At 43.7% G+C, this 144,179-nt stretch overlaps 5 protein-coding genes, 1 long non-coding RNA gene and 1 pseudogene across 7 annotated transcripts; 5 read left to right on the top strand and 2 right to left on the bottom strand.

Annotated features, from left to right (window-relative positions):
- Nucleotides 1-14,161, top strand: part of LOC123380619 — a 94,453-nt pseudogene extending 80,292 nt beyond the window's left edge.
- A 10,363-nt stretch (nt 14,162-24,524) lies between these two features.
- On the top strand, nt 24,525-26,145 carry LOC101096165 (olfactory receptor 1440-like). The gene has a single exon (XM_003993468.4). It carries the CDS (start codon nt 24,831-24,833, stop codon nt 25,773-25,775), a length of 945 nt encoding a protein of 314 aa, XP_003993517.4. The 5' UTR covers nt 24,525-24,830; the 3' UTR covers nt 25,776-26,145.
- Nucleotides 26,146-52,811: 26,666 nt separating this feature from the next.
- LOC101095916 (olfactory receptor 1440-like) lies at nt 52,812-54,353 on the top strand. Its single transcript, XM_003993467.3, has one exon. The coding sequence runs from the start codon at nt 52,925-52,927 to the stop codon at nt 53,870-53,872; it is 948 nt and encodes a 315-aa protein (XP_003993516.2). The 5' UTR covers nt 52,812-52,924; the 3' UTR covers nt 53,873-54,353.
- A 2,832-nt stretch (nt 54,354-57,185) lies between these two features.
- LOC123380618 lies at nt 57,186-94,460 on the bottom strand. Its single transcript, XR_006586634.1, has 2 exons — nt 93,650-94,460; nt 57,186-64,892 (listed from the first exon to the last, which is right to left on the bottom strand). It is a non-coding gene; the product is annotated as an uncharacterized LOC123380618 (long non-coding RNA).
- Nucleotides 78,001-79,856, top strand: LOC101095681 (olfactory receptor 5A1-like). Its single transcript, XM_003993466.5, has one exon. It carries the CDS (start codon nt 78,789-78,791, stop codon nt 79,749-79,751), a length of 963 nt encoding a protein of 320 aa, XP_003993515.2. The 5' UTR covers nt 78,001-78,788; the 3' UTR covers nt 79,752-79,856.
- A 2,385-nt stretch (nt 94,461-96,845) lies between the features above and the next one.
- Nucleotides 96,846-101,298, top strand: MPEG1 (macrophage expressed 1). Its single transcript, XM_003993407.5, has one exon. The coding sequence runs from the start codon at nt 97,030-97,032 to the stop codon at nt 99,181-99,183; it is 2,154 nt and encodes a 717-aa protein (XP_003993456.2). The 5' UTR covers nt 96,846-97,029; the 3' UTR covers nt 99,184-101,298.
- Nucleotides 101,299-102,201: 903 nt separating this feature from the next.
- Nucleotides 102,202-138,936, bottom strand: DTX4 (deltex E3 ubiquitin ligase 4). 2 transcript variants are annotated; one of them, XM_011286915.3, is made up of 9 exons: nt 137,835-138,936; nt 129,051-129,777; nt 122,345-122,406; nt 121,862-122,023; nt 120,018-120,079; nt 118,402-118,554; nt 115,215-115,376; nt 109,843-109,932; nt 102,202-105,704 (listed from the first exon to the last, which is right to left on the bottom strand). In XM_011286915.3, the coding sequence occupies exons 1-9, from the start codon at nt 138,043-138,045 to the stop codon at nt 105,471-105,473; spliced, it is 1,863 nt and encodes a 620-aa protein (XP_011285217.3). In that variant the 5' UTR covers nt 138,046-138,936; the 3' UTR covers nt 102,202-105,470. The 2 variants fall into 2 exon arrangements, with proteins under 2 accessions (XP_011285217.3, XP_044895274.1); XM_045039339.1 differs by lacking the exon at nt 137,835-138,936 and adding an exon at nt 129,951-131,705.
- Nucleotides 138,937-144,179: the final 5,243 nt, after the last annotated feature.

Below are 144,179 nucleotides of genomic sequence, written 5' to 3'. Positions count from 1 at the left end.
GCAGTCTTTTCTTGTTCCTGGTCTTAGTGAAAAAGCTCCCAGTCTTTCACCATTGAGTATGATGTCAGTTGTAGGTTTGTCATATATGGCCATTATTATGTTGAGGTATGTTCCTTCTATACCCAATTTGTTGAGAGTTTTTATCATAAAAGGATGTTGTGTTTTGTCAAACGCACTTTCTTCATCTATTGAAAGGAGCATATGATTTTGTCTTTTGTTTTATTAATGATGTGTCACATTTATTTGTGTTTGTTGAACCATCCTTGCACCCCAGGGATAAATTCCAGTTGATCACAGCACATGATTTTTAAAAATATATTGTTGAATTTGGTTTGCTACTATTTTATTGAGAATTTTTGCATCTACATTCATGAGGGTTATTGACCTACATTTTTTTCTTTTCTTGTAGTGTCTTTATCTGGCATTGGTATCAGGGTAATGCTGGTTTAACAAAAATAGTTTGTAAGTGTTCCCTTCTCTTCGATTTTAGGGAAGATTTTGAGAAAAATTTTTATTCACTTTCTTGAAATATTTGGTAAAATTTACCAGAGAATCCAATTTTCTGTATTGGGAGGTTTTTGATTACTTTCCTTACCCAAGCATAGAGGTCCTGCCTCACTATTCTGGTACTGCAGGAGAGAAATAGGTTAACACAACTAAGCTAGACAGTCACTCACTCACCATTCTTCCTTTGACCCTTTGGAGAAATTATTGCTGGTTAGTTCAATCCCGTGTTATGTTGCCTTTTTGGAGGGATTAACACTGGCCTAGTTCCTCTTACTGTCTCCAGTGGATTCAAATTCAGCTTTTTCCCTCCAATGAGTGCTGAAATATTTCTTTGTGAATGTTGGACTTCCATAAATCCTCTCATCTGTGGGTGTCTGCCCAAGCCAACCACTCATGGTTTTCCCCAACCATGGCCCAGAGGGGTTGGGGCTGACTTTTTTTTTTGGTTCTGCAGCCCACACTAAGGTTTGTCTGCCTATTACCTGATGAACAGGTGGGAAAGATTCCTCCCAGGATCCTTGGCAGATGGTGCTGGATCCCACAACTCCCCAAAAAAGTACTTTTGTTCATAGATAGATGCTGATTTTAATTGTTAAAAAAGAGAGAAAAAAGAAACTGTCTTATGTCACAATGAAACTGACATTACTCCCTTAAGTGATTTTGTAATTTTTTAAAATGGAAAATGTATTGTATTTTAAAAAATGCAACTATTGGAGGGTTCTAGATAAGAGGGTAGGTTTTACACTGATATCTTGGTCATTCCCAATACATTCCCAACAAAATGACTTGCAAAAGTTGCAAATAATGAATCGTCTTTATTACTACTGGAAATTAGAGATAATAGGAGTCCACATGCCAGGAGATTTGAGAAATTTCTAATGTCACTGTACTGATTAGTCTAAAGGTGTTGTTTGGAAGTAAGTGAGGGAGAAGCTTTGATAATTCACTGACCTCTTCTACTTGGAATAGTACTAAATGAATTTGAGCTGAGTAATCAGGATAACTTCAACAACAAAAACAAGCAAAAAGCAAAACAATTGACTAATGACACCCAAACAGAAAAAGACATTTACAAATATGGGGTGTGTGTGTGTGTGTGTGTGTGTTTGTGTGTGTGTGTGAGTTAAACTCACTTCTTAAAGAGGAAAAGATCCCAAAACACTAGCTATTAGACAAATAAAAGTTCAGTTGTCTCACTGGGTTAAAAGAATACCCAGCCACCATGATATTCTGTTTATTTAAAGATGCTCCTAAAGGCAAATGACTCAGAATAATTAAATACAAGATGGTGGGGGAACATATAGATAGCATACAGAAACAACAACTAAATGAGTAGCAATATTAGTTTAAGCAAAGTAGAATTTAAGAGAAAGAGTGAACTAATTCAAGTATTGACCAGAAAACCCAATTCATAATGACGTAATAAAACAACTGCATTGACTAACAGACACAAAACATGCAAAGTTAAATGTGAAAAATGCAAAAATAAAGTTATGGTACCACAATTAAAATTCCATGAATTTTATGTCCAATCAATTTTAAGATCTAGAGTTGACAAAAATTGAATTTAAACATATGGTATTTAAAAGCATTAGTGATAGATTTCAAATGACTATTGTAAATACATGTCTTCTTTTCCAGGTTTGTAAAACTTTAAAAAAGGAATCTAGAACTAGGTAACAGAATAAAATCTCAATAAATTTTCTGACAGTAGAAATCAGGTAGGTAACCTTATCTGATCACAAGGGTATTAAGAAAAAGTAAAGCAAAATCCATTCACTTTGTGTGATAGATTGAATTGTTAACCCCAAATTTCAAGGCTCCCTGCATCTACATTCTTGCTACAGTCTTGTCATGGGTAGAGTGCATTTTCTTGTCTTCACCTTGGGCTTGCCATGTGGTTTGCTTTAGCTGACAGAAGTGACAGAGTGCTTGTTCTCATCATTGGCCTTAGGGCCTTGTGTGTTTTCACTTGCTTCTTTGTGCTTCTGTCATTGCTATGAGAAAAACATGTTCTGGGTGTCTGTTGGTCCTAGGGAAAGGAACACATGGGTCAGAGCTATCTCAGCCAACCTCATCCTAGACCAGCCAACTTCAGAGGAGTCACCCATTTAATAAGCCTACCCTAGATTGGCTGAATCTCAGCCAACCTGCAGCTGACCTGAAGTGGCAATAAATGAATGTTGCCATAAACACTGAGTTTTAGGGTGATTTGTTATGCAGCAAGAGTGAAACAGTATATTTTGTAATTAGAAATTAAATTTCTCCTGAGCCAAACACTTGGATTCAAACCCAGGCTCTGTCACTCACCAGCCGTGTAATGTGGGGCAAGTAACATAATCTTTCTGTGCCTCAGTTTTCTCATCTGTAAAACAGGGATATTCTATATATCTTGTTAGATTGTTTGGAAGGAGTAAGTGAGTTGATATTTGTCAAGAACTCAGAAGAGTACCCTGGCACATGATAAACACTATATATGTGTCAGGTATTATTATTTATGAGTGCTATGTTCAAGAAATTTAAGTTTAAATTAGCTAAATTCTGTTAGACCAACTTTACAGATGAGGAAACTGAGGCCAGAGGAATTAAGAACCAAAGCTAGTAAGTGAAGGGGTAAGAACTCAAACTCAGGATTGCAGATATCAAAGCCTTTTCTCTATACAAGGTGTCAAATAATACACAAGGAAAATATAAGTAAAATATAATAGTACTTAATTGATGCAGCCAATGAAAAAATCAGAGGTAATCTTTTGAAAAGAAATAAAAGTAACAAAGGTGTAATTGAAAGAATTGGAAAAAGAATATCAATACAAATAGCAAGGAAAACAGGAGGAAAAATAAAAACAGAAATATGTTGGGAAAAGAAAACAATAAATTTATAACTAAGTTTGGCAGATAGGTCTTCAAGTAGATAGATAAAATATACAGGTTTATAGGAGAGGAGAATGGTGGTAGAGTAGGGGGGCCCTAGACTCACCAAACACAACTAGATAACTATCCAATCATCCTAAATACCTCAGAAATAGATCTGAAGACTGACAGATCAAGCTCCACAACTAAAGGGAGAGAACAGGCTACATTGAAAAAGGTTTAATTAAGTTAAACCATATTCTGTCAGCTCTTCCAGTTTTCAGAAGAATCTTATATTTCTGTTCATCATAACAAAAAATCATTCTTAAATCCAAAAACAAACAAAACAAAACAAATGAACAAAGGGAAAAAGAGAGAGAGAGAGGCAAACCAAGAAACAGACTCTTAATTATAGAGAACAAACTGATGGTTACCAGAGGGGAGGTCGGTGGTGGGATGGGTGAAATAGGTGGGGGGCGGGGGGGGGGTTTAAGGAGCGCACTTGTTGTGATGAGCACCAGGTGATGTATGGAAGCGTTGAATCATTATATTGTACTGAAACTAATATTACGTTGTATGTTAACTAACTGGACTTTAGTAAAAAATTTTAAAAAATATATACAGGCTTACAGCATATTTTGCAAGAAAACAGGCATCCAAATTTAGAGAAAGAACTAAGTAAGAAAGAAAATTTAAAAACAACTTAAACTAATCACCTCTGTTTTGTGAACATTGGACTTGGTTGGGTGGCCTGCCTGATTCTCTGTAGCAGAGAAACCCACTGGAGGTGAGACACCGGTTCCTTCAAGCTCTCAGTTAGTCATGATCATCACAGTAGCTGAAGTGTATACGTTTATCTGGTTTTGACCTTCTCACCATACAAAGAATACAAACCATTGATTCCACTTAATACAGGATGAAAATGAAGCTCAACTGACAAATTTAGCAAAAAACACACCCTGGACAGGTAATGGTTTAATCTCTCTCTCAATGAATTTCTTCATTTTTATTAAAGACAATCAAGTCTTCCTCTTAGTGTGAAATAAAGAAATCACAGTAAATTGTGACTATTCTCCTGCAAAGCAAAGGAATTTGGTAGTTTAAAAATCTCTGTGTGATAAACATAAGAGACTCATAAATATGGAGAACAAACAGAGGGTTGCTGGAGGGGTTGTGGGAGGGGGGATGGGCTAAAGGGGTAAGGGGCATTAAGGAATCTACTCCTGAAATCACTGCTGCACTATATACTAACTAACTTGGATGTAAATTTAAAAACATTTTTAAATAAATAAATAATGAAATAAAAGAAAAATAAATAAGTAAAATCTCCGTGTGGTATAATGGAAATGTACACATTTTCATTAGCTTTTGAAATATTGATAATGGCTTTCTATTGCCATTTTTGTAGGCACTGGAAATTGATAAACTTGTATGACTTTATGACTCTTCTAGCTAATTCACTTTATCTGAACCAGTTAAAACATGAGTTATATGGATTGTATCTTTTTAAAGAAAAATATCTTAAATTTCCTAATAGTCAACACAAAATATTCCCACTAAAAATTTATAAATATGTCAGATAAGGCATTATGAAGAAAATGATATCACCTATGCTACTGCCATCCAGAGATAACCACAGCTATTATCTTCATGTAAATACTTTGGAAATTTTTCTTACATGTGCCTGTATATGGAGTTGTGTAAGTTTTATTTTTCAATATGCATTGTTCTGTAACCTGATTTTTCCACTTATTTTATCTTGGATATTTTTTTTTAATTTTTTTTTCAACGTTTATTTATTTTTGGGACAGAGAGAGACAGAGCATGAACGGGCGAGGGGCAGAGAGAGAGGGAGACACAGAATCGGAAACAGGCTCCAGGCTCTGAGCCATCAGCCCAGAGCCCGACGCCGGGCTCGAACTCACGGACCGCGAGATCGTGACCTGGCTGAAGTCGGACGCTTAACCGACTGCGCCACCCAGGCGCCCCATATCTTGGATATTTTTATCAATAAATACATGTTTACATTGTCATTTCAAATGACTGAAATATGATGCATTTGTGTATCCTGTAACCATAATTGCCATGGTTGTTTTAACTGAATGAAATGCTATCACTAGTATGTTATTTTTTTTTAAAAAATCTTTGCTGTTTCATATTCATATTCTGGTAGATTTTTTTCTTCATTAAGGGCTAATGGATACTGTGTTCTCTGAGATTTTTTATGGTGGAAAATATTTTCGTGTGGCCTTAATATTGGAATGACAGTTTGGTTATAAAAGGAGATGAGTTTTGTAAATACTGCTCCACAGCCTTTTGATGTTCAGTGTTATTGTGGAGAAGTCCAGGGCCAATCTGATGTTTTCCCCTACAGGTAACTTGGTATTTTTCTTTTCCCTCGATGTCCAAAGGATTCCTTTTTTATCACTGAATTCCTGTAACTTCACCAGAAGATGACTTGGTGTTGATCATTATGTATTAACTTTTCCCCAGATAAGATACGTACATTCAATCTCTAAGTCTAACCTCGTTAAATTTTAGGCTAATATTACCGAATTATTTTTGAGTGCTTTTCCTATTTCATTATTTTTCTACTGTTAATGACATATAAGTGACACATAACATTGTGTAAGTTTAAGGTGTACAGTGTGAAGATTTGATACATGCATATATTGTGAAATGACCACTGTGTTAAACACGTCTATCCACTCATGTAATGACCTTTGTTTTTATGGTGAAAACATTTAAGATCTACCCTCTTAGCAACTTTCAAGTATATAATACAGTATTATTAACTATAATCACCATACTGTATAGTCTTCTATACCCAATTTGTTGAGGATTTTTATCCATAACAGTAATGAATTTTGTCAAATGCTTTTCCTGCATCTATTGAGATGATCATGTGATTGTTCTCTCTTTAATTAGTGTGATGTGTCACATTTATTGATTGATATATATGTTGAATCATCCTTGCACCAGGATGAATCCCACTTGGTCATGGTGTCTGATCCTTTTAATATGCTTTTGGGTTTGGTTTGCCGATATTTTGTTGAGAGTTTTTGCATCTGTATTCATCAGAGATATTGCTATGGTTTTCTTTTCTTGTCATGTCCCCATCTGGCTTTGGTTTTGGGGTTATGCTGGTCTCATATAATGAGTTTGGGAGTGTTTCTTCCTCTTGTGCTTTGTGAGTTTGAGAAGAATTGGTATTAATTCCTCTTGAAATGTTTGGTAAAATTCACCCATAAAGTAATTTGGTCCTGGTCTTTTATTTGTGGAGGTGCTTTTGATCACTGCTTTAATCTCCTTAGTCATTATTCATCTTTAAGGTTCTCTGTTTCTTCATGATTCACTCTTGGTAGTGAGTGTGTTTATGGCAATTTATCCATTTATTCTAGGTTTCCTGATTTTCTGGCATATAATTGTTTATAGTAGTCTCTTATGGTCCTTTGTATTTCTGTATTATCAATTGTAATGCCTCCTTTTTCATTTGATTTTATTTGAGTCTTCTTTCTTTTTTCTTAGTTAATCCAACTAAAGATTTGTCAATTTTGTTTATCTTTTTATAAAACCAGCTCTTAATTTTGTTGATCTTTTTTGTTGTTTTTCTAGTGTCCATTTTATTTATTTTTGCTCTGATCTTTGTTATTTCCTTCCTTTGGCTAACTTTAGGCTTAGTATGCACCTTTTTTTTTCCTGGTTCCTTGAGGTGTAAATTTAGATTGTTTATTTCAGAAACTTTTTCTTAATGTGGGCATTTATTTCTATAAACTTCCTCTTAGAACTACTTTTGCTTGGGGCACCCGGGTGGCTCAGTTGGTTAAGTGGCCGACTTCGGCTCAGGTCATGATCTCGCGGTCCGTGAGTTCTAGTCCTGCATCGGGCTCTGTGCTGACAGCTCAGAGCCTGGAGCCTGCTTTGGATTCTGTGTCTCCCTCTCTCTGACCCTCCCCAGTTCATGCTCTGTCTCTCCCTGTCTCAAAAATAAATAAATGTTAAAAAAAATTAAAAAAAAAAAAGAACTACTTTTGCTTTATCCCATAGTTTGGTATGCTGTGTTTCCATTTCCATTTAATGTATTTTTCATTTCTCTTGATTTCTTCTTTGACCACTGATTGTTTAGGAGTGTGCTGTTTAATTTCCACATATTTTTTATTTTTCCAGCTTTCTTCCTATTTTTGATTTTTAGTTTCATATCATTGTGTTGGAAAATATATTTAATATGATTTCAGTCATCTTATATTTGTTATGACTTGTTTTGTGGCCTAAGGACATCCTATAAGGACATCCTAGAGAATGTTTCATGTGTGCTTGAGAAGAATGTGTGTTCTTTTGCTGTTGGATATTCTGTATATGGCAGTTCGGTCCATTTGGTCTAAAGTGTATTTCAAGTCCATTGTTTCCTTATTGAGTTTTAGTATGGAATGACCTGTAAGTGGGGTACTGTTTTTTGTCTGTTATTCCTTTCAGTTCTGGTAGTATTGGCTTAATACATACTTAGGTGATCTGATGATCTGATGATGGGTGCATATGTATTTATTATTGTTATATCCTCTTGATAAATTAAACCATTATCATTATATAATGACCTTCATTGTTTCTTGTAACAGTTTTTGCCCTAAAGTCTATTTTGTTTGATATAAGTATAGCTACCCCTGGTCTATTTTCATTTTCATTGAACAAAATAACCTTCCAATGGAATGAAAGATATTCTATTGCATGAAATATCTTTTTCCAGCCCTTTTCTTTGAGGCTTTGTGTGTCCTTAAACCTGAAGTGAGTCTCATTAGGCAGTATATGGTTGGGTCTTTTTATTTATTTATTTTTTAATCCATTCAGCCACTCTCTGCCTTTTGATTGGAGCATTTAGTCCATTTACATTTAAAGTAATTATTGGTAGGTAAGAACTTACTAATGACATTTTATTGATTGTTTTATGGCTGTTTCAAAGTTCCCTTGCTCCTTTCTTCTTCTTCTCTTTCTGTCTTTCTTTGTGAACTGATAATTTTCCATAGTGGCATGCTTTTGCTTCTCTTTATCTTTTATGCATATACTGTAGGATTTTGCTTTATGGCTATAATGTGGCTTTACATAAAACATCTTATGGTTATAATAGTCTATTTTATGCAGATAAAAACTTAGATTATACAAAATCTACCCTTATACTCCTCCCCTTTCACCTGTTATGGTTTTGATGTCCCAAGTTACCTCTTTTTATACTATGTATCCATTACCAAATTACTGCAGCAATAGTTATTTTTTTTAATACTTTTGTCCTTTGACCTTTATACTGGCATTAAGTTAAGGTGAAGATCTACACTTACATGTATTTTTTTCAATGGTTTATAATGGTTTAACACACCATTATATTGCAGTATTAGAGTGCTGTGAATTTGGCTATATACTTACCATCATCAGTGTGTTGTCTATTTTCATGTAACTTGTTAGTACCCTTTCCTTTCAGCTTGAAGAATTTTCCATATTTCTTGTAAGGCAGGTCTAGTGGTGATGTACCGCTTCAGCTTTTGTTTGCTTTGGAAAGTTTTTATTTCTTCTTCATTTATGAAGGACAACTCTGCTGGGTAAAGTATTCTTGGTTGACATATTTTTTTCTTTTATCACCTTGAATATAGTATACCAGTCTTCCCTGGCCTGCAAAGTTCTGTTCAGAAATCTGCTGATAGTTCACTTGTATGTGAGGATATTTTCTCAATTATTGCTTTTAAATTTCTTTTTGTGTGTGTGTGATTTGAGACAATTTAAATATAATGTATCAGAGAAGATAACTTTAGGTTAAAATTTGGGGGGACTCCATGAGCTTCTTGAAGTTGATTGTCCAAATCTCTTCCTAGATTTGGGAAATTCTTAGCCATTATTTATGTAAGTGAGCTCTCATCCCCTTTCTCCCTCTCTTCTCTTAGAGTCCAATAATTCACAGAACGTTTCTCTTAATGGTATCCCATAATCCATATAGGTATTTTTTCACTTCTTTTCATACTTTTCTCTGCATTTTCCTCTGACTGGATGATTTCAAAGGACTGTATTCTACTTAACAGATTCTTTCTTCTGCTTGAGCCAATCTTATAATGATACTCTCCATGACATTTTTCTTTTCTTTTTTTTTTTTTAATTTTTTTTTTCAACGTTTATTTATTTTTGGGACAGAGAGAGACAGAGCATGAACAGGGGAGGGGCAGAGAGAGAGGGAGACACAGAATCGGAAACAGGCTCCAGGCTCTGAGCCATCAGCCCAGAGCCTGACGCGGGGCTCGAACTCCCGGACCGCGAGATCGTGACCTGGCTGAAGTCGGACGCTTAACCGACTGTGCCACCCAGGCGCCCCTCCATGGCATTTTTCATTTCATTCATTGTATTCTTCAACTCCAGAATTTCTGTTAGGTTCTTTTTTTTAATGATTTTTCTCTTTCCATTAAATTTCTCATTTTGTTTGTGTATTGTTTGCCTGATCTCTTTTTGTGTTTTCTCATATAGCTCACTGAGCTTCCTTAAAGCAACTATTTTGAATTCTTATTATGCATATTATAGATCTATATTTCTTCAGGGGCAGTTACTAGAAAATTATTGTGTTTCTTTGGTGGTGTTATGTTTCCTTGCTTTTTCATGTTCCTTGAAGATTTGCATTGATGTCATTGCATTTTAAGGAGTTGTCTCCTTCAGGCTTTACCAACTGGCTTTAGGAGACAAATATCTTTTGTCAGCCCTGGTAGGGATTCTGAAGTTTTCTCAGACTTTTTCTATGCATATTCTTGCTCCACATTTCTTGTTTCCTCTTGAGACAGAACTCTTAAGATTGTATGTTCTCTCTTTATCCTTCAAAGCGAGGATGGATGCCCACAGCTGCCCTTTTGCTTCCCTCAGAGCACTCCTAAACACTCAGATTTGTGAGCCTTCTCCCAGACCCACAGCCAGGTGGCTTTCTAGGTGTTCTCACTAGCCATATATGAGTCTGCTTGCTCTTTACTCATATTTACAGATGTTCATATTTCTTAAAATTTGTGCAACTTATTTCTATTCTGATAAGTCCAATTGATCTAAAGCCGTTTTTGGTATGCTTCTGCTAATATTTTGTTAACTCTCATATACTTACATACTTAGTGATTTTTTACTTTGAGCTATTAATTTTCTTGGAATTACATCTATGAAAATACTTTGAACTCTGAAATGAAGGTGGGTTTCTCCAGAGAGCACTTTCATCTGCTTCTGTCAGGTATCTAGGACAGAGCTATTCAAATTGAGGTACATGGACTGGTGCCAGTTTGCAAATGACAGCAAGATAAGATTTCCCCAGAATGTAAATCAACTACAGCATTATGCATATTGTTTCCTTCATCTATCATTTATTTCATAGCAATACTTTCAGTGAAACTGTGAATTGATTTATAATGTGCCACAAGCTCCTTATCTCATACCTGACTTGTGACAAGTGATTTATGGACTAACTATATTGAATTGCATTAGCCTATTGAATTGACTATATTGAGTATCTCTTTAAACTCAGTTCCCATTTGAGATTTTTCAGGTATTTCAAGTAGTGTGAAATTGGACTGCACTAGGCATTCCAGTGTTAACTATCTTATAGTTATGAATTTCTTTGAGGAGATTAAAATAACTCTATCCTTTCTATTCAATGCCAAGTTTTAGACGTACAACTTTCTTTGCATTATTGTGGGATAATGGTTGTTTGAATTTTTACTTTTGTATTAATGGTATATTCCTTTGGGTGCACCCACCTTATATGGGAATCTCTTGATCAGGTCCTCATTCCCGATCCCTGAGTCCCATGAAGCTAAAAAATATCTATGCTCATTTGTCTCAGTTTGACAAATGACTGCAGTACCGAACCAGGTTAACTGTTGTGCTACTTTGCTGTGTTCTTTTTCATTTAGTGTTTGTTTTGAATAGTATTTGCTTTTAAAGAAAACCAACTAGTTGATGCACTTGAGCAAATTTATAAAATATTTTATCCAGCATTTTTAGTTGCTAGTTTGGGCAGTTAGTCCTCCATGTATGCTCTCAAGATAATGTTTAGTTTCTTTTTTGAATTCTTTCATAAGTTTCATTTGCTACACTTCCCCCTAATTCATCCATCGTCAATGGGGTATGTGTCTCTAGATACATTGTTTTTTAAATGTAGGTGAAGATTTACACTTATATGGATTTTTTTCCAATATAGGTTAATAAAAATATTCCTAAAAAATAAAGAAAGAAAAATATGTATGGGGAGTTTATTTTCCTTTTTTTCTTGTTATATTGTTTACAGGGCAATTACTTAAAGTGCAGGGCTGAATAGCTAAGTTAAACCATGTATTTACTTTTAATAGCCTGAAGATACTGGAATAATAAGAAATTTCTTTTGTTATTTCCCTTCAGTTCTCAGAAACACCATGGCAGTGGGTGAAGGAAGAAACAGCACTACAATTACCAGGTTTATCCTATTGGGATACTCTGAATTTCCAACACTTGAAGTCATCCTTTTTCCTAGGCATCTCCCTCGTGACAGTGTTCTGCAATGTCAACCTCATCACTCTGATCAAGATGGACTCCTACCTGCACACACCCATGTATTTCTTTATCAATAAACTTGCCTTCTTAGATATTTGTTATGTTTCCTCCACAGCTTCCAAGACGCTCTCAGATTTCTTCAAGAAGCAGAAATACATCTCCTTTGTAGGGGGCACCATGCAGTACTTCTTCTTTACCGAGTCTGACTGAGCGCTTTTTCTTAGTAGCTATGGCTTGTGACCGATATGCTGCCATTTGTAAGCCTCTGTTCTACACCACCATCATATCTCCCACCCTCTGTGTGCAGATGGTTGTGAGATCTCGTGTAACTGGATTCTTTGGCTCATTTATCCAACTGTGTGCCTTATTTCAGCTTCATTTCTGTGGGCCAAATGTCATCAGCCATTTCTTTTGTGATTTTCCCCAGCTGCTGATCATATTCTGCTCTGACACCTTTTCCTTTCAAATCGGGACCTCTGTGCTCACAGTGATCTTTGGACTCACATCTGTCTTGGTTATCATGATATTCTATGGTTATATTGCTGCCACCATTCTGAGATCACTTCATCTGAAGGCAGGTCCAAGGCCTTCAACTTCTGTGCTTCTCACCTGATAGCTGTGACTCTCTTTTATGGCTCACGCACCTTGGTCTATTTGTGCCCTACTTCTGATGATTTTCTGAGCCAAAACACTCTGTTGTATACACTGTGGTGATTTAAATCTATTGATCTGAAACCTAAGGAACACGGAAATCAAAGATGCCTTAAATAGATGGGAAAAGAGAATATTTTCATGGAATTATTGGTGCCTTTTAGGGCTTAGGACACAAAATACGCAGAATAGTGTATGAAAAACAGCTGTAATAGTACTTACAAGCCTTGTAATATATTGTGTAACTTTTCACAAATATCTGCTTTCCCTTTATTCCCTGAGAGAGGATTGTATTTCATCCCTTTGAAGTCAGGTTTGGGCATGTGACTTGTTATGGCAAATGAAAATGTGAACAGATGTGACATATCCCACTTCTAGGTAGAGATCGTATATGTGTGATTTTTTACCTTTTTTATTCCCAGTGGTCTAATCAGTGGCTGACTTGTAAGGAATAAGATGGTGGTGCAAGAGAAGAGCCCCCAGCTGACATAAGAGAAACATGTGTTGTTAGCAAAAAATAAGTCTGTTTTGGATTATTTGCTACTGTAACATACTCAGTCCATCATAACTGTTACAGAAATCTGTACAGGTGGTAGTACGCTATTAAAAAAATCAGTGTTAACATTCATAAGTTCCTTTAGGGCCAGGAAATAGGTGTTAAGCAATATATTATTGACAACTGGGAGGATAGTAATTTATGTTTGGCACAATAAAACATTTGGTACGATGGCACTTGTGATAACTTTGAAGGGAGATTATGTGGGAAAATGGAATGCTTGTAGCATGAATTTGTTGCTATTAGATGAATTTAACAAGGTTCTACCAGAACGAGAAAAGCTCACAAGACAACTGGCCAGTTTGCAAGGAAGAAATGAAAGAGAATATAGAGAGTCAAGAAATTTGGAGACTTGAGAGGAGCTAAGATGGCAGCATAAGTAGGAGGACCCTAGGCTTGTGTTATCCCTCAAACACAGCTAGATAACTATCAAATTATTCTGAATACCCAAGAAATCAACCTGAGGACTGACAGAACAAACTGCAGAAGAGGCTACATAGAGGGAGGTAGGAAGTGCAGAGACATGGTTTGGGGGAGAAACAGATCATGGGTGCTGCAGAGAGGAGGGAGCCCAGGTCACAGAGAAGGGTGAGAGAGAGAGAGAGGAGCACATAGGGGGATGCACAAAGAGAATGCTTCCCCAAAGCCATTGGCTGGGAAAATGAGAGGGGCTGATTTTCATGAGTTTTTGCAAAAACTCAAACACTGGAGTTTTAGAGGTGGAGTTCATGGCTGGGTTAGAGCCCTGAAGGTACTGCCTTACTCCTGGAGAGAAGGCATTCAAGCAGCCTGGGATAGACTGTGCAATCTGAGGATGACCTGTGGTGCATGGGGAGAGACAGTTTGCTCTTCCTGGAGTGCATCTGTGAGAGGTGGCATTCACAGAGATGCCACTCCAAGGACAAAAGAGCTAGGGAGCACCATAGGGAAGCATAGCCACAGAGACACCTGCTGGTGGTGGCTAACCCAGACGCTGGTTCTTTAGAGTGCTTTGCTCCAAATCCCATGCCTCTGTGCTCTGGCACACCTGCCCTTCTGGGTCAAATCTGCATCAGTCCCAGCATGGCAAGACACTCCCCCAGAAGACCTGCCACACCAGGTCCCTAAAATTTGGAGTTTTAAAAGTCAGGAGGCTTGTCTGGGATAGAGCCCAAAGTGCACTGCACTGCTCCAGGCAGGCAAGCAACATGAATACAGCATGAAAACAGCCATTTAAGAACTGCCCGGGATGCACAAGGGGAAATTATTAGCTTTTCTGGCAGTGCCTCCCGGAGAGCAGCAAGCATAGAGATCCCTCTTCAGGGACAAAGGAGCTGGCTGGCACCATTTCCTTCCCCCATCATCACAAACCAGCTTGCATAAACAGCACAGTGCCAACACTGGCTGCCTAACCTGCTTACACCAACTCCCACCCCCCTGAGCTCTTTTGGTGCTGCTTTTCTTGGGCAAGTGTGCCTAAGTCCAAGTGCAGTGGAACCTTTCCTCAGAAAACCAGCACAAATCCCCACCTGCACCATGTCTACCAACCAGAGAGTTCTGCAAGGCTTCAGTTCTAGTGGAAGTAGCATCAGGTCTCATTTAACAAGCAGACTAGAGCACACCTGGTTAAAACTCACCACACTGTGGCCAAGGTCTAAACACTGCCCACTGCAGGCAAGGAGAGTCTCTTCAGACAACTGGACTGAAGGATAGGGCAGCCAAAACTCAGCAGCAGAGTGCACGCAGCACATACTAGAGACATTTCTTGAAGTGCCAGCCCCTGAACACTATACGACTTCTTCATAAAGCCATTACTATTAGGAACAGGAAGCGTAACAGGCTTTTCTAAGACTTAGAAAAAATGCCAACATAGAGGAATTCATCCCAAAAGAAAGACCAAAAAAAGGTTGTGGTCAGAGATCTAATTGAAACAGGTATAAATAATTAATATGCCTGATGGAGAATTTAAAGCAATAATCATAAGGATACTCACTGGGCTTGAGAAAAGCATGGAATACATCAGAGAAATCCTTACAGCAGAGATAAAAGAGTGAAAAAAATCAAATGAAAATGTAGTAACAGATTTGAAACAGACCAGATGTAATGACCACAAGAATGGAAGACAGAGAAACAATTAAATGTTATAGAAGATAGAGTAATTGGAAATAATGAAGCTGAGTAAAAGAAAGAATTATGGATCACAGGCATAGACCTAGGGACTCCATGAAATGTAATAACATTTGTATCATAGGAGTCCTAGAAGGAGAAGAGAGAGAAAAGGAGGCAGAAGGTTTATTTGAGGAAATAATAGCTGAAATCTTCCCTAATCTTGGGAAGGAAACAGACTTCCAAATCCAGGATGCATAGAGAACTTACATCAAAATCAACAAAAGCAGGCCAACAGTAAGACATATTGTAATTACACTTGCAAAATAAAGCCATAAAGAAAAAATTCTTAAAAGCAACAATACAAAAGAAGTCCCTAACTTACAAGGGGAGACACAACTATATGGATAACTCCTCTTTGACAAAGCAGGAAAGAATATCCAATGGAAAAAGAGTCTCCTCAACAAATGGTGTTGGAAAGCTGGACAACAACATGCAGAATAATGAAACTGGACCACTTTCTTACACCATGCACAAAAATAAATTCAAAACGGATGAAAGACCTAAATGTGAGACAGGAAACCATCAAAATCCTCGAGGAGAATACAGGCAGCAACCTCTTGGACATCAGTTGTAGCAACTTCTTACTAGATATGTCTCCTGAGGAAAGGGAAACAAAGGCAAAAACAAACTATTGTGACTTTATCAGAATAAAAAGCTTCTGCACAGTGAAGGAATCAACAAAACTAAATCAACAAAACTAAAAGGCAACCTTTGGAATAGGAGAAGATATTTTCAAATGACACATATGATAAAGGGTTAGTATCCCATTATCAGATGTTAGTATCCAAAATTTATAAAGAACTTATCAAACTCAACACCCAAAAAAAACCCAAATAATCCAGTTAAAAAATGGACAGAAGACATGAACAGATATTTTTCCAAAGAAGACATCCAAATGACTAACAGACACATGAAAAGATGCTCAACCTTACTCATCATCAGGGAAATACAAATCAAAACTACACTGGGATATCACCTCACATCAGTCAGAATGCCTAAAATTAATAACACAGGAAACAACAGGTGTTGGTAAGGACGTGGAGAAAGAGGAACCCCGTTGCACTGTTGGCAATGCAAACTGGTGCAGCCACTCTGGAGAACAGTATGGAATTTCCTCAAAAAATTAAAAATAGAACTACCCTACAACCCAGCAATTACAATATTAGGTATTTACCCAAAGGATACAAAAATACTAATTTGAATGGATACATGCATCCTGGTGCATTATCAACAATAGCCAAATTATGGAAAGAGCCCAAAGGTCTATGGAATAATGAATGGATAAAGAAGATATGGTTTGTATATGCAATGGGATATTACCCAGATCAAAAAGAATGAAATCTTGCCATTTGCAATGACATGGATGGAGCTAGAGTGTATCATGCTAAGTGAAATAAGTCAGTCAGAGAAAGACAAATGCCATATGATTTCACTAAGATATGGAATTTTGGAAGCACAACAGATGAACATACGGAAAGGGGGGAAAAAAGATAGGCAAACCAAGAAACAGACTCTTAACTATAGAGAACGAACTGAGGGTTGATGGAGGGAGGTGGATGGGGAATGGGTTGAAAAGGTGATGGGTGTTATGGAGGTCACTTGTGATGAGCACTGGGTGTTGTATGTAAAGGATAAATTGCTAAATTCTGCACATCTGAAACTAATATTACTAGTATGTTAACTAACTGGAATTTAAATTAAAACTTGGAGAAAAGAAAAAAATAAGTTTTGGAGACTTACACAACTAGAGGAGAAAACTGATTTCTATCTCTAACCAGTAAAGATAAAAATTAGAAGGACCCAGAAAAAAAGAGGGGGCAATAAAGCCCAGCCTTGCATTAAGGACCATATCAAGGATGTGGTTATCACCCCCCATTGTCTTAAAGTCTAAGTGGTTGAAGGTTATGCTCAGTAAATCTTTTTAATTTGACAAAATGGTCCACGTAAAAGAAATTTAGGGACTTAGAGTGTGATTCTCACAGAGAAGCCTGATATGACTAAGATATTTTATATTTATGATATATATGAAATATAGAGAGAGATAAAGACAGAGATATCTAGAAAAGAATTGTGAATATGGCTATTGATCTAGGGAGCTGACCTAAGTAAGAAAATAAGTCAAATATTAGTCTGGACTAGAATAAAGTTGGCTCTTTGAGACTTAAAAGAATTTTTGGGCCATCAATTTTCAGTGTCCAGGAAGCAATCTGAGATAGCTGATCAGACACTCCCAAGGAAGAGACATTCTTCAATTTACTGTTCAAATGTGGCCAAAGAGGAGAAATATCAAAGTAAGGACTTTACAGAAAGTGAAATTAAGTGTCATGGAAAATAATGGACTAGGAAAAATGGATGTAGTGGTCCCTAGTCATGGAATAGTGCACTCCCACTCTGAGAGTTCCTCATAAGATCAGCTTAGAATAGGGATTGCTATAGTCTGGTGAGTGCTATATGTCTCTTCCTCCTTAACTTTCAAAAGAAGTGTGTGTATTGCCATTTCTTGATCCACATTTCACCATTGCATATCTGGTATTCAGATTAACAGATTAAGTTTACAGATTAACTTGTTTAGTTCACATGTTTCTAAACCAAGAACCATACAGACATTATTAAGAGACTTCTAGGAATCCCTCAAAGATCCATTCCTGACCAGAGAAGATACTAAGACAAATACAACTGATTAGCATCTAGAGTATATAACAGACTCCTATAAATAAAAAAGACAAATGTCTGAGTTAATATGGGCTAAGTAAGTCAATAGAAATTTCATAAGGAAGTACAAATGGTCTTGAAACATGTTAAAGCATTTAAATCTCAATTATAGAGCAATATAATTTCACACCTACCATTTAACTAAAAACTAACAAGTAGGACAAAGTCAAGTGTTGACAAGAATGTGTAGTAATAGAGTGGAAAGCAGACTGTTACTTCCCAAGAAAGTGTCCCTAAAGGACAGTGGTGAAGGGAAATCCTCCTAGTGGTCAGAGTCCCAAGAAGCACACCTGGTTGTCCAATTTACATTGAGGGAAAAAGCTCCTGGGTTAAAGATACACGTGGGCTCTTAAGCAGTGTCAGATAGCTTGACTGGTTGGTCAGGAGCCTGGAAAGAGCAATATTGGAAGACCAGGGACAAGAACGTCCAGGGAAGAAGTATATGGATGAACCTATGGGTATGAAACACAGATCTTTTTGTCACGTTAATACTCACCAGAAAGCATCCATTCCAGTAGGACTTCTCATACTTAAATGGATTGACAAAGACCGGATATCACCCAGCCTCTCTCTTTGTATATTACAGTTCATGGCCATCATGAACAGCGAGTGACCATGGTGGAATGGTTGAAGGCACTGCTCAAGTTCTTTCTCATCAAGGCCAAATTACTGACACAACTGAATGTCCAATGTGCTAGAAAATAAGTGAAGCCAGAATCATCAATAGTACTCAAGAACACCAGCCAACCACTTGGTGGTAGGTATATAATAGTGAACTCTACCACCTTGGAAGGAAGAGTGATTTATGCCTACTTAAATTGACACATTCTATAGCTAACTGCCTCCCATGCATGCACTATCTCTGCCAGTACCACCATCTAAGGCTTGCAGAACACCCAGTCTATCCCATATGACGTTACCTCAGTTAAAATGATACAGTTTATGGCAAAGAAGGTGAACTAATGGGAGTATGATCATGAGATTTATTGATATTTTATTGTATGTCTTTATGCAGAAATATATGGTTTAATAGCTGAATTAAGGTGTCAGCTAGAAAATTCCTGATAGGTAAGGCACTATCTTCTAGGAAGCTGTATGTGAACTAAGTAAACAAGTGATATATAGTGCTTTTCCCAAGTACCTTAAGTATATGGCTCCAGGAACCAAAGAATGGAATAAGATTTTCACCCCTTCGCTGTGATTCCAAGTGGCCCACTTTTACAATTTGTGCTTTTGTTTCCCCATAAACTTAAGTTCTACTAAGTTAGAGGCTCTAGATCCCAGGTAGAATCACTCTGTCAGGGGACACAGAAGGACTCCAATGAATTTGAAACTTTCACCTGATGCTAATAGACCATCAGGCAAAGAAAGGACTTACTGTATGGTGAGGATAATTGACCTGATTATCATGGGGAGTTAGGGTTGCTGCTACACAGTCAGGTAGAAGAAGTGTGTCTGGAGCCCAGAGAATTCACTGGGGCATCTTTTGATGCCCAGGAGAACAGTTAATGGGCAATTGCAGCAACCAAGAACTATTAAGAGCAAAGAAACTAAGCACTCAGATTCTTCAGGGATGTAGTTATGGGTTAATTCTCTGAACAGGAAGCCTAGACCATCTGAAATAATGGCTGAGAGTGAGGGAAGTCTGAAATTAGTAGTGGAGAGATAAGATTAATCTGCTGGGACCTCAGAACTAGCTACTTGTCAAGGAAGAAACTTGCTTCATTAGCCCTATTGACTGTACCTCTCCTCTTGGGAGGAACTGATGGCATTTTGTTCTCACAAAATTGGAGCCTCTATATTGTAGTATTAGAGGTACAATGGGAGGGCATGAACAAATCTGAGTGGTGCAAAGGGTTATCTATATCAGATACATCTTATCCAACCGTTAGGATCCTCTTAACCTCACCTGTTTCTGAGCTTTTTGTTGTTGTTATAGCCTGTTATTGACATTACTAGCAATCTGGAAGACCTCACACCCATTTCACTTGGGTGTAAACCGACAGTCTCTTGCCTCATGTTCACTCCCTATTCCACACAAAATATTAACTGTATCTTTGATTTAGGTGAGAAAAAAAAAACCCTAATTTTTTCTTTTTCTGTTTTCTTCTGAAATATTTGAACAGGTATGTACACATTCTTTAACAAGAGCTATCTCATCACATTGCAGTGGACAATGTTAGAGTAAGAAGAGAGAACAATCATTTACATGAAAGATGCACAAGTTTAAAACTAGAAGTTAATTTAAATAATCATCAGATTATTTAACAAAGTTCTGTGAAATTTACTTGCTGGAGAGGGAAATAGAGGGAGGGAAAGTCTTTTAAAAATCCACTAAGGTGACATGTAACAACGAGGATGAATCTGTGGGCCGTGTAACCATCTCTAATGGCTTCTCATAGGTGCTCAGAGTGGGGAGCCAGGCAAAGCCCTGCACTTATGACATGACACAGGATGAAGATATGTACTTTCTAAATGTGGATATTGAAAACAAGTGTCCAGTATTACCTACGAGATAGTCTTGCTAAAACCATCATAACTGAACCATAACTGTCAGCACAGAGCCTGATGCAGGTTTCAAACTCATGAAACCGTGAGATCATGACCTGAGCCGAGATTAAGAGTTGGCTGCTTAACTGACTGAGCCACCCAGGCGCCCCTCTCATTTTTAAAAATGGATGTAAGTTTGCTTGCACTCTTGAATGACAGGTTGGTTTGGCACCAGATTTGGGGCATCCCACTTTCTCTGCCCCCAAACTTTAATTGTTTTAAACATTTAAAAACATGACTTTTAATGTTTTAACATTTAAAACATTAAACATTTAAATATTTAAATGTTTAAACATTTAAAACCATGACTTTCTCTCTTCTGCTGTTGAATATTATATGAAGAAATGTAAAGATGGGTTGGTATTTTCCCCTGAGGTAACTTGTTATTTTTCTGATTGCTCAGAAGATATTTTTTTTTAACTTTTGAAGCTTTTATTTTATTATTTTTTAAAGTGAGCTCTACTTAATGTGGGGCTCAAACTCACAACCCCAAGATCGAGAGTCACATGCTCCACCCACTGAGTCAGCCAGGTGCCTCTGATTTTTTTTTAAATCAGTGTGTGACCTTTGTTTTGACAAGTTGCATTCATTAGATTTGTGGCATTAACTCTTCATTACAGAATATATTACCGAATTTTTTTTTTCAGTACCATTCCTTTCCTTTATTTTGGTTTGCTTTCTTTAGGGACAAGAGCACACTCTGTCTTCTACCGGTGTTACAGTCTCATTAATCCTTTCAACTCTTTCAATCTTTTACTTCCCTTTTAAAAAGCCTATTCTTTCTGTCTTTGACTTTGTTTTCAGCAGTACATTGTCTCCTTTTTTTTTTTTTTTTTTTTTTGCTGCCTCCAACTTGAACTTAATCTCTGTGATAGTGATTTTTTTCATTAAGTTGATTTTCAACATTATTTTTATATGTTGATTTTGCTAAACTCTCATTACTTCCAATGAGTTACCTGTGCAGTCTTTTTTATTTTCTACATAGACATTCAGATCATGTGGGAATAATGCTTAATTCTCATATTGCTATTTAGTTTCTTTTGGATTTTCTACAAAAGTAACCAGATTCCATGGAGGTAAGAAAAATATAATTTCTTTCTTATCCTCAAAAGCTGAAATTCTCATAGCTGTTGCTAGCAATGTAAAATGGTACAATCAAGTGAACTATATGGTATGTGAATTATATCTCAATAAAACTTTTAAAAATTATGCACTGGGAAAGCAATTTGACAATTTCTTTTGAAGTTAAATGCAGTTACCATATAATCCACCAACTCAACTGCAAAGTACTTACCCCCCCACCCCACCAAATGAAAGCATATGTCTACACCATGATTTGCTCACAAAAATTCATAAAAGATTTCTTTATAATAGCTACAAATTAGAAACAATTCAAATATCCATCAACAGGTGAATGAATACATTGTGGTATATATGTATAATGAAATATTACTCAGCCATTAAAAAAACAAACTATTGATGAGGAGCACAATTACATGGGTGAATTTCAGAAAGATTTTGTTGAACAAATGAAACCCAACATAAAAGAGTACATACAATTTGATTTCATTTTGAAAATCTAGTGAAGGTCCCCTAATATAGAGTGACAGAAAGCAGATTGGTGGTTGCCTAAGACAAGGGGTTAGGAGAGAGGAATTATATTTTAAAAAGGCAGAAAAGAATATTTTGGAAGGAAGAAAATGTCCTATGTCTTGATTGTGGCGGTGGCAAATGGGTGAGCAAATTTGTCGACCTTATAAAATTGATATATTTTATTGTTTGTAAATTATAGTTCTCTAAAGTTGACCTTTTATTTTTATTTATTTTTGAGAGAGAGAGAGAGAGAGAGAGCGAGCAAGGGAGGAGCAGAGAGACAGGGAGGGAGAGAATCCTAAGCAGGCTGTATGCTGTCAGCACAGAGCCTGATGCAGGGCTCGATCTCATGAATTGTGAGATCATGACCTGAGCCAAAATCAAGAGTCAGATACTTAACCAGCTGAGCCACCCAGGGGCCCAAAGTTGACTTTTGAAATTGATTGTTTTTGTGCCCTTGTTACACTAGCTAGAATCTTTAAGGCAAAGATTAATAAAATATGTGATGGTGAGCTTTATTTCCTTGCTTTGGCCCTTATGATAATTCTTTCATTATTTTACCATTAAAAATTTAATTTACTGAGTTTGGTTGTAAGATATCCTTGACAAGTTTAAATTATTTTCCTTATTTGCTGATTTTTTTAAATCATGAATGAATTTTTTTAGTTATTTCCATTTAGATGATTATATTGCTTTCTTCTTTAATCTCTTACTGTGGTAAATTACTCTAAATGATTTTCTAATATTAAGGCAACATGCTTTTCTGAAATAACTGTCTGAAATAACTTTTCTGAAATAACACAACTTGTTCATGCTGTATTATTTTTATGTATCATTGGATTCAGTTTGTCAAAATTCTGTTCAAGATGTTTCTAATCTATGTACATAGTTAATATGGCTATAATATTCCATTTTTATTCCATTATTGTCAGCTTTTGGTATAAAGTTATGATAGTCCCACAAAATGACTTGGAAACTGATCTAAGTATCTATACATTAGATTTTGTGTATAATTGGAATTACTATTTTCCTTTGTTTTTGGTAAAACTTGCTGATTAAACCATTTGGGCCTGGAGTTTTCTTCATGGGAAGACCCTTACTATTGACACTATTTTTTAAAACACTATTTTTTAGTGTTTATTAAATATTCATATTTCCTATTCCTTTTTGAGTCACTTTTGGCAAGTTACACTTTCCTAAAAATTTGTACATTTTAAGTTTTAAAAATTTATTGCCATGGGAGTTTTTATTTTTTTATTTTATTTTTTATTTATTTATTTTTGGGACAGAGAGAGACAGAGCATGAACGGGGGAGGGGCAGAGAGAGAGGGAGACACAGAATCGGAAACAGGCTCCAGGCTCTGAGCCATCAGCCCAGAGCCTGATGCAGGGCTCGAACTCACGGACCGCGAGATCGTGACCTGGCTGAAGTCGGACGCTTAACCGACTGCGCCACCCAGACACCCCAGACATAGGAGTTTTTAGAGTGTCCTTTGTGACAACTCCAGGAGCTAGAGTTATATCCCCCTTTCCATTCCTTAAAAATAAAAAAAAAAATTTGTTTTGCTTGGTATCACCAGATATGTCACAAATCAACTCTTGATTTTCTTGTAGTACTTTAAAATTCTTTATTTAATATTTTTAAAATTTTGTTCCTTCCTACCTAAGAATTGTGGTCAGGTCATTTGTTTTCAGTCTTTTCTATCTAAGCCCATCTTTAAATACACAAGATTTAACTTACTGCAAAAAGGAAATGATATTATGTGACATGATAGAAGTGTCAGTTAAAGCTATGACGATAATCATATTGTAATATATAAATGTATCAAATCAACACACTGTACACCTTAAACTCACACAATATTATATGCCAATTATATTTCAATTAAAACATCCACAAGATTTGGTAAATAGTATTTTTCATTATATTTAAGTTACAGATGCTTTCTAATTTCTATTATAATTTATTATTTTACTTTTAAATAATTTAAAAATATGTGATTAGTTTCAAATTATGATGTTTCTTTAATTACCAGTTTGTTACTGATTTCTAACTTAATTCCACTGTAGGCAGAGAATGTTGTATGTATTGCTAACCTTTTAAACTTTAAAAGTTTTTCACAAACCAAAGGATTGCTTCAAAACTACATTACAAAGATAATAGCTAATGACACAACTTCATTCAATACTTACTATATGCATGATAGGCACTGTACATAACTGAACTAATTTAATTTCAACTGAACCTTATGAGATAGGTTCTATTATCTCTCTCTTACAGATTAAGTAACTCAGGTAGAAAGATAACAGACAACCTATTCAGAGTCATAATACCCACAGACAGCAGAGCCACATTCCAAAGACACCTATGTGACATCTAAGGCCATGCTTTTAGTCACTAAACTATACCTAGGGGTTATAGCCCCTTCAATAATATCCTACAATTTCTAAAGCATCTTTTAAGAATGTTATTACACTTTCCTTTGTCCTTGTAAAAGCCTGGTGGTTAACAGTGAAAAGTGTAATTGTCCTCTTTTACATGTGGGAAAATTGATACACAGGACCATTGTAGCTATTTAGGGGCAAAGTTAACCAGGGTTATTTTTTCTAAAATGGCTCCATATTTCTCTTGGCTTTGTGTTTAGTGTGAGCAGAAGGTGTTAATAGAAATTGGGATAACAACTGAATTAAAGACTTATTCTCTTCTTTGTCTACTTATCCTAGGAATACTAATGTAATGGCTGGGGGAAGGAACAGTACAATAGTTACAAAGTTCATTCTCTTGGGATTCTCTGAATTTCCAAAGCTCGCCAGTGTTCTTTTTTCAATATTCCTAGCGATCTACCTCATGACTGTGTCCTGGAACCTAGGCCTCATCACTCTCATCAGGGTGGACTCACATCTGCACACACCTATGTACTTTTTCCTCAGTAACCTGTCCCTGCTGGACATCTGCTATGTTTCCACTATAGCACCCAAGATGCTCTCAGATTTCTTCAAGAAGCAGAAATACATCTCCTTTGTGGGGTGCACTATACAGTACTTCTTCTTCTCTAGCCTGGGTCTGACTGAGTGCTGTCTCCTGGCTGCCATGGCTTATGACCGATATGCTGCCATTTGTAATCCTCTGCTCTACACCGCCATCATGTTGCCCACCCTCTGTGTGCAGATGGTGGGGGGATCTTGTGTAATTGGATTCTGTGGCTCATTTATCCAACTGTATGCCTTACTTCAGCTTCATTTCTGTGGGCCAAATGTCATCAACCATTTCTTTTGTGATCTTCCCCAGTTGCTGATCCTATCCTGCTCTGACACCTTTTTCTTTCAAATCATGACCTCTGTGCTCACAGTGATCTTTGGGCTCACATCTGTCTTGGTTATCATGATATCCTACGGTTATATTGTTGCCACCATTCTGAAGATCACCTCAGCTGAAGGCAGGTCCAAGGCCTTCAACACCTGTGCTTCTCACCTGACAGCTGTGGCTCTCTTCTTTGGCTCAGGTATCTTTGTTTATATGTATCCTAACTCTGGTGATTCCCTGAGCCAAAACAAGTTGGCATCAGTTTTATACACTGTTTTAATCCCCATGCTAAATCCATTGATCTATAGCTTGAGGAACAAGGAAATCAAAGATGCCCTAAACAGAAGGAAGAAGAGAATCTTTTTCTGTTGTTACTAATTATGGAATTTATTTCAAATGTACAGTATAGGAAAAACTGGTGACTAAAACATTGAACCACAACTGTCCTAACTGTGGGATGAATTACAGTTGCTTCACTCTCCCAGTATAAATCCATGACTGGCACAAGGACTAGAAAATGCATGAAAAGTAACTGGAAGCTCAACATCTCCATCCTTCATCAGTTATGAACCAATACATCGAAAGGCCAAACAATTCACACTGTTTTTGTAGCTAGTTGTGGCGGTATGACCCTTCACCTTCAATATTCCATCTCTACCTAGTGTTCTACCTCAAGAACCAGAGATGCCAGTACTGATCAAGGCTGCCAGGAGACCAGCATGTGTCTTTATGGCAACTCATTTTAGGTAAGGCAGAGATTACTATTAGTATTGAGAGATATCTTTAAAATGAATTTCCTAAGTAATTAGGTTGGTTCTCAGATTTAACCTATTTTTTCATTTATGGAAATAATGGATGAATTTCTTCATTTATGGATTTGTCCAACGCAAGAGTAACTATACCAGATCAGATTTGTTAACTTCAAACAAAAAGAAATTTATTGTAATAAGAATGATGAACATGTCTGCCCTAGTTAAGGTTTGGTTGACTAGTTGGCTCATTAGCAATCCCTAGGAAATTCCTTGTCTGTTATTGCTATAGACTCATCCATCTTCACTGTGAAACCAGAAAACGGAATGAGAAACTGGCACTCTGCTGAGAAAGTGATCTAGTGCCTGGTTTTGGCATCAACAACAATGTCTTCGTGTTACTTTTTTTTTTTTTTTTTTTTGTATTTTAAGTAGAACAAGTCTCCATTAGGAAGTTGTTTTTCCAATAATTAGCAGATGGGAAGTGGTTGGTGAAATTAGATATAAGAACCTGAACTTCTGGTACATAAGAAAGTCTAGATTTAGCTGTTTCCCTTGTGCCCTTGGTTGGATTGCTACAAGGCGTAGTGAAGTCCTGGAGAGTTGAGGCTGGGAGAGAAAGCGCACTCCTGTTTTTTATCCTCAGATTCTGCTTTCCACAATCTTAGGCCATAGCCAGGAGAAATGCCTCAATATATAAAATTAAAAATCTCAATTATGAAGAACATAATCCTCAGAAAAGAGTGATACGGGTCTTAATGCAAAAGAGCCTATTTCCAAGAAGACCAGCCTCCTTTTTATTCTGATCCTTAAATCACCTGTAACATATAGATGTATATGACACATACCCTTGTGCAGGTGTGTCTCATGAGCAAAAGAGGACCAGAGATTAATTAATCATACAGAGGCTCTGTGATTAGACAGACTTCTGGATTGTACTGTGTGTTTCTCTTTCTGTAACTACATGTGATTAACATTTTTGTCTTGATATTTTAAAGAAACAAGTGTACTTTATGTGATGTTGTGTGAGGGAAGACATCTGCATCCATTAATTCTATCATGCTATATCTCCTGGGTTTCTGGGTTACCACGGGAATTTAGCCCCATGACTAAGAATGGACATACTCCCAGATAGGCAGTAGTAAATCCTACGTTCTAAGAAGTGACATTTTCCTTGCTATGTTAGCAGAAGAGGAGGGGGTTTGATAGCTGCTAGGACTCTGGGCATAGGCTAAAAGCTAATTCAGCACAGATTGCTGACTGGTTGTTTTGTTGATCACGGTGTATCTCAATTATTTCATAATTTAAAATTGCAAATAATATTTATTTTATACTAACATGCCTGTGTCTCATTTTTCCTAAGTGCTCTACTACTTTATTTTTGGTGAATGAAAGTAGTTTTCTGAAAGGGAAGATAAAAGTGGGATTTGAAAATGGTTGCTAAGCTTTCCAAGTTGAGACATATCCAGGGATGTGGCTCAGTGAGTAGCTACACTATTGCAAGTGCATCTTCAGGAAGGCTGACATTCATCTGACTTCAGAAGTCAGCAACCCTGTTTTCATTTGAGGGGGAGACCACAATGAGCTCTGTAAGTCCAAGAATTTAAAAAATGGTTGAGGCAGTGAACAGCAAAGTGGATGTTTCAAAAAACTAAGCATCGAATTGAAGAACTTCCCTGAGATCTTTCCTAAGAATTCAGATAAAAAGGAGGCGCCTGGGTGGTTCAGTTGGTTAAGTCTCTGACTTTGGCTCAGGTCTTGATCTCATGGTTCATGAGTTTGACCCTACATCAGGCCCTGTGTGCTGACAGTTCACAGCCTCGAGACTGCTTCAGATTCTGTGTCTCCCTCTCTTTCTGCTCCTCCACCCCCTCTCAAAAATAAATAAAAAAATTTTTAAATGTTTTTAAAAATGAAAAAAAAACCGTTTGCAAGAATTCAGAGACAAAGTACAAAGAGATAAATATGAGAATAAAATGATGAGGCACGAAGGAGTGCTTTAGGAGACCAGTGTAATATAACGGGAGATTCAAAAGATAATCATTAAACAGGTGGAGACAAGATTGTTGAATTTTTAAGAAAAGAGAAATCCCTTGATCTGAAGAAAAAATATTGAAAACTTGCCTGTTTTAACCAAGGAATGTGTTTGTTAAAATTAATTCTGATCCAAATCCCAACAGGATTTGGTGGTGGGTGGGAAGTAGTGGAAAGAACTTTGTAAAATGGTACTAATGTTCAATTTGGAGAATAAAGGTTGACAATAATAAGAATATTTTGGAAAAAATACTTATAACTACTGGCTTGTCTCTAGGTTTTCAATTCATACAATAATTTAAACCATGTGAAAATGGTGCAAAGACTGAAAAACAGAAAAATGGGACAAAAATTTATTTTAGAGAAAGATCTAGTAACATGAAAATTAACATTTTTAATAAAAGCATCTATAAATTATTGATAAAAGTATTAAATTTATAATCTTATATTTAGTTAAATATTTTGGAATATAAAAATAAGTTTTTGTTTGTTTCATGATACATAAAATATAGCTGCCATGTGGACGGAAGAATATGAATAAAACACATTTAAGCCACAAGTAAATAATTTAAAAAAATGTGAACAAAATTGAGAAATATAGCTAAGAAAATATAAATAAAAGTGATTTGTAAATAATAAAGAGTTTAACAAGCTTAAAATTAGTAGAAGAAACCACAAAGGAAAATAAGTTGGTACTCTAAAGACTTTATATTTCTTTTCAATCAATGACACAAATTCAAAGACAAGTAGCCATTTAAGGGAAAATAAAGCAACAAATGATGATCTACAAATGATTCACATTTTGATGAAAGCTACATCCATTCTACTGAAAAGTAGTGAGATTATTACAAATCCTGTGTGAGGATGAATTACAAAAGAGAAAGTGAGTCTAAACAAATGTATGAAAAATAGCTCAAACTCCAAGTAATTGGATAAATGCAGAATATAACAATGCAGTGTATGACTTTTCACCTGTCAAATTCACAAGGGTGATTTAAAACATTTTCAAATAGTCAATGGGGTTTAATTATTCTAAAAGACCCACAGTCAAATATTCCATTTCTTAGGATGGGAGATCCCTACAAGTCAATATAAAGTGAATTATTCTTCTTTTCTTTGGGGACAAAGATGGGACACTGACAATGGTGATTATTAAATGAATTTTGCTGACACAATTGCACTCATTTTTTCAGATGATCTAGGTCGTATCTTGTAACAAAATGACTGTGCGATGTTTAAAAAATCTCTGTCAAAAAAAAAATCCAGGATGGTAGAAGTAGAGACACCTCCTTCCAACCTTTGAGAATATTTGCTTACCATCCAGGATAATAATGATAGTGTCTCTGTCTGGAGGAAAGAATGGGTTGGCTGCCAGCAGCCCTTTATAAGATTGGGGCATCTTAGCATCAGTGTCCCCCAGCTGTTACACAGACCCATACCTTGTGCACATGATCTTCCTACATCTGCCTCCATGTTGCCCCCATGGGACTTGAGACAGTAGAGGAGTGTAATCATAATACTCATGCTGCCCCCTCTCTGAATCCTTTCACTGCTCACTCTCTTCTCACCAGCTAAAGCTGATGAAGTGTGAAGAGCCAACCTAGCAGCTGTCACTACACTGCTGATTAAAAACTGTTTGACAGTTTGACACAGGATAAACACCAACCTATCAGAATGAAAAAATCACTAAACTACCAGTATGGCTATGCCAGTGTATACTAATGAAATACTAGCCCCTATATAGTCTTTTAATCCTTACAATCCCATGACAGATGCATTATTTTTATATATTCATTTTCAACATGAAAAAAAAAACTGGAGCAAAATGTTTAAGTAACTGTCCTAATGTTTAATATTTCATGAGTGGTACAGATAAGGTTAAAACTTGGAGAGTCTGACAAGAATTAACCATTTACTACAGTGGGAGTTTCATGTTTGAACTTTATTTTTAAGTAGGCTTCATGCCCAGCACAGAGCCCAGTGTGGGGCTTGAATTCACGACCCTGAGATTAAGACTTGAGCTGAGATCAAGAGTCAGACACTTAACCAACTGAGCCACCCACGTGCTCTGTGTTTGTGCTTTTCTACATGGTGGCAGGATGATATTTCTTTGCTTAAATCTTGAAAGTCTTTCCCCAAGCTGGAAAATCAGACATTAGTCACTCATGTTAGGGAGAAAGTTGCCATAGAATGAGGAATAAATGTTGAAAATTCTTATTTTTTTTTAATTCAAAGCTTTGGTTCAAGTGTTAGACCAAAAAGGTTTAGAAGGTGACAAACTTAATAATACCAAGTAAAGATCTTCCTCACTAATAAACAGAGGAAGCCAAGAGTTGGGTGTGAATCCAGAAAGTTTGGATGTGTTAGTTTGCAGTCTTGTGCCCTGCTCCCTGACCATTTTGGGTTAAGCTGAGGGTCCAGAAAGATAAAGAAGCTTTTTGAAGAATCCAAAGTAGACGACATTCATGGGTGCTCCTTGACTGGAACATGAGCAAGCAACACAGGTCCTAGAGTTTGCCTATTTACCACGTAAATACAAGGTGGTAGCCTAGAGTATGGAGAGCAGAAAAGAAGAAGAAGAAGAAGAAGAAGAAGAAGAAGAAGAAGAAGCAGCAGCCGCCCAGGATGAGAAAGATCTTGAGAAAGTCATCCTGAGTTTTCCACAGCTGCAGGGAAACATGGAGGAGGGTCATGAAGTTTCCCATACACCTAGAGAGGGGATGGGAGGGGTTGCTGGACCAAAAGAATCAGATGTTTAGAGGCAGGAAACTGCAGAATATGTGGATTAATGACCAGAAATCATTAAGACCACAAACATCTCCATCGGTGGCTGTGAATGGGGCCGTAACTGGCTAAATGCCAAGGGTGAAAGATATTGCCCAAGAACAATGTGGAGAAACTGCCTGTTGTGGGAATGCCAGACAATGCAGATCTGAAAGCTGAAAGTCCTCTCTACCATAGCTTACAAAACTTCACAAGCTTTGGAGCTTAGAAATAATCCCAGGGAGCAAAGGAAAGCGAACATCTTAACTGATAGATTTATAGATATTCAGTAACTGGGGAGAAAATCCGGAGGTGAGTGACTTTACTTGAAAGTGTTTGCAAATAAAAGTGAAGGCATTAAGTTTCTGTCTTCAGATGGAATAGAGGCTCAAAATAGAAATTATATTAAAAGGCAATAAAGAAGATGCATTTTGCACACTTCAGTTTGTGGCATGAAAATATCTTATTCTACTTTAAGTTGACAGAGATGGGTCACAATCTAGTGGTCTGCTATTTCTCCTAAGACCAAATTCTGAGTTCAGAGCATATCCGTAGACCATGATCACAAGAGACAAAAAGGGAAAAAAGAAAAAATCGACTACTCTTCTCACAACTATGTCCTAAATTACTTAGACTGTGTGGCTCCCCTTGGAGTGGTTGCCATGCAGAAGGAAGAGAAATGAGAGAGGGAAGGAGACAGGGTAGGGGTAAGAGAAAGAGAATATGGCAGAGGTGGGGGAGGGAGAGAGAGAGAGAGAGAGAGAAACATGGTGGGGGAGGGGTGGGAGAAGAGTGAGAGACCGAAACTATTTTCCAGTAGAGAAAAGGCCCCAGACATACTAACTTGGAAGCAAGGAGCAAGGAACAGAAGAGCCAAACTTATGTACTAAACTTTTGGTGAGGGCTCTATCCACCATATCCTAGGATTTCACTGAGAGGCCCTCCAAAACTAGGTGTCCACATCTTTTTTATTGTTACAGACACAACTCAACTGCTGCAGCCACCAGTATGTTCCAGTGACTCATCTTCTTTAAGCTGACAAGAGATTCAACGAAAGCATGACATGGCCCCCAACATCCCAGAAATGAGTCAAAGATGCCCTCCAACTTGTGGCCAGTCCTTGATTGCCTCATTAGACTTTTCGGGGGCCATAGTGGTGGGAGGTTAACCAAGCCATGCTGACTCAATTTCTCAGTCCAGATTAGAAATCTGGATTTAGTACTTTTTTTGAGCTTGTCTGTGTGTCTAATTCATTGCTATTTACTCAGCCTTTGCAAGTAGGAGACAGCCTGGCAAGAAATCCCTCTGGACATGGTTTCATGGTGTTTCCCCTTCTCTTTTAGTCAGATTTCTGTCTTATCAGTGCAGAAAATCTGGAAGTTTAAGAGAATAAGATGCACAGCCATCTCAGACTCAGGTGAAGCTGACCAAAGAAGGATTTAAAAATTATTAAATAAATAAATATATAAATAAATAGGGCGCCTAGGTGGCTCAGTTGGTAAAGTGTCTGACTCTTGATTTTGGCTCAGGTCATTATCTCACGGTTCGTGAGATGGAGCCCCCGGGGCTCTGTGCTGACAGTGAGGAGCCTGGGCATTCTCTCCCTCCCTCTCTCTCTGCCCCTCCTCTGCTCGCTTCTCTCTCTCAAAATAAATAAATGAAATAAAATTATAAAAAATAAAAATAAATAAATAAAATTGATAAGATGTAGGCCTTTGAAAATAAAGGCAAACCTCACTAAAATGGAATCAGGAGGCCAGAAGTGGGTGCAGTTATCACTCAAATGTTAATTATGGAAAGAATTATCAGTTACAGATCCTAACAGAAGTGTCAATTACAAACCCCAATAGCAGTATCTACTGGAAAGAATCATCAGTTATAGGCCCCAACAGGGCAGACTGTATCTCCTACAAGAAACTGACTGCCTCTGCAACTCAGCCAATGAGAAGCAGGGTCATCACCCTGAACTCTTGCTTCTCTTCAATGGACTTTTGTTCAAAATTACTCCTCCCAGCTTCCTCCTTCTTTTCAAAAAATAAATAATAACATTCCTGTCTGTTTTTGGACTTTGCTTATGGTTTTGCCATAGCTTGCATGTCCCAAATTGCAATTCTGTTACTAGAAGAAACCCATTTTTGCTGGTAAAATAACTGATAGTTTTATTTTTAAGGTTAACAGACCCTAATAATCTCTGTTTAGCCCAGTTCCTTGGGTATGCACCCCTGAAAGAAAGCCTTCATACCACTTCGTCCAGCCCAGAAACACTGAATTGCACTTCCCTTTGGTGAGTAAGATGCAAAGTTCCCACGGAGCCTTAGGTGATGAATACAGGAGGGATAAAGTGTTGAGCTCCCCTAGAGAATCAACAATAGTAGTAGTTGTTGTTTCTGGGTGGCAGGATTATGGGTAACTTTTTTTATTGTACCGTATTCTTCAGGCTTCCTGTTTATTTGTTTTAAATTAAATTTAAAAGAATCAAGAGCAGAGAAGAGCCCGAGGGGGGCTAGAGTGAAGATGGTAAAACACATACCTGACGTCCCATCTGCCATCCAACTGTGGGCTCTTCCAGCTTCCTTAGACAGGATGTTCAGATCCTTTTGCCCTTTCAAAAGTTACCAAAGACATTTATATTTGGAATTGATGATAACAGCCACTGACATATAGCTGGGTGAAGAAATGCCTGCAAACCATGTGATGCCGGGAATACAAACGTTCATTCCATGAGTGGACATGCCTTGTGGCTGCGGTGATGGAGGCACTCTCTTGCTTAGATCATTTTCTTTGCTCTTACCACTGTGGAAGAGGGTTATTCCCACTCAGAATGAATTGGTGGTGGAAAAAGGGAGTCAGTGACCTGGGTATATTCACAGGCAGATGAAAGCAGGACTTGACAGCTAGCCTTGGAAAATGAATGACAGAAAGTGAATCACTGGTGAAGCCAAACTCCAGTTGCCTGCAGGTGAATAGTTTTACCCTTGGCGGGGAGGACAGCAATTCTTTATTTGAAATAGCATGAGTAATGTAAGGATGAACACTGGTGCTGAGAACCTTAGGACTTGAGCCAGAATAAGCCTGAGAGGATCTGTTATCATAGAAAAATAAAGGCAAAGGCACCTATTATAAAGGAATAGGGATGCCAGGGTGGCCCAGTCAGGTAATTACTTTGGCTCACGTCATGATCTCGTGGTTTATGGGTTCGAGCCCTGCATTGGGCTCTGTGCCGACAGCTCAGAGCCTGGTGCCTGCTTCAGATTCTGTGCCTCCCCCCGTCCCCACCCGCCTCTCCCCTACTTGCTTGCAGTCTCTCTCTCTCTCTCTCTCTCTCTCTCTCTCTCTGTCAAAAATAAATAAACAAATAAACATTTTAAAAAAGGAATAATATCCTGCACTCTCTAAAACTACAGAATTAAAAACTCCACACATAATTTCCAGCAGCACCTGATTTTTCAGTTGTCCTTAATGCTATCTCTGTCACTACAGGTATTCAGGGTATTCTGCCACTATAAATCTGTACACTCCATAATCTGTGCCCACAATGGGCACAAGGGATCTTTTTTTGGGTGATGGAAATATTCTAAAAATGGATTCTAGTGATCATTGCACAACTCTATAAATCTATAAATCTACTAAAGTTTAGTAGATTTTAGTGTACCCATTGTACACTTAAAATGGGTAGAGTTTATGATATGTAAGTTAGACTTCCATAAAACTCCTGAAAACAAAAATAATATGAAAAGAAGAAAAAAGAAATGTCTTCAAACAGGACCTAGCTAAAAGAACATGAGAATGTCCTCTAATAACTTAAACCACAGAAATGAGCTTAGTATAAAGTTCTTCAATCATTAAACCTAACTGATATTTACTCATCTTTTCATTTATGTCAACATTTAGTGGGCAGCTACTAGTGCCAAGTGCTGAGAGAGATAAATACTACAGATCCTTCCCTAGGAAACTCACAGTTTAGTAGGGGGCATGATGTAAAAATAAATAATTTTAATGCAACATAATAAAATGCAAAATTGAAAGTATATAAAATGCAAAATTGAAAGTATATAAAATAGGTGACAGTTTTGAATCCTGCCTGTAATGTTCAAGGTAGAGACAGAATTGTAACCAAATGTGTTCATAATCCTTAAATATAATATATGATAAAGGATTTACCACACATCATTGAAAAATCTAATTGTTTTTTCAATTTAATGGAAAGGTTCTTAAGAAAAAAAATTAAGTCCCCAGACATGATTAGACACTTCTCCAAGGAAGACATCCAGATATCCAACTGACACATGAAAAAATGCTCCACATCACTCATCATCAGGGAAATACAAATCAAAACCACCAGGAGATACCACCTTACACCTGTCAGAATGGCTAACATTAACAACTCAGGCAACAACAGATGTTGGCGAGGATACAGAGAAAGAGGATCTCTTTTGCATTGTTGGTGGCAATAACCATTGTTGGTCGGGCAGCCACTCTGGAAAACAGTATGGAGGTTCCTCAAAAAATTAAAAATAGAACCACCCTACGACCCAGCAATTGCACTACTAGGCATTTATCCATGGGATACAGGTGTGCTGTTTCGAAGGGACACATGCACCCCAATGTTTATAGCAGCACTATCAACAATAGCCAAAGTATGGAAAGAGCCCAAATGTCCATCAATGGATGAGTGGATAAAGAAGATGTGGTATGTATACAATGGAGTATTACTCGGCAATCAAAAAGAATGAAATCTTGTCATTTGCAACTATGTGGATGGAACTGGAGGGTATTATGCTAAGTGAAATTAGTCAGAGAAAGACAAAAGTCATATGGCTTCACTGATATGAGGACTTTAAGAGACAAAACAGATGAACATAAGGGAAGGGAAACAAAAATAATATAAAAATAGGGAGGGGGACAAAACATAAGAGACTTATAAATATGGAGAACAAACTGAGGGTTGCTGGAGGGATTGTGGGAGGGGGGATGGGCTAAATGGGTAAGGGGCATTAAGGAATCTACTCCTGAAATCATTGTTTCACTATATGCTAATTTGGATGTAAATTTTAAAAAAGAAAAAAGAAAAAAAGAAAAAAATTAAGTCCTCAACCATAAGTTAAATTCTGGATCATTTAAGTAGTTAAAAAAGTGTTAAACCAAAAAAAAAAAAAAAAGTCAGTTAAAAATAGGCAAATACTTATCTGGACTCTGAATAGAGAACTTTGCTTCAAATGAATGGATGAAATTAGACCCATAAGATTCACTATGAAAAAAAATGAGATTTTTCTAAATGTTAGGAGATCATAAATAAAATGAAATAAAAATGGAAAGCTAGGAAAATGCATTTGTAGCAATGGAGTAATTCTCCTTTCTAGAAATTTACTTTACAGAAATTATCTGAAGTGTAGATGCTTTGGACATTGACTCAGGATAATTTTTCATAGCAAAAACTTAGATTTCATTTAAAATCCAACAGAGGGGAAAAAATCCACCAGAGTGTATTTTTTTAAAGTGGAATATTATATAACCACTAATACCTTATAATGATGTTTATGAGTCATTTAAATATGCATTGTAACATGTTGAGTGAAACACACCCATTATACCACCCCGTGTGTAACAGAAAAGACTGAAAAATATCCACCTGTAATGAAAGGTTTTAGATTAAGATGATGTATTAAATGTATTCCTGTTCTATTGATTCCTTAGTCTAAAGAAGTTTTCTAAACTTGAAGGATCTGTAAAGTGAAAATGGAATCAGCAGGGGAAATCTCTCATGTTTTTCTACTAGAGAACAATTACCCTGGACACATTAATTAGTTATCCTGTCTCCGCCTTGGGTCCTAGGGAGGCATTTAAATGAACCCCACTTGGAAGCACCTCTCTTATCACGGCCGCACAGGAGAGGAAGTTTCCTTTAGAAGATAATTGAAAGATGGTGTTCAGTGATTTTCCCAGGAATCTGGGGCAAGAGTCTGGGCCTGCAGGGGGCCACAGGTACTGCCACACTCCCCAGGCCATAAACACCCAACAGTGCCCCACCTTCTGCAGAAATATCTAGGTGAGGCTTTGGTTGGGCAGCATGGGGGCAGCGTGCTAGTGTTGATACTCAGGGACGCCGAGTCTGGATTTGGGAACTTCCCTCCTCCACACGGCCACGTGTTCCCACCATCTTCCTGTTTGTAGGCTGTCTTCTCTCGGTGCCTCAGATTTGCTCAGAGCTCAGGTCCTTTCTACTGGGAAATAAAATGTTTCTCCTCAATGTAAAAAAATATTTTATTTTTTTAATGTTTATTTCTGAGAGAGAGAAAGAGAGAGAGAGAGAGAGACAGAGCATGAGCAGGGGAGGGGCAGAGAGAGAGGGAGACACAGAATCTGAAGCAGGCTCCAGGCTCTGAGCTGTCAGCACAGAGCCCATTGCGGGGCTCAAATTCATGAACCCATTAACAGAGAGATCATGACCTGAGCCAAAGTCAGTTGCTTAACTGACTGAACCACCCAGGTGCCCCTCAATGGAAAATTTTGACAGAAACAAAAAGATGAGGTGAAGGAATATCTTGCATGTAGGAACTCACTGTTGCATGGAGAGTTTGGTGTGATTTCTTTGACTACTTCATATCCTCCCTACCGGTGTTATGCTTTGAAAAGGTTGTGTTGATCAAAAGCTGAATATATAAAGTCATAATTTATTTACTATAATTAAAACAATGTTTACTTTCATTCACTTAACAGCATGCTCAGGAGCAAGAGATTTGGGAGTTTAGCAGACCTGGTCCAAAATCTCAGCACTGCCACTCACCAGCTGCTTGACCTTGGACAATTTACTTAGTCTCCCTGTGCCTCAGTTTCCCCATATGTATAGTAAGGAAAACAATGCCCATAGAGTTGTGTAAGAATAAATGAAGTGTATGTGAATCATTGAGAACTGGGCCTGGCCCAAACTAAGCAATCCTTATGCAGCAATGATTTAACTTAAAATGGGTAAACTAATAGCACACTGAATTAGCAGAATTCTAACCCAAAGAAAGAATTGACATTTTACTGATCCTATATTGTTCTTATCCTGTATAAAGTCCATCCTTATTTTATATTAGGAACATTGGGGAATAGCTGTGCATTCCTATTTTCCAAGATCCCATAGCATTTCTGGAATACGTGGAAATAACTGATATGAGAAGTGGCTTCCTACCTTCTTAACCATCCTTTTAATTCTTGCCACTTCAGAACCCCTGCTTGGTATTCTGGTTGGAAAATTACATCACATTTCTAATTTGACAATGTTAGCCACTCCTCTCCATGCACTTAACACACTAAGGACACTGATCTCTTTGTGATCAATCACCGTTTCTGAAGACCCCTGCTTAGCAAGATCAACTTTCTTGTGTCTTAAGCAACCATTTGTTATCTCTAATTTCTTCTAATGGTTTGGAACAGGAAAAAGAATCAAAGAAAGTGATGGTGTTTTGATCACAATTATTTCTACTTTGAGATAAAATCTTTAAGAGAAATTTTTTTTTAATTTTTTTTTATGTTTATTTATTTTTGAGACAGAGAGAGACAGAGCATGGATGGGGGAGAGGCAGAGAGAGAGGGAGACATAGAATCGGAAGCAGGCTCCAGGCTCCGAGCCATCAGCCCGGAGCCTGACGCGGGGCTCGAACTCAGGGACCGCGAGATCGTGACCTGGCTGAAGTCGGACGCTTAACCGACTGCGCCACCCAGGCGCCCCAAGAGAAATTTTTAAAAAGTAGTTTTAATTATGATGGACAGTAATAACAAGAACCCATAACCTCAATTATAAATGATAGTAACATATAATAACTCTTCCCACGGTTCTTTAAATCACACTACAAGGCCTAATTGGAAAATGAAATGGCTTAGTCAATTAAAATTTAGTCTACAAAGATACCAAGTACTTAGTTTGCTTGATTTGTTTTTCCTGAGTAGAGCAGTTGTCTTATTAGAAAAATGGCTTTACAGTTCTAAAATGTTTTTGCCAACTCTATGTTGGCATAGGGTCCAAATGTTTTCTGCCTTTGGAAAATGCTGATAAATTTTTATTGGAAGCATTTGATTCTGGGTAGATGCCTAGAGAGACAAGGCTTCTAAACTCATTCAATGATAATAGAAGCGAGTGTACAAATGAAATATTTTAGGGGTGCCTGGGTGGCTCAGTTGGTTAAGCATCTGACTTTGGCTCAGGTCCTGATCTCGAGGTTCATGAGTTCGAGCCCCACGTTGGGCTCTGTGCTGACAGCTCAGAGCCTGGAGCCTGCTTCAGATTCTGTGTCTCCCTCTCTCTCTGCCCCTCCCCCACTCATGCTGTGTCTTGCACTCTTAAAAATAAAACAAACACTGAAGGGGCGCCTGGGTGGCAGTGTTGGTTAAACGTCCAATTTCTGCACAGGTCATGATATCATGGTTCATAAGTTGGAGCTCCACATTGGGCTCTGTGCTGACAGCTGTGAGTTTGAGCCCTGTGTCAGGCTCTGTGCTGATGGCTCAGAGCCTGGAGCTACTTCAGATTCTGTCTCCCTCTCTCTCTGCCCCTCCCACGTTCACACTCTGTCTCTCTGTCACTTTCTCAAAAATAAACGTTAAAATTTTTTTAATTTAAAAAATAAAATTAAAATAAACACGAAAAAATTTTTAAAAAGAAATGAAACATTAATTATTTTTTAATTTTAGAGAGAGTGAGAGTGCATGTGCAAGTGGGGAGAGAGACTGAGGGAGAGAGAGAGAGAGAGAGAGTGAGAGAGAGAACCCTAAACATGATCCAGGCTCAGCATGGAACCTGATTTGGGACTCAATCCCATGACCCTGGGATCATGACCTGACCCTAAATCAAGAGTCGGACGTTCAACCAACTAAGCCACCTGGGAACTCCATGAAATATTTGTTTTTATACTCAAAAAAGATAATGTCCAATTCAAAATATGCTTATTATTAAGCATATTTTGTGAGTTGAAAATGTATATTAACCATTATATAATAAATAGAAAAATTCAGCCACATCTATTTCTATGTGTTCAGTTTCGTTGTCTAGGGATCAATATTCATGGCTAGAGAACAGAGAGCTTGGCCAAGGGTATTCAAAAATGTCTCTGGCTTTCAGGAAATTAAAACCTAGCTGGGGAAATCACTGTCTATTATTTTCATGCCATAAGAACAACATAAGATAAAATTCTCTGGATTTTAATATAAATTGAGTCACAGACATGAGGTAAATAATGGAACATGTACTGAAAGCCTTTATGTCCCAGGTAATTTCATAATAATATTAATATCCATCAGAGAGCAACTTGCCACTCTGTGCCAGGAATTGTGTAAGGTGCCTTATGTGCATAATGCCATGCTACCCCTCACTGTGACCCTACAGACAGCTGTTATATCCCCAATTTATGACTGAAGAAGTTGAGGTTCAGAAAGATTAAAGCAACTTGGTCAAAGTCACACAATAAGTGCTGTTGACCCAAGACTAACATTCATGTTCTTTCTCCTCTTCCAAGTCTGAGATTCATATTCATTGAAGATCATACTTAGAACCCCTTTTTGAGAAGGTCTTTCTCAGTTTACTAAGAGTTCTTGATAATGAGTGACATCTCTCAATGAGCATGTATATTCTTGATGTTAGCTTGTGACTGAGAATAAAGCTGAAAGTGTAATTAACATCTTTTAATAACTAAGACAACCACGTGGAATATTGAAGTTATGTTTTTAAGTGAATTATTGTGAAATAACTATAGGAAACACCTTTTTAAAATTTACAATGTGGCACAGTGAAAAACAAAATGAGAAAATTACTAGCATTGTGATGTAGGAAACTGAGACTTGGAGTTAAGTGGCTATCAATTTGGTAAGAATTCACATCTTTACTGTATTGAATCTGCAGATCTGTGGACATGATGGATCTCTCCATTTATTTAGATTTTTTTTTTTATTTTTAAAAAGTCATTTGGGGGCACCTGGGTGGCTCAGTCAGTTGAACATCTGGCTTCGGCTCAGGTCATGACCTTGCATTTCGTGGGTTTGAGCCCTGCATCGGGCTCTGTGCTAACAGCTTAGAGCCTGGAGCCTGCTTAGGATTCTCTGTCTCCCCTCCCCACCTCTCTCTCTGCCCCTCCCCTTCTCATTCGCTGTCTCTCCCATTCTCAAAAATAAATAAACATTTGAATTTTTAAGAATTATTTTTATGATATTCAGCATAAATCAAAAATTTGATTTACACCTAAGTATTTAATTATTTTTGGAGCTACTATAAATAGTGTTTATTTGTAACTTAGATTTCTTCATGTCTGCTAGTATATAGAAATAGAATTTGTATTTGTATTTTGATCTTATAGCCTGTAAACCTAATGCATGCACATTTTAGGAGCTTTTTTAAAATAGACTCTTTAGGATTTTCTACATACAATCATGTCACACTAAAATAAGGACAGTTTTATTTTGATCTGTATGCCTTTTGTTTCCTTGCTTTACCTTACTACATTTGCTAGAACTTCAAGAGTCATGTTGAACACAAGTGGTGAGAGCAGTATAATTGTCTTTTTCCTGATCTCAAGGGAAAACATTCAGTTTTTCATCATTAAGTAAATGGTAGTTGTAGCTTTTTGTTAGATACTTTTTATTAACTTGGATAAACTCCTCCCATTCCTATTACTCTGAGGGGTTTTTTTAATCATGAGTGGATATTGACTTTTGTTAAATGCTTTTTATGTATCAGTTGGTATAGTCATTTGATGATATTCCTTCTTTAACCTGTTAATGTGGTGGATTGCATTGATGGAATTTTGAATATTGGACCAGTCTCACATCCGTAGAATAACCCCACTTAATTATGGTATATAATTCTTTTTTATATATTGCTGAATTATACTTGCTAATATTTTGTGAGAGATTATTGGGTCTGTCTTAATAAAGGATGATGTCAGCTTCCTCTCTCTTCCTCTCTTCTTTTGTACTGTCTGTGTGCTTTGGGTATCAGGATAATATGAGTTTTATAAAATGAATTGGGAAGTGTTCTATCCTCTCCTGTTTTCCAGAAGAGATTGTACAGAATTGGTGTTCTTTTTTAAACATTTGGTAGAATTCTCCAGCAAAACCATCTTGGGTTTAGAGAGTTTATTTTGGGGTATTTTAAAATTACAAATTCAATTTTCTTAATTATTACAGGGATGGTCAGATTATCTATTTCATGTTGGGTGTATTGTGGTAGTGTGTGTTTTTTGAGGTGGTTCATTTAGCTTGTAAATATACATGTGTTGACTTGTTCATAATGTTCTTGAACATCGTTTTGATGTCTGCTGCTCTTATTATTATTTATTTCCTTCTGCTTGCTTGAGTTTATTTTGCTTTTTTTTTTCTGTGTATCTTGACTTGGAGCTGAATTTGTTGATTTGAGATTTTTCCTCTTTTCTAATGTAAGCATTTCATGCTCTCCATATGGTTTCCACTGACACCATGGTGGTGTGACCTTTGTTACTGGCCAGTATGTATGGAAGTACTGGTTCCCTACTTTGCCTTCTCAGACATCATCTCAGCAAGGATGTTGGGTGCTATGTTATAACCGTATGTGTGTGGAAGTCTGCACCCCCATTGGCCTTTGCTGCCTTGAGTGCAGATGGGGCCACACAGTGATGCCTATAGCTAGAGTTGAGTGTTTATTATGTAAATGTTTTCTGATTGCTAGGCTTCCCCTTTCCTGGCCTTTTGGCTAGAAAACTTGCGATTTTGTCTGTGCCTGTTGGTATTTCCATGTTGCTGGCTTCTCCAACTCTAGGCCTGGAATATATGAGTAAAAAAGAAAACCAGGGAATTCATTATTGTGTCATTCCCTGAGCCTCAGGGTCCCTTGCTGGTCTGCCTTCTACTCTCCATCTGACAGAGTCATTTTATGTTCCTATGCATATCCTGACTAGGTTTCCAGTTACACACAGTGGGAGGAAAAGAGATAAGTATGTTTAGTTCATCGTCCTTTTTTATTGTTTGTTTTTTTGGGGGGGGTTATGGGTTTTTTTAATTTTAATTTTATTTTTTATTTTTTAAAATTTACATCCAAATTAGTTAAAATATAGTGCAACAATGATTTCATGAGTAGATTCCTTAATGCCCCTTACCCATTTAGCCCATCCCCCATCCCACAACCCCTCCAGAAACCCTCAGTTTGTTCTCCATATTTATGAGTCTTCTGTTTTGTCCCCCTCCCTGTTTTTATATTATTTTTGTTTCCCTTCCCTTATGTTCATCTGTTTTGTCTCTTAAAGTCCTCATATGAGTGAAGTCATATGACTTTTGTCTTTCTCTGACTGACTAATTCACTTAGCATAATATCCTCCAGTTCCATCCACATAGTTGCAAATGGCAAGATTTCATTCTTTTTGATTGCCGAGTAATACTCCTATATATATATATATATATATATATATATATATATATATATATGTATATGTATATGTATATATACCACATCTTCTTTATCCATTCATCCATCAATGGACATTTGGGTTCTTTCCATACTTTGGCTATTGTCAATAGTGCTGCTATAAACGTGGGGGTGTATGTGTCCCTTCGAAACAGCACACCTGTATCCCATGGATAAATGCCTAGTAGTGCAATTGCTGGGTCGTAGGGTAGTTCTATTTTTAGTTTTTTGAGGAACCTCCATACTGTTTTCCAGAGTGGCTGCACGACCAACAATGGTTGTTGCCACCAACAATGCAAAAGAGATCCTCTTTCTCTGCATCCTCGCCAACATCTGTTGTTGCCTGAGTTGTTAATGTTAGCCATTCTGACAGGTGTAAGGTGGTATCTCCTGGTGGTTTTGATTTGTATTTCCCTGATGATGAGTGATGTGGAGCATTTTTTCATGTGTCAGTTGGCCATCTGGATGTCTTCTTTGGAGAAGTGTCTATTCATGTCTTTTGCTCATTTCTTCACTGGATGATTTGTTTTTTGGGTATTGAGTTTGATAAATTCTTTATAGATTTTGGATACTAACCCTTTATCTGATAGGTCATTTGCAAACATCTTCTCCCATTCTGTCAGTTGCCTTTCAGTTTTGCCGATTGTTTCCTTTCTGTGCAGAAGCTTTTTATTTTGATGAGGTCCCAGTAGTTCATTTCTGCTTTTGTTTCCCTTGCCTCTGGAGACGTGTTGAGTAAGAAGTGGCTGGGGCCAAGATCAAAGAGGTTTTTGCCTGCTTTCTCCTCGAGGATTTTGATGGCTTCCTGTTTTACATTGAGGTCTTTCATCCATTTTGAGTTTATTTTTGTGTATGGTGTAAGAAAGTGGTCCAGGTTCATTCTTCTGCATGTCTCTGTCCAGTTTTCCCAGCACCACTTGCTGAAGAGACTGTCTTTATTCCATTGGATATTCTTTCCTGCTTTGTCAAAAATTAGTTAGCCATACGTTTGTGGGGCCATTTCTGGGTTCTTTATTCTGTTCCATTGATCTGAGTGTCTGTTCTTGTGCCAGTACCATACTGCCTTGATGGTTACAGCTTTGTAGTATAGCTTGAAGTCTGGGGTTGTGATGCCTCCTGCTTTGGTTTCCTTTTTCAAGATTGCTTTGGCTATTTGGGGTCTTATCTGGTTCCTTACAAATTTTAGGATTATTTCTTCTAGGTATGTGAAGAATGCTGGTGTTATTTTGATAGGGATTGCATTGAATATGTAGATTGCTTTGGGTAGTATCAACATTTTAACAATATTTGTTCTTCCTATCTAGGGGCATAGAATCTTTTTCCATTTTTTTTTTTTTGTGTCTTCAATTTCTTTCATAAGCTTTCTACAGTTTTCAGTGTATAGATTTTTCACCTTTTTGGCTAGATTTATTTCTAGGTATTTCATGGTTCTTTTTGTGCAACTATAAATGGGATTGATTCCTTGATTTCTCTTTCTGTTGCTTCACTGTTGGTGTATAGGAATGCAACCGATTTCTGTGAATTGATTTTATATCCTGTAACTTTGCTGAATTCATGAATCAATTCTAGCAGTTTTTTGGTAGAGTCTTTAGGGTTTTCCATATAAAGTGTCATGTCATCGGCTAAGTGTGAAAGTGTGACCTCCCCTGGCCGATTTGGATGCTTTTTATTTCTTTGTGTTGTCTGATTGCAGAGGCTAAGACTTCCAATACTATGTTGAATAAGTGTGGTGAGAGTGGACATCCCTGTTTTGTTCCTGACCTTAGGGGGAAAGCTCTCAGTTTTTCCCCATTGAGGATATTAGCATTGGGTCATTCATATATGGCTTTTATGATCTCAAGGTATGTTCCTTCTATCCCTACTTTCTTGAGGGTTTTTGTAAAGAAAGGATGCTGTATTTTGTCAAATGCTTTCTCTGCATCTATTGAGAGGATCATGTGGTTCTTGTCCTTTCTTTTATTGATGTGATGAATCACGTTAATTGTTTTGTGGGTATTGAACAAGCCCTGCATCCCAGGTATAAATCCCACTTGGTAATGGTGAATAATGTTTTAAATATTGTTGGATCTGGTTGGCTAATATCTTGTTGAAGATTTTTGCATCCATGTTTATCAGGGAAACTGGTCTATAGTTCTCCTTTTTCATGGGGTCTCTGTCTGATTTTGGAATCAGGGTAATGCTGGCTTCATAGAAAGAGTTTGAAAGTTTTCCTTCCATTTCTATTTTTTGGAACAGCTTCAAGAGAATAAGTGCTAACTCTTCCTTAAATGTTTGGTAGAATTCCCCTGGAAAGCCATCTGGCCCTGGACTCTGGTTTTTTGGCAGATTTTTGATTACTAATTCGATTTCCTTACTGGTTATGTGTCTGTTCAAATTTTCTATTTCTTCCTGTTTCAGTTTTGGTAGTGTATATGTTTCTAGGAATTTGTCCATTTCTTCCAGATTGCTCATTTTATTGGCATATAATTTCTCATAATATTCCTTTATTATTGTTTTTATTTCTGCTGTGTTGGTTGTGATCTCTCCTCTTTCATTCTTGATTTTATTTATTTGGGTCCACTCCTTTTTCTTTTTGATCAAACTGGCTAGTGGTTTACCAATTTTGTTAATTCTTTCAAAGAACCAGCTTCTGGTTTCATTGATCTGTTCTACGGGTTTTTTTTTTGGTTTCAATAACATTAATTTCTGCTCTAATCTTTGTTTTTTCCTGTGTTCTGCTGGTTTGGGGTTTTATTTGCTGTTATTTTTCCAGCTCCTTAAGGGGTAAGTTTAGGTTGTGTATCTGGGATCTTTCTTCCTTCTTTAGGAAGGCCTAGATTGCTATATACTTTCCTCCTATGACCACCTTTGCTGCATCCCAGAGGTTTTGGGTTATGGTGTTATCATTTGCATTGGCTTCCATATACTTTTTAATTTCCTCTTTAACATCTTGTTTAGCCCATTCATTCTTTAGTAGGATGTTCTTTAGTCTTCAAGTATTTGTTACCTTTCCAATTTTTTTCTTGTGGTTGATTTCAAGTTTCATAGCATTGTGGTCTGAAAATATGCACGGTATAATCTTGATCTTTTTGTACTTGCTGAGGGCTGATTTGTGTCCCAGTATGTGGTCTATTGTGTAGAACTTTCCATGTTTCCACTATTCCATGTGGAATATATATTCCACTGCTTTAGGATGAGATGTTCTGAATATATCTGTTAAGTCCCTCTGGTCCAGTGTGTCATTCAAAGCCATTGTTTCCTTGTTGAGTTTTTGATTAGATGATCTGTCCATTGCTGTGAGTGGGGTGTTGAAGTCTCCTACTATTAAGGTATTACTATCAATGAGTTTCTTTATGTTTGTGGTTAATGGATTTATATATTTGGGTGCTCTCACATTTGGCGCATGTCTCCCCTATTTTGCTGTGAAAATTGAGTTAATTTATACATGAAGTCCTTTAATAATACTTTAATGTAATTTCATTTTAATGACACATAGTTTGTGCTAAGTACACGTTATTAATATCTGATGTTATACTGCGGAGTATTTGAAAGATCTCAAACTAAAGTTTCTTCTCTTCTCTGTTTACTCACTGGAAAAAGAAAGTTAACCTGGGTTAGATTAGTACCTGGAATTTACCCAGGTCTATATACTGATTTCTATATTGATCATGATGACAGTGATTATTATCTAAGCAGATAGGACAAGCACTCATGGGATGAGAAAACTCAGACACCAGGAAGTTTGCAGGAAGATGAAATACAATTACTGTGTAGAATGGAGCTAATTAATAGAAAATTAATAAACTATTACTAAAATGTAATGAATTACATTACAATGCACATGTTTGTGCTTGAAATTATTTTTAAATAATATATATTTTTCAATATTTTGGCCCTAAAAAGAGCTTTCTATAGAAGGAACTGCATCAAAGGATATGAATGTTTTTATGACTTGGCTTATTGCCAAAAACAGATATTTATAAATCTGAAGAAAATGGTATGTTTTAAAATATTTTAAATATTGGATAAACATATCAGTTTTTTACTGATGAACATCCAGGATTAGGCATAATTTTGATGTTTATAGCCTATTATGAGTTTTTGGATAATTACTCTTATGACGTTTATTAGGGTAAGAGCATTAATATATCAAAATTTACTTGTTAGCTCTTTAGCTTTGTGTTGTTTGTATATTTGATTTTGAAACAAAAAAAATGTATTTAGGTAAATTGGAGATTGCAGTGTTTGCTAAATGATGGCTTAGGTTTATTACACACAAAAGTGAGTATAAAATACTTACTGCAATGTCATAAGCAGTTGCTCGTACATTATCAACTAACTCTACCACTTCTTGATCTACTCAGTCTCCTTACAGACTTCTAAGTGGTAAAATATATTGGATTCTTCCATTTCAGGATCCAAGAGCAATCAATTAATTGGGTTCTGTCTATTCTAGAGACATTGCCTCATTTCTCTTCGGATTGAAGACACATTCTAGTTTGTTGCTTGAAGAGAGAACAAGTACTTTCTCTACACTGTTCCAGAAGAGGTAGTTGAATAAATTACAATTCCACAAATATTTAATGCATACATACATTGTTTGGTTCAGCCAATGACCTCAACCTAGGTGTGGTATATTATTACATTAATGGACACCAATGAAACACAACTCCTTACATTCACGTCCTTGTATTGTCCCCTTCCACATTGATTCTTTGCTTGGCCATGTGACTTGCTTTCACCAATGAAACATCAGACATATGATGCAAGCAGAAGCCTGATGAGCACTTGTCACTGGCGCTGGCTCTCTTGGAACTTTGTGATTACACTTAGAAGAATCTAGGATGAAAGCCCACATAGAGAGAGAATCTCAGCCCCTCCCCGTTATTTAAGCCATCATAGGTGAGGCCCAAAACAAGTGACTGAGATCATCTTAGACCATCCAGCCCCATCCAAGCCACCAGAAGAATGTAGTCACACATGGGATCCAAGTGAGATCAGTAAGACAAACTAGTCAACCAAGAGAAACATGAGAAATGATAAATCATTGGAGTTTTTTTTTTTTTTTTTTTTTTTTTTTTTTAGTGTCTTTCAACGTTTATTTATTTTTGGGACAGAGAGAGACAGAGCATGAACGGGGGAGGGGCAGAGAGAGAGGGAGACACAGAATCGGAAACAGGCTCCAGGCTCTGAGCCATCAGCCCAGAGCCTGACGCGGGGCTCGAACTCACGGACAGCGAGATCGTGACCTGGCTGAAGTCGGACACTTAACCGACTGCGCCACCCAGGTGCCCCAATCATTGGAGTTTTAAGCCAATAAGTTTGGTTTGTTACAGAGCCCTATAGAACTGATATACTAGGTGTTAAGTATTAAAAATATTTATTCTTGGCCAAAAGCACAAACCAAGGTCTAAGTGGGAAAACTCATAAAAGTAAAATAAAAACATTGAAATTCTTACTCTACTAGAAAAATATAGGTGCAGTGGGAGTTTAGAAGAAGGAATTCACATTCATAATAGGGAAAGCCTTCCAGAGTAGGCAAGAAAATATGCTTTTCTTTATACATTGTGTATTTCTCTCTTCCTACTAAATCACCTATTTTCTTTGCCTGCCTTTCTGAAAATGTAAAAAGAGCTGTAATGAATTGTCCCAGGAGTCATATGAAATACTTTTTTTTTTTTCAACGTTTATTTATTTTTGGGACAGAGAGAGACAGAGCATGAACGGGGGAGGGGCAGAGAGAGGGAAACACAGAATCAGAAACAGGCTCCAGGCTCTGAGCCATCAGCCCAGAGCCTGACGCGGGGCTCGAACTCACGGACAGCGAGATCGTGACCTGGCTGAAGTCGGACGCTTAACCGACTGCGCCACCCAGGCGCCCCTGAAATACTTATTTAATCCTTCTTTTACTGCTTCCCAAATGATAGTCTTGGTGCCTTACAGATGTTAGATATTCAACGAACATCAAATTATTTTCTGAGCTGCAGAGAAACATTCTCTGTGGCTCATGAATAGTGATTTAATTTGAGCTTTATTATTAAAGAGAAATAAATGTAAAACATTTAGCCCATGGGATATAAAATTTTATTTGGGAAATATAATATTGTATTAAAGGAGAAAGATAGAAAGCAAGAACAGAAAAATGACTGTTTATTTCTTTTCTTTTATTTTTTTTAAGTAAGGCTTCACACCCAGCATGGAGCCCAACACAAGGCTTGAACTCAAACCATGACCCTGAGATCAAGACCTGCGCTGAGACAGAGAGGGAGAGTTGGACACTTAGCTGACTGAGCCACCCAGGTACCTCAAAATGATTGTGTTTCTTAACTGAGTGTTAAACAGCTCTTGGTACATTGTACTGTTCCCTCGGGTTGTAAACATATGAATAATTTATTACTGCTGTTTGTTGGTTCTCCAGAAGTTTACGAACAACCGCTCACCTGCCTTTATTTTCAAACTTCTAACTCTATTTTTACCTAAGTTTTATTTTTTCATGGGTTTCTTAAAATGTGTTTGCAGTTAATTTCCATAGTAAAATATTCTAGAAGAATTCAGTATGTTTACTGTTCTTGTTGCCATCCCTTTGAAATCAGAGATGATAAGATCACCAGGGCTTCTTGGCCACCTTAAGCATTTCATATGCTTGAAGGAAAGTAAGGGAGCAGCAGTACTGAGACTACTGTTTTGGGCTCTTTTTTTCTAATCACAGCCAATGATTTTGATTGTTGTATGTTGGTCTTGAACGAACAATGGGAAGTGAAAACCAACAATAAAAGGAAAAGAACTAAAACTAACTTTAGGAATCAATATGAAATATTCTGTTTTCCAGTTATATACCCCTTCTCTCCTACTGGGTGTTTTAACCATCATCTTTATCTTAATACTTTATTTCATTTTCTCTCATCAGTAAATTAGAAAAAGTATATTGTAATGTATATTTTACTGCTTCTATCTTGTCATTAAAAACACTTTTTATTTAAAATATGTCAGTGATATAAAAGGGTAAACTTAAATCAACTTCACCGGAAGCATTTCCTATAATTTCTAAAATAACTTTACAGTTTCAGGATTGCTAGGTCACTGTACCTTCAAAACAGACATGACAAAATATACCATAGAAATACCACAACAGGGGTGCTTGGGTGGCTCAGTCAGTTAAGCATCTGCCTTCAGCTCAGGTCATGATCTCATGGTTCATGAGTTCAAGTCCCACACTGAGCTCTCTGCTGTCTGCACAGAGCCCACTTCAGATTCTCTATCCCCACCCTGCCCTTCCCCCGCTCATGATCGCTCTTACTCTCACTCTAAATAAATACATAAATAAATAAATAAATAAATAAATAAATAAATCCTTCTTTTAAAAAAAAGAAAAAGAAATACCACAACAACTAGTGTTTCCAAAGAAACCTTTTCTAAGTTTCTTGAAATATAAATTCATTATGAACTTAGCTGATGGAATCTTTCTATTGAAGGTGTTCTAAGCATATAAACCTATGATTCAGATCATAGGTTTGTGGCAACATAGTCTGGATCTTGTGGCGTCATCAGGGACACTGATAGATAATATGTAGTCAGGACAGTTTTCCCTTCCAGGTAGTTAAATATTCTTCTTCTTTGGGTATTTAAAATCAGATTAATAATGTTCTAGAATAATGGATCGCTTTTCTTTGTGTTTTTCTGCCATTATTACTGCTTCCTCAAGCATTATAGAGTCCCTGTGATACAAAGAGAATGTCAATAATGATCTAATTGTACAGATAAGGAAACTGACAACACACAGAAGGTATAGTAATATAGGGACAGAGCTTGGAATCCAACATGTCTGTTACTAGATCCAGGTGCTTCTGTCAAGTTTGATCGTCTTAACATTATACTATTTATTTATTTTTTTATTTTTTACTTTAATTTTTTTTCAACATTTATTTATTTTTGGGACAGAGAGAGACAGAGCATGAACGGGGGAGGGGCAGAGAGAGAGGGAGACACAGACTCGGAAACAGGCTCCAGGCTCTGAGCCATCAGCCCAGAGCCTGACGCGGGGCTCGAACTCACGGACCGCGAGATTGTGACCTGGCTGAAGTCGGACGCTTAACCAACTGCGCCACCCAGGCGCCCCAACATTATACTATTTATAAGAATGTTTAGTGTTATCTCTTATATAACTTAATTCAACACCTTAGCAAATAGAAAACTTTTATTTTTCTCCAAATTAATGTAATAATGAAATGCAATAAAAATACTATTTTATTTATATGATGAATTCATTATAAAGATCTTCTGAAGGCAAAAATATGAGAACCATCAAAACAATCTCAGAGTGAAAAAAAATGAGAGAACTTTTTCTTACTCATTATCAATGTATTATATAATTATTATTTACTCTACAATTATATAACTTATTAATAAAATATGATTATAGGTAATTAGAAAGTGTACAGGACTGGACAGACGGCACACAGACTGACAGGTTAAAAACTGAGCAGTGGGCACCTGGGTGGCTGGCTCAGTTGGTTAAGTGTCTGACTCCTGATTTTGGCTCGGGTCATGATCTCACGGTTCATGAGTTGGAGCCCCAAGTTGGGCTCTGCACTGACAGCATGAAGCCTGCTAGGGATTCTCTCTCTTCCTCTCTCCCTGCCCCTCCCCCCTCTCAAAATAAATAAATAAACTTTAAAAAATTGAGCAGAATAGGGAATCTATAAAAAAATGTCATCATGGACGCAACTTTAATCTGTGGAGAAATCATTTAATTATGTTGAGACAAGTGGCAATCAGTTTGGGAAGAGAAACTAAAATAATCTCAGATTTGTACCTCACATATGCACTAAAATCATCTAGAAAATTTAAATGTAGATATAAATACAAAAGAACAAAAAGAAAATATAAGAAAAAATTTTTGGATTGTGCAAAGAAATCTTTTTCAGTATAAGACCAAAGGCAGGAACCCTGTATATCACAGAAAACTGACTACCTAGAAATAAAAGAAATATGTATAACAAAATACAACATAAATAATGTTCATAATAATAAACTTGCAAAATAATTAACAACAAAAATGAGGGCAAAAGTGTTATTATCCTTGGTATATAATGAGCTCCTACAAATCAATAATGAACAACGAAATAGACAAGCAAAAAATGTATATGAGCAAATCAGTAAAGTTTATGCAAAATTAAACACAATGAAATAATTTTTTCATCTAAGATTATTGAGGACTAAAGTTAAAAAAAAAACATTATGGGTAATGTTGACAATAGAATGGCCAGGGATATTGTTATAAAATCTTGATACTTGTGTAAATTGGTACCAATTTTAGATAACAATTTGGCAACAATTTGTGTGTGTGTGTGTGTGTGTGTGTGTGTGTGTGTGTGTGTTAAAATATTTGCAAGAATGTATTGCAAACTATCAAAAGTAGTTGGGAAATGGAATCTCCAATGGTTTTTAAAATAATTTTTTATGTTAGAAAATGTTTACTATGGATAACTTTTTGTTTAAATCATGAAAACATATTTAAAACAAGTATGTTGCATAATATTAAGATAGTCTATCATTAACCCAGGGATCCTTCTGCAGATTGAAAAAACTTCAAGACAATGGCTGGAGGAAGGAACAGTACAATAGTCATCAGATTCATCCTTTTGGGATTCTCAGATTATCCCAAGATCAAGATCGCTCTCTTTGTAGTATTCTTGGGTTCTTACCTCTTGACAGTGGCTTGGAACCTGGGCCTCATCATCCTGATTAAGATGGACTCTCACCTACATACACCCATGTACTTCTTCCTCAGTAACTTATCTTTCTTGGATTTCTGCTATGTTACCTCCACAACCCCGAAAATGCTCTCAGACTTCTTCCAGAAGCCTAAATACATCTCCTTTCTGGGATGCACCATGCAGTACTTCTTCTTCTCTAGCCTGGGTCTGACTGAGTGCTGTCTCCTGGCCGCCATGGCTTATGACCGATATGCTGCCATTTGTAATCCTCTACTCTACACCGCCATCATGTCACCCACCCTCTGTGTACAGATGATGGTTGGAGCCTGTATAACTGCTCTCTTTGGTTCATTGATCCAATTGTGTGCTTTACTTCAGCTCAATTTTTGTGGGCCCAATGTTATCAACCACTTCTTCTGTGACCTGCCTCAATTATTAGTCCTATCCTGCTCTGAAACCTCTTTCCTAAAAGTCATGAAGTTTGTGATAGCAGTGATTTTTGGTGTAATATCTGTCTCAGTCATCATGATATCTTATGGTTATATCATTGCTACCATCCTGAAGACAAGCTCTGCTGAAGGCAGGTCCAAGGCCTTCAATACCTGTACTTCTCACCTGACAGCAGTGATCTGTTTTTTTGGATCAGGACTCTTTGTCTATATGCACCCCAGCACTGATGATTCTCTGGACCATGACAAGATGGCATCAGTCTTCTATACAGTGGTGATCCCCATGTTGAATCCTTTGATTTACAGTCTGAGGAACAAGGAAATCAAAGACGCCTTTAAGAGGTGTAAGAAGAGAGCTTTTTCCCATTGTCATAGTTAAAGGTCTGGCAGGCTCGTGGTCCTGGTGACTGGAAGTTTCTAGACTATGCAGAGAAATGCATTTAACTTTATTCAATCCTACTGATGCTCTGGCAGGATTGCAAGTGAGTCAACCCATCTAAATCCAGGACTGGTTCACTGGGATGCAAATCCTGTGGCTTCTTTGCAACTTGACAGTTGGCTCTTCTCTTGTATAGCGATAATAACATCACAAGTTAACTATATTAACTGTTATATTAATATAAGCCTTCAGTTCCTTGGTGTTTGGCCCTTACATATTCTTTCAGAACTTCTGCCTGCAGGCTGGAGTGATTAGGGCTAAACACAAGACTGGTGGTCTTTCTCATACACAACATCACAATCAGCATCATGACCACTTCATCCCAGACTCCAAACCCTCTAGGTGTCTGAGAAAATTCCAGTTAAATAAGGTGGAGCTATGGAAAGAAACATTACTTTAGACTGTGACCTAATTCCCTGCAGGGAGATCTGTTATAGAGAGTTTGGTCTAGAGTTTGTTTTCTGGGTTTGTAATTCTAGAACTCAGCATCAGTAGTTTGCAAGTGAATGAACAGGAGATTTCCAAGGTACTGCCCTGATCTGGGAAAGCTAAACTACAAAGGAAAGAAATGGTCATTTGGACTCTAAAATGGAGTCCAAGTTATTATCTATTATTATGGCAGACTGGATAGCATAAATGTACCCATCACTGCAAAGCTGTAACAAGACCATTTTTTTTAAGAAACTGTTTTTAAAAATATATTTCTGAGCAGGCAAGAAAAGATGAAACCTTCAGAACCAAATATAAAGTAAAATCAGGAATCATGAGAGTAAAGACAGCTCAGAAATTGTCTTTCATGCTGGGGGAATCTGCTGAACTCTGACAGGATCTGTATTTTGACAGGCATGTGAGGCTTGGGGAAAGAGAGACCAAGCCTGGGGTTGCCTGAGAGTTAGATAGGAGACCCAGACATACACATGAAGGTCCAATCACTGTACTTCAGTATGAGAAGAAATTAAGAGAAAAAAACCGTGTCTCACAGAAAGGAAATCTTGACTCTCTCAGCTTTCATGCTCAGTATGGGGAAAAGTAAACTAAGAATTTGTAACCACCTGCTGTAATAGAGGTTTGTGGTCTGAATTCCCCCTACCTGAGCGGTTCAAGAAATCTTTAGCTGAGAATTTATTTTAAAGTAATCCCAGGTTGGTAGTACCCTCAAGTACCCTCAATCAGAAACAAATGCAAATCCTCATTTAAGATTCTTAAGAGAGAATCTTAAACCCAGGCTCAAATAATTTTCCTAAATAACTGTTTAAAGAAAATTGGGTAACACAAATCTCAAAGTCCAAAGGAACAAGACCTTGTGGGTGAAAGCCAAGAAGACATGGCCACATCACACCAATAAAAGATGTCAGGAATGGCCACTGTCTCAATACAAATATAAAATAGATGGACTGATATGTTCAGGAATAAGGAAAACTTAGAATGTCTTTTGAAGGGGCGCCTGGGTGGCGCAGTCGGTTAAGCGTCCGACTTCAGCCAGGTCACGATCTCACGGTCCGTGAGTTCGAGCCCCGCGTCAGGCTCTGGGCTGATGGCTCGGAGCCTGGAGCCTGTTTCCGATTCTGTGTCTTCCTCTCTCTCTGCCCCTCCCCCGTTCATGCTCTGTCTCTCTCTGTCCCAAAAATAAATAAAAAACGTTGAAAAAAAAATTTAAAAAAAAATAATAAAATGTCTTTTGAAGACCAGCAAAATGAAGTTTACTGAGGATTTATTCATCTGGAAATGTGGTGAATTATACCCAAATGATTCTCCTAACTGAAACTGTTACAGAAACTGGTCTGGATCACCCAGCAGAAGAACCAAGTGGCACTTGGAGATCTTGGAAGTCAGGAGATTTATTTTATACTGATGGGTTCAGAGATCATTCTCCACAGGTCTGAGTCCAGAACATCAACTGAGGGGACAACTTATAGTCTGTTACTTACGCATTCCTCATTATTAGTAATTTGGTGCCTGAGGCAAGCAGGGTGGGAAGAAGAACCCGGAAGGGAAGTCTTCAGGCAGGGACTGAAATTCCCTTATCAGTCCTGTCGGCCATCATATAACAGGTTTTTCCCTATCAAAACAACTAAAATGTTGGATTTGAAATAAAATAACATTTTAAGTGAATTTCCTCTTAGCTTAATGAAAAGGAGGAAGAACAAGCTAAGCCCCCAAATGAAATGAAACCAGGAACCCAGGGAAATAAAAAAGTGCCAAAAATGGCTTTCTTCTTGGAGAGTCTTACTGAACACTGGAGACCCTGAGCTTCTGCTACATAGACTGTGTGGGTGGTGAGTCTAGAAGACCAAACTCAGGGCATGCTCCAGGTGATTCAGACAGAAACCTGTACATAAAGCCCAGAGGAGTCTCCCCTCAGTGTTAATTAGTGAGAATTTCCACAGATTATGCTCAAAAACACCAAAAAACAGTTATAGCAAATAAAAGCACAACCCTATATACAGAGTCAAGACCCCATAACTAAGAACCAGTAGGGGGGAAATTGTCCACATAAGCAGACCTAAAAATCTTCAGACATTGGAATTATCAGTAAACAGGATAAGACAATTAAGAACAGCCATGGTGAAACAGATTAAATCTCCCCCAGAAAGAAGATACTCACTCCTCAAAGGGAGCTATACTGAGAACAGGTCTCAAACATGGCCACTCAGAGCACTGAAAATAAGAGAATCAAATGGAGGAGGACTTACCATTTGCCACAACATGGATGGACCTTGAAGGCATTATGCTAAGTGAAGTAAGTCAGAGAAAGACAAACATGATCTCACTTGTATGTGAAATCTAAAACAAACAAACAAAACCCGATCTCATAGATACAGAGAACAGATTGCTGGTTTCCAGAGGGAGTAGGGTGTAATATGGGCAAAATGGGTGAAGCTTACCAAAATGAACTTCCATTTGTCAAATAAATCATGGAGGTGTAATGGACAGCATGGTGACTCTAGTTAATGATACTGTATTGTATATTTGAAAGTTGATAACAGAGTAGATCTTAAAAATTCTCATCTCAAGAAAAAAATTAAGATGGATGTGAACTAGACTTAATTATGGTGATCATTTCACAATAATATATGAACATCAAACCATGGTATTATACATCTGAAATTAATACGATGTTACATATCAATTATAATCTCCAAAAAAAAAAGCAAAGGGAAGAGGTTTGGTAGATCCATGTGGTGGAATAATAGCCATAACATTACGGAACCAGGCTGGAATTCTGGCGGAAAAACCAAGCGGCACTCAGAGATCTTAGTGGATCGGAGATTTATTTAACATCAGTGGGCTCAAAGGAGACTGTTTCTCCAAAGATCTGAGCGCTGAATGCAAGTGGGAAGGGTAATTTATAGTTGTCAGCTTCCATATCTGTGGCGGGTTTTCGTGTGCGCGGCAAATGGAGCAAGAAGAACCCAGAAGAGGGGTCTCTAAGCTAGAGATCAGAGCTTGTTTTAGTCCCATTGGCCATCTTGGGTGTACTTTATTCATTTCTCCAACATCCCCCCCTTTGATTCCTTTAAAAAAAAACTTATAGTAGGCATCACCTTTTAGTTTTACAGGTTGGTACTCTCAGAAGGGTAAGATACATGCAGTAGTTTGACGAGCAACAGTGTTTTCAATAAAACATACCATGGCATTCAGGGGCCGATGGATACAAGTAAAATTATGGAGAGGAGGGGCCCCACCAGGGCAGGAAGCCAGGATGCCCAATCCATGAGATCCCATCCATTCCATTGACTGATACTTTCCTGTTGTCTACATTGAATTCTTTCCTTGAGTTCCTTAACCTTAGTTGTAACTATTCCTGACTGGTTTACAAAACAGCAACATTTCTCTCCCCAGAAATATGCAAGTCCCTCCTTTTTCTGAAGTGAGGAGGTTGAGGGCTTGCCTATTTTGGAGGGTCACTGCCGCCAGATAGTTTATTTGGCTTTGTAAGGTTACCAGAGAATCTGCCACTGGTTCCATGTCTTCATGTAGCTCTTGAGATAGTCTATTGTTTAGTCCTATGGATGAACCTATGCCCCCTAATCCGGTTCCTATTCCTGTCGCAATTCCTGCTCCTATCAGAACAGGCAGCAGGATTGCCTGTTTAGCCTGGGATTTGGGGCTAAAGGCTGTTAGGAACTGATCTTCAGTGTATACGGATATCTCTGGGGTTAGGAAAATGGAATAACATATCTGAGTCCAGTTGGCCTCTAAGCATCGGTAGGCCGAATTAGAACACAGATAGAACACCCCAGGGGTTGAACACAGGGTTGCATTCCTCTTTAAGGTTCTATTTCTTCCACATAGAGAGGTACCGTTCATACCTTCAGGGACTGTACAGATTAGATTGTTGGCATTTGTGAGACAGACCCCAGTGGCCAAGGGTCCAATTAAGACAGAAGTGTTGGTTTTGAGATTTTCAGGAGCTTCTCAGGTCAAAGGGAGGATGGGAGTGGCTAAGTAAGCCCTCCAACTGAAGGGCAAGCACATCCAGCAGGTTTGGGTGTGATTATCTGTTTTATGGAAGACTTGTAGAGTACTTTTGGCCCAATGCTGGAGTGGGGAATTGGTAAGCATCTGATTAAGGGCTGAAAGGTTCAAACCCTGGTAGGCTGCCAGGGGAGTGGTTGCCTTTATGGCTTATATTACCCTATCCTGGGTATCCTTTATAACTTTTTGAAGAGCGCTATCTTGCATTCTTTCCCCGTCCAAGATCCCCCATTGAGGAAGGTAAGTGTAGCAAGCTCACTTCCTTTTCTGGAGGCCTTGTTGTGACATGGGTTCCTGACATTTTGGGTTATCTCTATGGTCCAATACTTAGTCCTTGGGGCACCAGGTGACTGACAGACAGTGGGTGTTTTTCCCTTGTAGCAATCTTTGTGGAGGGAGGTGAAGGTGCTGAATGCCCTTTACCCCCTTTTTGTAATATAACAATCCTGGGAGAAAAGCAGGTAAGCAGCAGTTGTGAGGGTGAGAGAGGTTATCATAATATGCAGGCAATACTTAATAATCCTCTCATCCAGAAGAGGCATGTGAGACCCAGCATGCATCTTTTGTCCCATGTCCAGCTCGTTGGTGCAGTCTCTATCAGCCCAACAGTAAGAAGTAAGATCAGGGCTATGACATCAGTAAGGGGCAAGGGCTGGCAGAGTTGCATCCAAACCCCTGGGCTTGGTTCACACATTAATTCCTTAAGCATCTGCCATGTGCAGGCCAGCCAGCTTCTGGGGTGTGGCTGGAGCAGGGCTGGAGGTCTCAGGGGCCAGTGTCCCTTTTGAGGGTCATTTTAAGTGGGTTGGCTGGATCTGGATCACTTGCCAGGTTGTGGGTTCTTCTGGGTTGGCCTTCTTCACTCTGGAGTGATGGACCCATGGGGTGATACCGGAAACTTTAAGGGCTGTAGGAGTTGTTAGACTAACAGTATGAGGCCCAGTCCACTGTGGTTTAAGAGGTTCCCTCTTCCAATCTTTGACCCACACAGAGTCTCCTGGCAGAAAGGGGTGAATGGCATCCCTAAGGTAATTGGAGCCCTCTCTATGATGTATCTCTGTAACTTGCTTAGGACTGCCCCCAAGGTCTGGAGCTGTTCTCTTATTTCCTTGTGTCTAATCTGGTGTAGGTCTCCTGGGAGTTTTCCTAAACATGGGGTGGGGGGAGGGATCACCCATATAATAACTAGAAAGGGGAGAGTTCTAGTGCCCCAGGCATGCATCGGAAACGCAAGAGGGACAGTGGTAGTAAATCTGGCCATGGAAGATTAGTCTCGTGGTGGAACTTAGCCAGGGTTTCCTTGAGGGTGCGATTCATCCGCTCTACTTTCCCGGAGCTCGGGGGTCGGTAAGCAGTGTGCAGTTTCCAGGGAATGTTGAGGGACTTTGTCGGGGTCTGTGTAATGTCTGACACAAATGCACGTCTGTTATTACTGTGTATGGTTAAGGGTAGACCAAACCGAGGCACAATCCCCTGTAGAAGAGTTTTGGCCACCTCATTACTTCATTCCGTTCTGGTCAGGAATGCTTCCACCTATCCCAAATATGTGCAGATTACTACAAGAAGGTACCTTAACCCTTTATTTGGTTGTATGTCGGTAAAGTCCACCTCTAAGTCTTCTAAAGGGGTGGTCCCTATCCTTTGTGTGCCAACTGGGGGCTGTGGGGCAGACTGAGCATTGTTTTTGGCACACAATACACATTGTTCACCGACAACTCGGCATAATGCCGGCTGCTGGCTGATATAGTAGTTCTTTTTGCAGAGGGCCTCTAGCTCAGTTTTCCCTAGGTGAGTGAGTTGGTGATATTCCTTCACTAGGTGTTTTCCCATAGATGACGGGACAAAGATGTGCCCATTTGGCATGACCCACCATCCTTCTTTGCTTAGTGTGCCCCCTTCTGTTGAGGCCCAACTTCTTTCCTCGTTTGTGTACAGGGGTGGGGAGACTTCCTTGTGGGGCGCAAGAGTCATAGTGTAGGCAGGAGCTTCGCCTGGGTCACCACAGGTGGCTGCTCTGGCTGTTTTTTCGGCCAGATGATTTCCTTGAGTTATGGGGTCATCTTTCTGATGTCCCTTACAGTGTAGGATAGCCACCTTGTCTGGCAGCCATATGGCCTCAAGAAGCTTTAGTATTTCTTCATTGTTTTGGATAGTTTTTCCTGCAGCAGTAAGAAGGCCTCTTGCTTTATAGATGGCCCCATGTACATGCACAGTAGTGAAGACATACTGAGAATCAGTATAGATGTTAACTTGTGTACCTTTGCTAAGGATGAGGGCTCGGGTTAAGGCATACAGTTCAGCTCGTAGTGCCAACCATCTTTTCGGCAAGGCCTTGGCTTCCAGAACTTTGGTAGTTGTGGTTACCGCATATCCTGCTCTTCAGCTGCCCTCTTATAAATAGCTGCTCCCGTCGCTGAACAGATGATCTCTGCGCTTGTTAGAGCCTGGTCTTGGAGGTCCAGGTGGCTGGCATAGACTTCATCCACTACTCTGGAACAGTCATGGTTGGGTTCTCCCTTCCCCATGGGAAGGAAGGTGGCCAGGTTTAGTGTTCTTACTGTTTCAAGAGTGACCCTTGGGTTTTCATAGAGAAGGTCTTGGTACTGTGTCAGCCAAGAATTGGAGAGGAAACGATATCATTGGGTGCTCATGAGGGATGTGACCACGTGTGGGACCTTAACATTAAGTGTTTGTACCATTGTGAGTTTGTCTGCCTCCGTGATGAGCAGGACTGTGGCTGCCAGTGCTCTGAGGCATGGTGGCCATCCTGCAGCCACAGGATCAAGTTTTTGTGACAGGTAGGCTACTGGCTGTTGCCAAGGCCCCATGCTCTGAGTGAGCACTCCAAGGGCTATTTTCTTTTTTATGTATGAAGAGGTTAAAGGGCCTTTCTGTATCAGGCAAACCCAGGGCTGGGGCTCATCCCAGAGCCAACTTCATTTCTGTGAAAGTGGCCCTTGCCTCCTCAGTCCATGTGAGGGGCTCCCGGTCTGGCCCTCCCAACAGGTCATAGAGGGGCCTTGCTATGGCTGAGAATCTGGGAATCCAAATGCGACAGAACCCTGTGGCCCCTAAAAATTCATGTAAGCCTCATTTTGTTTGGAGATGTGGTAGTGTGGTGATAACCTTCTTCCTTTCCGGTCCTAGTTCTCTTTTTCCTTTTGTGAGGAGGAAGCCTAAGTATTGGACCTGCTGCTGACAAATCTGTGCCTTTTTCCAAGAGGACTGGTACCCCGAGTAGGTCAGGAGCTGCAGGAGGGCATTGATACCTTTCATACAGTCTTCTTGGGTGTCGCTGGAAAGGAGGAGTCATCTACATATTGGAGAAGGACACACCCTGTGGTTTCCCTCGGAAAGTCGGTGAGGTCTGCAGCTAGTGCTTCCCCAAAAAGAGTGGGTGAGTTCTTGAAACCTTGGGGAAGTCGTGTCCAGGTCATCTGCATCTGGCACCCTGTAACGGGCTTAGTCCATTCAAAGGCAAAAGATGGTTGACTTTGAGGAGCCAGGTGGAGGCAGAAGAAAGCATCCTTTAGGTTGAGGCATGTAAACCATCTGACTGACCCTAGAATTTGTCTGAGAAGGGTATACAGGTTTGGAACCACTGGGTGTAAGGAAATAGTCACTTTGTTAATGACCTTCAAATACTGTACTGGTCGGTATCCTCCTCCTGGCTTCTTGACTGGCAAGAGCGGGGTATTCCAAGCCAGTTGGAACTTGATTAGAATACCTGCTTCTCTGAGCTTGGTCAGGTGCTCTTGTATACCCATTCTAGCCTTGAGTGGAAGGGGGTACTGTCTTTGTCTCTGAGGTTGGGTTCCAGGGAGCAAGCCAACAATGATGGGGGCCTAACTCCAAGCTAGTCCAGGTGAGTTATCTTCAGCCCATTCAGAGGAAAACATAAGCCTGAATTCTGAGGGGCTACAGGGTAGGGCCTGGGTGCAGAAGAGTCTCCATTCTTCTTCCCTTGGCAGGGTAATTGCCAAGACCAGGGTTTCCTTCTGCCTTGGGTTTAATTGGAAGCTAGTGTGTCCAGTGGGTTCAAAAGTTATTTAGGCCCCAAGTTTGGAGAGCAGATCTTGGCCCAGGAGGGGAATCAGGCAGTCAGGTAAGTAGAGGAACTCGTGTTGGACCTTGTGACCCCAAGTTCACATTGTCGAGCTTGACAGAAGGGCTGTTGTATCGCCTATGTCCCAGTAGCCCCAAGTGTGGTTGCCGTCTTTTGGCTGAAAGGGGCTACCGGGGAAGTAACAACCGAGTGTTCAGCCCCAGTCTCAACCATGAAAGTTATTGTTCAGCCCCCACTTTCATTTCAACCGTGGACTCATGGGGGCCAAGAGAGAAATAGCCTGGTCCCCCTCTGTCCGATTCTATCCCAGCCAGACCAATGAGGTTCTCACCTTGAAGTTCCTCCTGATATCAGCTGGGTTTTGAGGGCCCCTTCCAATTTGGACATTCATTCTTCCAGTGTCCCTTCTCTTTGCAGTATGCACATTGGTCCTTTGCTAAGGGGGCTCTGGGCTTCCCCTCTTTTGGTGGCTGGGGTCTTTCCATCTTTACAGTGTCTGTTTCTTTTAGTGCTGTTGTGAGAAGGGTGGCCTTCTTTTTTACTCTTCTCTCTGCTTCTCTCCACTTCCCTTTTGGCTGCGACTTCTCTGTTCATGAAAACTTTATTGGTGACCTCTATCAGCTGAGTGACATTCATTCCAGCAAAGCCCTCCAACTTCTGCAATTTTCTTCTGATATCTGGGGCAGCCTGTGCCACAAAGGAGGTATTTACCATTTGTTGACTTTCTGGTGCCTCGGGGTCAAACGGGATGTATACATGGTATGCTTCACATAGTCTTTCATAGTAGTCTCTGGGAGACTCCCCAGGTGCTGTGTGACTGATGATATTTTAGTCATGTTCATGGGCTTTTTGAGTCCAGCTCAGGTTCCCTGAAGGAGGGCTTCCTGGTATCATCAGATGTGGGCTTGTCCCTCTTCTGTGGTGAAATCCCATGTTGGGCATTCTTCAGGTGTGGCAGTTAGAGCCCAGACAGCAGGGTTATTGATCCCCGGAGGTGCATGATCTAGATACTGTCATGTTTCTCTCATTCTTCTTCTTTCTTCTGTATTAAACAGAGTACAGAGTAACTGTTGACAATTTTCCCAAGTCGGTCGATGGGTCTGGAAGAGGGACTCCATCAAGTCGACCATTGCTTGTGGCTTTTCAGAGTATGATGGAGTGTTGTGTTTCCAATTGAGGTCAGTTGTAGAGAAAGGTTGATAATACATCATGGAATGGCTGGGCTGGACTGTTCTGTCCTTATTCTGCCTTTCAGGCTCTCTCCTCCCTTACAGGCATTTGGAGAGCATTAGGTCTGGATCTGGGTGCAGTCTGGCTTCTAGCCCTGATGGGGGAGGGTTCACCAGGTCTGGGAGTGGAAGAGAGATGGGCGGCACTTCCAGAGCCAAAGGAGAGACAGATGGGGAGGAGTTTCAAGCTCAGGGGGAGGGGGGAGGGAGCCCAGTGAGTCATAAGGTGGTGGAAAGATGGGATCTTCCTCCGGGTCTCCTGCAAACACTAGGGAAGTGGTGGGTTGCTTCTTTGGCTCCCTGGGTGAGTCTCCAGATAAGGTAGCTAAAATCTTTGCCTGACTCTGCTTGCTATGGATGAATTGCACCCAAGGCTGAGGATTTGGGGCAATTCCAAGCCAGGAATCAATGTATCAAAATTGACCAGGGTGACCTGGGTTCCCAGTGAATATCAGCCAAACCCGCTGCACTATTTGAGCATCTAATGTCCCTTCCGGGGGCCATCCTACATTGAATATGGGCCATTCTAGTTCATAAAAGGTCCTTAACTTCCTGGGTGTCATTTTCATCTGGTAATCACCTGAAAATCCATTTTTTAAATATTTGAACATGACCTCAAAAATCGTAGGCTTACTCTGTTTTGATCCCATTATTAATTCTTTTCTCGTGTTTGGTGTCATGGAAACAGACAAAGGGAGGGTATCCCCTCAGATGAGAGGACCAATCAGATACTCCATTGGTCACATTCCCAAGGGAAACTTTAGATGAAGCTTGGCCGTAGCAGACTCAGCTTTGTGACTTGCAATTGGAGTCTAATCCGATGATGCCCTGGACCATATGCCTTTCATTGTGAGACAGGAGAGCCCACTCAGACTCCGTAGACTTTGGGGGACCTTCAGGGCGCCCATCCATGGAGCCACAAACTTGAACTAGACTGGCAAGACTACCCTAGCCACACGTTCACATACACACACACACACACACGAGAGGCTATTACATTCCCTCCTGCAAAATTTTCTACCTGTGAGACCACTAAGGTCTCTGGGGAGTGATCAGGTCCCTCTTACATCCTTTTGGGTAGGCCTGACTTCTTTGGGGCCCCAGTCTTACCAGTTCTGATGTCAGGTCCAGGTCTTCACCTACCAGGTCTCTTTGAGTCCAGCATGAACGATGCAGCAGGGCTAACCTGAGGCAACGAATAGGAGACTGCTGAAATTCAGGCAGGGCATGCCTTCTCCTTTGAGATTCCTCACTCTGTCACTACCTCGCCATTCTTCCAAACCAGTGTCAACAATGGACCAGCGCAGTTGGGTTTCCCAGTCAGGTAACCAAATATGTTATGGAACCAGGCTGGAACGCTGGTGGAAAAACCAAGCAGCATTCAGAGATATTGGTGGATAGACTTATTTAACATTGGTGGGCTCAGAGGAGACAGTTTCTCCAAAGATCTGAGGGCCAAATGCAAGTGGAAAGGGTAATTTATAGTTGTCAGCTTCCATATCTGTGGTGGGTTTTCATGCGCTCGGCAAACAGGGCAAGAAGGACTCAGGAGAGGGGTCTCTAAGCTAAAGACCAGAGCTTGTTTTAGTCCCTTTGGCCATCTTTGGCACAGTACTTTATTCATTTCTCCAACAATAAAAAAGAATGGACTACTGATACATGCTACAACATGGATGAACCTTGAAAACATCGTGCTAAGTGAAGGAGCAAGTCACAAAGGACCACATATGACATGATTCCATTTTAATGAAATCTTTAGAATTTCCAATAAACCTTTTTATTTAAAAAATTTTTTTAATATTCATTTATTTTTGAGAGACAGAGAGTGAGCACGTGAATGAGTGGGGGTGGGGCAGAGAGAAAGGGAGACACAAAATCTGAAGCAGGCTCCAGGCTTTGAGCTGTAAGCACAGATCCTGATGTGGGGCTGGAATTCATGAACTGCAAGATCATGACCTGAGCCAAAGCTGGATGCTTAACCTACTAAACCACCAAAATGCCCCTCCAATAAAGCTTTTTAAAAAAACAACAGAGAACAAAGATGGAAAGTGTGTAGGACCAAAGGTGACATTCTTGGGAAGGCACCATTTCTGTGGCAGGTATTCTGTAGAGATTTGGTAATAATGAAAAAGGAAATGAACCATGGAAATTAAAGGTCCTAAGAAAATAAAAAAGTAAAATACAAACTCATGTCTGTTCCTAAGTCACCATACACAAAAGAAACTGCCCTTCTTATATCAACATTGTTACAGCAAATACTCGGTGCCCAGGAAGAGACAAGTGACACGCACTTGGGGAATCAGAAAAGACTGTTTATTTCTCACCGGTGCTGGCCCAGCAGAGTTACCTCCAAAGGCTGAACCCCGAGCCCTGATAATGGCATACTTTTATGCCTGGCCAGCTTCTGGGTACTTGGAAACTTTCTATCAGCTGCACAGGTAGGTGGGATTGCAGGGGCTCAAGGAAAAAATGGGGGGCACTTATCGGTTGTGCTATGTGGGCTGCAAGAGACAAGCAAGATTACAGAAGCCAAAAGTATGCAAGGGGAGTAATCAGCCATGGACATCTAGCTGACTCTTTTTTTTTTTTATCTGCTTTTACCAGCTTTCCTTCTCAACATAAGAGGGCACACTTAAACTAAGGCACACAGTACACTTAAAACCATGCTAGATTCCTGCATGGCCCTGCAGAGTCTCAGACCTCAGGCTCTGGTAGAACCATGATTGATTACTACTGCCAGGATCCTAGCAATCCCCCCACCTCTTGTGCTGTGGTGTGGTACAGATATATCATTCACCAACAAGACATAGTGGACAGCTCCATGCTCTTGGGACAGAACTGAGCCAATTAAAGAATGGAGGAGGAGGGGGGGGGGCAGCCCCTTGGGTCAGAAGTAGAAATAAAGAGATTCACCATAGATTTCTTGAGATAGCCATTTTTCTCTTTATGCAATTAAAATATGGCTTGTGCCAATTAGAGTTACATATAGATTGCCAGGAATATATTACATGGCTATGAAGATGACCAAACAAACCAATGATTATGAAGTGGCAAGTAAACTGGAATAAATTTTATATTATATGAAGTATATTTCTTACATATGTATGATATGTCTATTACAACGCAACACCAAACACAGTCTAACAATGTGAAATCTTCTTAGACCTTCATTAACCAGTAGAGGGAGATCCATTGCAAGAGTCTGTAGTGATTGAGAAGTTAACACAGGGCAGTAGGCAGGTCTGACTAGTGATAGTGATGATACTAACTTTAGTGTGTGTAACTCTTCACAGTTAATATCCACAAACATTTGGTCTTCATGACAGCTTGGCTAATAAATGAGGAAGCAGAGCCTCAGCTCCACTTGCTGAGGTGACCTAGTGTGTTTATTAGCATCACCCAAGGGGACAGGATGTTAGCACCTCTGCCATAGTGGGCCAGATAGGATACTCTTTTTTCCCCCCAGTAGTTACCACTCTAGCTGGGATTACCCCTTCAAATATCTTGGCATGCATGCCCAAGAGAGGCTGAATACATCCACCTCTGTGTTGTGCCCAGGAGATAAGAATATTTCTCTTCGATACTTCTCTTCATCCCAAGCACTCAGCAATCTTTCAGTCTCTTTAATGTTTCAGTAAAGATAAGAAAATTCTGACTGTAAGAAAATTCTTCCTTGAACTAAGCTATAAGTTCTTTCCAAGTGACTTCCACCTATCACTTTTCATCTGCAAAAGGGACACTAAATATCCTCCCTCCCTACTTCATAAGATGCAGAAAGAGATAGGTGGAGCTAAATAACCCAATACCTTCCCTTGCCCTGTTCAGGAGGAAGATAATAAGCAGAGAACCCAGCTGAACTATGTTCAAACTTCTGACCTAAGAAGTTAAGATAGGGTCACCTGGGTGGCTCAGTGGGTTAAGCGTCTGACTTTGGCTCAGGTCATGATTTCACCATCTGTGGGTTCGAGCCCCACATTGGGCTCTGTGATGACAGCTTGGGGCCTGGAGCCTGCTTCTGATTCTGTGTCTCCCTCACTCTCTGCTTGTGCTCTATCTCTCTCTCTTTCTCTCAAAAGTCAATAAACATTAAAAATTTTTTTTCAAAAGTTGAGATAGTATGAAGCGAAGGAAAAAGAAGATAAAAACAAAGGGAAGCAAACCATGAGAGACTTTTAAATACAGAGAACAAATTGTGTGTTGCTGGAGGGGAGGTGGATGGGGGGGTGGGTTAAATGGGTGAGAGCATTAAGAAGGGCACTTTTTGGGATGAGCAATGGGTGTCATAAGTAAGAGATGAATGCTGGGTTCTACTTCTGTAGCCAAGGCTACATTGTATGTTAACTAACTTTAATTTAAATAAAATTTAAAAAAAGAAAAAGAAAAGTTGAGATAGTATGTCTATTGTCAAAGCTGCTAAATTTGCATTAATTCATTATGAGACAATAGAAACCTAATATCCCCATGGCAAGTTTTAGTTTGCCTCTTTGTAAAGCTATCCCCCTCTAAACTTTGCAATTGATATCCCAATGAAGCTGTTATCTTTTTTAAAAAGTTCCTTTGTAGAAAGTTTGTCCTGTATCAATTCAGGAAACATCATGGAGCATCTATTTGATGACAGGCACTGGAACACAAAGATGAAGAAGTTAAAAGTCTGAAAATCCTCAGAGAAATTATACAATTAGATGCATAACTATTATCTGAGTCAGAAAGTGATGGAAGCCACAAAGGAATAACATGTATAAGCCATGAGAGTTTAGGTTAGGGAGAAATCCTATCTAGGTGAGGGTATCAAGAAGGGTTATCCTGGAATGGCTGTGGGGTATATGATAGGGAATCAGCAAGAGGCTCAGGAAGGATTTCATGGGGCAGTAAATGTCTTTGTGGAGTTAGAGATCACCTGTAAATAGCTGATCCCATCAGCAACATAATCTGGGACTAGTACTGGAAAGAGAAGAAAGTGGTGAAGGGTGGTGGTGGGAATGACTCAGAGCCAGAGTGATGGACTCATGAATTTTGGAGGGTCTAAGGAGCGGCAAGGCACCAAGAATAGATTGACTGAGAGTTGCACAGGAGAAAAACAGGAAGTTTTGGTAAAGGGAAATTCTAGAATTTTAGATTTTGAAATTAAGCAGTTTCCCATTATGGTGAGGTCTGGGAAAAGGCTGCCAAATCATGTGACTGGGGTGGCTTAGAATTTCAAGTTGGTGGAGGTATAGAGGTCAAGACAGTGTGAAGCTAGAGAATTTGGAGAGGCATTGACCTTGAAACCATTTAGTTCATCTTTATGTTTGCCCTTAAATATAAAGGGATTAATAAATGTTGACTTGAGAAACATGCAGAAGAATGAAATAATCACAATGAGGTGAAGTTGATCTAGAAATATTTCTTGCATTATTGAGCTTGATATTTGGTCTTCGGGAGAGGCAATAAATGGGTGAAGAATATATCATTCCTTGCCATTCCTAGCCTTGTGTAGCTGATTGCCCAAACCCATCCGTTGATCAACTTGAGAAGACTGGTGTCTTGAGACCAATCAGATATAATAGAGGCAGTGCACAGAGAGAAACTATTCAGTTTTTCCCTCTACCTTTCTATCTGTTACATCTGACAGAATTTCAAGACTAATTTTAGATTTTTAAGACTAATTAATAATTCCAGTGAAATAAACAGATACTTGATAATCAATAGCTGTCTTCTCCTCTCTTCTCTTGCCTTCCCAAAACATAAATATTCATATAGACTTAAGTGTCCCCTATTCGTCTGGCTTTTTATGGCCTCATAACAAGGCCTTTCCCAGCATCTGGGATCCAGCTGGATAGTCCTCTCCAGTAAACATTCATCAGCCTAATGGCCTGCCTCTAATCACAGCTGCCTCTTCTGTTTGAAATTGAGCCCCAATGACATAATGCTTAGAAGTACGAAGATGAAGCAAGTTCAGGGTGGTTGTACATTTCCCAAGTCATATCAGCTCTGGATCATTATCAGATCTATTTTAAGGGACAACTCAGTGTTGCAATGAACAGAACTTAATTGGATACATGATCCCCAAAGGCTCCATATTTGTCAAAGCTTCTGGTCTTAGCAAGGCTTCTTTAGGAAGGGCCTGGTGTGGGCTTACTCAGCAGGGGATACACAGCAATGTGGCTTCCTAGAAGAAGCTCTACCCATCCCATCACTCCAAACAGGACTGAAATATCGGACTCTCTTTAAAAGAATATACAGTAGACACTGTAGAGGGCCATATCTGCCTGACATATGTGGTTGGGCAACTATTTTCTAGATCATACCACCTTGCTGGTTTATAGATCTATTCTGAGACTGAAAATAGATTCCAAGAGACCACCTTCTCCACTTACCCTGGATCCAGAAAAATAAACTTCTATGCTATTTTTGATGAGCTAAAACAACTATTTACAAAGGCAGACAAGACCAGCCTCCTATGACTCAGCCTTCTGTATGCCTCCTCCCATGTAACCCCTCATTTCCTGATTCTGGGTTCTTTGTCTTTCTCATTACTGCTTACCTTTGTGTTCTCATGCAGCCTTCCTTCATCTCTTCCGATTGGCACAGGCTTACATTATGGCTCTTCCAACAACTGGTCGTGATCTGGGAGCCACCACAATTGAAAACAACTGCTATAGAGAATCCCTCTCCATGGCCTTTCCTTCAAAGGCCAAGTCTCCAAATCTGTTCTAGTTTCCCCAATCTTGAGGATTCTTTCACTTGACATTGCTAGCCATTGTACCTACTTTTCATTTCTTTCTCTTCTTTAACTACCAAACGTGTATCTCGCTTTCTTTAGCACCTGGCTTTACACAGATTCCCTGGTCCCCACTCCAGGTACCCCATCTGAGATGGATGGGCTTCTATTGAAACTGTGTTGATCACACCCTCCTTCCTGCTTGTTATGTCCAATGGCCTTTTGTTCCTGTTTCTCCTCTTTGATTTCCATACCATATTCACCAAGTGTCACTGAGTGGTGAGGGCTGAGGATCAGGACAAGAACTTTGGATGTCCTCAGGCTATTAATGAACTACAACAAACTAATGAATATTCTTGAGCAAGGAATAGCATGATTAGCTGTGTGCTCTGGGGAAGTCCACCTCCAGGTTAAGAAGGAAGAACTAAAATGGAGAGAGTCTCAAGGCAGAAAGACCAGTTAGAGGGGCAGTGGCTGATGATGAACAATCAGGATAGAACCACTGACAAAAGGGGGCTGGGGTGGAGATGTCACAAAAGGAAGCCTTGATTCTATTGATAGTATTTTATTCTGCAAATGCCAAAGAGAGTCCTTTCTGAAGTTTTGCCTTGGAGAGGAGGGAGGGAAGGAGAAAGGCAAGAATTTTTTAAAAAATCAGTCTTCCAGCACCCCATCTTTATACCCATCAATCTGCAATAAGGAGTGTTTTGTTTTTATTTTTATTACTTTCATCTAGAACAGATTAATTGCATACAAACTACTGCAATGGCAATGATGATCTTTTTCCCCGTATCAAGCCTTAGAGAGACCCCAAGAAAGTAGGCATAAGGTCAGGTGCTGGGAATTTGTAGAAGGGGTCTAAATTTTTTAGCCTCACAGTGGGGGACTATGGCCTTGGTAGAAGAGAAATGAGTGGGACTTAGGTGTGGAGAAGGGAAACTACAGATTTTTCTCATCTAGATGCAAGCTGCAGAGCTGCCAACATAAACAGGGTGTGGCCACCATTTCTCACAAATCCTTGAAGGAAGCCACAAGTCCTGTGGGTTTGCACAATGCCCACTTCCTCCTCTTCCTTGCATGTCCCTCCCAAGGACACAGAAATAATTCAAGTCTTTTCAAGTTGGATATTTGATAAATCACAAACAAAATGTACACAAGGGAAATCATGCTGTAGGCAAACCACTAAAGGTTATTTACTTTTAAACTCTCTGCATATAGATAAAAATGAGGTCTATCAGATGATTCCCACCCTCCTATTGCCATCCATTTTTCTTGTCCTTCTGGAATGAAGTGGGATGTAAGGACCGAGGATGGACTTTGGATTCTAGAAAACCTGAGCACAAATTCTAGCATTGCCTCAATATGTCTTGTGACCTTTGGCAAGCATGTCTCCAAAATTCCATTTTGTTATCTGAAAATGCATTTAAGAATGCTTTCCTTTCAGAGCTACTGTGGGGATATTATGAAATAAAGTTTGCAAAAAGCTCAATCCACAGACCCAAAGTGATAGTATATGCCTGTCTTCTTTCCTCATTCTCTTCACAGAATCTTAGAATCTTAGAATTTTCCAGAGCCCATAAGATCAACTAGTTCTGACTCTCTCTTGCTTTCTCTTTTTTTGATAGCCTATTTTCAGATTTTTATCAGATTTATTGAGATATAATTGACATATGACATTGCATTAGCTTAAGGTGTTTAACATAATGACTGGATATTTGTATATATGGTGAAATGATCACCACAGTAGGTTGAGTTAACATTAATCACCTCATATCGTTACAATCTTTTTCTTGTGATGAGAATTTTAAGATCTACTCAGGAAATTTCAAATATAAAGTATAATATTATAGTCACCATGCTATGCATTATATTCCTAGGAGGTATTTATCATATAACTGGAAGTATGTACCTTTTGAACACCTTCACCCATTTCCCTTACCCCCACCTCCCACCTCTGGCAATCCCCAATTCTCTGTTTCTATGAGTTTGTTCATTTTTAATTCTACATATAGGTGAAACCACCACTGTCAAGTATACTATTTTCTCCTTACTTTCAGTGCTGGAAAATCTACCTCTTTCTAGACCATCCATTCCACCTTTGGACTGGCCTATTGTTTTCCTATAATCTCTGTCTCTCTATCTCTCCCTCTCTTGTTAGTCATTTAGTCCTGGTTCCAACCCTTGGAGTCATCCAAAAGATATTTTTACACTGGAAAGTTTCTGTAAAATATCTAGTGCTTTACAAAGGTAATTGCTGTTGTTTGAAATAGTTACACTATTTTGAAGCCAAAAGGCACTCTTGGCTTTCAATGCCTCTGGGGATATCTTTTTGGAATAAGACCAGAGACCAAGAATATGATGAAAGCAGGGCCAATGGAAATCAACTCCACCCAACCAAAGCTGGCGTCTTCTTTACCCCTGAGGCCAACCACCCAGCCAACCTTCCAATAGGTGCTCCCTGGGACATGTCATAATCCCACAATTAAGAGAGACCCAGTACTTGGGAGAGAACTGGCCTCCCTTTAAAGTCCTGTGAAGTCCTTCCCTTAGTGGCCAATTTAAAGTAGCTCCATCCATATTTTACTGATCTCTTTGACCAAAACCAATGCTTCAGGTGCTAGCAGAGATGGGTTTTCACCGCAGTTCTGTGCGTCTGGTCTTAGCCATCTGACCAAAGCCCAGAGTTTAAGAAGTTGTAGGTGAGTCTCCCCTTTGTCCTTCTTTAGGAATGGTGAATTACACAATCACAGAATGGGAGTGTTGAAAAGACTTTTGAAGGAAGGGGAGATAGATCAGACAGGATGCTGGCTTCCCCTCTCCCTACTGCTCCGACCTTAACCAGAGGAGCTGGACTTCACCTATTTTACATTCTGTACTTCTGCAGAAAATTTTGTTTTGAAAAAGTTCTGCTTTTCACAAGTGGAAAAAAGGAAGGAAAGTGGACTAGAAAACACTCTTTTTATTATATAGACAGGAGATAAGCAGATTAAGACTCAGAATGGCAAATAATTTTTCCCAAGGTCACACAGCAAAAAGGTAGGAGTATAGGACTTGAATCAACATTTTTTTTTTTAATTCTCAAGTTAGTTAACATACAGCATAGTCTTGGCTTCAGGATTAGAACCAAGGGATTCATCACTTACATAAAACACCCAGTGCTCGTCCCAACAAATGTCCTCCTTAATGTCCATCACCCATTCTCCCCACCCCCATCACCCTCAGTTTGTTCTCTGTATTTAAGAGTCTCTTATGATTTGCCCTCCTCTCTGTTTTTATCCCATTTTCCCTTCTCTTCCCCTATGATCATCTGTTACATTTCTCAAATTCTGTATATGAGTGAAATCATGTAATATCTGTCTTTCTCTGGCTGACTTATATTGCTTAACATTTTTTTTAAAAAAGCTTTCAGTCTAGTGCTTTTCATGTTATTCTAGGATCATGAGTGTATGCATGTGCAAGTGTGTTTGCATCAAAACAAATCACAGGTTTCCTTGGATCCTCTCTAGTTGCCAATGAGACTTCCAGGTTTTAGAATAAGGTAAAGCAAGGGTGTTTGGGTGGCTCAGTCGGTTAAGTGTCCAACTTCGGCTCAGGTCATGATTCTGCTGTTTGGTTCGAGCCCTACATCGGGCTCTGTGCTGACAGCTCAGAGCCTAGAACCTGCTTCAGATTCTGTGTCTCCCTCTCTCTCTGACCCTCCCCCACCCTCACTCTGTCTCTCTATCTCTCTCAAAAATAAATAAACATTAAAAAACTTAGAATAATGTAAAGCAGAAAGAACTACTCCTAGAAAAGGAGATATAAATGAACAACTCAGGAAACAGATGCTGGTGAGGATGTGGAGAAACGGGAACCCTCTTGCACTGTTAATGGGAATGAAAACTGGTGCAGCTGCACTGGAAAACAGTGGGGAAGTTCCTCAAAAAATTAAAAATAGAACTGCCCTATGACCCAGCAATAGCTACTAGAAATTTATCCAAGGGATACAGGAGTGCTGATGCATAAGGGCACGTGTACCCCAATGTTTATAGCAGCACTTTCAACAATAGCCAAATTATGGAAAGAGCCTAAATGTCCATCAACTGATGAATGGATAAAGAAGATGTGGTTTATATATACAATGGAATATTCCTTGGCAATGAGAAAGAATGAAATCCTGCTATTTTCAGCAACGTGGATGGAACTGGAAGGTATTATGCTGAGTGTAATAAGTCAGTCAGAGCAGGACAGATATCATATGTTTTCACTCATATGTGGATCTTGAGAAACTGAACAGAAGACCATGGGGGAAGGGGAGGGGAAAAAATAGATACAGAGAGGGAGGGAGGCAAACCACAAGGGACTCTTAAATACAGAGGACAAACTAAGGGTGGATAGGGAGTGGGGGAGAGGGAAAATAGGTGATGGGCATTGAGAAGGGCACTTGTTGGGATGAGCACCAGGTGTTGTATGTAAGCCAATCTGACAATAAATTATATTCATAAAAAGTAAATGAATTTTAAAAAAGGAGATATAGGTTCTAATTCCACCTCTCCTGTCAAACAGCTGTACAGACTTTCACTATCTCTCTCTTTGGCTTTAGTTTTATCATTTATAATGGGAAAAGGCTAGCCTAAATGGTTTCTACTTCTATTATTTTAAGTATATCTTCAGAGTTTTCTGGACATCCATGCAGCATTTAAAATAGCACAGGTCCAGGGGCACCTGGATGACTCAGTTGGTTAAGCATCTGACTCTTGATTTCAGGTTAAGGTCATGATCTCTTGGTTGTGAAATTGAGCCCCACATGGGTTCAGTGCTGGGTGTGGAGCTTGCTTGGGATTTTCTCTCCCCACCTGTCTCTCTGCCCCTTCCCCCCTCTCTCTCAAAAAATAAAAATAAAATAAAATAAAATCTTTAAAATAGCACAGATCCAATGATCTTGGAATTAGGGCTAGTTTATAGTAAAGATGTTATAAGTCTTTATTGAGCCAGTCAAATATTTACTGTGTGCCTATAAAGTGTCAATACTGCAACAGATGAGAAGAAAAATGTGATGAAAGCAGAAAACACATTTCTTTTCCTACAAGTTCATCTTTCTGGGTTTTCTTTATCATACCCTACAAAGTCACCTGAACTGAAAATACCCTCTGCACCTCAGTTATATAATTTATTCGGGAGCTACCACATTAGAGCTTCATTCTACTTTATCTTGGTATGTAGCTTTAACCTCGTTAAAAGGCAAGCAGACCTTCGGGGGGGGGGCGGCATGAAGAAGTCTCTTTACAGTGATTTTCAGAATTCAGATTCCACATATCCAGTCTTGTCTAATCAGTCAGGATGGGGAAAGGATCATATCTGTTGCAGCTATGCCTATAATATGGTCCTGTGGATTGCTCAGACCCTTTCTCAAGTTCTTTTACAGCATTCAGGAAAGAGAAGCTGCTGTGCAGTCAAAGAACTGGTGATTTAAAGCTTGGTTTGGTCACTTAAGTGCTTTAGCTGTTATAACCTCAATGAGCTTCTGGTCTGTAACATGTGCCTTTCCAAATTATTGTAGATTGAACTCATTCAGCAAATATTATTTTAGGTTTACTATGTGCCAGGAACTATACAGGGCACTGAGCTTATAATGTCTTCCCAGACTTTATAGTTAAGGCTGTAGACAGAACAAGCCAGCAAACAAAAGGAAGCACACCGTGTGATGAATTAAGTCAATATATTGCTGAAAATTATTGGCAATAACACCAGCAAAGGGTATATGGTTAATGTAGCCATTGTTGTGTACAAGCATGTGCATCTGGCTTTAAGCAGCATGTGCAGTGGAGAACAAATTCTAGATTAGGGATGGAGAGACTGGGATTCAAATCCTTACAGGGCTGATCATTTGTCAAGCAATAGGAATTATTTCTTTTTCTCTCCAATACTTGATGTAACTTACTTCTTTTAATCCTCACGATCTGTGAAGTGGTCAGTACTATCATTGTCTTGGTTTTGCGGTTGAGGGAAATGAAAAGAGATTTAAGAGTGTTGGCTTGCCCAAGACCGCACAGCCTGCAGGTGGGTATACGGGGTTAGAGATGGACTCTGACTGACATCAGAGCCCTGCTTAATACCCACAGATAAGATAGCAGCTGTAGGACTGCTGTGTCATTTCAAAAATGCTATCAAAGTAGTGGTGGTGGTTCTCAGACCATGCAAACTATTATATATATATATATATATATATATATATATATATATATATATAAAATATGATGTGTAATATATTCATATAATACACATTATATGTACTTTTTATAATGGAGACATTTAACACATGTCATATACTCTATCTACTTCTGTATCTTTATCTCCAGGTAATTCAGGTCAAGATAAGCAGGTTATTGATGTAGTAATCATACAAAATGATTGATAATTCACTTTTATCACACACTAAAAGTGTAATCGATGTATACTATAGACTCCTGGGTTGAAATGGGGAAGAATCATGGTGTAACTTATTAACACATTCCTTTGATGTGACTGTGAATGTGAGAAAAAAGGGGGCAAGGAATAGGTGGCCATTTATAGGCTTTCTCCCCACTGCACTGCACAATGAATGGTGCTGTTACATCTTAGGGGTGCAAGCACTTCTAAACCTACCCATCTTCACTCAAATCAGTAATAACTTTCCTTCCAGCTCTCAAAGCAACTGTCTGGTCTCCCTTCTCAGTGCCTTTTCACTCCTATCCAGCTTCCACACCTGCTTCCACACAGCAACACTGCTCTGTTATATTGTTAAACACATATTTGACAACTAGTTCCCTGTTTACAAAGAAATAATTAAAATTTTAAAAACAGACAAAAACAAAACTTTAATATTTTCCCTCTTGCCCATGGGAGAAAGGTCAAACCCCTTAGCATGGTATTTACCCAGAAAATATTTATTGAGCACCCACTATGTGCCAGGTACAGCTGTAGGTTCTAGGGATACTTCAATGAACAAAAAACACAAAAATTTCTACAAATCCTGGTTTTCCTAAGCTTACAATTTAAGGGAGACAGACAATCAGTATCAACAACCAATCGATTCTATGCAATGGGAGAAGGTGATGCATCCTATCAAAAGAACAGAGCAGGGTACAGTGGAACAAAAGTTCAGAAATGGAAAGAAGGTTGAAATTACATAGGAATATGCAATACATATTTGCAATTATACATACAACATATGCAGTTATATACCTAACATATGCAGTTATATACACATATATTTATGAAACAAATGTTTTGCCATCTTTGCTTTGAGTTTCAAAGATCTTTCACAATTTTCCCACCTCTCACTGTCTCTCAAAACTAGACTCCTATTATCCTCTCTTAACCCTGTTCACACTGCACTCCTGCCATGCTGACATTTTTAAAGTATCCCAAGTACTATGCTCTCCTCTGCTTTTGCAAATGCTTTTCCTGAACCAACTGTCACCCAACCCCCTCACACACCAGATTTTCATCCTGGTAACCCCATACTCACTGTTGGAACCCTCATGTGTTGCAACACATCTCTCAGAAGCTTCCACCTGCTATGCCCAACATCCAGGACACTATACAATACTTCTCTTGGGCACACCTATCACATTGTGCTGTGGTTTATCGGCTTTCTGTTTGTCCCATGTATTATGTTGAACATTTTGAACCTGATAATAATGTTTTATTATTTTTTACATCATCTACAGTTAGGTCTATCAAACCTGGTGCAACGTTTGTGATCAGTTGATAATATTTGTACAGAATGAACACTGGCAATTCAGTGTTGAACTTTTATTTTTAACTCCTTTCTTTAATCTCTAAAGGGGATGCCAGTGTTTTACACCTCTATGTGCTTCATTCCACTGATTAAAGGAGGAAAAACACCTTGACCCCATAAAATCTGGTCAGAACAAACTATGATGATAAGAAACACAGAATTGCCTCTCTAGGTATTTCAATTTCTGACATATTTATTTTATTAAAAAAAAGAAAAAAGCATAAATCTGAGTGGCCCAAGAATCCAACCACAATGCTTGGAAACAAGTGGGAAAAAAGGAGTATTTGGTGCAAGTTGTATTAATAACTTCCTTCAGTAAAGTGGCGACATTGACAATGAAGGTGGTGATCCAGATAATGCAAAATTGCCAGTCTAGTCTGGGCCTGTCAGTTTTGCATGAACAGTGCATCAAATTAGGATGATAATGATCTCCACAAAAGACCCAATAAATGCTGTAGATGGGGATTTGATGTTGGAAAGAGGTAGAACACCTGCTTTCCAGCGTCTCTTGTGACTCAGGGAGTCTATGATTCCGTGACAGAACAAAGTGGTTTCTTCATCTGGATTTTCACTCCCCAGGAATCTCATTTTGGGGCCTGCGGGCAGCAAAGAGAAGATACATGGCCATGGGAAGGAACATCAACATAACAACCGACTTCATCCTTTTGGGATTTTCAGAGCAGCCAGAGCTTCAGGCTTTCCTCTTTGTGTTGTTTCTGGGGATCTATTCTGTGACTCTGACTTGGAACCTGGGCCTTGTTGTCTTGATCAGGATGGAGTCATGCCTGCACTCCCCCATGTATTTCTTCCTTGGAAACTTGTCCTTTGTTGACATCTCATACACGTCCTCCATCACCCCCAAGATGCTCTGTGACTTCTTCAAGCAGCAGAAGACCATCTCCTTTGTGGGATGTGCTACTCAGTTTTTCTTCTTCATCAGCATGGGGGCCACTGAATGCTGTCTCCTGGCGGCCATGGCATATGACCACTATGCTGCTATTTCCACCCCTCTGTTCTACGCAGCCTTCATGTCACCCACCATGTGTGTGGGGATGGTCATTACAGCATACACTGGAGGGTTCCTCACGGGATTGGTCCAAACCAGCTCCATATTCCAGCTGTATTTCTGTGGTCCACGAGTCATTAAACACTTTTTCTGTGACCTGCCACCTCTGCTAGTCTTGTCTTGTTCTAGTACCTTCCTCAGCCAGGTAGTGAACTTTCTTGTTGTGTGTGCAGTTGGTGGGACATCAGCTCTTGTTGTCCTGGTGTCCTATTGCTACATCATTGCTGCTGTCATGAAGATCCATTCAACCCAAGGGCGGATGAAGGCTTTCAACACCTGTGCCTCTCATCTGACCACAGTGATTCTCTTCTATGGCTCTGGTCTCTTCTCATATCTCCATTCTAGTGCTGGCTACTCACAGGACCAAGAGAAGGTGGTGTCCATGCTCTATGGAGCTGTGATTCCCATGCTGAATCCCATCATATACAGTTTGCGAAACAAGGAGATCAAAGATGCATTGAAAAAACTCAAGAACCAGAAGAAGCAGATGTTCCCTCTGTGTCTTATGGTTCTCTAAGTTAAAAAAAAATCTTAAATTGGGGTACCTGGGTGGCTCAGTTGATTAAACACCCAACTCTTGGTTTCAGCTCAGGTCGTGATCTCACGATCATGTGAGTACAAGCCCCGCATTTGGCTCTGTCAGCACAGAGCCTGCTTGGGATTCTCTCTCTCTCTCTCTCTCTCTCTCTCTCTCTCTGTTTCTCCCCCACTCAAGCTCACTCTTTCTCTCTCTCAAAAATAAATAAATAGACAAAAAAAGTTTGCTAAAAAATCAAGTTTTGCTATATGTAAATAGGCATTATAATAAATGGGTCACAGAATGTAAGTAATAAATTAAAGAAGTTATGTCAAGCAAGATCCCCAACCTACATGTCTGTTGCACAATTAGGCTCAACAAGGGTTTTTCTTCCCTTTACCTTTCTTGTCATGGACTGATATGGTTTCAATTTAGGTCACTTGCAATAGAAAATAAATATGCTTTTTGATGACATTCTTTAGCTTTATGACATCAGATGCTGGGTCCAGAATGCCATACCTTAGAGCTGGTTAGATCATAATTCTAGGACCACAAACATCCACCACAGACCTCTTTACAATATAACACTGCTCATACCAATCCATTCCTTACTTGGGACAAATTTTCTGTTCCCCTTGCCCTTGATTTGTCCCTATCCAATGGTTGATACTGAACAGGAAGTCTGACTCTGGTTTAGGAACCTGAGAGCCCTAAATAGTTGTGTCCATCAATGACTGTTCAGAGCCAAGAGAAAATAGGGTACCTATAAACTATGTCTGAGATGAGCCAGTGGTCACATGTGTGGGGTCATGAAGTCCACTGGGCCAGAAATAGGAGCCCAAATCAGCAGATCCAAAGTTGGGAAGTCACAGTGAGCAAAAACCAAACATAAGGTTAGGTGGAAAACTCTAAAGGAGAGCAGGGTCTCATATGCTTCATTTTCATGACTGAAGCCTCCTAGTGACTGGGTGGGACCACTTGGTTTAAGGAACAGGATCAGGGAAGAGAGACTTCCCCTGGAGATTCTAATTCTGCATCTGTTCCCTGGACAGTTCTCACTCTTGGCCCTGTATGGATATTTCCTCTCTGTCCTCACCCCATCCCCAACTTACTTTCACTTTGTGTTCTAGAGTTTGTATATTGTCTCCCATCTCTCTGGAATTTGACCACAGCCTGTCCCACAGATCTGACATCCTTGCTTTCATTTTTATGCATTATCTCAGAAGGAACCCCACTCCAGGACATGAGATAGGACAGCCAAGTCAGTGAGTTTGCAGCAGAAATAAATGTGGATTTTAAATGGCCTGTGATCCTATTTTACAAGATGGTTCTTGAGCAAAAGACAAAGATTTCTGAAGTCCCGCTTCTTTAATGGTTGTGGGTATAAGTCATGGTGAATAATGACAGCCATCCCTAAGCCATATCAACTTTGGCTATAACTAGTTTGCCTCTTTCTTTCTTTCTTTCTTTCTTTCTTTCTTTCTTTCTTTCTTTCGTTTAATGTTTATTATTTTTGAGAGACAGAGACAGAGACAGACAGCAAGCAGGGGAGGGGCAGAAAGAGAGGGAGACAAAGGATTGGAAGCAGGCTCCAGGCTCTGAGCTGTCAGCACAGAGCCCAACGCGGGGCTCAAACTCCCGGACAGCGAGATTGTGACCTGAGCTGAAGTTGACTATTTAACCAGGCACCCCAAAGCTGGCTTTGCTTCGCTCCTTCTTTCAATTCATGCTGCTATTTGATCTATTCTCTGACCACTTGGATTATTTGTTAAGGGTTCCTTGATCTGATCTTTGACTCCTCCAAACCAGGTTAAGAGTTACTGCAATGTGTTCCCATAGCATTCTCTATTTCATCTATCAGCACCTATGACACTTTATTACTTTTCCTTGTTTAGTTATATGTCTTCTCTCTGAGTTGTTAACATTCTGTCTAAACTGCTCTCCTTGGAAACGTAAGACACAACTGGGGAAAATTATGTGCTTAATACATATTCATTTAATGAATGAATAAAATTCAAATGCACTTGGCAGATAATTTTGAGATTTTATGCCAAAGGAAGGGAATTAACACTTATCGGATGCTTATTATATGCCAGGCATTGTGCCCAGCAGTTTTTTAAAATTCTGTTTCAGTTCTATAGCTTACACACAGATTCCTTGCTACAAAAAAAAAAAAAAAAAAAAAAAGAAAAAAAAAGAAAACACTATGGGTAAGAAAATGCCTCCTTTGACCATAATTCTCAGTTTCAATTCCTTCCTGCTCCCCCCAAGAGGTAATGACTGTTTATGTTGGTATGTAAATTGACAGTTTTTCTGTCTATGTGTTAACATTCATATATGTACCCCTATGTAATACTGCTTTATGTGGCTCTGTGTGTATTTACATAAACGGTATTGTACTGAATGATCCTTCCATACCCTGCTTGCTTTTTCACTCAACATGATTTCTTGGAGCTCTTTCCATGCTATACATATAACTCTACCTCAGTCTTAAATTATTTCATAGAATTGTCACACCAAAATTTATGTACCTATTGTGCATTGATGGGCATTTAGGTGGTTTCCAGTTTTTGCTAGTTTATTACTAACGGTGTTGCAATATATGAGTTGTATATACCTCTTCGTGCTAATACCCAATTTTTCTGGTAGAAACAGAGAAGTTGAATTGCTATTAATAGGGTTTGTGCATATATATGTTATACATACAAACATACTATATATATATATATATATATATATATATATATATATAATTTAAATTCAAATTAGTTAACATATGATGTAGTATTGGCTTCAAGGGTAGAACCCATTGATTAATCTCTTACATATGACACCCAGTGCTCATCCCCAAAACTGCCCTCCATCACCCATTTAGCCCCATCAACCTCCATTCCATCCACCTCCCCTCCAGCAACCCTCAGTTCGTTCTCTGTATTTAAGAATCTCTTATGGTTTACCTCCCTTTTGGTTTTTGTCTTATTTTTCCTTCATCTGTTTTGTTCATCTGTTCATCTGTTTTGTTTCTTAAATTCCACATATAAGTGAAATCACATGGTATTTGTCTTTCTTTGACTGACTTCTTTCACTTAGCATAATACACTCTAGTTCCATCCACATTATTGCAAATGGCAAGATTTCATTCTTTTGATCTCCCAGTAATATTCCATTATATATATATATATATATATATATATATATATATACACATACACACACACACACACACACACACACACACACATCTTCTTTGTCCATTCATTGGTCGATGAACATTTGGACTCTTTCCGTAATTGGGCTATTGTTGATAGTGCTGCTATAAACATCAGGGTGCATGTGCCCCTTTGAATCAGCATTTTTATATCCTTTGGATAAGTACCTAGTAGTGTATGGCTCCTTTTTAATATAGAAGGGTTTGTATATTTTTAACTTTTAATAGACACTGCCAAATTCTCTCTAAAGTGGCTGTGATGCTCCTGCCAGCAACCTCCTAGGGCATCTATCTCTTCATACCCTTGATGAAAGATGATATTAACAAAACTTAATTTTTTTTTCCTACCTGATAACCTCTTTATATGTATTCTGTTAATCCTTAAAATGATCCTACTGGATAAGATTGTTTATTGTTTTCATTCACATACAATATACTATATACTACCTAAAGACTCTTTATACACACTCTCAGCAGTTCTCACAACCACATATGAGATAGGGGTCTTAACCATTTTTATCCAGGAAATAAAATATGTAAGGCTCAGGAAGGAGGTCAAGTAACATACCCAAAGGCACACACTAACAAGTTAGGGAGATCCTAAGTACATATCTACATGACACTAAAGACCATTAATTGAAAATACACCTTCTCATATATATGCTTGGCATTGCCCAGAAAACTAAAACAAATTCTGTCAAAAACTGACTATTTTCTCAAGTCACGCATAATTTAAGTGCAAAAGAAGAAAGGAGAACTGACTTCTGTTAAATAGGCCTAGTTTCGGTAAGATCATCACTTATGTTATATACCAGGAGTGACGACCTTCATTTAGAACAGCATTCTTCAAAAATGGATTTCTAGGTGGAACAGTTTTATAAACGGAATTATCACACGTGACCATGAAACAAGGGAGAAACTAAAATATTAAAACAAAAACAGAATGGAATTAATAATGAATTTGTAATGCCTTTCAAAGGTATAAGTAGTGATGACACTCCCTCCCAACTTAGAGCATTTGCATCTAGGTTCAGATAAAGAAATATTCAGCTGTGCTGTGGTCTCAGGGGAGGAAGAACAGTCTTGAGAGCAATATCAAGACATTGGGGTCAGGGGATGATAAAGGAGGAAGATTGATGTTTTAAAATCTAGCCCTGGATTAAGCCAGTTAAGAAGAGAGACAACATTGTATCACCACCCACAATGAATTGTTTATACTGGAGGACTCTAGAAGAAATAGACTAACAACCGCCTTCCTAGCAACAATTTTTCTGTATTCCCATCAACAGGGTGAACTGTATCACTGAACAAGGAAACATGAACTCTGGCCACCTTGGCTGCTAAGAAATTCTGAGCAAAATCTGTGACCCATGTGTAGGAAGAATTTAAGTCATCTGGGATGCACTTTTATTCTTATTCCTGGCTCTCCTCTGCATCCCAAACTTGTGTCTCTTACCATTCTTTATTACCATGCGTATTTTATATATCTTTGCAAACTGCTTGCTCAAATATTTGGGAGCAAAAGAGAATGTAAAAATGTCCAAGAGTTGGGGCGCCTGGGTGGCTGAGTCAGTCAAGCATCTGACTTTGGCTCAGGTCATGATCTCATGGTCCATGAGTTCAAGCCCTGCATCAGGCTCTGTGCTGACAGCTCAAGCCTGGAGCCTGCTTCGGATTCTATGTCTCCTTCTTTCTCTGCCCCTTCCCTGATTGTGCTCTCTCTCTCTCTCTCTCTCAAAAATAAATAAACATTTAAAAAGAAAAAAAGAGGGGCGCCTGGGTGGCGCAGTCGGTTAAGCGTCCGACTTCAGCCAGGTCACGATCTCGCGGTCCGTGAGTTCGAGCCCCGCGTCAGGCTCTGGGCTGATGGCTCAGAGCCTGGAGCCTGTTTCCGATTCTGTGTCTCCCTCTCTCTCTGCCCCTCCCCCGTTCATGCTCTGTCTCTCTCTGTCCCAAAAATAAATAAACGTTGAAAAAAAAATTAAAAAAAAAAAAAAAAGAAAAAGAAAAAAAGAAAAAAATGCCCAAGAGTTTACTTTACACACCAGGTTGGTGTGTTTGGAAGTGAATTGGTCACATAGGCTGCTGATCTCTCTGACTTCTGCTCCAGTCCCACCCATCCCCCTCCTCTGTACTCCTCCTGGACTTCTCCCCATCATTCTCCCAGTTTTGCCTCTGTCTCTGTCTCTCTCTGCCTCTCTGTATCTCTCTCTCTGTCTTGGAGGACCACCCTGACCCCCTAGTCCAAGTTGAGGCCCGCTAGTATGTTCTCTTAGCACTCCAAGCTTCCTTTCCATACCCTTCATCACTGTTCCATGTCTGTCTTCCGATTTGACTACAGTCTCCATGCCTGACACACCCTGTGTGCACAATAAATTTTTGTGAGAATGCTAATACTCAGGCCACATCCCAGAAAGCCTTTAGAGAGCTGTTAGTGACCTACCAGTGACTAACCCATTCCACTCCCTGTTTTTCACAAAGACTTGAAGCTCTGGTGGGGGGGGGGGGTGGAGTCCTTTGCTAATGGCTCACAGCTGTAGGGTGAAAGCGTCCCTTTTCCAGCCCCACAGCCCTTCCCTGTGGTTCCACAACAGCTGGCAGCTGCCTGTCAGCAGCTTCTCAGCCAGGAGGTAGAAGCTTGCTCTAAGGGAGACCAAGGTGTGGGCTTCGGTCTGGCAGCTCTGAGTCCTGTTTTCGGGGAAATCACACCACTTCAGCTCTGCTGCAGGAATTTCAGGGCCAGGCACACTTTCCTCCTTCCCATCATAATTATAATGCCTCAGTGCAAGAAATTGGAGAAGAGATGTGTGGCCTGGCTGTTTGCAAACCATGTTCCAGGGGATCCCAGGGATCCTGCACAGGCCTTTTCCAAGAGGTGGGGAGGAGATGAAGCCACTGAGCTCTGGGCCCTGGCCCTTGTTCAATCCACAATCCATCAAGGCAGCTTCTTTCTTTCTTTCTTTCTTTCTTTCTTTCTTTCTTCTTTCTTTCTTTCTTTTTTACGTTTTATTATTTTTTTAAGTTTATTTATTTATTTTGAGACAAAGAGAGAGAGAGCACACAAGTAGGGGAGGGGCAGAAAGAGAGAGAAAGAGAGAGGGAGAGAGAGAATCCCAAGCAGGCTCTGCACTGTCAGCACAGAGCCTGATGTGGGGCTCAAACTCATGAACCGCGAGATCATGACGTGAGCCAAAGTCAGATGCTTAACCCACTGAGCCACCCAGGCACCCCTTGTACATGTTTTAAATATTAGCTTCCATGTAAAGTTGCATTTGAAAGTATGTTTCCATTGGTAATATTATATTTATAATTCGTGGATTTAAGGGGCGCCTGGGGAGCTCAGTGGGTTGAGTGTCTGACTTCAGCTCAAGTCATGATCTCACAGTTTGTCGGTTCGAGTCCCACGCTGGGCTCTGTTTTGACAGCTCAGAGCCTGGAGCCTGCTTCAGATTCTGTGTGTGTGTGTGTCTCTCTCTCTACCCCTCCTTGTGCTCTGTCTCTCTCTGCCTCTCAAAAATGAATTAACATTAGAAAAAAATAACAACTTTTTTTAATCCATGAACTTAATACAGTCCTCTAACTTTGTGAATGAAGAGGTGACAGGCCAAGGAAGAGAGGCCATAACAAGACTGACTTTCAAGCTTAAGTCTCCTGACGCCTGGTGCCTCGACCGTGCACTTTTCTCTCCACACACACACTCACACACACTCACACGCTCTCACACAAACATATACACTCACACACGCACACTCACATACATTCACACATACACACACACAATACTCTCTCACACGCACACTCATACACAATCACATAACTTATGAATACACACACCAGGGAGGTGAAGGGAAGTGAAGGGAAGTGAAGGGAAGGGGGGCAGAGATGGCTACCGGATGTTAACATCCTGCTACCAGTAAAGTTGGTCTCAGGCCTTTCTCTACCCTGGACCCCAGGGTGCCTCATCTTTCCTTCTCTCCATCCTACTTGTGCAGTGACCAGCTCTCCTTCCCTCTCCCCACTCTAAGCAAAAGTTCTGTTGTGGTCACTTTGTGAGACCAGCCGTCCTTCATCTTTGGGGGGGTGTGGGGAGAGGGAAAGGCAGGGCACACCTGGACCCTGTGCTCTTCCAGGGGAAACAGCGTTGTTCCTTCTGGAGAAAGGACTTGGGTGAAGGAGTTCTGTCACGGGGAGGAGGGGTGTGACAGCAGGCAAGTTTGCTTCCCAGGGCCTGACACCACAGTTCGTGCGTGGCCACCCACTCTGTGGGGAATCAACCACTCAGAATAACCACGACGGGGCAGAAGGTGGCTGGCCAAGCTGAGTCAACCTGGGTGGCATTCCGCCCCCCTTAGGTACACAGGCAAAGATACATTTCTCCAAACAGAAAGATTCAAGTTCAAAACCAAGAAAGGGAAATATTTGAGTGCCAGAAAGAGAACTTGGAATCAGAGCAGTTGGAGGGAGGAGAAGAGCTGTGGCTAAGGGGCTTTCTGACCCAGCTGCCCACCTCCAAGCAGGGGTACTGGGGCATTAAGGACTGTGGGAGGTGATCCAGGCCACTGGGTTGGTGCACAATGTTCAAGGGGGTGGGGAGGCAGTGCTGGGAATCAAGAGATGCAGTCTGTCTCCCCCACCACCTGTGAGACTGCCACCCGCTTGCCTGTGAAAATGGTTGTGATGCTTGCCATCTTCCAAGAGATATCAGAAGCCTGGGCCTGTGTTCACACAGATGTGGGGACTGCCTTCACACAGATGGCAAACCGAGAAATGAACCTAAATGCCGGTCCAGTAGGAGTATCAGGCCTTAGCAGAGACAGACTGAAAACCGCCTGGGAGAGACTCCTTCCCAAGCCAGAGCAAACTGGCCTCCCTCAGCAAACCCCAGAGGGAAAGCAGTTCAGGAGTCATAAGTTACAAACCACACGAGGAAACAAGCCAGCAGCAAGAGGAAGTAGCAGCAGGAACAACAAGGAGGCAAATGTACATGCTGTGACCCATATGGGACAGAATATTCCCAACATTTATTAGTCAAAGATCACCACTGTGGCTTTCAGCCAAAGCAAGGTAATTGAATTGCAGAGCCATGGACTATGAGTCATTCAGATGTGGCAAAGGAGCTCCACAAACCGTTTCTTTATAGATGCAGAAACAGAGATTCAGAGAGGGGAAATGACTTGTCTGAGGCCACCAGCAGGTTAGCAGCAGATGAGGAACAGAATCCAAACTCCGGATCTAGCCCTGTGCCACTTTTGCTGCTCCACGATGCCCTAGTTTCCCAGGTAGGCATGAAAATCGTAGCTTCAAAAGAGGACCAGGAGAAAGGAGGGACAGAAAGACCTTCTCAAGACCTGGGAAGCCCCAGAACCAAGGACCCGGCTCTCATTAGCCAAGCTCAGATTTGGCTGTGTGATAACTAGAAATTTTAAATAAACCCCATTCTATCTTTTGTTTTGCATTCTGCTGACCTGTTTCTCTTTCCTCGTCTTCTTCTCCCTTCCTTAGTCCTTGTCCTGACTGTCAGCATGATAGAATTATCATCAGAATTAGGGCAGGTCAGTTCTGATAGTTTCTCCTTCCTGCCCACTCTCCAGTCAGGCCCTGCTTGTGCACTGTGTATAAGGATCAAGGAGAGGTGAAAGAGAGAGGGGAGTGGGGAGACCTGATACCTTCAGGCCAGCCTCACTAGCTGCAGGTACTTGGCAGGGATGGGGGTGAAGGGGAGTATGGAAGTTCACATGGGTTCAGCCCTACAGGGCCCAAGCTTTAAACACCAGCTCAGACATAAATAAGGCAACAGCTCTTGGCCCATACAAGCATCCCCTCGGGCTTTCAGAATTCATTTGTTATGTAGGACACTAGGCTCACACAATCCCAGATTCACCCAGGATATAATTGTAGATCAGAAAACCAAATTATTTTACGGTAAGAACTAATAGCACACAGTAGGTCCAGAGTAAGTGCTCAAAAATATTGGTATAAAGTGAAATAAAAGTCCTATAATAATGTTGCTCTGGCTTGAATACTCATTCCCAGCCATTTGTGGCCTGATTTTCCAGAGACGTGTTTGAGAATTATTGTCACCTTTGTCTGCTTTATTTATTTATTTATTTACTCATCCGATAGTAACAAATATTGGTTGAGCACCTGCTATGTACCAGACACTGCACTAGATCCTGTAATACAACAAGAAGCAAAAGGACACAGTGTCTTCCCATAAAGAGTTCACAGTTTCCTAGAGGTAACTAGAGGATGACTAGAGGCCAAACAAAAAGGTCATTAAAGTATACAGTGACAGGGGTGCCTGGGTGGCTCAGTTGGTTAAGCATCCGATTTTGGCTCAGGTCATGATCTCACAGTTCATAGGTTTGAGCCCCGCATCAGGCTCTGTGCTGACAGCTCAGAGCCTGAAACCTGCTTCTGCTTCTGTGTCTCCCACTCTCTCTGCCCCTCCCCAACTTATGCCCTGGCTCTGTCTCTCTCTTTCTCTCTCTCTCAAAAACAAAATAAAAACATTAATGCTCTACATTAATTAACGTTTCATTGGGAGGTACAATCCTAGGGCAGCCAAGGTAAAGGGGCAAGGAAACTAAGGCAGGGATGGAGACAAAGCAAACTAAGGGGGTATGTTACTGAGCTGATCACAGCTTAAGGAAAGACACAATTGTTTAATCATGCGTATATCTTTAGACAGACCACATGAAGCCCCCTGTCCTCCAAACAGTCCAGTGGAAGGAAGAGAAAGTGATTTGTCAGATCCCACCTATCTCTTGTCACTAATGCATTCATGTTCACTGGCACATGGAATGAAGTCCTCTGTACTTCTGAGTTGCATTTTCCAGATTTTCTGGCCAACTACTGGAGAAGCCATATCCCATGGCCATGACACAGTGCTTTAGCTGAGCTCAAAAGTGAAGAAGGAGCCAAAGTCTCTTGGGGTCCAGTAGTGTTTAGGGTCTCCAGATACAATATAGCATGTCAAAAGACAGCTCTGTACTTTGAGTTTGCCTCCACGACACCCGCTAATAAACATACATGGTTAGAAATTTCTTGGGCACCTGGGTGCCTCAGTCGGTTGAGCATCCAACTTCGGTTCAGGTCATGATCTCGTGGTAGACTAGTTGGAGCCCCGCATCGGGCTCTGTGCTGACAGCTCAGAGCCTGGAGCCTGCTTCGGATTCTGTGTCTCCCTGTCTCTCTGCCCCTCCCTGGTTCATGCTCTGTCTGTCTCTGTCTCAGAAATAAACACAAACATTAAAAAAAAATTCTTACATATTTCCACCCTTCAACCTTCCCTGCCCCAATCCCTAGTAAACCCTATTCTACTTTCTGTCTCTATGAATCTGCTTATTCCATGTAAGTGAAATCATACAGTATTTGTCCTTTGGTGTCTGTCTAGTCCCAGTGTTGACAGGCCTCAAAATGCTGGCATAGAATAATTGCTGGGATGTGGACTCTTACATTGGATTTCCCTCCTAAATGGGATGTCTTGACCTGTTTGCTCCATCATCTCAGAGCCTGTAGGTCTCTGCCAATGACTGTTCTGGAATCTCATGAATAGAGTTCTAAGACTGCAAGTTTCTTACTATATTTGTTTTTTTATTCACTTATTTTTCCAACAAATATTTACTGACCTACTATCTGTCAGATGCTCTTCTAGGGAAGACTGGTATTCGTGTGGTTAGGTTGTTAAAATATTGAATTATATTCCTCTTGTAGGTTAACAGATGCTTTTCCAAACTTGCCAAGTACCCTATCTTCTGTGGTCCCTGCCCCAGAAACCCTGATATTCTCCATGATCCACCAATAAAGGAATAACCGGGCCAATAGGAGGCCTCTAGGACCCTCAAACTATGGTCCTCACCCATTCTGATTAGTCAGTAAACAGAATAGACTTAGCCATACTCCCACAGGACTTTCAGGATGGTGAGCATATAAGCCAACCACCTTCCCTTGCTTGGATCTGGTATACAGGATCACTGTCAAGATGACCATAACACAAAAGTCTGATCTCAGTCACCAAAGGGTCAAATGGATCAATCTGGGTTCAGTTGAAGAAAAAGCTTTCTGAGAATCAGAATCAGAACTGTCTGTAGATAGTAGGTAGGGAACCACTCTGCCCTGGAGGCATCTAGCAGAGTTTGCATTGTATTTGGATTGTAAGACTGTATTGGAGAAGACTCAAACCTTGGCTGGGAGAGCAGGTCCTTTCCAATTATGGGATTCTATGACTCTAAATTGGGCATCAGTAAACTACAGACCACAGCCAAAATCCAGCCCCCACCCCTGTTTTTGTAAATAAAGATTTATTGGAACACAGCCTTTCCATGCATTTATGTATCATCTACTTTTGAACTACAAGGGCAGAATTGAGTAGTTACCACAGAGGTCATTTGGTTGCAAAGCCTAAAATTTTTTACTCACTAGCCATTTACAGAAAAAGTTTGTCAACCCCATTCTAAAAGATCCCTAGGATGAATTCTTTGACAAAGCAACCAATCACTTCTAATTACCTGTGTCATTAATCCAGATTGGCATGGCTACTAGATTGCTTTCCTTAAAGTGATGCATGTCTTTGTTTAGGATATTAATAAAATATATTCAGGCAATCCCTCTGAGTCAATATGACTTCCCGTGCTGTCAAATGGATGAGTAGAAGAAAGTCAAGCTCCTGAGATGCTTTAACATTTCTTTTCTCCTATTTCCATGTGAAAGGTTTGAACTACAGTGTCAACCTGAACATAGCAGCAAGCTCAACAAAGCTGAAAGCAGATACATACTGAGCTCCTACCTAGGTCATAGGGAACTTTATATGGATGATTGCTTTACATGGATGATTTTACAACTTCATCTGTTACACACAGGTAGATGCTACTGTTTCTGTTTCATAGTAGAGGTGATGGAGGCTTAGGGAGGCTCCCGAACTTGCCCAGTCACATATGGAGCCAGGGTGTTGCCTACATTTCAAGTCTGAAAACTCTGTTTCACATCCATGTTTGTCAATCCAGAAGGTACTTTGAGTGACTGTACAAACCCCAACAAAGTCTAAAGATTGAATGGACCCACAACACAGCCCATGCTCTTAATGTCACATTTAGATCACCAAAAAAATAGTAGAGAGACAATAGGAATATTTCAATGGAGGACCCAAACTCCCAAGTCCACATAATTCTGGAAGAACCACCTCACCTAACTTGCCTGTTTTACCTTAACCTGTTCATGATTATTTCAACTAAAAAGAAAAATGTCTCTGTTCAAAGTCACTTGAAGATTGTGTGGTTAAAGAGGGAAAGATTGAATGGTAGACTGGTTTTGTGTTAACAAGTAATGAGACAAATAGAGAAATATAAAATCTGCCAGCAGTTGACTCAGGTCAAATGCCACTCAGTTACTTCTTTTGTTCAGATATTCCTCAAGGAGGAAGTTACATGACAGGAAAGAGTTGAGAACTAAGAATTGAGGACACAGAGAAATCCCACTGTGTTCCAGCCCTGTTATGTGCAAAGCCCTTTGTGTGAAGCTGCTTTCAGCTGAAGGAGAATACAAGAGTACTCTTCATATTAGGCTGATGTCATTAGGAACCCTGAAGGCAGATGGGAAGGGAGAATGGGTTGGTCCTAACTGCTCTGTCTCTGCAGAGCTTAGCTTGGAGAGGAGATGGAAAGGGGTGGGGACCTCTAAGGGCTCACTCGGTCACCCAGACTCTTCAAAGAGCATCAGATTTGGCATTGGCTACTCCAAATATGGTGCCTACAAAGATTGCTTGACAAATAGATGCTCAATAAGTGTTTGTTTAATGGGTGGATGAAACAAGCTTCCATTCGAATGTCCTGGAAAACTGTGCAGGGAAGGATTCAGAGGCAGCCTCAGAGATCAGCAAGAATGGATGGTGTGACTGCTGACTGGTGTCTGCCATGATGTGAAATAAGGAAGCACAGCCTGAAGACGGAGTCAGAATTTGTATCTCCTTAATGCAGTGGAAATGTCATCTTACATCACAGACTGTGTCCCTCAAACCTACATATGGAAATGGCAAAGAAAAAAGAGCAGAAAGGGAATAGTTGATGAGGATAAAAAGCACTAGAAAAATCGGAAGAGTGGAGGGAAGAGTGTCAACACAGAAAAGAAGGAAAATGGCATAGGCTGCCAAATCCTGGCCTAGCTTTCAGTGGGAATATGCAGAATTTCACACGAGCCTTCCGTTTTTATCAACCAGATTAAAAGGATTTGAGGAACCACAGTGTTCTTATTTTGGGGTCAGACCACAAACAATGCTGGTGAGAACGGTCCCAGAGGGGAAGGAGATGACAAGGCAACTCTCAAAACATCAAGTTAGCAATCAACTGTTCAGGAAAGAAAATGTTGTCACTGTGTTAACTGATACCTCCTGGATTTTCCAGAACCAAGTTTATTCTAGAGTGTATAAAAGTTATTGTTCCCTGATCCGTTCATTTGGTGACCATTTGGCTGGTTTCCTGGCTCCCTGCTAAAAATAAGGAATGGATTGGTCCCTGCAAACACAGCCAGAATTTCCTGCCCGTGTCAGACCACAGGTGAAATGCAGAGGTCGGAAACACCTGGACCAGCTCCAAGCCCACACAGAACTGAAGCTCAGACATGAGTCATGGTTCGGCTCAGAAAGTTGCACGTGCTCAAACTGAGAAAGAAAGCAGACGTGGGACTTCCCTCTTACCTCTTTCTGGGGGAAGTGAAATCTCTCTTCTGCACAGAGATGCCAGCCTTTGTAGAAAAGTTTCCTTTTTCTTCTATAGACCAAAGTTGCGTTTGTAGGCCCTGGAGAGCAGCGATCTGGAGGGTTTCCGCGATTGCATATGCATTTCAGCACAGGCAAAAGCAGAGGAAGTTGCTGGTGAGCAGAGTAAAGCAAGAAAGGAATGGGTGAACCCCTGTCCAAGTCTCGGCCACTTCCTCCCACCTGACCACCATGAGCAGCTATTCTTGAAGGTAGCATGCAAATTCAGGCTGTATTGGAATTCCCATCTTTTACACTTCTCTTTTCATTGTTTCCCCGTGAACAGAAAAGAGAACTTCCTCGAACACGGCAAAGAGTCATAGGCTTTAGATCATTACAGGCATATAGAGATTCCAAAAAAAATAATCAGTATCTTTTGTTTCTTAAATGAGTCCTTGCTGCTTATTTTCCTGAGTACAAAAGCAACAATTATTCAATACCCATCCCTGTGTTTGGAACTCGGTAGATTCTCACTAAAAATGTGCCAAACATGTAAAGCTAAGCTCATTTTTGAAAACTCAAAAAACACAGAAAAGTAAGAAGGAAATTTTTACATAATCTATAAAACTTACCAGCAAGATATCATCGCTGTCAATGGGTTAATGTATTATCTCTCAAATGGTATCTATGTACATAGTGGAGGTCACACTGAAAGTCTGTTATGCTTTTATCACTTCACTTTACGGCATAAGAATGTCTTTTTTTTTTTAAATTTATTCATTTATTTTGAGAGAGAGAGTATGAGCAGGGGAGGGGCAGAGAGGGAGAGGGAGAGAGAGAGGGAGAATCCCAAGCAGGCTCAGCATGCTCAGCATAGAGCCAGATGCAGTGCTCAATCCCTGTGAGATCATGACCTGAACCAAAATTAAGAGTTGGACGCTCAGCCGACTGAGCCACCTAGGCACCCCCGGCACAAGAATTTCTTATGTTACTGAAAGTTTTTGAAAATATGATGATGATGGCTGTAAAATATTTTGTGATAGGGATGCAATCTAATTTCACTCTTATCAGCTCTTTTAGCTATTTTCCACTTTCTGCTATGGTAGAAATGAAGAAGACAGTTCAAACACATGATGGCTGGGTGTTCAGAGATATAGGAACACCTGAATAGAGAATTATCTATATTCACCTTGCTTGTATTCTCATCGCAGAAGAGTGAAAACTCAACAGGATCTATCACCGGGCAAACAGAACGTAACAAATTGTCAGCGTGTCTCCAAAACCGTGTACCATGTGAGGGTTTTCTCATGATGATGAACTAGCCCCATGACAGTCTGGAGAGGAGTGTGTGGGAATTTCAACAGACTTACCAGAAATGCTTGAGGGCACTCAGCTCTAATTTTTCTAGTCCTAGGATCGCCCTACTGAGCTACAAATTTATAACTAATTCATTTATAAATTAGCCAGGACATCCCATGAACAAGCTTTCTTCTCTGACCAAATATAAACCAGACACTCATTCATACATTAATCCCTCTTGGATATAAGTAAATTCCTCCAAGTATGATAACCTAGGCATGAATAAACCCAGAGCATCACCAAGGTTTTAATAATAACTAGTGAAGTTCAACCTGTGAACCTAGACCACTGGCCTCATTCTATCTGAAGACACCTGTCACTGCATCAGCGGCAATATTATGGTCATTCATTTCCCTGAAACCTTTCCCAGGACATGTACAGGTGATAGTGTAGTGATACCTGTAAACTGAAATATGACATTTTCTTTTTTTCTTTTTTCCCAATACTTTTTAAATTTATTTATTTATTTTTATTTTGAGAGAGAATGGGAGAGAGAGAGAGAGAGAGAGAGGCAGAGGGGTAGAAGGAGAGAGAGAGAGAGAGAGAGAGAGAAAGATTGAGAATCTCGAGCAGGCTCTATGCTCAGTGCAGAGCCCAACTCATCACTCAATCCCACAGCCTTGGGATCATGACCTGAGCAGAAATCAAGAGTCAGACACTCAACCAACAGCCACCCAGGTGCCCTGAAACATGATGTTTTCAACCTCAGCACTGCATCTGGTTTGTGATATGATTTTGGGGGCCACCAGGGTACAATTGTGAGCTTCCTTAGTTCCCTTGGATCCTTTGGCTACCACTGAATGTGCTGAGAGGCACCTTACTGGTCTCAAAGAAGTAATGGAGCTGGGCTTCGATTAATCCTGCTACCAGATCAGTGGGTCTGGAAACACTGTTCCAAAGTATGGAGTCTAACAGACAGTATTAGCACACAAAAGGAAATTCATGAAATTATGTTCTCCTAATGATAGAATGAATGAATTGTTGCTTTAAAAAAATGAGTAATAAAGAGCCACATTCTTTTTTATGCACCTATACTGAGCACATGAACTTAACAGCAGAATGAAAAAGTAAAACTATAACAACAGGTACCAACTTATTGCTAACGATACACACACAGAGGATGTAGAAGTGTGTAAATACATACACATATGTTTCTTGGCCACTGTCTGCTTTTGATAGGTCAAAATCTAGATTATAGTATAGATTTTCTCTTTGTTTTAACATTTCTACCTGAAAGGAAACAACACAGTGTGGGGACCACTTGCCTTCACTCTGAATGCTGAGGACGATGCAGACTGAGGTTCACGGAATCCGCTTCAGGTCCCTTCAGCTCTGCTTCAGGAAATAGCACCTCCAAAGCCTATACTATTAGGCTTGTAACAGTAGAGCTCCACAGTCCTTGTGTCCAAGATTTTCAGTCTTTTCTTGTGTGTGAATTGCTTTTACCCTCAGGTGAATGGGAAACCCAGCCCTCAGCCTTGACCTACAGCTACTTGCCTAGGTAAGGCGGAGGCAGTGTGTCCCAGCAAGGATGATGCTACCATTCACCTCTGCATTTACAGTAAAAGGAAACTAGTATTGGAGTCCCAGGGGAGAGCAGCTCAGGAAACTAAAACATCAAGAGAGTGAGCAAAAAGCAAAACGAGAGCTTTCTTTCAAAGCCGGAAATCTCCCATGGAGGAAGCACTAAGACATGCGGTTGCACTTTTTCTGAGAACCCACCGTGGCTGCAGAGTAATCAGCCTGGGGCTGGGGGCTGTGGGGGGGCAGTGAGGGTGGTTAACTGGTAAGGATAAAGCTAGGACAACATGATTTTCTCAAAGTCCTGATGGACCTTAGTATTCCATTTGATTCTCATTTCCCCATTTTGCAATTAGATCAGCCCAAAGAGGAACTGGTGGCTTTAGGGGAGCTGCTGTATGTGTTCTGTTTCAGCAACTGCCTTCTTTCCCATCTGTTCGGTTTGCACCAAGCTCGCTGGCCGCTCCTTAGGGCTGGCGTGTGGCCGGGGCTTCTGAGCCATGAACAGCCTCAGGGGTGCTATCTTTTTGTGGGCACTGGCAGCATGGGCTAAAACGGATAAGTCTCTGGATGAGACAGATGAGACCAGATTTCAAAAATGCAAGAATACCTTAAAACTACCTGTTCTGGAAGTCTTACCGGGAGGTGGCTGGGATAACCTGCGGAATGTGGACATGGGACGGGTGATGGACCTGACTTACAGGAGCTGCAGGACCACGGAGGATGGACAGTACATCATCCCCGACCAAGTCATCAGCATCGCCCAGAAACAGACCAATCTGGAGATGAACTCCGAAGTCCTGGAGTCCTGGGTGAATTACCAGAGCAGCACCTCCTCCTCCATCAACCTGGAGATCTCCCTTTATTCCAAGGTCAACGGCAAGTTCTCCTCTGATTTCCAGAAGATGAAGACCCTTCAAGTGAAAGACCAAGCCATAACAACCCGGGTGCAGGTGAGAAACCTGATCTACACAGTCAAAATCAACCCGGCTTCAGAACTCAGCTGGGGCTTTAAGAAGGAGCTCATGGACATCTGTGACCGCCTGGAGAATAACCAGACACGGATGGCCACCTACCTGGCAGAACTGCTGGTCCTCAACTACGGCACCCACGTCATCACCAGCATGGATGCTGGGGCTGCTCTCATCCAGGAGGACCACATCAGAGCCTCGTTCCTGCAGGACAGCCTGAGCAGCCGTACTGCCCTGACCGCGTCCGCCGGTGCTGCCTTCCAGAACATCGTGAACTTCAAATTCGAGGAGAACTACACTTCGCAGAACACCCTCACCAAGAGCTACCTCTCCAACCGAACCAACTCCATGGTGCAGAGCATCGGAGGGCTTCCTTTTTACCCAGGCATCACCCTCCAGGCCTGGCAGCAGGGCATCACTAACCACCTGGTGGCCATCGACCGTGCCGGCCTGCCTCTGCATTTCTTCATCACCCCCAACATGCTGCCCGAGTTGCCGGGGCCGCTCGTGAAGAAGCTGTCGAGGACGGTGGAGGCTGCCGTGAGACACTATTACACATTCAACACCTACCCGGGGTGCACAGATGTCAATTCACCCAACTTCAATTTCCAGGCCAACACTGATGATGGCTCTTGCGAGGGAAAAATGACCAATTTCTCCTTCGGAGGAGTTTATCAAGAATGCACCCAGCTCTCTGGGAAGGAGTTTGTCCAACTCTGCCAAAACCTGGAGCAGAAGAATCCGCTCACTGGTGATTTCTCATGCCCCTCTGGCTACTCCCCAGTCCACCTGCTGTCCCAGATCCATGAGGAGGGTTACAACCACCTGGAGTGTCTGAGGAAGTGCACCCTCCTCATCTTCTGCAAGACTGTGTGCGAAGATGTGTTCCGGGTGGCAAAGGCTGAATTTAGGGCTTTTTGGTGTGTGGCCAGTGGGCAGATACCAGAAAACTCAGGACTGCTTTTCGGGGGCCTCTTCAGTGGTAAGAGCATAAACCCTTTGACGAATGCACAGTCGTGCCCTGCTGGCTATTTTCCACTGAGACTTTTTGAAAATCTCAAGGTATGTGCCTCTCAGGACTATGAGTTGGGCTATAGGTTTTCAGTCCCCTTTGGCGGGTTCTTCAGCTGTGCAGTGGGGAACCCCTTGGTGAATGCTGCCATATCCGGAGATTTAGAGTCACCTTCTCTAAGAAAGTGTCCCGGGGGCTTCAGCCAACATCTCGCCCTCATCAGTGATGGGTGCCAAGTGTCCTACTGTGTCAAGGCTGGGCTGTTCACAGGAGGGTCTCTGCCCCCTGCCAGACTCCCACCTTACACCAGGCCACCCCTCATGAGTCAGGCTGCCACCAACACTGTCATGGTGACCAATAGCGAGACTGCAAGCTCCTGGATTAAGGATTCCCAGACCCACCAGTGGAGGCTGGGAGAGCCGTTAGAGCTACGCAGGGCCATGAGGGTCATCCATGGGGACAGCAGCGGTCTGTCGGGAGGGGCGGCAGCTGGGGTCACAGTGGCAGTCACCGCTGCCCTGGCAGCCACCGTCACCCTGGCCATCTACGGCACCCGGAAATACAAGAAGAGGGGATACCAGGCATTGGAGGACGAGACGCAGAGTTTGGCTGTGGGCACGGCAGCACCTGGGGATGTCCCCGACCGAGAGCAGGAGCAGAGTCCAGCCTAAATTTCTCCCAGGAAACATTTCTCTCATCTCTGGCCAGAACCACAAGCATGCCTCTCCTTCCTTCTTTCTCCACTTCTGCCTGAGGACTGCAGCAGCAGGTGCAACAAAAGGCAGGTATAACTTTGTGACTTCCTTAGGGCCCTGGGCCAGGAAATGAACAGAGAGCTCTGTGGACAGGGGTTAGGGTGGGGGAGGAGAGCACATGTGACTTTTTAAGCAAAAGTCATCAGGGGTAGGGGCTAAAACACAAAGAGGGTGTCTTTTCTCTGTGTGCATCATGGATTATCTTCATCTGAATATATGTGAAAAGAGAGGAGGGAGCATGTTAATATTTGGATTTGGAGACCATGCGTTTAATCTGAGGTCAGCCACAGTTTCCAATTCACGAGCTATAAGAATTTCTGCCTGTACGTGTTTACCCTCCCTCTGTTCTGTTTTGTTTTTTTTGTTTTGTTTTTAATCTCTCTGGATTTCATGCTCCTGGAGGCTGAATGATCCCCTGGAAGACCCAGGAGGTCCCATGTGGCCTCTGATTTTCAGCATAGAGGGCTCTGTACTGATGGACTGGGTCCTTACAACTGTATCTAAACAGAAAGATGTTGTCTCTCCTACGTCCATGTTTTCCAACTTTCCAACCACAATTCAGACTTACTCCGACCAGACCACTCTTGGCCTTCAGACTAGTGTCATGAAGTCCTCAAAAACAGATTTTAACTTATAATCTTCTATTAGGAGGTCAAGGGAGAAGGGATGGTTTGGAGAAAAGGCATGAAGAAAGAAAGGGTGAAAACTGGAAAAGATCCTGGTGCTCAGGGTAACTGGAATTCTTACCCATAACCACCTACCTGGCTTACGGAGCTGCAGATTTGGGTAAAACAAGCATTCCATTTTCTCAGTCTCTGTTACCAGAGTACCGTCCTTTCTTTTTCCATGAGTGGTCCTTCCCCTTCCTGTCCTTGTATCACGTGTACACATCCCCAAATACACACGTGCACATACCTCCACAACCCCCCTCCCCCGGCCTCCTAGCACACACACACACCCCAAACACAACCCCACTCCCAACTCCCCCAAACACACACACCCCAAACACACAGAGCCATAGACACACACACACACACACACACACACACCACATTCCAACAAAAAGTCTGCATTTCTCTAGGGGTGGGAGATAAGGAAAAATGCAAAAGTCAAAGTAAGCCCACACCCTATTATTTCCTCCCTAAAGCCAAAACAGAGTAGAAACTACCAATTATGTATCCTACCTTTCTTTGTTTTTTGGTTTTTGTTTTTCCAGCAGAAAAGGGACTGATATGATCAAATCCCTGTTTTTAAATGAAGCAAAAAAAGGCACCCAGCACCCTCTGTGACACATGTATTTCAGTCACAGGCTGACTTCCCTCAGGCATCTAGAGGGATGCATGCCTGTTACCTGGCATTTGGGGCTTTGCCCAATTTTAATACCAATCTTACTGAATTATAATGAATAGGGTGAGTCTGTTAATACTTCTCCGCAACATCTTTTTTTCTAATTTTCTTTTTTATTAAGTAAACTCTACCCTAGATGTGGGACTCCAACTCATGATGCTGAGACCAAGGGTCATGTGCTCTACTGACAGAGCCAGCCCCTTCTCCACAACCTTTTTAATAGTTACACAACTCTTCACCAAATCCAATGTCATTAATGAGCTCATTTCCATGAAGGATAATCTGTCCTCACCTCGTTAACATTCACAGTCGAGAGCTTAGGTTCACATAAGTCCTGAGGAGCCTGAAGATCCCAGCCTGTGGGAAGATGGGAAGGAGGTTCCTTGTCCGCCTCCCACTGTGAATACCAAGCGAATCACAGAAGGTGAGCCCTGCCCCCCCACCCCCCACCGCCAGCCACAGGCACTGATTTCTACATCCTCTTCTCTGAACCCTGCCTCTTAAGCATTAAAATATTCTCTTAAACCTGTGGGTGTTTTGTGGGTAAATTTCAGCTGAGCTAACCACTTTTCTGCAAATTCCCCATGAACCCCTTGAAGATTACGGAGCCTGAGAGACAACGGTCCAGTTACAGGCTGCCAGACTTTGTGCTAACTGCCCTTGGAAATAAAAGTTCTTCACAAACTTCTGTTTCTCACAGAGTTGCACATAACCATGCATTAAAAATGTGGACCTAGGGGCGCCTGGGTGGCTCAGTTGGTTGAGAGACTGACTTTGGCTCAGGTCATCATCTCATGGTTTGTGAGTTCGAGCCCCGCGTCGGGCTCTGTGCTGACAGCTCAGAGCCCGGAGCCCACTTCGGATTCTGTGTCTCCCTCTCTCTCTGCCCCTCCTTCACTCATGCTCTGTCTCTCAGAAATAAGTAAACATTAAAAAAAATTGTTTTTTTTTAATGTGGACCTAAGGAACACTGTCGGGCTGCTCATCCACAGGAAATGAGAACGCAGGGCTTTGCAGTTTGCAATCATCCTTTTGCCAACTCAGCACCTGGAGAGGGGAGTTCACAGGCTCTGGTTCCTGATCTGTGAGCTCAGACTGGGCGCTGCGGGAAGGCTCACCCCAGCTTCCACCCAAACCACACTCCCCAGACTCTCAGAAATAGAGACACATGTGGGTGACAAAGGCAGCTTTGTTTGCATTTTGTGTTTGTGTCTGTGTGAGCATCAGGATGATTACTACTACACATGTATTTGACACACAACAGCCTGTCAACTATTGAAACCTATGCTATATTGGGCGGAGGGCACTGTAAAAAGCAAACATTCATGTTTTTTAAGCCGGTCTTTCCCCCACAGATTCGCTTGCATTTCCCCTGCCATGCGGTCTCTTTCTTGAGAGGAACAAGCAGTCAGGTCAGGTCCCTTGGTCAAATGTGTGGGTGGAAAAGATATGGGGGGGCTGCCGAGAAAGAAGGGAATCCCCTGCCCCCAATCAGTGGAAGAACTTGTGGTTGCTCCCAGACTCGGAGAGGTGCCCCAAATGCCTCATAGGCGCCCTGACCTACAAAAAGCAGAAGGGGAACAGCAATTTGTGGTTGTTCATTTGCCATTTATTGTTCTGCACATACACCTCATGAGCACCAGGTGGCGATGTCCTCTCACAGAGCAACACCAAGGACTTCACAACACATCGGTTAGTTTTTACATTAGGGCATTCACCTTCCCTCTCCCAGAAAACCCCCACGCAAATGCCAGTGACCACGGACAAGGATAGGGGACAAGCCCCTTCCCGTACCACGCGGGGTCTCCTCCCTCCCCTCTCATGCACACGACAGTGCAATACCAGGACAAGTACTTTTGACCAAGTGTAAAACCACAGAGAAAGTCCAAGTTCTACAAAAGGGCAGGAGAAAGGGTATGAAACACAAAGGCACGCACAACCACATATACACAATTGACCTCTAAGGGACAGGCATCTGACAGAGTTTGTCTGCAATCCCATTTGTCATCCCTGGAGACTCAGGAAGGGGAAAACCAGGCAGCTGGTGGTCCGGCCATGACAGGCAAGGCATGGGGTTCCCTGTGCAACCCAGGGAACAGAGCAGGAACAACACTGGTGGGGAAACGTCCCGTGTCCCAGGGATCGGTGCTCAGTACCTCCGCTGGCAGGGTGCTCACTGCGCCTGAGACCGTGCCTTTCTAGGCTGGCACAAAGGGCAAAGGGCTGCCTCCCCCCTGCCCCCCGCCTTGCTTGGCACAGTGTTAAAAGGAAATTCAAGATCCTTCTGCCCAGAAAGTCCCACCGAAGGGCAGCACAAGGAGGAGGTACCCCCTGCTGAGCATCCTCAGGGAGGAAAAGAATGGGGGGTACAGACACGGTCGGCATCCTAGGGGTAAGGTCTTGAAGGCATTAAGACTTACCCTCGAAGTGGTATTACCCCTGGCACACCGCCTGCCTGCCTATCCATTCTCTGAGTCCCCTTCCTTCTTTTCTCGGCTGTCCCCTTCCCCACCCATACCTTCTGCCCGAGGCAGGGAAATCAGCCTGTCCCCGCTGCCATGGCCAGTTGTCAAACCTCATTTGCCTTCTTTCCCCACCTCCTGCTCCACAGCTGTGTGTTTCTACCCACTGACCCTCGGTCTGTTTCCTCATCCCTGTGGGTGAGAAGCTCAGCAGACACTTGACCCAGGTGCTGAAGGGCAGAGATGGTACTAGAGGTGCAGTGAGGCTCTTCGATGACCTCTGGGACAGGGTGGCCTGGCAAAGGGCACGGTGGGGGGGGGGGGCGGATATTAAATGCCTCAGCCATGTCTCTTCCGTTGAGTTCAAGTGTTTCCTCCCGACTGGCAGGAAACTGTGCCCTGTGGTGCAGTGGACTCAGGCCCAATCTCCTGGTCCGCTGGTGAGAGAAGATGGTGGCCGGCTGACCTGAGAGCGGAGTTGTCAGGAAGGATTCCTCTCATCAGAGCTCCCTCTGCTGGAGCCAGTCAGCAACCCGACAGCCGTTCAGAGAATAAGGAAAGGCCCAGCACCAGTACCTCCCAAGGAACTGGGCGACACTCAGGTGCATCCACTGGCCACACCAATGTCAAAATGGCTTCAGGCAAACAGCAAGCGGCCACGGAGCCAGCTCTCAGGAAAGCCTGGCTTCAGGTTCTAATTTAAGTACCATTTTTGAAGGTTCTTTTGTTTCCATTTTTCTAGCATCAAAAACCTTCCAAATATTATGAAATATATATGGATATATATACGTCAAACCCCCAAAACATGAGGTATATAAATTCAAATTAGTATCCAGAGGAACTTCCCCCAAACACATAGTTCAAAGAACCCACTTTCAAAGGGGGAATTGGGTTTCCTTTCTTGATCCCCCTTCTCTCCTCCCTGACCCCCAATTCATTCCTTAAGGGAAGTGAAAAGCAAGAGGAATATTGGGGAGGAGACAGACAGAGTCTTGGGACACAACCCAAATGCAGGTTGGCCTGGACCATGATGTGGTCCCAACCCTGTTGGGAATGAGCTAAAAAGTCTGCCTCCATGCTCTAGGTCAATCTGTAATAGATGAGGGGCCCAGCCCCCTCTGGGCTCTGATTAGCAAGCGTGCATGGAGACAGATCGAAGCCCTCATAGAAACATGACCGGATAGACTGGTTTAGATACGGTCTTGAAAGAGATATAAAAAGGGGTCAGTCCAGTCCTCACCTGACACATCTCCCCAAGCACTGTTCCCTGGGGGCATCTAGAAAGATGCATGATTGTTACCATTTGGGTCCAAGTTTACTGTGGAAATGGGTTGGCAAAGGGTGAAGAAAGTCAAGGAACCACAGCCTGGCTGTTTGAGCCCCATCAGAGCTGGAGTTTGACAGTTTGCAAAACAGAATGGGAGAACAGGATGGGACTGTCCACCAACCTGGCCCAGTGGTGCACACTCGCGCACACACACACACACACATATGCGCATACATAGATGGCACAGAACCCAGCCTGGGCTCTACTCACAGTGACTTGATGAAACTCATGGAATCTTTGAGCTGGTCTGGGATGAGTTGGGAAGAAGGCTATGGGCTCCTCTCCCTGAGGACAGTTCAGATGCTAAGTGGGATGCAGACTCTGGTCTGATCAGAGAGGGGCTGGAAACATCATGGGATGCCAACCCAGAGAGGAATCCCAGAGTCCGTCCATCCACACAAGAGAACCAGATGCCTCTTTGGACAGGTCGAAGATGTGAGGAGGGAGGGCCCAGAGAGGCCAAGGACTATTCTGAGAGCCGAGTGTGCTCCCAGAAGCCTTTGCTTCTCTGACCCTCTTGGTGAGAAGTGCTTCCTCGCTGAACACCGAGGCATCGACATCTGATGTCACAGCAATTTAGCGGTTCACCCCTTTGCCCCCCAATCTTGCACAGTGAGAGCTCCTCGCCTCCAGAGGAGGAGAGAAAAGCAGAAACTCCGCTCTCAAAGCAGAGTGGAAGCAGCAAGAAGCCAGCTGAGGCATTGAACCTCAGGCTTCACAAGGCCAAGGTATGGAGTGCCCACGCTCTGTCCATACCCTAAGTGTGCTGACCGTGCCCCTACTCAGGGGGGCGGGGGGGGGGTTCTTGCCTACCCAGCACCGAAAACTCCATGGGAACAGACCGAGGATGGCCCTCATCCCATGTCCCCTTTGTGGTGGATGAGGTTTATGAATGACATCACCTTATTCATCTCCCTCCCCGCTGTGGCCAGGAGGGATGGGGAATGGGGATAGGACAGAGCGGGAAATGAGGGGATTGGGAGGGCATGGCACCAACTTCCACCTCGATTCTCCCACTTCCTGCCCTGTGGTCCCCGCGGCCCCTCCTGGCTCAAAGACCCTCCAGCTCAGTCCTTCTCCTGGGTAGTGCTGTCCTCGGAAATGCCCTGGGCAGCCAGCTCAGCCAGCACATTATCCAGGTAATTGGCATCTGGGTAGCCGTGACCCGTGAGATTAGAGCCAAACTCTGTCTTGTGGTGGACCTCGTTCCAGATGACGGTGTCTGACTCGCCGGTGGTGCTGGAGGTACCGATGGCAAAGATGAGGCGGCGATCCCAGGCCACAAGCAGCAGCTTCAGCACCTGAGCGAGGGGAGGCAGGAGACCAAAGGCAGACATTCAGTGTTGGTCAGAAACTATGTCTTGATGGTAGGGTCTTCCCAAGGGTCCGTGTCTTCTGGCATCGTGATGCCCCCAGCGGCACAGTGAATAGAAAGAATTTGGGGGTGGAGTCAGGGAGCCGCAAGGTAAAGTCTTGGGTCTGTCACCAATAACTGTGTGACCTTGGGCATATTCTGTCCCCTCTCTGGGCCTTAATTTCCTTACTTACAAAATGGCAACGCTCCGATCTGCTAAATGGTACGAGGGCCTTCATAGCAGTGCCTGGCACCCACACCTCAACAGATGTTAGCTACAGCAGCCTGGCTCAAAGACAGGATCTAGGAATTCGAGGCACTCACGATCCAAGAGCTCCTGAAGCGTGTCCGCCATTCCGTCCACCGCCCGAATGCGGCGTTAGTGCGCCCTCAGCCAGTGGTGTGGCAGAGCTCTCCGGTGACATGGTTGAAGTGGGGTGACCTCTGCCAGGCCATTTCACATTCATTTACTCACCTGGTCCACACAACCACACATGGAGGCAGATCTGGCGGGGGCTACTATTGTCTCTGTTTCATAGGTGAGGCCCAGAGAGGTGTTCGGGCTTGAAGAGTGTTCTCGTTCAGCTAAATTTTTAAAAAATGGCTGCGGAGCAAGACAAGGGCCTAACACCCTACCCAGCATGAAGACGGCCGATAAAAGTGACCTGGATTCAAAAAAGAATGACTGTCGACACGCTGTGGGCTGGAGGTGGGGAACTGTAAGAGTGGTAATACCAACATGAAGTAATGGCACATGGTAGAGATACGATCGACCCTCCCCCGAGGGTTTACTTACTACGTAGCAAGCACTGGGTCACGTACCAGTGACAACAACTCGACAAGACAGGTATTCTCCTTATCTCCTTTCTACACACGAAGAAGCTCAGAAGATAAAGACTTGCCCTGTTCGTCCAGCTAGTACATGGCAGAGGGCCTAGACTTCAGGACTGCCTGAACTTACAGTCCGTGGTCTGAGTTACTACTCTGTTGACTCTCAGATGTGGATCCATTCAGGATTCATGGGGGAAGATGCTTCTGAACTGTCAGAGAGGAGGGGGGAGATACAGCTGACCCTGAACAACACGAGTTTGAACTGTGCAGGTGCACTACACGTGGTCTTTTTTTTACAGTATAATATAAAATATAATATATATATAATACATAAAAATATAAAATATAAATATTTTCGCAGTATGATACTTATGATTTTCCTAATAATATTTTCTTTTGCCTAGCTTACTTTATTGTAAGAATACAGTGTATCATACACACAACATACAAAATACGTGTTAACTGGCTGCCTATGTTATCGGCAAGGCTTCTGGTCAACAGTAGACTGTTAGTGGTTAAGTTTTGGGGAAGTCAAAGTTATATGTGGATATCAGCTTCGGGAGGATAGAGGTCAGCACCTCTAACCCCTGAGTTGTTTAAGGGCCAGCTGTCCATTAATAGAAAAGGACATGTAGACACAGTAAATGAATATGAGCCAAGGCATGTGTAATTATAACAACAGCTGTCACTATGCTGGGCATTTTACAAATGCTACTTTCACTTAATTCTTAACAACATCCTGTCCACACAGATAGAAATTATAACCACTGTTATATGGATCCAGAAACTAAGACCTCAGAATGTTCATCTTTATGCCAGTCCCCACATCTGGTAAATTGCTAAAGTAGGACTCGAACCCAGGCCAGTTTGTCTCCAAAGCCCAGGCTCTTATTACCTCACTGTGCAAGAGTCCAAGGTTAAGGTCCCAGACCAGCAGATGTGAAGGATAAAGGTGAGGAATTAGTGAGAGGGGAAGGTTCAGACCCCCACTATAGTAGGTCTTGAATGCCAAGCTGAGAAGATCATACTTTATAAAGAAGGAAGGGAAAGATATCAGAACAATTTTTTGGGTTTTTTTCTACCTTATTTCTTTTCAACAAAAAAGTTTGGTGGTAGAAACTGTACCTTAAGATACTTAACCTGGTGGCAGGTAAAAGATGAAAGTATTTATGGGGCCCCTGGGTGGCTCAGTGGGTTAAGCGTCGGACTCTTGATGTCAGCTCAGGTCCTGATCTCATGGTTTGTGAGATCAGGCCCCGTGTCGGGCTCTGTGCTGACAGTGTGAAGGCTGCTCGGGATTCTCTCTCTTTCCCTTTCTCTCTGCCCCTCCCCCTGCTCATGCTCCTTCTCTCTCTCAAAACAAATAGATAAACTTAAAAAAAAATGTATTTACTAGGTGGGTATGGCAGGATTAGAAAAGGAGTCATGTGGTTTGGCGGGCAGTTCACTGGGAAACAAGCCAGTGGGGTGGTGGCTCAGAGAGAGAGTCCAAGGAGACTACTGTGTGTCCAATATGGGTCCCAGGGATTCTGGGCATGTCATTAACAAGAGGAGGGAGGCCTGGAAGAGAGGGGAGCAGCTCTTGGCAAGATTCAAGTTTTAGCAGTAGGACTTCACAGCAGACATGTTTAGCCAGCGGTTGGGACTGTAGAGCTGGGGCTCAGGCACAGAAATATGGCTTGCTCAGGGCTCAGGATCAGGACTGGTCCTGACTTCTAATCTGAGGACCCTGCACTGGGTACATCTTCACCATGTGGTTGATTTTCTCATTGTTCCGCATGATCTGCTTCCTCCTCTGTAACAGAACACCCATGCCCTTTGCCATGTGACCCAAGGGGCTGCCTTGTAGGCAGCTCATGACCCCGTTCCTTGTGTGGTGTTCATGACTTGCTGGGGCCTGTGAAAGGTGAGTAGGAGGGACAAGCTTCCAGCAGCAGCTGTAGTGGGTTCACACTATTCCACTCGGATTCTCTCTTGCTCCTCTGCTCCCTTCCAGGAGAAGGGCAGAGACCAGAGAAAGGCTGCTCCTTCAGCCTGGATTCCAGGACACGGAGCCCCACGGAGCAGACAGAGTGGACTCATAGCAGCCAAACAAGCCACAGCCACTGGCATGCACAGTGCATGAGAGTCAGCATTTGTTGATGTCAGCCTCTGAGACCAAGGTTGTTACCCAGCAGGACCTAGAGAAAGCTAGCTAAAACCCACTTCCGGTCCAGCACTGCACCCCACAAGAAGGGGCACGACACCCCCTTAGATCAATGGTTGTTTTCCTTTTTGAGATCAGGGAAGGTTTGGAAATCCAATTGTTTTCTGGCCTTAGCCACAGAAAAATGAACATAAAGATTTTTATTCTAATTTTACAATTCATAGAACCACTGAAGCTTGAACCATGAATCACTGGGGATCCAGAAACCCAATGATTTTTCCCTCTGTCTTTTGGGAAAGTCATAGAATACAGAAGTACATTAAAAGAAAAGAAAACAGGTAATCTCCCACAAATTAGGATCCCTGCCCTGGAGCAGTGCCTCTGAAGCTTGAATGTACCGTCAGATCACCTGGGATCTTGTTAAAATGAAGGAGTTTCTAAGGTTCTGCATTTTTTAAAAAAGTGTATTTACCCATTTTAAGAGAGACAGAGAGAGTGCAAGTGGGGGAGGGGTAGAGAGAGAGAGACAGACAGACAGAGAATCCCAAGAAGGCTCCATTCTGTCAGTGCAGAGCCCAATGCGGGGCTTGAACCCACGAAGTCATGAAATCATGACCTGAGCCGAAGCCGGATGCTTAACCAACTGAGCCACCCAGGTGCCCCAAGGTTTGGGCTTCAGTGGTTCTATGAATTGTAAAATTAGAATAAAATCTTTATGTTCATTTTTCTGTGGCTAAGGCCAGAAAATGATTGGATTTTCAAAACCTTCCTGATCTCAACACCAAGCTTCTAGGTGTTGTCACTGGTGCTGGTCCCAGGACCATCTGCTAAGCAGCAAAGCCCCCTGGGAAAGGATCCTAAAATAGATGAAGTATTGCCAGTGCTATCCAGGAGAGGAAAAAGCCCTGCCCCAACTATCCTGCAAAAGAAAACATTCTAATTGTCCCCACCTTAACCTACAGTTGACTCAAATATGACCTTGTTACCATGTGAGTCTATGGTAAAAAAGAGACTCAGCTCTTTAGCCTGTGCACAGCAGGAAGCAAAACTTGGGGCCCTGACACAGAAGCAAATCCTACCCCCCAGCCCCCCAAACCCCCGTTCTTACTTTTCTCCCTTTCTCGCTGTCTGGAAGGTAACAGTGTCTTGGGAAGCCACGGGCGCTGAAACTCTTCCCAGGATTCGGGTGTTCCGGCCCCTGAAAGCAGAAAGGAAGCCGGCGAAGGGCATTTTTCAAGATGTTTTTGATGAAGGGGTGCAGACCATGCGTGACTAATTCAAGTAATGATGACAATAATAACGGTCATAGCGTCTGGACAGAGAACAGATCCCAAAGCAGTGATAGCAGTGGTTTCCCGCCTGTTTTGGAGTCGTTAGACCTGCATTTGGACCCAGAGCGGCCACCTCCCGATGTGTTGGCTGGAGCCCTCTCTTGGGGTGTGGGTTCCCCCATCCATCGAATACGGAGAGTGTGAAGGCTAAAGTGAGCTTGGCACCGCAGTGCATAGTAAGAGCTCAGTAAACGTTCATCATCACCCCCCGGGGGGCTCTGGCCACGGGCTCTTTTGTTTTACAAAAGAGGAAAACTTCAGCCTAGAGAGGTTACAGGGCTTCTCCAATGTCAATGGCTTTGCCAAAATTTAAGCCCAGGCTTCCTGAGGCACATGATGAACTTTTTCCCTCTAAAGTACTCAGAATAACAAAAGTGCCTCTGAGCCAGGAGCCTTGGAGTCATCTTTATCCATTCATCCACTGATGTGCATGTAGGGTCTTGGCTATTGTGAATAATGCTGCAGTGAACTCGGGGGTGCACTGATACCCCAGTTCAGCAAGCAAGCAGGGACAGAAACTGATGCAGAATTTAGCCAGAAGCCAGGCTTCCTAATCAGGATCCACAGGCCCCCTTGAGAAGCTCATGAAAAGTGAGGGATTTTTCTCCCAGAACCAATGCATCTATTCCCCCCCCCCACCCCCAACCCCTTCCCACCCCAAACAGAAATGTTTGTCTATAATTTCTGAGCATCCCTGACCCCCTGAGGGTCTGTGGAGCCATTTAAAAAATCCCTTCTAGATGAAGCCAATCTAATATTGATAATTCCATGCAGCTCCTAGCACAAGCTCTCACACAAATGGTAACTGTCGTGGCTGAAAAAAATGAGTCAAGGAGTGAATGAATGCATGAATGAATGAAGAAACTATAAGAAAATACAGACTTTTCATTTTTTTCTTATAGTGGATGGTGGTTCCAGACTGATTTTTTAGAAATTTATTTATTTATTTTGAGAGAGAGAGAGGGAGAGCAGGGGAGGGTCAGAGAGAGAGAGAAAATCCCAAGCAGACCCTGCGTGTCAGTGCAGAGCCTGATGCAGGGCTCAAACTCTGGAACTGCGAGATCATGACCTGAGCTGAAACCAAGAGTCAGACACTTAACTAACTGAACTTACCCAGGCACCCATCCCTCCCAAACTGAGTTTTAAATCCTGTGATTTAAAAATATTTTTAATAGCATGGCTCAAGATCATCTATCCGTTCCAAATTGAACATCTTAAGCGCAATACAGAAGGGAAATATACCCCTGGGCTGAGAGAGGTAACAACGTCTTCTTGGAGACGCAGGACGTGACAGTTCTGAATTTCATAGTCCCATGAAATCAAAGCACATTTACAACACGCTCACGGCCACAGCTGTTTGTAAGCCAGACTGCCCAACTCCAGAGATGATTCCCAGCACGGCTCTGCCCGCGCCTCACCCTCCTGGGACTTGCCCGTCTGCAACACAGACACCCGCCTGGCACTGACTCCAGGAGGCCGTGTGCTCCCTGCACGTCGCCAAGTGGAGCAGTCACGACTCTGCCTCCTCTAGATTGGAGACTCGTTCTCTGAAGTGAAGGCAGAACTCCAAGTTCTCGATTCCTCTTGGAAACCCCAAGCCCTTGTGGTCTCTGGAGTCTCCAGGGACAGGGACGGACACAGCACTGAGGGGTCCTGCTACTGACTCGCAAGGGGTGGTCTACAGAGTGGCTGCACTGACTGCAGAGAGATGCATTTCCCTTGGTGTAAGCTTGAGTTTTCCTGGACGATCCGTGATCCATGGCGTCTACACAGGCCCCTCAACACCACCCCTCCCACCCCCTCGACCCCCGTGCTGGCTCTCCATTCTTTAGTCCCAGAGGCTGGGAAAAGAATCTCCTGCAAAATGGTTGCCCCGCCCTGATCTTTGCCCTACTTCTCACCAGGGATCAGCCACCGGCTGTCTCTCCCGACTCCCCGACTCACATATTGTCAGTCTTGTCCCTACCATCCCAACTGGCTGCCTCCAGTCATTCCAGAAGGTCGCAGCCGCCCCCACCTCCAACCACATCTCCCTCTCCCTCATCCTCCGCACCTTCCTTGTTCAGGCCCCATGACCAGAATGGTCTCCTAACTGGTCTATCAGGTCACCCCTCACTCCTCCGCCAGGCTGACCTTCCCAAAGTGCAGTCCCAACTACACAACTTCCCAAAATGCTGGTCGCGTCCAGCAGTGAGCTGGACAAACAAAGCCTCACAAATAAAGCTGCAGCCCTCACCATGCTGGCGTCCTTCCATGGCCTGCCCACAGTCCTCCTTCACTCTCTGCTCCTTCAAGCACCCTCCTCCCATCCCCCACCGTCGCAAGTACCCAAATTAAACTCTTCCTTGTGGCCCACCAACACCCCTGCTTCCTCTCCGCCACAACTCTGCTGTGTCCTCCCACTAAAAACCTTCTCCTCCATTTCTTTATGGCTCTCAAGGTTCAACTACTGGTGCCCTGCACCAGAAAGTCTCCTCAGACCCTCCCAGACAGACAGACATAAGCCCTCTTCTTCTTGACCCGGACAAGTAGCTTGCTCACATAATGCCAGTCACCGGGCACTGAGCCCCTGACCACCGTGCCCAATACCACAGCATGCACATACAAATGTTCACTCCCATTCTTACAAAGCCCCCTGCACAGGAGGTTCCCAGCTGTAGGGATGAAAAAACCAAGGGGCACCTGGGTGGCTCCGCTGGTTAAGCATCCAGCTTTGGCTCAGGTCACGATCTCATGGTTTGTGAGTTCGAGCCACGCATTGGGCTCTGTGCTGACAGCTTGGAGCCTGGAGCCTGCTTCAGATTCTATGTACCCCCTCTCTGTCTGCCTCTCCCCTGCTCAGGCTCTGTCTTTCTCTGTCTCTCAAAAATAAACGTTAAAAAAAATTAAAAAAAGAAAAAAGAAACCGAGCTCAGAGAGGTCTGGTGGTTGTCCAAAGTCCCAGCCAATACAGAGTCAGCCCGGATTCAGAACCCAAGTGTCTTCAGACTTTGAAGACCTCTTGTGTTGCCCCCCCCCACCCCCCACAGCGTTTATCTATGGTGCACATTATGTTGTGTTCTATAGTTCGGTGATGTAGACTTATCTTCTCTGACTGGCTGGTAAGTCCTTCCAGGAATAACCATATTTTTCTTTAAATTCTTTTACAGACTATCTCACCTGCTCCGGTTTATTTCTGCCACATCTCTTATTGCTAGTTGGCAATACCTTGCTTATGTCTGGGCATTGACTTCCTCATCCCGCTAGAATGGGGGCCTCCGAGGAGAAAAGACTGTGTCCGCTTTGCTCGCCTTTGCTTCTCCAGCACCTAGAACATGCCTGGCCCATAATCCATCCTCCAATGTTTGTTAAATAAGAGACAAAATGGAAGAAGGCAAGGAGGAGGGAGGAAGGAAGGGTGAACTGATAAATAGTTGCCAAATAAATGAATCTTAGATCAGTTAGAAAATCTTCAATGTGTGAAGGAAGGGGCACATTTGTATTTACTGTTAGGAATAGGGTTCAATTTGTTCCTTAGGGCTGTCTTTCAAAGACTCAAAAGAGGAAAGAAATGCCCACAAAAATCAAAGCCAAGGGACATCTATCGAATTATAAATGCAAATATCATTTGACAAAGAAATTCTACTTCTGGAAAATTATTCTACAGATATACTCACATGCATACAAGGTTATCTGTTACAGGATTATTTGTTGTAGTAAAAAGATTGGAAGCAATCCATATGCCCATCAAGTGGAGACTGTTGAATATAAATTAGGGTGCATGTATACTATGGATTCTCACCCAGAGCCAAGAAGGAACGAAGAAGCTCCCTCTATACCAACATGGGAAGATCTACAAACTATATTGTTAATTGAAAAAACCATGGTGCAGAACAATATGTCTAAACTGTCCCCCTCTGTGTACCAATGGGAGAGGTGCAAACAGTCTTTGCTGCACATGCACGGAGAATCCTGGGGGACACGTAAGAAGGTAAGAACAATGGTGGAACGCGGGGGCAGGAGGTGAAACCGGGTGGACGGAGGAAAGGAAACTTTTCACAGTATAAAATTATCTTATTTCTCTCTGGCTGCTGTAATGAGACACCACAGGCTGGGTGGCTTAAACAACAGAGATCTATTTCTCACAGTTCCGGAGGCTGGGAAGTCCAAGGTGCCAGCAGATCCAGTGTCGGGTAGGCGCCCACTTCCTGGTTCATAGACTGCTGTCTTCTCCCTGTGTCCTCGATTCGGGAAGGGATGCGGGGGCTCTCCGGGGGCTCTTTTACAAGGGCACCCATCCTGTTCACGAGGGCCCCACCACATAACCTGTTCAGTTTCACGGAGTCCCAGCTGGAGAGGAACTTGTACATGGGGGTCTCTCCCACCTCTGATTTAGATGGTATGTAGGTGAGTCCTCGGATTTAGACTTTAAAGTTGATGCTAGAATGAGTTAAGACTTTGGGGACTATTGGAACAGAATGTATTTTGCAAGCAAGAAGTACAAGAAGTAATGGACTGCTATAAACTGAGAGTCTGTATCCTTCGGAAATTAACAAGTTGAAATCTAACCCCCAAGATGATGGTATTTGGAGGTTGGGTCTTGGGTGGGTGATAAGGTCATGAAGGTGAGCCCTCATGAATGGGATTAGTGCCCTCATAAGAGAGACCCCAGAGAGCTCCCTCACCCCTTCTGCCACGAGGACACAGCATAAAGATGTCCGTGACCTAGGAAGCAGGGGCTTACCAGACAGTGAATCTGCCAGCACCTTGAGCTTGGACTTCCCAGCCTCCAGAACTGTGGGAAATAACTTTCTGTTGTTTAAAAGCTACCCAGTCTGTGATATTTTCTTGCAGCAGCCTGAACAGATTAAGACAAACATATTACCGGGGCACCTGTACAGCTTAGTTAGTTAAGTGTCCAACTTCGGCTCAGGTCATGATCTCACAGTTCGTGGGTTCGAGCCCCGCATCGGGCTCTGTGCTGACAGCTCGGAGCCTGGAGCCTGCTTTGGATTCTGTGTCTCCCTCTCTCTCTGCCCCTCCCCCCTCGTGCTCTGTCTCTGTCTCTCAAAAATAAATAAACATTAAAGAAAAAAGACAAACCTATTGCCTGCAAACACTGAAACTTAAAAAATAAGTAAATAAAAGCCCGTGGCTGACTCGGGAGCACCTGAATGCCAGGAGGGATGCTGTAGATGATCCGGATGGTTTTGCAGTCGGGGTGGCCGGGCAGGGAGTGAGGGATGAGGTGGTACTCCATCTTCCCCGGAGGCTGGGTGCCTGTCTTCACCCCATAAATGGTCTTACAGGTTGGACACTGCAAACTTCCGTCCTGAGGGCGCAAGGCAGGAACAGCCAGGTTGGGAAACAGTTTTGGCAACACACCCCTAACCCCACCTAACCCTGGAAGGGGACAAAGATAAAAGGCCAGGGGGACAAAATGCACCCAAATAAGTAAATTCCACAAATTAGCTCCATGCTAAGGGCCATGTAAGAGAGACCCCCCCCCCATCCTTGAAAGGCAGAGCAGCCCATGCGGGCAGGGAACATACACAGGGAGTCATTATTGAACCGTGAAGTACCAAACAACAAAGCACTAGGGAGCAGCCTTTGCCCAACTGCTGAGCATCACAATCCTGACGAAGCTTGCTGGAAACAAAGATGCTTGGACCCCACCCCAGGCCACCAAACTGGATGGGGGGGGGGGGGTTGCTACAGAAAGTAGCAGTGAAGAGTGAGAACTCTGGATTGGATTCTCAGCTCTGCCATCTACCTGCTGGGTGACCTGGAGCAAATCGCTTAACCTCTCTGGGTCTTGGCTTTGTAACAGAACAAGGAAAATAATAGTATCTATCTCACTGGGTTGTTGGAAGGATTGAATTAGAGAACCCACAGGAAGTGCTGACCACTAAGTCGTGTCTCTAACTGTTATTAGTACTTTTATGACCCCCAAGGCTCGTACAGGTTTAGAAACCACTGCTCTGAAAAGAGAAAGTGGGTGTCGTGTGCCCGAGTAGATGAAGCTGACTTTAAGAAAATGGTCCTTAACGAAGAGCTGTGGACTGGTTTTGAAGGATTGAGGACAAGGTCTGCACAAGCAACGAGGGAGGGAATGCGTTGTTAGTGAAGGCGTTTTAAATCTTACAAAAGACTTTACATCTTGTTTCACGTAGGCCTCGCCTGATATCAGCTTTAAAGGAATATTAGCCTTAGTATTTACTATTAGCCTTAAAAATGATTCCCGGGCCGCTTGGGTGGCTCAGTTGGTTGAATGTCCAACTTCAGCTCAGGTCATGATCTCACGGTTTGTGAGTTCGAGCCCCGCATCGGGCTCTGTGCTGGCAGCTCAGAGCCTGGAGCCTGCTTTGGATTCTGTCTCCTTCTCTCTCTGCCCCTCCCCACTTGTGCTCTGTCTCTCAAAAATAAATAAATATAAAAAAAATTTTTTTTAAATGGTTCCCATTTTGGGGCGCCTGAGCAGTTGAGGTCATGATCTCCTGGTTTGTGAGCTCAAGTCCCACCTCTGTCTCCCTCCCTCTCTGCCCCTCCCTCCCCCTCAAATAAATAAATATTTAAAAAAAATTATTCCCTTTTACAGAGAAGAAAACTGAGGCACAGCACCATTAAAGGACTTGACGCTAGTTAGGGCTTGGTCCTCAGCGGTCTGTACAAAGCCCACGGCTCGGTGGCTGTGTTGGGGCGCAGGGCAAGACCCTGGATGCAGACATATAAGGGGCCTTGGCTTCACACTGGGGCCCAGCGAGGCGTGGCCTGCACGGCTGGGAGGAGACCTTGTTCCCAGGCTTTCCAGAAGAAAGTGGGTGAGAAGGAAGGCGTGGGCAGGGAGCCATGTGTGCAGAAAAGGCTGTCACACAGCCAGGAGAGAAGCTCTCCAGGACCTCCGCACCATTTCAGGAGGACAGCGATCCTCTGTGGAGCTATTTGGGGACCTTCAGCTCAAGCTCTACTAATGTTAAAGGAGTAACTTGCATTCAGGGCAATGGAGAAGGTTACTTCATGTGGTCAACGGGACAGGAACCCAAGGCTTGGGGCCAAGCCTTGGCCCTTCTACCTTCTGCTCTGGCCTTAACTTGCTTCGTGGCCTTGGGAGAACCACTGCGTTTCTCTGTGTCCTTTTGTTTCCTCTTCTGTGTGAAGAAAATTTTAAACGGCATGCTTCAAAGTATTAGTGCAAAGAGGAGCTAGATTGTTCTTGAAAACAGTCGTCAAAAAGAGAATGAACATGCTAAAAAATCCCTTTAAATCCAAAATAACCTCTTAAAATACAAAGCCCCAATGAAACCTTTTAACCTAGGGTCAGGAAAGTGAAAACCAGTTCAGACCGCATCATCCATCAGTGACTGAGCATGGGCTCTCTGAGACAAAGGTCCCAAGGTCAGCCCAAGGTCAGCACTCTGGGAACTTCAATCACAGGGCTATATAAAGATGAAGGGAAAAAAAATTATACCTATAATACCAAGGAGATATCCATTTGACTAATAATGGTAATAATGCCCTGGAAAGTAGGTATTGTTTTATCTCCATTTTCCAGATGGAAAATGAAATCTCAGAGAGATTGAAAATCTTGCCCACAATCACTCAGTTACTAAAGCCAGGGTTCAAGCTTGGGTCTGCTGACTCTCTCCTCTCCTCTTTCCCACAGCAGGAGAAGTACAGAGCAGACCCCGAAAGGCAGGCTTTTGGGGGGGAGGGGATGAGTAAGAAGCTGGGGACAACAGGGAAACCTCAAATTCTGCTGCGATCCAAGCAGGGTCTGGAGAAGCAAGTAGGATTTGAATTCATGGGGAGAGGGGAGTGATGGTTATTCCAGGCACAGCAAAGGACGTGAGGGATGTCAGTGGCTTAGTAAAAGCTCGGACAGTGTAAAGAGAGAGTTAGCATCTAAGGAGACTCGCAGATTCCTGGAATCCAGCTTCATGGAGGAACACTGCTCTGCCGTCAGTATGGACCAGGTGAGCATCACAGACAGCCTTCCCCTCCTCCAACAGTGAGCTTCGAAGGGACTAGAAACCTGCCCACACTGGGAGTAATGAACGCTCACTATGGGCACACTGTCAACGCCCCTTCGCCCCAAGAACTCTCATGGACTGAAGTCTACACCTCTCAGACCATCACACCCACTGTAGAGATGGGGGAGGGGAGCAGTTGGGTAAGACAGGTTTTGCGAACGTTATAATTGTGTGGACGCTGACCCTGCTGAGAACAGCCAAGATCCTCACTCCTGCTGCCCCCAGGGTGCCTCTCAGACACCCCAAATCACCCCAACAGGGCCTTCACGCTTTTGCTCCTCCAGGGCCCGTGGCGGGCGGGGGCCAGCCCCGCAGGCTGGCACTAACCTTGTTGCCATTGTTGTACATGGCGACCAGACAATAGATGTGGTAGATGTGGCCGCATCTGGACAGCCTTCCCACCAGGTCAGGCTTGACTGTTGGCTGCAGGCCCTTGTAGCCCGAGGGGGCCGTGAGGCGCTCCATACAGATGGTGCAGTCCTGGGGGTGGGAGGGGACAGAGCAGAGAGGCCTTCAGCGCTGGCCCAGCCTGGGAGGCCAGAGCATCTCCGCAGTGATTCTCGCATGATCAGACGTCCGGTGAGGTGTCCCCGTTCCTCTTCTAGAAAACCCACAAACCAGGATATATACAGACATGCCCTTGGGAATCGAAATCTAGGTTTATCTCACTTTACACAGCAGAAAAGTTCCTGGAATAATCGCTGCTGGTGGCACAGGCCACCTGGGGCTCACCACCAAAACTGTCCTCTCCTTTAGGGCAATGATGAGACACTGTCCTTCCTTGGTGTTCTCCAATGGCTTGCGGAGGAAACAGACACTTGCTGACAGACCCTTTATTTAAGCTGAACGTTTGCAAAGCAACTGTATCTCAAGTGTACCAGAGGGGCTGCTGTTTAAATAAGTCAACAAGAGGCACTCCTGGGTGGCTCGGTCAGCTCAGCGTCTGACCTTGGCTCAGGTCATGATCTCACTGTTTGTGAGTCGGAGCCCTGAATGGGGCTCCGTGCTGACAGCCTGGAGCCTGCTTTGGATCCTGTGTCTTCCTCTCTCTGCCACCCCTCCTTCACTGCATATGCTCCCTCCCTCTCCCCACCCTCAAAAATAAAATAAATACTGGGGTGCCTGGGTGGCTCAGTCGGTTAAGCATCCAACTTCAGCTCAGGTCACGATCTCGCAGTGCATGAGTTCGAGCCCCACGTTAAGCTCTGTGCTGACAGCTCAGAGCCTGCAGCCTGCTTGGGATTCTGTGTCTCCCTCTCTTTCTCTGTCTCTCCCCCACTCAACGCTCTGTCTCTGTCTCTCGAAAATAAATGAACATGAAAAAACTTTTTCAATAAGAAAATAAACATTAAGGATAAATAAATCAATAAGCCTACAAGAGGATTTCTCAACCTTGGCACTATTGACATTTGGGGTTGGTAATTCTTCTCCGAGGGGGCTGTCCTGGGCACGGTGGCTATTTAGCACCCTTGGCCTCCGCCCATTAGCAGTTCCCTCCCCCACACCCCCCTCCTGCCCCCCCATGCAGGACTCCCTCTGGCTGAGAACCACAGGGCTACATCAAGCCCATTTAAAAGTCAGTTCCCATGGGGCGCCTGGCTGACTCAGTTGGTTAAGTATCCGGCTCTTGATCTCAGGGTCATGAGTTCAAGCCTCCTTAAAAAAATAATAATAAGTAGAAGAAGAAGAAGAAGAAATAAACGTCAGTTCCCAGCGCTTGTCATGCCGTTTTTGCTACATTCAGACTGTTAACGGGAAGGTGGTTTAGAATGCAGCCTCGGTCTGCGGCTCCAGACCGCCAGCCTTGGAGCCCTGGGTCAGCTCTGAGCGGCTCTGTAGCAGCCGAGACGGACGCAGAAATCCGCTCCTGCTGCAACCTGTGGAAAACCCCGGCGGAGGAGAAGCTGTGGGTGAACCCCGCCCTGCCTCCCCCCTGCGCTCACCTCATCTGGCGGGTGCCGGACTTTCTGCAGATACTTCTTGAGCACCTCCTCTGGGGTTTTACCTGTGGGGGGACAGGGTGGTCGGTGGGCCACCAAGACAGAGGTAAGGGATCAAACGGCCTCATCAGGCTGGGCATGCGGAGAGGGGAGCCAGCAGCCAGGCTCAAAGCAGGCAGGGGGAGGAATTCATTCTGCAACCACATTTAAGAATCTGAAAGGGAATCGGCAGGAGGAGGAAGGAGCTAGGTGTCTGGGAAGGTGGGAGGTGTGCCTGCCTGTCTTTCCCTCCCGCAGTCTTTTTCCTGACAGCGCCCCCCCCAACCCCGCCCCGGGCCTGTTTTCACCAAACCCACTTTTTAACTGAGATGGGTGGTGTGGGACTCTCTTCCGTGTAATCAAAGAGCCTGGGCATGCCCAAACGATGAGGCGAGGTAGCAGAAGACAGCACTGTGTAAACTGTTACGCGTTAAAAAAAAAAAAATGAGGTAGGCTTATCACATGCTTTTTACAGTGTGCCGAGTACTGTCTCGGTGTGTAATGTGGTGTCAAAGTGATTTTATTTTCATGGGAAAGCAGGAAGCTATGCCCACAGCTCCCTTGGCCGCTGACGGTGCGGGAGACCAGCAGCAGGGAAGCATCCTGACAGGCTGCAGCGATTCTGGAATTTCTCTGGGGGCTGGACCTCTAGGAGGCCTCCCAGTCTGAAGGCAGGAGACAGGATGATACAACCTTAAAAAGGACCAGTTCCTCCCTGGGGACCCCTCTTAGCTTCTCTCAGCTTGTATTTTCTCACCTGTGAGATCCGGCAAAGCAAGAGTGCCCACTCAAAGGGTTGCTTTGACAATTAAAGAAGCTAATGGACGCACAGACCTTTAGCACTTTTCCAGCTAAGGATCCAACATGTGCTATTAATAATCACAGGAAGCGCGGGAAAGTGTGAAATCCTGTCATTTCCTATCAGACTATGAACAGGGCAATTGAGTTCATTTAAGCAGAGAACTTCTGATGGAGTAGAAAAGTAGGGCAAGGGTTTGAGGAAGCAGATCATGCAACCGCCAAAACCCAGGATGCAGGCCCTTCCTTCCCACCAGCCCGCTTCTAAGAATGAAGCTTCTGTTCATTGAGAGCCTCTTGCTTGCCAGGCCCTGGGCCCAGTTACAATATACATGAGATCTCACGGACCCTTCAAAACAAGGTTGTAAGGTGGGGGCCTGGGGTGACGGTCAAGACATTTAACAACCAACACCAGCGGCCAGAAAGACCGGCCGCAGAGCTGAGACAGGGTAGACACACATCTGGACCCCCTGGTGACGGCACTGTGCCCAGGGAGGAAGGAATGCCTGAAGGAAGGTTCGAATGGTCAGCCTAGGGGCTCTGGGGGGACACAGGGCAGTGGTCACTCCCTGTCATGGATGCGTTCTGGGGCACACCTGCCCCATACTTGTTGTGAGCATTTTTTACCCCATTGTAAAGGAAAGAAAAAGGGCTCTCTGCGGTCACATGACTTGGAAGTGTCACAGTCAGGACTGGAACCCAGGCTGTTCTGGCTCCAGGGCCACAGTGACAGTCCCCTGTATCGTATTTTATGCGTCACGCTTGGTGGTTCTGTGTCTCTATATTTCCCGACCGTGTTTTTGCACTTCTTAAGGTGCCTCCCTCTCACTCACGCACAATCCACTTTGGTGCAATCAGCAGAACAGGGGGTAGTTGGGCCCACTTAGCAGACGCAGAAACGAAGGCACAGAGGGTGAAGCCACGGGTATGACCTTGGGTGATGGCGGCAAAGCCACGGCCAAGGCCCACGCCTTTGACTCCCACACCCCCTAAGACAAGGAGGCTGATACCTTTCTTGGCCTGCTTTTTGGTGGTCTTGCGGCTCGTGTTGGAAACCCCTGGGATGGATTTGATTTCGCTCTTGCTGACCGGGGGCGGGTGGAGAACCAGCTTGGGCGGCCTGGTGAGGCACACGGGCAGCCCGGCTGCACTCATGAGAATCCCGGTGATTCCTGGAAGGGCAGGGCGTGAGCTCGGACTGCAGAGTTAGTTCTCAGCATCCCACCAACCGCCCTCCCCGGGAACCCGCCCCCCTGTTTCCCCGGCACAAGCTCTCATGCATGACTCACTCAGCCTCCCCTGGCCCGCGCTGCCTGCCCCAGAAATGTGTGCCTTTGCTCCTCTCCAACAGAAGCTGTGCTTCTTCCCGCCCTCCCCACCCCGCTCCCAACATCCACATTTGCTTTCATTCAATTCTTTCTTTGCGGTAAATGCTCACCACCTCCTTGGCCCGAGCTTTCCTTTTCCCCGCCCGCCGTAAAGCAAGCGCTTACCTGCCAGGGCCGGATTAACAGGACTGGACCCATTGAGGTTCTTTACTGGCACAGTGGGGACCCTGTGGAAGGAAAGGGCCGACAAGTGGGGTGGGGTTGGAACCCCCAAAATCCACTCACTGAGAGGTCCCTTTTCCGACAGAAACTACTTATCTCTATTCAAGGCAGAGTCGGTTCTTAGCACCACAAGCAGGAAATGTTAACGTTTAAAATCTAAGTCCGACCATGTCACCCCTCCCCTCGGAACCCCCCAAATTCGCAATGGCTCCTTAAGTCTCTCGAGGTCCCGGCAAAGCCCACACAGCTCCGCGTGACCTGCCAACGTCCCCCCCACCGTGCTCAACCCTCATCTTCCTGGTCTCCTCACATACCCCTCACCATTTTATCCTGCTCCAGCTGGGCCACACTGCTGCCTCAGGGCCTTTGCCTATGTGGCTCCTTCTGCCTGAAATGCTGTCTCTGCCTCGCCTCCTCCTACGGATCCTTTGGTCTCGGCTCACCTTTTTGTGAGGTTCCTGAGACCATCTCATTTAATACCGAGACCCACCCCTCCATCCCACCCCGGGACTCTCAAGCCCTCTTGCCTCACTCTCTTTCGTTTTTGTTTTGTTTCCCCCAGGGAAATGATGGTTTAAAAACATTTTTTTAAGTTTATTTCTTTTGAGAGAGAGAGAATGAGCGGGGGAGGCACAGAAAGAGAGGGAGACAGAGAATCCCAAGGAGGCTCTGGGCCGTAGCATGGAGCCTAACGCGGGGCTCGAACTCACGAACCACGAGATCATCACCCGAGCCGACACCAAGAGTTGGAGGCTCAACCGACTGAGCCACTCAGGTGCCCTGGAACTGATGGTTTTTAAAAAATAAGCTGTTGCTTTACTCTCGCCCCCTCCAGAATCAAAACTCCACACGGACAAATATCCTCACAACCTGACACTAGCAGGCATTCAGTGAGTGTTTGTGGAGCGAATGAAAAATGGAGAGGCAAGTTCAAGCCCGGGTGGGTGTACCAAGTGACTCCTGAGAAGCTTTTAAAAAGACAGAGCCCCAGGCCCGAATCAGAATTCCCATGGCGGGGGGGGGGGGGGGGGGGGGCACGGAACCTGCATTTTCTCTCGCTTCTGGAGAGGATCCAGATAAGGTTGATCCCAGCCTGACATTGGGAAACCACTGCTCCAACAGCTGTTACCCCTCCTTTTCGCTGAGAAATCTAAATACCAGGCAAAGCCTCCTCCTCTTTCTGTCCTTCTCCCCAGAAACCCGAGCCAGGCTCTGGAGAGGAGTCCGCACAGCTGCCTGGAAAGGCGAGGCCTCCCACGACGCCAAATAGAAAAACATGGGGACATGTGGGGCTGGGTTGTGCGCCATCGCCCCTGCCACCCAGGCTTCCACAGATGGGCTCGGAGGGGGAAAGGGAGCTCGAGGACGTCAATGGACTAGGTCACAGATGACTCCAGGGGCCAGAGAGCCTGAGAAGCCAGCAGATCTGCTATGGGGGGTTGGGGGGTAGAGTGGTGCTGGGAATACGGGAGGGGAAGGGGCTTGTTCAGTTGTTTCTTTGCAGTGTTCGTTATTTGCTTACATGCTCATTCATACAGAGCCCTCCTTCCGGTTGGACTCGCCCCTAGAGCCTGAGGACACGGCGGTGAACAAGACAGCCTGTGGCCCTTCATCCGTGTGTGACCCTGAAGAGCCCACCTGGTACCAGACACGGTTCTAACCGCTCACATCGCACAAATCCATCTAAGACTTCCAACAACCTCCACAGGAGGTGCCGTTATCATTAGCTCCAATTTAATGGGCAAGGAGGTTGAGGCACAGAGAGGGTGAGCAAACCCGATGGAGGTCACACAGCTAAGGATTCAAACCCAGGAAATCTGGCTCCGGAGCCCGCTGTTGTAGCCACTCGCCGTGCTGGGCTCTTGTGTCTCTGTGACCCCTCTGTCACCCCACGTGGCAGACAGAGGACATGGGGAACAAAGAGCGTGTGGAATAAATCTAGGACTACGAGAGAGGGGCTGGAATGGGGGGCCTCAAGGCTGAGGACAGGGCCTGCCTGTCCGCCACATGCCCACAGGGATGGGCGCTTCCCCGGCTACGCTGAGTCTTCCGGGGCCCCTGTCCCTTCCCCGGGATGATGACACGTGCACCAGGGCTGTGGGAAGGATGTGAAAGAACAGATGTGGGAGCGTTCGTGTCTCAACAGACCACCGCAGCCTACTTTCCACCCCCAGGATAAATCAAACCCGGATGGGGAGAGGGGAAAGCTGAATTCAACACAAAGGAAAGCTGGCCAAGAAGAGAGGCCCAGCCTTGCTTCTGGACTCTATGGCCTGCCCCCCAGGGCGAGGCACGGCACGGTGGACTGGAGTCAGGGAAACCAGACTGGAGCCCCAAACCTGCCAGTAACTCCTCACAACCTCACCTGTGAACCTGTGAGGGTCTGGAGTTAGCAGGTGCCAGGGGATGGACTTCTTGAAGATTCCCTGCCCCAATGCCTAAGAGCAAGGCAGCCGCCTAAGCCCTGGGTCCCCTGTGGGGACTGATTGGCCTCCCCACTGCTGGTCTGGGAAAGGAGTGAAGCAGTCTGGCGGCCTGTGTCTGTTCGCTGGCTCCCCACCAGGGGGCAACGCTCACAGCCCAGCCCTCTGCCTGCCTTCCCACCCCTTACCAGCTCCGAGCAACCCCCCCCCCCACCGCCCCCACCAGGAGATAAGTAGCTGTGATCTGGGTGACAAAAGCCACCTTTGTTCCCACAAACTGGACTGGCAGGTTTCCACACCCAATCTGGTTAACCAGGAAAGAGTCCCCCTAGCACACCCTGGGCAGCCCAGGGACCCAGGGACGGGGCCAGGTCTGAAGAGAGGGAGGGTCCATATGAGGACCCAGGACTCCCGGGAATACCGTGGTGGGGGGCCATGCCAGGAAAGGGAAAACTTGTCAGCAGGCTCTGGATGGCGGCAGTGGACTTGAGGAGGAAGAGATCTGCTAACAAAATACAGAAGGGTACAGTGGAAGGAGGCTTGCACAGGGGTCAGGAGACCTGCCTTCCAGCCCAGCTTGGCACTGACCTTGTGCCTTTGGGAGAGCCCCATGGCCCCTCTGCACTTCGGTGACCACATCCAAGTTACCACACCCAAGAGCAGGGCCACCCTACATCTCTGTCCATGGGGTCCCTGTGAGGATTCAGGATCTAGGTCAAATACTCTATAAACCGGCCAGCCCCATGCAAATTGGGGGGTTGTTTACATTTTTGTTTCTCAACTGGAAGAGGAAGTCGGGCTTGATAAAGCCTTTTCCTGCTGGAATAGTCCCATTTTCTGATTCTTGAGGACACGGAGGGCAAAGTGCAAAGCGGAGCCCCGGGCAGTGCACAGGATTGTTGAGGTGGCAACACCTGATCAGCCCTCCCCCTCGGTGACTGGTTAAAATGAAAGCGGTGGAGGCGGCTGGCCGTGGAGGTGGCCCATGGAGTCCCCACCGCTCACACACACCCCCCCTCCACCATTCCCCTCCCCGCCGGTTCACGCCTGAGCCCTCCTTCCAGAAATCGGCAGGCCAATCACTGGCACGCCTCTCACATCCTCCAGCTCGGCCAAAGCTGTCTGGCCTCAGCATCGGAAGACACCCCCTCCCCATTCTGCTGGGCTGTTCTCAGTTTCCATTTCTGTCCCTCACATATAAAACTAAGAAAAGACAAGAGCTGGCACGGTGGCAGAGAAGGGGGCTGATGGCAGGAGGAAAGCTCTGCAGATACCATGGTGAGAAACAGTGGGGTGTTTTCGGAGTTGTGAGCCAACCCAGGAATCCTCCCACAGGACAATGGTCTCGTCTCTCCAGCAACCGAAGTCTCGCTGGAGATAGAGAAGCCTCGATTCTGGAGGAGAGGGCCAGAGGGGCGACTCCCGCCCCCCACTACACAGCCCCCCTCTTTTCTCTTTACAAACCCCCTGCTTGTGTGTCTGAATAATTCACAGGGTCTTTTGTTCCCCCTCAAACCCTTCTCTTCAGCCCACCTCTCCCGCCCTCCCCGGTCTTCCTTTTTTCCGTGGGAAAGTTGCTTGAAGAGCTCACGGACGGGGAGGGCGGAGGGAAGGGGCCATTCCACGACAGAAGGTGGACGGCAATGCCAGACAAAGGGAATAAGCACGCTAATTAAATGGCCAAGAAAGACTGGAGGAGAAAATGGTGGTGGGGGTGAGGGTGGTGGTAAGAGGTGAAAAGGGAAGGGGCTGGAAGATAGAAGGGTAGGGCGGGGCCTCCCCTGTCAGGAAAACAGAGCGGAGAAAAAAGCGTGTTTCTATAGGCCTTTTGAAACAGCACTGCCCCCGGACCTCCACTCCATTCTCCACTCCATTCTCCGGCTCCGATTCCGCTGGGCCGGCGGGCAGGGGGAATAGAGTGGAGATAAAGAGCTGTCGGCTTCCTCAGTGAGGTTTAAAGTGAGCAGGGCGTCCTTGCCCTCAATTATGGCACGAGGTCACTTGGCTTTTGCCAAGGGCGCCAGAAATGAGGTGGGGCGTTAGAGGCTGCTCAGCTTTGACTTCAGTTCGACTACACAGCACACATTCAATAGATACACATCAACAACAATAATAATAGCAGCTAATACTGACCAAACTCTTACTACTGCCGAGCGTTGGGCTAAATCCACATGCTGAGCACTGCCTTTAATCCTCATGACAGCCCTGATAAGGAAGGTACTATGAAAGTCCCCACTCTCCAGAGGAGCAAGCTGAAGACAGAGGGTGCAAAACTTGCCCCAAGTTGCACACGAAGGAACTTGGGTTCCAGCCCGGGGCAGTCAGGTGCTGGAGGCTGGGTTTCTCATCCACTATATGAGCCTCCCTCTGCCGCACAAATAATTACCCTGGTACTCTGTCAGAGGCCCCCAGGACGCTGCTGTGTGGCCTTGGGGAGAAACTGAGCAGTGGTGTGGTTTAGGTGCCCATTCCCCTCTACCAAATATTCTGCCAGTTCAGAAGGAGTCATGTGAAAACCCCACACATCTGACCTGCACTTGACCATTTATAAACTGCCTTCGCATAGGGCGAGGAGCTGAGCTTTAGCCAAAAGGGCAGAGGACTAGAGGACGAAACCCTGGGCCCCAACCCCCACTCTGTGACACATGGGCCGTGTGGCCCTCCTTGGGAAGTGAATTCTGAGCCTCGTGCCCGAGCCTGATACTGGGTGCACCAGGTCAGAGAATGAGATAATACTGGCAGGTGCATCTGGTAAATTCTCCAGGGGTGCACTCCCTTAGTGGAGGTTTCCACAAGGACTCCATGGGGCAGGCAAGGCAAGCGTGAGGTTCCCCATTTCGCAGACGAGGAAATTGGACCTTGCAGACTCTGGCTTAGCTTAGGGCAGAGGCCCGAGGGAAGGCCGGGCCCCTCCCTCCCCACTACACCTGCCTCTCCTTGTCTCCCAGCACTGAACCTCTGTGTGCAGATGGCCACCCCTGGGCAGCCTGAATTTCCCACTCGGGTGTACAACCTCAGTCCAAACCACCCGGACAGTCTGGGGCTCAGGGGTCACAGGCAGGGCCAGGCCCCTCTGGAGGAAAGGAAGATGGGGCCGGCGTGAGAGGCCAATCTCACAAGAAATCGGGAGCTGGCAGGCAAAGGCCGTGGGCACCATGTGGACCTGCGTCTCCCCCATTTGACGATTAGGGGGACCCAGAAGATCATAAAAAGCAGTGATCACAGAACCGACCACACTGGGCTGTCACGGGAAGAATTGAGACAACGCACGGAAGGTGCCTGGCACACATAGTAAGTGCTTACTAAGTATGGGCTCTTAGCTCCAAACTGGAGTTCCAGTTTCCAGAGAGACCAGAGGAAAGGAGCTAAGTCTCATCCGGCACCTGCTACATGCCGGGCATTGCGACAGAGAAGCGGGATGGCAGTCAGAAAAGAGTCTGGCTCTGGCATCAGCCTTCTTGAAGTTTGAATTTTGGTCTCAGCCAATGATTAGCTCTCTGCCCTTGAGCGAGAGAACCGCTGATTTCTTCCTGGGTAAAAGGGGATCCAAATGCCTACTTCGAAGAGTTTCTGTAATCGGGACACCTGGGTGGCTCAGTCGGTTGACCGTCCGACTTCAGCTCAGGTCATGATCTCACAGTCTGTGAGTTCGAGCCCCGCATCCGGCTCTGTGATGACAGCTCAGAGTCTGGAGTCTGCTTGGGATTCTCTCTCTCTCCCTCTCTCTCTCTCGGCCCCTCCCCTGCTCACATTCTGTCTCTGTCTCTTAAAAATAAATACATGGTAAAAAGAAAAAAAAAAAAAAAAAGAGTTGCTGTAAGGATTCAATGAGGTGATAAAGCCCCCAACCTAGATCCTGGTGGGAGCCCCCTTAATACTGCCTGTTAGGACATGGTGTGCATAACCTTCAACCCTCAGCAGTGACCCTAACGGGGAGGATTATCGAAGGCATTTAGGGAGGAGGAAGTTAGGACTCTGGGATGTTAGGCACGTGTCCCAAATCACATAGCTGTGGCAGCATCTCCATTAGAAGCCAGATCCGGTGGACCCCAAAGGCCAAGCCCACCCTTACCCACCACACCGTGCTGCCTTCCACCTGCAGCCGGAGGGTCAGGACAAGAGGACAGGGAGCTTAAGTCCTGGCAGGCAGCCCCCTTTCACCTCTGGCCCAGGTCAGTCGGGTCCTGTGCCCTAAACGCTCACAGGCATCAGGTGAAAGTACCTACCCAGAGGCGATCAGCACCCGGGACTGGGCGATGGCCAGTCGCTGCAGGTTGGTCCGATTTAAGGTCGCCAGGGCCACCCTTCCCGTCTTGCCGTTGGCTCCGGGGGGGCTGGCAGGAGAGCCCATGGTCACCCCAGCCGGCGTGCCGGAGGCCTGTCGCCGGATCGCCTGCGACGGGACGGGCTTCACCGGGCCTCGGATGGTGCCCGTGCTGTCCAGCGGCTTGGCCGCAGGGCCTGGTGGGGGGGGCAGCCTGGCCGCCCCAGACGGGGGCATGTGCTTGCGGGCGGCCGGGGGCTGCAGCGGCCCCGCGCTCCCCCCGTTGGCCACGGCGGCCTTGACGCTCATCACCAGGACGCACTGTGGGCAGGAGCAGGGCGGGGCCGCGGGCGAGGCGGCCGACGCGGGGCTGGCCGGCCAGGACTGGGCCTTGGGCAGGGTGCCCGTGACCATGGGGTAGACGAGATCCAGGCGCCGGCGGACGCGGCGTTGGCGCTGCGTCTGCCGGTTGATCTGGCCCATGGTGCTGAAGTCGATGACGTAGCTGAAGCCGACAGAAGTGAGGTCGATCCAGGGGTGCTGCTTCTCGTAGGCGTGCTGGATGGTGATGCCCACCTCCATGTCGTAGGGCGTCCAAGAGCCGTTGTCATTCTCCCACTCCCACACCACGCCCTTCCCGGGCGCCGAGGACGGGTCGTAGTAGTTGCGGCGAACTGGGCGCAGGGTCCCTGGCAGAGGGGGACGGAGCACAGGGTAGGGGTCAGCAGGGAATGAAACCGGATTTGGTTAGTCCCGGCGGGCACTGGGCTGCCTGTTGGGGTATCAGCTTTGAGGTGGGGTGGGAGCATCCGAGTGACAGCGTGAAGGGTGTGGGGTTATGTGGGGTACCAGAAAAAAGCACCTGCGGTTTGCAGTCCGGAGACCTTGGTTTGCAGCCAAATTCATTCACTTCCCAGTTTACGTAGAAATCCCCAACATCCTTTCCTTCCCGGAGAAACAAGGACTCCTTTGCAGAGTTTTTGTGAAAATAAATGCGATCTGCTTATTCATCTAACAAACAAATATGTATTGGAATATGGATGCCACGTCCTGGATCTCTCCTGCGCCCTGCAATTTGCACTAAGGCCCATAAAGCCCTCGACACACAGTAGGCGCTCAGAAATAGCCTGTCACTTGTCCCCTACCCTGCAAATGCCCCTGCCCGGAGGGCTACGAGGAAAAGACCAAAGAGTCAGGATAGCCTAGAGGGCAGAGGAAGAAGGTGAGACCCCCAGGAAGCCAGCCCAGCCTGGCGGAGTGAGAGCTCCCTCTCTGTCCCTTTAAGGGTGCAGCAAAAACACAAATAGAAAATCAGGTTGCCAGAACTCTTACACTTTCGAGCATTAAATCTGCTATCAAAACAGTAATAACGATCATGATTATTTTCTATTTCTCTAACACTTTTCTTTCCCAAAGCTCAAGCCATCCTAAAGATAGGATTGTCTTGATTTTTAGTCTCACTGGGGGAAGGGAGAGCAGGGAAGAGGCCAGGATTATTTCAGGGAAGCAGTACAGAAGAAATGAACCTACAGGTTCAAAGGGACTGGAAGGAAAAGGAAGTCTATAACTGTTGCCTCTTTCTCCCCGACCCACCCTAAGACTGAATTCAGACTCACGCCCAATCAGGGCTCATTTCATGGCTATCAACATCAAGGCCGAAGATGCCTGGGTCAAGGCAGGGTGAGGGGACCTGGGAGGGCTCCAAGAGTGCCTGAATCTCGCATCTGTCAGCTTAGCCTTATCCATCAGTGGTGGGAAAAGGCTCCCCTTTACAGGCCTCTGACCCATCCCCTCCTCCAACCCAGAGGGAGACACCAAGGCCGGGGACAGAATTCCATTCAAGGGGGGAAGAAAAGGAACAATGTCTATTCAGTCCTTTTCCAGGGTCATAACCCGCCCCCCACCCCAACTCCAAGCCCCTTAATGACCCAAAACATCAACATTCAGAGGCAGGAGGGTGAAGAAAACAATCCCCTATTCAGCACCAGGACGCTGCTGGGGGATCTGGGAGGGGGGAGCGGGATGGGAGGAAGAGAGGAGGAAGAAGGGGGGTGGGCAGTAGTTCCCCGGTTTGCCTCCATTTCCTTCGTAAGTAGCCAGCTCACTGGGGGACAAAGAGCACAGGCTCTGGGTCCAACAGCAGAGGCTCTGTCCCTTCCAGCTGTGCCACTGAGCCTCAGTTTCCTCGTCTGCATCTGCCTGGGTCCTGGGGAGCTACTTCAAAGGGTGGATTTGAGGATTAAAGGAAGGAATGAATAGAAGGGGCTGAAATCGCACCTGCCCCATGCCAAGAGCTCAATAAAAGTTGGTTGATTATCATTGTAATTTATTTTCTATTATATGTCCAAGCGGGATGGAGAAGTCATGGTAAGTTTAGTTCAGAGGATATCTGTGGGGTGTGGGGGGTGTGTGTGTGGGGGGGGGGAGTTTGCATATAACCCCTTATACAATCTTTCTTATTTAGAAAGCCCCTATCTCATCCCATATGATCAATGAAACGAAGGAGATGAAGTTTCGAGAGCTTAAATGACCCTATTTTATCTTCTCTCCAGGGAAGCGGGGGCAATTCACGTGTCCGATTCTCACAAATATGCTTAAGAGGCTTTTTTTTTTTTTTACAACAGTGGTATCAATCCCAATAGCTGTGGCTCTCCCATACCCTTCCAGGACCTTCCAGGTCCCCCCACCCCCAACCGCCCCCATGCTGCTCTTTTCCCGGACTCCAGGCAGACGCCTGGCCTGGCCTTTCTTCGTCCTGCACTCCCTCACAGGTCTCTGACCCCCTCCCCTACGACTCCCCAGGTCCCGCGTACCGAAATGCCCTCCTTTGCCATTTCTACCTATTGAGACTGTCCTCATTTGGGTCCTGTGCCATTTGCCATCCATTTCCTGAAATGCTCTCCCAGCCCAGGCCCCCCTCGGGAGGTCTGGGGTGCAGATCTGCCTGTGCCCCATGTGGACCAGGGTCTTGGCGTCTCTTCCTACGGTGCCTCGAGTGCAGGCAGAGTCACAACCCTCCAGCTCTGCTCTAGCGCCCAAGGCGGCAGGAATGAGGACTCCACAAAGGCACGGTAGACTTCTGGCTACTTCGGCATTTGGTCATTTGTCACATGTTGCCGGGTCCCCACTGGCTGCCTTGGGGAATGCAGGCACTACTCAAACAGCTTACAGTCTAAAACTAGACAAGGGGGGCGAATGACTATTTATGAGGCAGAATATGCCACGGGAAGGGTGCCAACAAAATGCATGTGGGCGGAGAAAACCTGCCCACATCCCCACTGTGCCTGAATCCCTTCTGCGCTCCCCTTGGGTCAAAACCTGACCCTCTCCACTCCCTCCCATCTCTGCAGCCGCCTCACACCCTAATAACTCTGCTTACATTTCTGCCACACTGGCCCTTCCAGTCTCTCCCCACTGCCATGTTTCTCCTCGCCGGCCCTTTGCACGATGCTGGACTCCCCCGCCCCACAAGACGCTCTGGCATCCTCTTTGCCGCCCATAGTTCAGATTTCCACTCATTTCCTCCAGGAAACTTCTCTGGACTGCCCTGACCAGATTAGATTCTCATTCTTGTCTTTTTTTTGCAGCATTTATCTTGATGTGCAGTTACACATTTGCTGGTGTGATTAATTTGGTAAATGTCTGTATCTCTTCACCGGACTCCCAAACGCCACGAGAGTGGGCACGCAGGGGTTTGCTCGTGGTTTCACCGCCCCCCCCCATGCCCAACATTTCCTGGGGGCTCCATAAATACCGACCAGATAAAGGAAGCAATGATGGTTCGGAGGACATTTCAAGAAACGGATGAGGCTTGAATGAGAAGGAGAATTTCAACAGGCGAAAGTGGCAAAGAAGGGCGTTTCAGTAGAAGGGACTTTGTGAATAGTTCGGGGAGGGGGTGTCACAGAACTCTGATGCAGGAGGATAAAAGGGACATCCGTTTGTCAGGAATTGCGGAAGATATGAGGCAGAGAGGAAGATAAACCTGGAAAGTTATGTCAGAGCCGAGGCTTAGACAGTCTGGAAAGCCAGGCTGTGAAGGTTTTATTTGTAGGCAGTGAGGAGCCCGTGAAGTCTGTGACACAGAGAAGTGACAAGACCAGAGTTGCTCTGTTAATGAGTTCCAAGTGAGAAGTAATGAGGGTATGGGCAGTGGAGACGAAAAGGAGGTGACAGACTGGAGGGACCCTACAGAGAAGAAACGGGTAGGAAGTGACCATGAGTAGCTGAATTCAATGCTTTCCAAGAGTTTCCAGAATCACCGGCTTCAGTCTCCTGGGGGTACTTAACACCTTCTAGAGTACCCACTGGCTGCCATGAGGAATCACCAGCATCTCCAGGGCCTGGGCCTGGGCATCTGCATGCGAACAACCGTCCCGGATTTTCATCATGCACACTAATTTCAACAGCTGGCCACACGGTCTACGTTGCCTTACACATTGGGCACCAGAACAACACTGTGACAGAGTCAAAGAATCCTGAGGTCTCGACCACGGACAAGGGGTAAAATGGGGACACCGTTTGCCGGCAGAGGGGTTTCAAGAGGAAGAGCCAGTTTTTGGAGGGAAAGACGCTGAGTTCAGTTCAGCCCCAGCAGGTTATTTAGAGACAGAAGGCAGACTTCAGAACCCACGCCATGGTACAAAAGAATTTCATCGCGGGATTTCGTGTCTCTGATCATTTTCAGAGTCCGCTCTGTCTGGAATGTGCTAGTCCTGGCCTCCTCTATAGTCAGGCCCACGAACTAGATGATCTGAGAAATCCATTTAGTCCTTGAGTGCAGTGACCCAAAGAAAAGGCCGCTAATGGGATTCCAAAGCACCGGAGATGTTTTGGCTCCTGGGAAAAGGGAGAAACACCTTCCAGGCATGAGCCAGTCTCGAAGGCACTTTACCCGCATCTGTACATCGCTGTGTCAGAGAGATCCCGGGCCTCTCCCAAGCGCCCCACAGCCCCACTGGAATGTCCTGTGGGGGCAAGGCCCTGGAAGTTTCGCCATTTGCTACATCCCACGTGCCTGGAACAGCGCCTGCATGAAGTAGGCGCTCCAGAAGCGTTCACTGATGACAGAGTAGAGCGTGGGACACTTCATTTGGAATCTCAGCTCTGCCATGGACTAGCCATAAAACTCAGAGCAACTTAGTCTCTTCCAGATTGTTTCCTTTCCTATAAAATGGGGACAATAGGTCCTTCCTAAGATCGCTGTGAGGATCAAACAAGGCAATGTGTGTGTGCAAGGGGCCTGGGGCATCCCCCATATTGTATCGATCACGACACCTGCCTCTTCCGCTCCGGTGCTCACACAGGGCAGAGGGTATTGTGGGGCCCAAAGAATCAGCTTCTGTCAAAACCTGTCATCTCTCTCCATCTGACCTTTGTCACCACATTAAAGACATAGAAAAGGCAAAAGTTGCAGAGAACACTCTTGAGCTGGGAAGGACGCTCCCTCACACCAGGCCAGTTCCAAGCAGCATCCTCACAGGTGCGGGGGCCAAACCCATTCACCTGCCCATCTGAATGATGACAGGAAAGGAGCCAGGGGACTCTCAAGGCTGCTCTTCCTTCTACAGAGAAAAAAAACGTGGCCCGAGCAGCTAAGGGACTTGCTCAAGGTCACACAGAAGCCAGCGAGGCTGGGATGACAGCCTGAGTCACTCTCCCCACTCACAGCCCGGACTCCCCACGTCCTGCTGCTGGAGCCCTGGAGGTGGTGGCAATCAGGTGTCCCGGAAGATACAAGGGACGGCGATGCTGAAGGACAGCACTCCAGTCACTTGCCTGTGACAGAAAAGGTGAGGCCCATCAAGGCAAATGACCGTACAGGCACAGGGCCCAAGCAAGGCTCTGGAAGCAGCCAAGACTGTCACCTCTACCTCGCTTCATCTCCTCCCTTCTTCCAGATTTCCTAGCCGGAAACACGGAAACACGATGGCCAGAGACCAGCAGAGTGCAAATAAGCTGGAACCCAGAGGCCGTGTGGGGAGGAAGGGCCCGGGGCAAACAAAGGCGGCAGAGGGCCCATGTACCCTCCCGGCCATCTCCCTGGAGACGGGGTGGGTGAGGCCGGAGCCCAGGGGAGCCGAGGGTCTGAGGCCTCACTCGCAGCAAGCCAGGCAACTCGTGAAAAAAAACAAAGCTCCCATGTCAGGAAATGTCCCCACATAGAGGAGGCAAAAAAAAAAAAAAAAAAAAAAAAAAAAGAGGACTCAGTCTCTAGGCAGGGGGACTTCCAGCTCTTCTTTGTTTCTGGGGATGTTTCTGGTTCCCAGCTTCAAACCGTGGCTTGGGGATGGCGGGTAATTTAATTAAACATTGCCAGGGCTTGGCTGAGGTTGCCTGGGCGCCCGCAGTATGAAGTTCCTACCCTGTCATGGCCTCATCAATGAGCTACATTGAGAGGAGCTGCGTGTCTGTTGGTGGAGAAGGGAGAGGAGGGGGCTCCAAGCCCAGGAGCCCAGAGATTCTATTCTGCTTTGACAAGCTCCTTGACAGCCCAGCATTCCTGGGAACTCAGCCCAGTGCCTTCAGCAGCCAGCGCAGGGCCTGGCACCGGGAGGAAGGCCGTCGGGATCATTCATCGACTGACCATTAGAAGCAGCCTGAGTCGTGAGCCTCTAAGACAGGCAAGAATGTAAAACACACCCCGAGGCAGTCTTTAAAATGATCCGGGCTACTAGCTCTCTGCCTCTGGTCTAAAATCTGAGAAGCCCCAGCCTCGGACTGAACTGCTAACCACCAGGCCATGGTCAGCCTGTCTTCAGGGAAGGGTGGCCGGACCTGGCAGGGGGACACGGCTTCCGTCCCTTAACCCAGTTTTCTCCATAATTTCACATCTGATGGTAGCAAGGGTGTTTCAAGCCATGACTCTTCATTCCCCTCTTTAAGAGACCCCTAAACACTGATTAAATTCACCCCTACCCAAATGTGGGACAGGGGCTGGGACAAGCATGTCACCAGGGTGTTTCTCTCTATGCTGCAGAGATTTAGTCTGAAATAGAGAAGCTAACACCTGCCTGTTTATTCTGAGTAGGACTGGCATTCTGGGTCAGGTGTCTTAACTGCTAATCTCCCAGGTCCCACTTCCGGGGCTCAGCGCACCAACCCCCCCTCCTCCCCGCCCCCCAACAGCCTGCTGCCTCCACCCTCACTTCCACAACCTTTACCCCAATTGCCCAGTTACATTCTCTTCCCTCCCCTTGGCCACATTTAATCCTCTTTCTCAATCTCCTAACATTCCTCCCCATTCCCTCCTCTCTCCCAGTGTCTCTCAGTTCCACCTCCCTGCCTTTCCCACCACCGGGGTTTAAGCGAGCCCCTCCAGATGCTAACACTTCTGGAATCCTTTCCCCAGAAGGCTTTACTCAGTTGGCCGGTGTCTGCAAAGTCCCTGGCAAAGAAGCCGTTGGGAGTTAGGACTGAAGATGGGGACGCAAGGGTGGAAAGACACCCCTTTCCCATGACAATCCTAATTAGCACACAGGATGTGGGGGCTTTCCAAGGAGGCTGGGATGCCCTGCTCAAGCAGCTGTTCTCTGATCCCCTGGGACTCCCCCCCCCCCCATCCTCTCTAGCCCCTCCCCACCACACCTGCTTCACCAGGCTCCTGGGTCACAATCTCCGGAAAGCCGGGCCAGAATTCCAGAAACAACCTCCCACCCCCAAGAAGACAGAGACTCCTGGAGAGGAGTCAGACTTGTCCCAGGTCCTCAGTTAAGCCTGGACACCCTGAGCCGAGCAAAGACAAGCAGCTGGGTCCTGCCCCTCCCGCCACTGACCCACCACCCTGAGCCCCTCTTCTTTGCTCTGACCTGCAAAGCCTGGTCAGGGGGGAAGTGGGATTGTGGTGGCCACAGTGGCAACCTGATTCTCACGAAAAGATGGGGGGGGGTTAGTGCTCTGGAAGACCAGCGTGTCAGTTTCAGGAGGAAGCTTGGGGACCCTTTCTCCTTAGGAATCCACCTCCTCCTACGCGGACAAAGGGAGAGGCTTTCCTGCCAGGCATTCCGGAGCCGCGGCCCTCCCCCTCCTCTCTCCATCTGCTCTGGCCTGTTGCTTCAAGCACTTGGAGTGCACAGGCGGTACTGGCCAATGCCACAGCATCCGGGGTGTTTCATGTCCTGGAATCCCCCAGCAGCTCCAGGCTCTCCTCTCCCAGGGCGCCCGCCCTTCCCCTGCTAGACCACAGCGAATGCCTCCAGGGAACCCCTTCTTCCCTCCCCTCAGCTCCCCTCCCTCCCCGCAGGACCCAGCTGCGGGAAGGCAACCCACAGAAGGCAACCCACACAGAAGGGGCAGAGGCAGTAAGGTGGGTGGTGAGGGGGACAGGTGGCGGCCCCGAGGGTGCCTGAGGCAAAGCAGGGTCAGCCAACGTGTGAGGATGCAGGAAACCTTTCCCAGCGGCTGGGATTGCATGTGGGCTGGGCCGGCCCTGGAATTTCTACATCGGGGGACTTGGGGCCACCAAGCGCTTAAAGGGGGGCGCGAGATGGGACGGGGGGGGCGGTTCTTAGGGGCTCGGTTGAAGCTCAATTTGCACAAGCATAACACGGATACTACTTGCATGGACGTTTATTGCGGAGGCAATCTTAAGAGGATGGCGGGGAGTAAAGCGCCCCCTCCACGACCACCTCCTGGTGACACGCCGCACGGAGTTGCGGACTGGGTGGGTCCCGGTGGGCTCCCGAGGCGGGAGATCCCAGGGCAGGGAGGGGAGGTGGGCGCGGGCGGGGCAGGGGCGCCGGCTCACCGGTATCCTGGCGGAACTGGTTCATGGACTGCAGGTCGATGATGTAGGGCGCGAGACGGCTGTCCACCTGGCCCAGCACCACGCTGCCCCCGGCGCGGGGGCCGGCGCGGACCACCGCCTCGATGTGGTGGCTCACGGCCGGGCTGTAGGGACGCCAGCGGCCGTGCTCGTTCAGCCATTCCCAGACCACCACGGCCGAGGCCAGGAGCATGGCGAGCCCCGGGCCGCGGCGGCCGCGCCGCGCCGCCTGCCTCCCGGGCCCCGCGCGCCGGTCCTCCTCCGCTTCCTCCTGCGCCGCCGCCCGCGGGCCTCGGCCGCGCCCCCCGCCCCGCGCCCCGCCGCCCCGGGCAGCCTCAGCTCCGGCCCATGGGCCGCTCCCCAGCCGCGCATCCACCGGGGCCCGGGCACCCGGGCCGCCCGGCTCCGACCGCGCGCCGCCGCCGCCGCCGCCGGGGTCCGCCGCTGCCGCCGCCGCCGCTCCGTGGGGTCGAGCGGCTTCATGCAAAGCCCCGGCCCTGCGCAGACAGGCCCCCGCCTCGCGAAGCCCCGGCGGGCGCGCGGCCGGAGCCCCGGCGGCCCGAGCTGGGCTGGCGGCGACGCGAGCCCCGGGCCCTCGCACCAGTTGCGCCTCGGGCTCTGCGGGCGGCGGGGTGGGAGCTCGCCGCGCGCTCGCGCTCGGAAAGGCACGCCGGGCTCCCCTCCCCGCGCGCCCCTCCCTGCCCACCCTCCGGCCGCGCGGACGCGGTGGCCGCCGCGGCGAGAGCTCCCCCTCCCTGCGGCTCTGCTCAGTCGCCTCCAGAATGGAGCGCCCCTCCCGAGCGGGGCGCTAAGGCAAACGCGCGCCCGCGGGGGTTTCCCGCGTCCCCAGGCGCCCCAAAGCGGCCGGCCATGACGCGGCCCCGGGACCGCAGCTGTCGCGCGCCGCCGCTCTGCAGCCTCCCTCCCAGAAACGGAATGGTCTTTCTCTCCGCGTTTAATTCAGCGCGATCGGGGTCCGCAGCGCCAGCGCCGAGACACGCGGTGTCTCCCGCTCGCGCACGCACTCACACTCACACACTCGCACACACTCGCGCGCCCGCACCCCCACGCCCTCCTTGCTCCGGCTCCTATTACCTCATCTTCGCCCGCATCCTCAGCTGTCCGTCAAGGATGCGGAGCCACGCCCCCGGCGGCCCGGGCCCCGGAGGGGGGCGCCCGCGGCTCACACGCCCCCTGCTGGCCCGGGGCGACGCGTGCGGGCCAGTGGCCACGCACGGCCGCTCGCCTCTCACCTCTGCTCCTGAGACCCGGTGCAAAGGGTTGCAGCGATTTGGAGGGTGATGGGTTTATATCGTCCGCCTAGAGGGCAAATGTGTTTTTTTCTGGTCTGCTTCAACGTTACTGTAGTCCGGGAGATACAGGACAAATTGAGTTATTCTGCAGGGTTTCTGGGACCAAAATATTGGGAGAGTAGGACAGACACGAGCTAGACTTGGCTATTTTCATCATCGCTCGTTAATATGGAAAATAACCTAGAAGGGCAGATTAACATCAGGATTTCACGGTAATTTTGCCAGAGAACGCAAACTTCGTTTTGCTGAGGTGGCTGGCGACCGCATACAGGAATTCATATGATCAGGAAGATCCAGGATACGATACAGAAATAAAAAGTTTGTGTTAGGGGCTGGGATTATGAATCTCTTTGAAATAACCATTTTCTTTCATAATGTCATGGACTTTGTCTTTTGTTTCGGAAGATTTGCTTTCCCTCTCTTGCTCCCTCTTGAATTACAGCCACCTGTTCTATCGTTAGCATTTTCCATTTCTTCTTCATCCTTCTTCCCTCGTCTCCCTGTTCACAGGGTTCTAGATAAGAAACAAAAGAAAAAAATAATCATATATGTTCTTCGTCCAGCCTCCAAAAAGGTCTAGGATGCAGGCCGCCTCTGAGCTTCACTCTTGATGATGCCCCCGCGCCAAAATCTCCCTAGCATGACTTCTGGAGATCCGGTTAGTCTCTCCCTAAGGCCAGTCTCCCAATCCAACTCAGTCAACACCTTCATTAAGACATCAAATTTCAGGGTTTCAAGGACGAAAGAGAAAGGAGTAAAGGATATCTCAATTTATCCTACCATGAGCCATTGTTATTCCTATTTTACAAATGAGACTTAGGACATTTGAGGATTTTGACCCAGTTTACCTATATAGCCAGAAGGGAAACTGGTATTCAAAACTTAGTTGGACTCAAAAAAAAAAAAAAAAAAAAAGAAAAGAAAAGAAAAGAAAAAGAAAAAAAGAAAAGACAAAGAAAAAAAGCCTATTGCGTCATACGTGTTATGTGACAAGGGGGCAGTATAGTAAGAATCAAGGTATGTGGCAAATAAATAAATAAATAAATAAATAAAAGTGCCTCAATGTGAAAGAAGGGAAGGGAGAACACGAGGATAGGGTGTTCTGGAAGAACAAAGGTAGAGGTGAAGTAAAAGGAACCTAAAGCTTTATTGAGCTATTTTTATTTCCAATCATAAGACCAAGAGTTCGAAGACTCTGGAAACTTCCTTGTGGTCTGGGTAACTATGGATCCAGAAACTGTCAGTAATGATCTAAGAGAATGCTGAAAGTACTGGGGAGAAAACAGCACCTGACCAGCCCAACCAGGCATTGTCAAGTGGAAAAAGCCCAAACCAGAGAAGAGGGCTATCACCAAATGTTAGACCGGCCGTTTGAAAGATGAACGGTTGTTTGAAAGATGAATACGAAGTAGGAAGACACTTGCTCTTACCTATGTCCAGCTTGATCCTGTATCTGGTCTTCTTGTGTCTGTACAACAGGACAAAAAATGCCTGATGACATAAGAAAGGGTTTGTACGTAGCCTGATTCATGTGTAAGAGGAAGCCAAGATATAGATCAGCTGACGTTAGTAATCAATTACAGTTGTGTATTTTTGATAAGCTACACCCATAAGTGGCATAATAATCTCTAACCAAGTGAGGTGCCTAATTTGTGATTTGGAAGATGGCAGGTATAATAAAACCTCACCAATTGAGACTGATTGGAATGAAGCCAGTCTGAATTGTTCAAAGGTTTAATTTGATGATACTTCAAAAAAAAAAAAAATGCCAATCATCACTTGACACCAAGGTTCAAGGGAAAAGACATACTCCTTGTCTGTGACATGTTCAGAGGCAAAGTCGTTCTTTCTTCCAGTTACCTATTGCTCTGTATCCAACATCCTAAAATTAGTGGCTGAAAACGGCAACAAGGATTTATGTTGCACATGAATCTGCAGCTTGGCGAAGGCTTGATGAGGACAGCTAGTGTCTGCTCCGGGAGGGTGAAGGATGGCTGGGGGCTGAAATCACGTGCAGGCTTGTTCATTCACTTGTCTAGCATTTGATGCTGGCTGTCAGCTGGGAACTCAGGTAGGGCTATCCGCCCACGCACCTACAAGTGGACTATGTTGCTGATTGGCTTCTTCATAGCATGGAGGTTCGGTTCCAAATGCGTGTGACCCAACAGAAAGAGTCAGACAGAAGCTGCATCGCCTTCTCTTTAAATGACGTTTTTTATTTTCAAATAATTGTAGGTTCACAGGTAGTTGTAAGAATCCAGAGAGATCTCCTGTACCCTTTTCCTCCATGTTACCCAATGGTAACAGCTTATAAAACTATACTTGCAAAAGTATTGTACAGTATCATTACTGACATTGACACAGTCAAAATAAGGAATAATTGTGATTCTGCTCCTTTATTGATACAGTAGCACTGTATCATATATCATACAAGATACACTTTGTATACAAGTGTAAACAACACACATTTCTATTACCGCAGGTTCCACGATGTGGTCCTTTTGTAGCCATAACCGATCCTTCCCCTCCCATCCTCTCCTTAACCCCTAGAAATCACTAATAGATTCTCCATATCTATAATTTTGTCATTTCAGGAATGTTATGTAAATGGAATCATAGACTACGTAACCTTTGGGGACTAGCTTTTTCTACTCAGTGTGATTCTTTAAAGATTCATCCAGATTGTTGTGTATACCAAGAGTTTGTTCCTTGTATTCCACAGTACAAATGTACTGTATTGCCCACCCACTGCAGGACATAGAGTTGCTTCTAGTTTGGGCTTTTACAAATATAGCTGCTGTGAGCATTCATATACCAGTTTTTGCATGAATGTAAAGTTTCCTTTTCTTTGTGATAAATGCCCAGGAGTACAATTGTAAGGTCATACGTTTAGGGTTTTTTTGGCATCTATATATCCTTTTTTTTTTATTCCTTAAAATTTTTTTTTTCATGTTTATTTATTTTGAGAGACAGAGTGTGAGTGAGCGAGGGGCAGAGAGGAGGGAGACACAGAATCCAAAGCAGGCTTCCAGCTCCGAACTGTCTGCACAGAGCCTGACAGGGGGCTTGAATTCACCAAGAGATTATGACCTGAGCTGAAGCCAGATGCTTAACTGACTGAGCCACCCAGGTGACCTTCCTCCTTTCTGATCTTTATGCTTTTTATTTCCCTTTCTTGCCATAGAATAATTCTTAGAATTTCCAGTGCTGTGTTGAATATGGTAGTGAGAATGGGCATTCTTGCCTTGTTCCTGATCATAGGGAGATAGCATTTAGTCTTTCATCATTAAATATATCAGCTATAGTGGTTTATTTCAAATGTTATTTACCAAGTTCTTCTATTCCTAATTTTCTGAGACTTTTTTTTGTCATGAACATTTATTTTTACCAAATGCTTTTTCTGCATTAATTGGTATGATCATGTGATTTGTCTTCCTTAGTCTGTTAATATGGAAGATTGCATTGATTGATTTTCAAATAATGAACCAGATTTATATCCCTGAAATAAACTCCACTTAGTCATCAGGTGTAATTTTTAAAAATATTGCTGGATTCTAATTGTTAATAGTTTGAGGCTTTGGAGGTATAAAATTATGAAAGATACTGGTTTGTACTTCTCTCTCTCTCTCTCTCTCTCTCTCTCTCTCTCTACTATCTTTCTATGGTTTTGGTATCAAAATAATACTAGCTTTATGAAATGAACTCTCTCTTATTTTCCAGAAAACATTTTGTAGTATTGATGTTAATTCTTCTTTAAATGTTTGGTAGAATTCTCCAGTTTATTAGTGAACTGTATTATGTTTTAAATTTCAAATTTCAATTTGTATAAGATGATAAGAAAGCAGGTGACTTCTGTATAGTAATTGTGTGCCTTGCAACCTTGTTACAATTTCTTATTCCTTCCAGGAGGTTTGCTGTTGTTGATTCTTTGGAATTTTACACATAGTACATAGATAATCATGTCATCTGTGAATAAAGATAATGTTATATCTTTCTTCTTAATTAGTATCACTTTTGCACCTTTTTTTTTTTTTTTTGTCAAATTGCATTAGCTAGGATTTTCCTTATGATAATAAATAGGTGAGAGCAGACATCCTTGCCTTGTTTCTGATCCTAGCGGGGAAGCATCCAGTTTCTCACCATGAAGTATGATATTAGCTGTAGGTTTTGTAGATGTTCTTTATCAACCTGTGGAAGTTCTCCTCTATTCCTAGTTTGCTGAGAGTTTTTATAAGTGGGTGTTGGAATTTGTCGAATGCTTTTTCTGCATCTGTTGATATAATCATGTCGCTTTTATTCTTTACCCTGCTCATGTGTCATTACATCAATAAATTATATCAAATAATTTTTTAAGGTTGAATCAGACTTGGATGCCTAGAATAAATCCCCTCTGCTGATTTTAATCTGTATTTTTTTCACTGTAAGAAACCAAAGCCATGAACATAAGTTTTTTGACTTCTGTGAATCTTTTACAAAATTACTGAACCTGAAGGCAGTCTTTGAGACCTCCTGAACTTGTGCCCTGTAACAGTTTTGGCCAACAGAGAGCTCAGAAGCTAAAATGCCAATTAGAGATGGCCCACCTTTGCCCTGTGCCATGTAACTTAACATACTCACAGGGTCCAGGAATTAGGATGTGGATGTCTTTGTACGGATGCTGTCCACATTGTCCATGTGACTCACTCGTGATCTTTTGTCCTGCTCATACTGTCCTGGGTGCATCACTTCTATAAGAGACAGTGTCTTATAAGAGACAGTGTTTGGCTGCAGCCGACATTGTGACTTCAGAAATCTGAGAGAACCCACTACATAATGGGCAGTTTTCTGGATGCATGGTCACCTGATATCTCAAGATCGGGTGTTCCATTGTTAATGGGGGCCAGTAACACACCAGGATTTGCTATGCAAAAGGCATACAATTTTGCACTGCACATGGCATGATATGGCTTCAGAACCCCAGGAGTCTGCATTGTGATTCTCCCACTTGGGTTTGCCATAAACGCCACATGGTATC

The sequence above is a fragment of the Felis catus genome, chromosome D1 (genome assembly GCF_018350175.1).
Source record: "Felis catus isolate Fca126 chromosome D1, F.catus_Fca126_mat1.0, whole genome shotgun sequence".
NCBI classification, from domain to species: domain Eukaryota; kingdom Metazoa; phylum Chordata; class Mammalia; order Carnivora; family Felidae; genus Felis; species Felis catus.
Note: the sequence above shows the minus strand (reverse complement) of the source record. Positions and strands in the feature narration are given on the sequence as shown.

Bases quoted from the DNA above. Each gene is read 5' to 3' on its own strand.
- MPEG1 (XM_003993407.5), top strand. From the start codon at position 97,030: ATGAACAGCCTCAGGGGTGCTATCTTTTTGTGGGCACTGGCAGCATGG.
- DTX4 (XM_011286915.3), bottom strand. From the start codon at position 138,045: ATGCTCCTGGCCTCGGCCGTGGTGGTCTGGGAATGGCTGAACGAGCAC. The intron at 115,377-118,401 runs GTTAGTGCCAGC...TTGCGCCCTCAG, and splicing joins TGTACAACAATGGCAACAAG to GACGGAAGTTTGCAGTGTCC. The intron at 109,933-115,214 runs GTGCTCCCGAGT...TTCTGCTTTCAG, and splicing joins GCATCCCTCCTGGCATTCAG to GGGCCGGAACACCCGAATCC.
- LOC101096165 (XM_003993468.4), top strand. From the start codon at position 24,831: ATGGCTGGGGGAAGGAACAGTACAATAGTTACAAAGTTCATTCTCTTG.
- LOC101095916 (XM_003993467.3), top strand. From the start codon at position 52,925: ATGGCTGGAGGAAGGAACAGTACAATAGTCATCAGATTCATCCTTTTG.
- LOC101095681 (XM_003993466.5), top strand. From the start codon at position 78,789: ATGGCCATGGGAAGGAACATCAACATAACAACCGACTTCATCCTTTTG.